This window comes from Denticeps clupeoides, chromosome 12 (genome assembly GCF_900700375.1).
Source record: "Denticeps clupeoides chromosome 12, fDenClu1.1, whole genome shotgun sequence".
Taxonomy (NCBI): domain Eukaryota; kingdom Metazoa; phylum Chordata; class Actinopteri; order Clupeiformes; family Denticipitidae; genus Denticeps; species Denticeps clupeoides.
This window is the reverse complement of record NC_041718.1, coordinates 8,761,165-8,892,515: the sequence shown is the minus strand read 5'-3', so window position 1 is coordinate 8,892,515 and position 131,351 is coordinate 8,761,165. Positions and strand designations below refer to the sequence as shown.

Genomic DNA, 131,351 nt, shown 5'->3' with positions numbered 1-131,351 from the left:
CTCCTAGTGCCAGCCGAGCTTAGATCTTAGATGCTGTGCCATCTGGATGGTGCTGGTAATGGAGGCCAGGCAGCACACCTGTCTCACAACTCTGGCAAGGCTTTTTATGAGTCTGCATTAAGACTCTTGACCTTTGATCATTTGAAGGCAATAAAACAGGCCTGGTGTTATCGCAGTATTAAGGTTTGAATGTTGGCCAGCCCTCCTACTATACAATTTCTTTCGTCTCCACATACAGTTGTGTACAGTTGTGTATATACAGTGGGTTGCAAAAGTATTCGGCCCATTTGAACTTTTCCACATTTTGTCACCTTACAGCCACAAACATGAATCTATTTTATTGGAATTCCATGTGAAAGACCAATACAAAGTGGTGTACACTTAAGAAGTGGAACGAAAATCATACATGATTTTAACATTTTTTACAAATAAATAACTGAAAAGTGTAATTAGTCAGCCCCCTTTGGTCTGAATGCAGTCAGTTTCCCATAGACATTGCCTAATGAGTGCTAATGACTAAATAGAGTGCAGCTGTGTGCTTTTCAACTTTGCTTCAACAGAATTATTAAAAAAATAAACTCATGAAACAGGCCTCATGAAAAAAAATGTTTGGAATCATGTATGTTTTTTTTCCACTTCTCAAATGTACACCACTTTGTATTGATCTTTCACGTGGAGTTCCAGTAAAAAAGATTCCTGTTTGTGGCTCTAATGTGACAAAATGTTGAAAAGTTCAAGGCGGCTGAATACTTTTGCAACCCGCTGTATCATACACACTTAAGTTCTAAAATAAAGTCATCACTTAGACACATTCTGAGCACTGCAGTCCCAAACCCTGATGGACAGATAAAGCTAATGTGAAAGTCATTCACTTATAAAGAATTTGTCTAGAATATCACAATTTTTTTAGCACTCACTTACCAAATAATTACATATTACAAGGTTCTGCGCTTGCATGCTGACTGGATAAAATAGATTTAAGGGATGTGGACTAACCTGAACATTCGACACAGAATGTTTGTATTCGGATTGCTAAGGGAATAAAACTGGTCAGCATTCTTACAAATGGTGAGAACTGGAAAGTACAAATATTGCTTAATAAATACTATTGAAAAATATTTCTACTTACGTCTGTAAAAGAGTTCTATAAGACTTCTATAAAGACTGTGAGATGGAATTCTTGAAATGGAACCAAATAGAAACAGTGCCCTCTTCTCAACCATGCTGTTCTTTTTCCTTTTTGTGGCATCTAGTGGACAGATGATGCACTGCAATCTCATTTAGTTGCCAGCTTCACCCTGTGGTCATGCTTTGTGTGGAGAGATGTCACCCCTGATGTCACCCCAGCTGTGACCAGCCCAATCCTAATAGGTCAGTGCCACTCTGCCTTACTCTGCGCTCAACAAACTGTTGTTGTTTTTATGGTGAGAGAGAGAGAGAGAGAAAAAAAAAAACTCAGATTTTTTTAAACAAATGACTTTATGCAGCTGATCTCAAAGCATTGTGTCATGCAAATGACATATTAGCATAAACACAATATTGAAAAAAAATATATAGAAATTATGTCATTTAAGTCCCATGTTGTTATGCTTACTCTTTGTTGAACATTTTGTTTTGAAAATGTGTAAATTCGATAGCTGAATCCAGCAAATTATGTATGTGAGTCTCAGTAACTCTGACACTAGGTTATGACTCAATATGTTTTTCTTGATATGTTATTCTTTATATAAACATACTAAAAATTGTGCCAATATTTACCAAAGATAGATCTTATCACATAAAAATACTTTAATTAGTGCTTCATATACACTCAGCAGAGTAATTTTAAAGCATGTGGCCACAACAATGATAACAATTAGCCTGTAGGGTGATGCGGTGTAAGCTTAACGTGATTGTGGAGTCCCGGTGGAGGGGAGTATCCAGGCAATATGGGTGCAGGTAAAACCATTGCATGCTGGCTCTTCGTGCATGTCATTGGCTTCGCCTCCTGTAGGCACTAGACAATCCTACTGGGCATGAGCCAGAGCTCCAGCACCCTGGCCAAACCCAAAACCCTTTGGGCCAAAGTTCTTGGCATAACATGCTGTGGGAACAAATATGCTTTATGTCAGAATACATGTTAGTAACTTTGATATGTGAACTTGCAAATACTTATCTTCACATAAATCTGATTTACAGGTGAACCCTCAGTTAGACCTTAAAATTGATTAGTCTGAACAAAATTTAATTAGAAGTAAGAATGAAATAAAGAGTATTTTCTTAGCCTGTACATTGTTAGAAAATATACATCGATATTCCTCAAAAGAAATATATCACCAACCCGGTTAGTAATCATTTTTACATTTACAGCATTTATCAGACGCCCTTATCCAGAGCGACTTACAATCAGTAGTTACAGGGACAGTCTCCCCTGGAGCAATTTAGGGTTAAGTGTCTTGCTCAGGGACACAATGTTGGTAAGTGGGATTTGAACCTGGGTCTTCTGGTTCACAGGCGAGTGTGTTACACATTAGGCTGCTACCAGCCCAATTTATAGTTTTATGATAACAAGGACCGTTTCCACCATATGAACCATGTTCTGGTTCATAGGCGAGTGTCTTACCCCCTAGGCTACTACCCCTCCACAGAGCGGGGTCTAAACTGTTGAAGTGGTGATAGCCTAGTGGGCAACACAACTATGAACCAGACATCCACAAAGTCACAGGTTCCACCCCCCAAAAAAACCCTGTCTCCATGGGGACTGTCCCTGAAACTACTGATTGTTAGACACTTTGGATGAGGGCATCTGATAAATGCTGTAAATGTACTTTCTAAGATCAACCAGTGCTGGAAGTGCATGTTTACCAGACAAAAGTATGCTATTTCAAACACCGGCACAAACAGCTGCAGAATAAAATTTTTTACAATTTTTTTTTCAATCTGCTGTTTAAAATGAAGCAGTCTGTCGCATTTTCACTGCGTTTTTCTCAGATTGGTTCCTAGCTTCCGAAATTGTGCAACACGTTGTTATTATATGATCACTTCATCGATGGTAACTTGAAAGCACGTTGTAAGTCGCTCTGGATAAGGGCGTCTGCCAAATGCCTTAAATGTAAATGTAAATGTAAATTTTTATCTCTGTTCCTGAAACTACTCGGCCCAAAAAGTCTTTGTTTTGCAGCAGAGGCCTTGAGCATATAGCAGATTTCTACAATGTGGTGTGAACTCCCATAATGCAAGCTTAGATCACCTTTACAGTAGACCTCTCCATCTTTGTCAGCCACGGTAGTTGACTCCAGACCTTTTCCACACTTGGCGCACCTGAAGCACAGCTTGTGCCATGACTGCAGGGTCAGGAAACACACTGTGTTGAAATCATGCCAGAATAACAAGGACGACACATGTGCTGAGCAGGATGTCAACACAACAGGCCCAACAAGGGCATAGTGGCAAGGCTCTCACTCACGTTTCCACCGCCGACCACCTTCTCTGCTGCGTACACTGCCTTCCCACATCTGGGGCACACGTCTGATCCAGAACCAGACTTCTGAGCAAACTTGGAGGCGCTTGGGTTATTAGTGGGGCGATGTTGTGCTTGCCTGTATGAGATGGAAGAAAAGGTGGATGACGCCCATTACCCCCTACTCTATTTATTAATGGTCAGTGTCTCACCAAAGGACCACTGCTGACCAGATTTGGTCAGTACGTCAGTATTAGGTGTATGACCATCGTCAGCATACTGACTGTGTATTGGGATGCAGGTGCTGTGATACTGTGGACCACAAAATCAGCTGGCTGGACAACACTCAGTGCCGTACCACAAAAACGTACATACAGAAAACACTACAGTCTTTAACAATGCTTTGCACAACAATGCTTTAAGGGTCCTCTATCATGAAAATCTCACTTTAGCCTGTCTACGGTCCTGCAGTGGCTAGTAATGGCAATTTGTGTAAAGAGTGCTTTGGCTTCGCCATTTAGAGAGTGGCAGCTCAGACGGTCAGATCTGGAATTTCCCCCCTTATGTCCTCATAAAGGGAAAGATTACACCACGTCCTGTCTACATCTAATATTGTGGTTGGTGAATAGTCTTAACAACGTTGTTTCTGCAAATGCTTCCTCAACGTCTATAGGCCGCTCTCCTCCTCGTCCCACCTCTCTCCTCCTCATTGTCACTTACAGCTACAGACACCAAAGATGCGCGTCCTGGGGAAATTTCATTGTGAGACTGGTTAAAAGTGGCTGTAATTCTGTACCATGGCAGAATTTCAGAACCATACTTCAGATATAGTATTAGGTGAACACTAATACAAGAGCAAAATAATTCTAAATAAAATGATGTCAGACAACCTTTAAAGTGAGGCATCTCAATAAAGTGGCATTTTGGATGCAATTTGCACAGAAGATATGTCAGAAACCGCTTCCAGATGAGATTTTGATGGTTGATTTGGTATTATCGATGCTGCTCTGATCACTGAGGTTGTTCTGGTAACACGACCTTCCTGATATCTTACAGGCAGCACAGTCACATGCCTCCACTACAGAAAAAAGGTTCCTAGTATGACATCAGGGGAGGTTGTTGTCCAAACTTACTTACCCCTCAGGTTTAATTCCAAGATGTTCACCAGTGTCCATGCTCAAAGTTCCTGCTCCACCACCAAAGCCATAGCCTTTCGGCCCATACTTCTTGCCATAACAGGATTTGCAGTAGATTTCATCCACATGCACGGCCACTGTGGTACTATCCAGATTCTTCTTGCAAGCCACTTTAAAGAGAAGTGGCAACAATCTTGGTTAAACAAGACATTTAAATGTATTTGTGATATTCATTACTGCTCAAACAGCACTACTCAAATACTCAAATGATTGGACAAGTGACATTATAAATAAGGGATATAATTATGCATAAATAAATGCATATTTATTTATGTTGGCCAGTGTTACCTTGTGTGTGTGTCATTGGAAGAGTGAAGATGTTTGAGTTAAACAATTTCACGAAAGCATCTATAAAGGCTTTTGAAAAGCATATGAAGGTTTATCCCCAATGTGAGACAATGCTTCACAGACAGAACACAGACATCCTGGAACCTCGTGGCCTGCTACAGAATTCCTTCAGCATTGCTCCCTCAGAGAACTAGGCCTCTCATTCACATAAACACTCCGAAATCCTCCCCTCACCTACAGAGCCATATAAGGCTCAAAGGGCCAACATTACACATGCATGGGGCTCCTAATAAGGGCAGGACACTCCAACAGTCCATTTTTTTTTTTTTACGTCAAATACTGCCCATTCCAGGGCTGAACTGTACATCACATTGTGGCTTCCCACATAGTTCCTGCCTGTGATTTACAGAAGTGACCCTGAAAAGACACCATATGCTGACAGCAAATACATGGCATTGCATGGTAAATGTAAATCGGGACACCCATTCCTCATCCTGTCCATCCCTCGTTCCCTGTATGTCTATCACCCAGCATCAGGCCATGGCACATCTCCTGCGCAGGCAAATGCTGAAGGAAGTCATTCCGAGTGATGCGCCGTCAACTGCACAGGAAGGGGTGACTTCATCGGCTCACTTACTGCACAGAAAACAGGACTTGTGGAAACTCTTCCCCTCGCACTGCACTTCCTCTGCAAAGTATACCGTTTTCTGGCAACAGCCGCACTTATTTCCTCCCCCAAAAGGCATCCTGGCGAAGAGCAGGGAAATGCAGTTACAATCATTATGCTGAAAAAGTTGCACCGTTGTTTTATTGTTGTACAAATTGAATTGGGGAGGGCGGAAATGAGATCTGGAAACTAAGGCTTGCTGACCACCGAAACTAAGATGTTAAATTTGAACTTAACTTAAAGAATTACTTTTAGTTGAAAGATATGTGCAGTAAATGTTTCCAAAATTTAGGATCACTCTGATCCAGAGCTCGGTCACATGTTATGTGCAGTCATCAATAAGCATTTATGTCACCGGTATTGAGGACAATGCAACATACCTGCTCTGCTGTGTGGATCTGGTGCTGCCAACGTCAGAGGTGTTCCGAGCTGCTCTGCAGGGCTTCTGGTTTAATATGACCACTCACTGGAAGGCTGGAAGAAATGTAGGGAGGGACTAAAGCAAACAGAAAAGAGAGGGAGAGCGAGAGGGTGAAGAACAAACAGATGTGGTCATTGTAAACACAAATTTCAATTACAGCAGATTATTTAATTTGAATAGACATTGTCAGCTGTTTTTATTTAAAGCGTTTATCAGACGAAGTTCTTCAGAGTGACTTACAATCAGTAGTTACAGGGACAGTCCCCCCCTAGAGACACTCAGGGTTAAGTGTCTTGCTCAGGGGCACAATGGTAATAAGTTCTTCTGTTTGAATTGAAAGACTTACCTTAATGAAGGAACGCCAGTATAGCGCCTCATCCAGACCACCAGATGCTTTCAGTGAGATGACATGGACCTGATCATCTGATCATCTACGTCTTCCTCCCACTGGGTGAAGTGTAGAGAACTGTGTCAAGATGTCATTGTGTTGGCAGTTTCCTAGCCAGTACTCAATGAAAACAGGACTCAAGAAAATAACCAGTGAAATATAGTTGTGTTTAAGTCAGTGCTGAGGGACAGTTAACTAAATGTGTGGTTACAAACTTCTTTCATCAAATAATGTATCATCTTCTACATAGAACAATAGAGTGGAATGGCACTGACTAGCGAACTTTTAGTTGGGTTTGAACCTGGGATTCTGTGGTCTTCTGGTTTATAGGCTAATGGTTCTTCTGTTTGAATTTAAAGACTTACCTTAATATTTAAATACATTTTTCTTTTGTCCTAAAAAAAGATTGGCAGTTTTCAAGTATCCTTTTAGATGAATTCCCTGTTCACTAAGTCAAAATCTAACATCTTTTGATGGTTATAACAGAGATCAGGGCTTTTACACACATTTTTTAGACCTCAACACATGCAACCTACAAGCGGGTATGTGTATTTTTAAATAGAAAAGGGCCTTCCCCAGAGTCCTTCCAAAAAAAAAATATCTGTTTTTCCGTTCTGTTGCCTGGTTTTTATTTGGAAAATAATTCATGCCCTTGTTTAAATGTTGCTTAATTCTTACAAGTGCCTACAGCCTCTAGTGGACTGAGATTGTAAATATATTGTAAAGTATCTGCCAGCATTGTTCTGTCACCCTTTGTGTGGCAAGATAAACTGATGTCACCCTATCTATAACCAGCCTTTCTTTTGTAGTTCTGCACCCACAAAGGACACATGGGGAAAAGACAAGGCAGCATTGTTTCCGATAAAGTCACCATTTTTGAGAAAAAGGCAAAAAAAAAAAATAAGCTCAGTTTTTGAAGGGTTAATAATGTTTTTAAGTGAATATTAATTAACTTATATATTTTATGATTATTGGATCAAAATCCTATTGTATGAAAAAGCTCATTTTTATTTGCCCTTGAGGGACAATTTGTTCATGTGACACAGATCAGTCACCGTTATCCAGAGGGACTTATAATCAGTAGTGACAGGAACTTAACTCTCTTGCTCAGGGACACAATGGTAGTAAGTGGGATTTGAACCTGGGTCTTCTGGTTCATAGGCGAGTGTGTTACCCACTAGGCTACGACCACCCCCATACTTATTCACACCCTTCACAAACTCTGGGAAAATCCAAAGTTCTATACAATTCCAAACATTCCAAGCTGTTCTAAAGCATCTTAATTGCCCTGATAAATTGGGAACCGCTGTTTTATTCAACTTCACAGGTGAAAAACAGCAGCTCTCTGCAATTGGTTTGTGGACAATGAGGATCTGTGGCTGCCCATTGTGGAGGGACTAGAGAAATGAAAATGAAGGTCATTCTGGTGAAACTGGGCTCTGTATCAAGGTAGACTGTGCAACGGATGCTGCACACTGCTGGGTTCCATGGATGCAGGTCAAGGAGGATGCCACTTCTCCAGACAAGGCACACAAAAGCCCAATTGGCCTTTGCAAATGCCCATCTGGACAAAGGAGAAGACTTCTGGTCTTCTGTGTTATTGTCAGATGAAACAAAAATTGGATTGTTTGGTGACAACGATGTTTCCTTCATTTGGCATGAAAAAGGAGGATCCTTCAACCCCCAGTGAGGGGAAACACCTTCCACTGCTTCTGGGTGTTTTTCAGTCAGTGGAGCAGGGAACCTAATCACAGTAAATGGCACCAATACATGAAGATTATCAACAAAAATATCAGGCAGTCTGCAGAGAAACCTGACCTTGGGCACCACTGGACATTTCAGCATGACAAGGACACAAAAAACACTGCAAAAGTGGTGAAGAAAGGGTTAGCAGACAAAAACAACGTTTTGCAGAGTCCTGACTTGAATCCAACTGAGAATCTGTGGAGGGTGATGGCAAGGAGACCCTCCAACCTGAAAGAGTTGGAGCTCAATGCTAAAGATAAATGGGCTAAAATACCCATGAAGACATGCAAAAAGCTGGTCTGCAATTACAGGAAGCATTTGATTGCTGTGATAACCAATAAAGACTTTTCAATTGATTACTGGGAGGATTAATTTGATTAATTTTAGACAATAACATTTTATTAATTTTAGCCAAAACACTTTTTGCTCAAATGTAATTAAAAGCTGAGATATTTTTGTACATTGTCTTTCTTGAACATTCTCTTACTATCTTTTGGGAGATGCCTGTGTCATTTCCGGTAAAAAAAAAAAACAACTTGCTGCCTGATTAAAAATAACATTTTAATCAAACTTTGACAGCGGTATGAATATTTCTGGGCTTGACTGTGGATTCTATACATGGATCCATATAATTGTACTCTAATTATAAAGAATTGTGTAATGAAGGTATGCCAGTTTATAATTAGAGTAATTGTACTCTAATTATAAAGAATTGTGTAATGAAGGTACGCCAGTTTAGCTCCTCATCCAGACCACCAGATGCCCTCAGTGAGCTGACATGGACCTGATCATCTATCACTTATTCCCACTGTGGGAAGTATAGAGAACTGTGTCAAGATGTCATTGTGTTGGCAGTTAACTAGCCAGTTCCCCCTGAAATGGGACTCAAGAAAAGAAACACAATGGTGTTAGGAGCACAGGGCAGCTTAAACAAATCCTCTTTAATGCAGTGGTCAGGTTTCACTTCTCGTGGAGAGTGATGAATGGAAGTTTTAAAAAGTAGTGTGCTGAACATACAGTAGGGCACATGGAGAAGTAGAGTAAATATTATACAACTAGTAGGGAACCAGATCAACTACATTGTAGTGAATGTAGTAGGTCTTGCTCAGCCAGGAGAATATATACTGTGCATTTACATCATGATTTTTTACAAAGACTGCTACATGTGTTGAGATAGCACAATAAAAACAGAGAAAATGAGCTTCAAGGAAAATCTGAGATAAAACAAGCTGGTTTTCAGGTATATTATCTTACTTGTAACATGCTCCCGTCCACTGACTATAGGTAGGCAACAACAATCCAAAACGCACTACAAAAGCGGTGAAGAAGCGGGTTAGCAGACAAAAACATTATCGTTTGACTTGAATCAAATTGAGAATCTGTGGAGGAAGATTTCTTTTTTGGGTGACGCCTGTGTCATTTCAGGTAAAAAAAAAAAACTTTCAGACTGACTAAAAATTACTTTAAATCAAACTGGGCTTGACTGTGAATTCTAGACATTGATCCATGTGATTGTACTTATAAAGAGTTGTGTAATGAAGGTACGCCAGTATAGCTCCTCATCCAGTGAGCTGACATGGACCTGATCATCTGATCAGCTACGTCTTCCTCCCACTGTGGGAAGTGTAGAGAACTGTTTCAAGATGTCAATGTGTTGGTAGTTTCCTAGCCAGTTCTCAATGAAACCAGGACTCAAGAAAATAACCAGTGTGGGATAGTCAGGGCAAAATGTTTCTATAATTGTAAAGTTTTTTTTTTTTTTTTTTACCAGAAATAAATATGCTTTTACTAAGGGACAGTTAACTAAATCCATGGTTACAAACTTCGCTTCTTTCATCAAACAACGTACTATCTTCTACATAGAACAATAGAATGGAATGGCACTGACAATCAAACTTTTACAAAGACTTGTAAACACAAAGACATGTCTACAGATTTTTTTTTTTTACGGTTGTCATAAATAAAAACACACCATCTCTGTGCCCACCCCAGGCAGTTTGTGTCTCATTGCTTGAAGCGAAGCTTGCCTGACAATCATACAGGTGTGTGGTTTTTTTCTTGCTGCTAACAAAACTGGTCTGATGTGCAATATGTTTCATCGGTTGTTGCCAGAATAATTTATTGCTACAGTGTTCGCAAAACAAACACCGGAACGACATTCATTAAGACGGATGGGTGAAGGCAGACCAACTATCTAGACAGTACATGCATTGTCAAAAGCAGCTCTTTTTCGGCAAATATTTAATCGGGAACCCTCAATGACTGACACTGTAATCCATTTCTTATGGCTAAAAATAAACACTGTGCCTGTGTCACCTCTGCAATGGTGCAACATCCCTGCAGAATAGCGAGTGGCTTCGTTCTGCGTAAACATTGATCCGCAGAACCATAAAAGGCAGACGAGGCCCGATCCAGATCCAGATCCAGACAGGCTTCCCTAACAAGGGCAGAGCAGACTTCCAGAAAACAGGTGGAAAAATATCCATCTTATTCCTCAACATAATGCTCACCACACCTCCTGTACACTGTGGGATAGCGTAGTTTTGTTATGTTGTTTGAGAATTCTGAAGCAGCCACTAATCCCTTTTTTTCCCATGGGTACAGGTTTTGTGGGTTTGGGCTAGGTAGGTGGAAGAAGGAAGGGTGTAATTAGTCATGAGAACATTTGCTCAGACACAAACAAATAATCATTCTGCTGCAAATAGCAGGGCAGCACTCGAAAGCTGAAGCGGAGAGTTTGCGGGAGCGGAGACTGTAGGGGAAGAAACTAGAAAGAGGAGCATATATACACAAACCTCGATCCCCTACAGCCCCGCCTGAATTCATTTACATTTACATTTACATTTACATTTACAGCATTTGTCAGACGCCCTTATCCAGAGCGACTTATAATCAGTAGTTACAGGGACAGTCCCCCCCTGGAGCAACTTAAGGTTAAGTGTCTTGCTCAGGGACACAATGGTAAGTGGGATTTGAACCCGGGTCTTCTGGTTCACAGGCGAGTGTCTTCCCCACTAGGCCGCTACTCACCCCATAGCAAAAATCACCTCAATAAAGCACGTACAAAGTGAAAATGGTCCTTTGACTCGCCGAAAGGCGACATCACCCCCACCTCACTGCCTACAGGAAGCGGCGGACCTCCCCTCCGAACACAGATGGCGGCTGCCCCATGGAATACCGGCAATCCTAAACAGTCGCAAACGACACCCGCTCACACAAGCAGGGTGGAACCACAGTTCACAACCACAGAACACACGTCCATTCTAACTCACACTCAGATCAGAGACATGCGCAATATGCACACACATAACAATATGTGATTTTTGTCTTTGTATTTGCAATTTTTGTGTCGAACAACTACAAACGCCAAGAATTACTACTAGCCTAATAGTTCCAAGATAGCCAGACGAATTCAGGTAACTCATCATACCTGCTACACCTGCACAGACACTCCACTTCCTGCTTCCTTTAGTGTATGAGTACTAGTTGGAACTATGCATGGTTCAGGTATAAAAACACATACAATATGTTCTAACTGTCAATTCGGATACACCCATGTATCCCTGTGCTCCACAAGACCATTCACACACACCATTCATGCACAAAGTACGCATTATCATTCTGCGGTTCTATTCTTCACTTCCTCCTTCCATCTTATCTCTCGTTTCTTGACTCTGTCACTGTTTTTTTTTTCTGCCTTACAAGCATGTGTGTTGTTGTCTTATTAGCACAATCGGACAGGGCAGCTTAAACAAATCCTCTTTAATGCAGTGGTCAGGTTTCTCATGGAGAGTGATGAATGGAAGTTTAAAAAGGAGTGTGCTGAAAATACAATAGGACACATGGAGGAGTAGAGTAAATATTATACAACTAGTAGGGAACAAGATCAACTACATTGTAGTGAATGTAGTAGGTCTTGCTCATCCAGGAGAATATATACTGTGCATTTACATCAAGGTTTGATTTTTAATGACTTTTACAATCAGCAGTTTCAAATGCCGCTACAGCATAACCACAAATGTACTTCATTCAGCCATCCAACATTTAGCCTATTAACATAACACACAGCACAAACTATGAAAGTGTTGAAATGAAGACACACAAAGATATATTTAATACAATTTGGGCAAAATAGAGAAAAAAAGGGAAAATATCTACATTTTCAACGGCACCGAATCAATGTATGTATGTTTGTGCTAAAGCTAGTAAGCTAACCAGCAAATCGAATGTGCTAGTCTGGAAAAAATCATTAGGAAAATAATTTGCCAATAACAGGAGCAAAGAAAACAAGTTTCAATACCATAGTCAGTTGTGCACCTGTCTTTGTATTTCCATTTTTTTATTAGAAGGTAGAGACCCCAAGAATTACTATTAGCCCAAAAATTCAAAGATAACCAGACGAATTCAGGTAACTCATTCATACGTGCTATACCCTCACAGACTCTCCACCTCATGCTTCCTTTATTGTATGGAGTACTAGTTCGTATAAAAACAGTAGGTGAACACTTTTAAAGGGCAAATATGTTCTAGCTGTCAATCCGGTTACACCCATGTATTCCAATCGGGACAGGGCAGCTTATACAAATCGTCTTTAATGCAGTGGTCATGTGTCACTTCTCGTGGAGAGTGATGAATGGAAGTTTTAAAAAGTAGTGTGCTGAACATACAATAGGACACATGGAGAAGTAGAGTAAATATTATACAACTAGTAGGGAACCAGATCAACTACATTGTAGTGAATGTAGTAGGTCTTGCTCATCCAGGAGAAAATACACTTTATATACAGAATATTTACACTCAGCAGTTACATGTGCTACATGTGTTGAGATAGCACAATAAAAACAGAGGAATTTTTTTATGGAAAATCTGAGATAAAACAAGCTGGTTTTCATCTGTTTTAATCCCAAAAATTCAAAGATAACCAGACGAATTCAGGTAACTGATAATACGTGTTACACCCTCACAGACTCTCCACTTCCTGCTTCCTTTATTGTATGGCGTACTACTTCATATAAAACAGCAGGTTTTAAAGGGCAAATATGTTCTAACTGTCATTCCGGTTACACCCCTGAGTCCCCGTGCACCACAAGACCATTCACACACATCATTCATGCACAAAATATTTATCACCATTGTGTCTTAGGCTGCCAGTCTGTTCTTCTCTTTCTCCTTAAAGAGGATCAGTTTTGTTTGCTTGTTCAAAGAATGGCTCATCTCTTGCATCTCGGTTTTGTCATCGTGTTTATTTTCTTGGCTTATGAGCATTTTGATCATCAGAGCACAATCTTTGCACAATCAGAGCACAAATCATCTTAAACAAATCCTCTGTCATGCAGTGGTCATGTTTCACTTAATGTGGGAAGTGATGAATGAAAGCAAAACAATAAAAATACAATAGGACACATGGAGAAGTAGAGTAAATATTATACAATTAGTAGGGAACCAGATCAACTACATTGTTGTGAATGTAGTAGGTCTTGCTAATATACTGTGCATTTACATTAAGGTTTGGTTTTTAATGACTTTCATAACATGTGTTGAGATAGCACAATTAAAATACCGAAAATGAGCTTCAAGCAAAGTTGCAAGCTGGTTTTCATCCGCGTAAAATCAGATCCACTGGTAGGCGAATCCAAAACCAAGCAACGTGAGGCTGTCATCAGTGTTCTCTGATGATCCTTGTATCTTGGTATTCATGTGGACATGTGGACTTTGACATGCACAACCAACATAAATTCAGACTTGCCAATGTAATCAGATAGAAGGGCTCCGATAAAAGCTCTGCCACACAGTGGGGAGTGATCATTGAAAAAAAAAAAGCACCTAAATAAAGCATCTAAATAGGTTCATTCTACATTACTTGACACTGTCTGTCATTGAGAAAAGCTGACAAACCCATTTATAATCATTTTAATTTTGCCTTTATTTTGATCATCAACCAAAAATCGAATTCACAACACAGACCTGTGCACCTTGATTTGCACTCTTATTTAAACGGCTGGGTCACAGGTGCATGGTGAGGAGTGTCCCCCTGCTGTCACCTTTGCGCCACCAGATCAGGTTGGTGACCTGCGTGAGCGCCACAACGCCACTAGCGTGGACTCGGCGCTCCGTGGTAAATTTCACCCGAAACGCGCTGGTCTGGTCGGGTCTGGCCGCCCACCGAGGAATCGTTTTCCGGGAATCTCACGAACGACCGTCCACATGACGAAACGAAAGTTTAAAAGCGGCGGGCGGAGCGGCAGCAGAGCAGAGACGGGTGGCGCCCACGGAGGTAGGAGCTACGAGATTTATTCACGGGAATAAAGGGGCTGCTTCTTCTCGCTTTAAAACGGCTTCATTATATATACAACGCTGCAGAAACCTACTCATTTATTGTATTTAGTATTTTTTACATTATAACCGAAGTCATTGAAATAGACACGCAAGTTAACAACATTTTCATTACTTACACAAAATAGTCCACTAGTCAAATATTTGGACACACACCCCTACTGGACAATGTCCATCGCAGTTTTTGCATTACAGAACAAAACTGAAGATACAGGACTATGAAATAAATAATACTAATCCAAAAAGGGAACATGGGCAGGGACCTTCAGTTAGATAACAGGGATGGTTTCCAACAGTCTCGAAGCCTTATGCCAAAAATGTCTCCATCTTAGTCTTTTGACTGGTAGTGTACATTTGCACAGGAATATACTATTAAATTTAATTCCCAGAGACGTTAGCCTTCTTTGAAAATGCCTGATTGATTCTGCCTTTTGTCCACGACCTTTGCCTGCCCATGACCTTGAGTTCTCCCGCCCCCTGTTTGCCACCTTCCTGCCACCCGTAGCCACCTGTGGCACCCATCATTCCCCGCTGCTGCCCACGGAGCCAGATTCCGGTGCACTCATATTTATTTTGAATAACATACATGAACGAGGGGTGTTAGTGAAAGGGAGATATAAATGGGATGAATGCCAAAATGATTTGTAAATTATTTGAATTTGAAATATTAGTAAGAATGGTGGTCAGAATTTGGTGGTCACTATATGTTCTTTGTCTTAATGCTCTTTTTTTTTGTTTGTTTAGATGTGAATGACCCATGACGATTTGGACGTTAATTGTGGGCGTGTCAGACAATGGCAGCTGCGGCTCAGCGTTCCGTTTTTGATGAACTTTTAGAGACTGTTCACCTGGAGGCCGCATGCTCTTTGTGCACCTCCAAAGAAAACCAGATTTCATATTTGCGTCGCATTGTTTCGCATGAATGCCGGCAGGATTTACTTTTTGCCAAGAAGAAAGATAAAGGAAAATATTGGAGACCCATTTCAAGTCGACCAACATTCCCCCGCCCTTCCTGTTATGAAGTGTGTTGGTATTTTAATGAGGTTTTTGGATGCACAAAGCATTCTGTCTGCACTTTTGCAAGAAGCCCTGAGGAGGCCTCAGTTTGGAATTTCCAAAAGCAATATCATGTTGACCACAGCAATTTAATCCTTTTGGCAAGACAAAGTGTGAGGAGCGTCATATCACAGGTAAACATAGCAGAAAAGGTACTCGCAGAATTCCGGGGAGAGTTTCGGGAACTCTGCAAAGATTGCTTCTGCAGCACTCCACGCAGGATAACCCCCAAGCCCTCCTGCAGCAGTTGCGTGGTAGATGCAGCGCACACACTGCGGCCAGTCATGGTGCACTGCCTCGCAGAGGGTGTGCATCGTGAGATAAGGCCACTCCCTCCGGACGCCGCTTTGCATCTGTGCAGCCATGTTGCCCGAGGCAGAGATCTGCTGCACAACATGGCCGGGTGCCGGTTTGCACACAGTGGAGTCGAGCTGGCTATCTGGATGCACGAGGTTGGTGGCAACTGGAACCGTGCGGAGCTTCTCTATGAGCGAAGAATCGGCCAGAGCTCCTCCCTTGTCGGAGGCTGGAAGCCCCGTCCCCCACCTCGCGTGGAGAAGCTGGCCTTGTGTGATAGGTGACCCCGCGTTCTCTTACCGCAGAAAGTAGCGACACAGAGCAACTGAAGGGTCTTTCATTTATTCATGTATTTAACTCTTTTATTGTAAAGCCCCGATCACCGTGTGTACGGAGAAAACTGTATGAAGGCACATTCCACTGAAGAGTTAGAAGAATGGTTCAAAAGAAAAGAGCAAGGGAGCATCACATCTTATCAGGACCATCTGCTCAGAGAGTACAGAGAAAGTGGCAAGCTTCTGATTGTGAGTTTGATATCTTATTTTAAGACTTATGAACATACACTGACTAAACTGATTGAAGTATGGGATCTGGGATATTACATACATAATAACAGAAGGATGTAAGATCAATTTAATAGAATGACATTCATTAACAAGCAGGATATAGGCATGCTTGGATAAAGGGACAATTACATAAAATTTATTAGAACAATGTTTTTTATCTGTTTAAAAGCTCATTGCAGAATATAATATTTGTATGTTGCACTTCACCCCTAAATGACATATTAATGAATCTACTGGTATTTGGCAATGACTAACCTAATGAATATTCATGGTTTTCATCAGTAGTAGGTGTTTTAGTCCAAGATTTACATTCCAAATAGTTATTAGTCAATTGAGGGATTTCATTGAGGGATCAAGTGTGGAATTTCCAAATACTGCTAATTCCTAGGGTTTAAAGTGAATATAAACTGAACATTTCAAAAGACTGAAGCTGTCATGGGGCTCCTATCTTGGTTTGATCCTTGTTTTTCAGATGTCAGAACACGTTGACGATGTTTGTTTGACTCATGATGAAGAACTGTTCCAGGAGTGTGAAAAACCTGGCACAGAAGTCCAATGGCATTTTCATCTTAAAACGGAGGTAAGAGGAAATAAAGAACATGTTCAATCCATATAAATTAACACAAAAATGCCCTTTTTATCTTATTATTTTTTTATCTTGCTTATCTTGATTACAGTTCTTTTGCCTTATCCCATATTATCAAGCTCCAGAGAACAGGACAGTTAAACAGGTTCCTGTTCATCTAATTGTAACTTGTGGAATCCCATAGGGCAAGATTTAAAGTACTCCATCACACCTAAACATCACTGAACTGAAACTTGTGGTGCTCTGGAAATGTGGTGTGTCTCAGATTTTTATTCTTAAAACATTTTCATATAGCAGCCTTCTTTCTTTTTTCTCCTTTCTAGAGATTACTTTGTCATGTGGCCTTAGTGAAGAAGGAGGCAGGCGCCACTTTTAGCCTTGCTGAAGGCAGCCTTGATTCTCCTTGCACTTATTCTGCAGGAGATTCGTTCCTTCAGTCCGAACTGCTCTATGAAATCCCAGTTTCCTTTAAATCCTCGTGGAATGGCATATATGAGCAGTGGCTTGTATTTGACTTTGGCATGAGGCCCGTACTTTTGCGAAAGCTAAGAGTGAGAGTTGGAGACAAACTGGCTTTCCAGCAAGAGAGCACATCAGACTGCATGGACCATATTCTGGAGCGCTGGCACAAAGACAACAGTGTCATTATTTCACATTCACAAAAGTCAAAGCCGTATGAAGGACTGCTAAAGATGTACGAACTTCCAAAGACAGACCTTGAATTTGTCTCATCTAATGACAATACAACTTCCATCACTCATCAGAACTTCCGCGAGAGAATGCATAACTTTCTGTACAAAGAGGAACTTGCAGAGCTACAGGTGGTCAGCAGGTATAAATTTCATTTCTATGTTTTTGGCATTTACCCAGTTTTTCACAGACTACCTAGTCAGTTGGGCAATAATGTTCAAGTACTACATTACAAATAAAAGGCACAATATGAACATTGCTTCATTCCATAGATATGATATTAAACTGACATTTTTTAATGAACAGGCTTAACCTTCGAGGAACTGTCTCCTTATCAAGCACATTGGAGGATCTTCCAGCTGGATTGTATTTATCTTCTCCTCGAGTTGAACTTTTTGGCACTCTTTGTGCCCCCTGCGCCCTTACTCTGGACACCCCAGAGGGTATCATGCTGAAACGTGGCGTACGGTCTGCTCTGGTCGCCAGAGTGCCACGAAATGGCCAAGATAACCAGGTCTATGAGGCTCTTGTTGAGAGAGGCCAGTCCAAACATTTACATCTGGGGTTTTCAAAGCAGTGCTGTGCCAGCCTGAATCTCCAGAAGGGCCAGATGTGTGAGATGGAAGTTCAATTTCAACTTGACCGTCTTGAGTTCTGCAGTTTTCACAGGGCAATTGATGACCTACCAAACCTTGAGAAAGTGTTGCCAGATTTCACCAAGAGCTGTGTCCCAGTCTACACTGGTCACAAAATCCCCGGACTCAACGCAAAGCAGCAAGCAGCAGTGGAGTTTACTCTTGGGGACTCTGATGGCCAAAAGAGTGTTGCACCGCTACTGATATATGGGCCTTTTGGGACAGGCAAAACCTTCACTCTTGCTTCTCTTACCAAAGAGATTGTGAAGAAGCCTAATTGTAGAGTTCTGATATGCACACACACAAACAGGTATGCAAAACATTACACAAATAATTGAGAATTCAAGAGACTGAAATAGTTTCATGCATGTAATGAAATATATCATTTAAATATAACCAAATTTTTTGTTTTAGCTCTGCAGATTTATACGTCAAACAACATTTCCACCAATATGTCAAAGAAGGACACCCTGAAGCCAAACCTCTAAGAATTAAGGCTTACAATAGAGGAACTGGCATTAGAGCGACTGACTCCATTACATTGGAATACTGCCTTTTGTCTGCTGATAGACAGTCCTTCATGCTACCCAGAAAACACCACTTAAAAAGCCACCAAATAGTCATAACAACAACTTCAATGGCACACCACCTTCGTGACTTGGATCTCCCAAGGAACTTTTTCAGTCACATAGTGATTGATGAAGCTTCTCAGATGTTGGAGTGTGAGGCTCTGAATGCTCTTGCCTTGGCGGACTGTGAGACTCGAGTGGTTTTAGCAGGAGATCACATGCAGATAGGACCCATGCTCTTCTCTGTAGACGATGGCAGGCAATCAGACCACACACTGCTCAGTCGCCTATTCTGTTTGTATCAGTCAGTGAAGACAAATGTTGCTGAGGCAAGCAGAATAATTTTTTATGAGAATTATCGCTCTGCTGAAGACATTGTGTCTTTTGTGTCCACTCACTTCTACATTGGAAAGAGTCATGCCATTAAAGCATGTGGAAATATTCCTACTCACCCAAAGTACCATCCACTCAGATTCCACCATGTTCGAGGGGAGTGCCATCTGGACACAAAGACAATGACATGGTATAACCCTGAGGAAGTTTCCAGGGTCGTAAAGATAGTGGAAGAACTTCTTCAGCAATGGCCACAAGAACAGTGGGGGACAAAAAAAATGGAAAACATCTGTGTTCTGGCTGAAGGACATCAGGTAATGGTTGGATGAGTTGCCACAAGGTGGTGAAATGAAATTGCCTGTCCCCGGGGAATACTTAATGTCTACCATGTGCAAATCTGATCTGTATTGCTTCAGCAATGGAGCATTTTAATTTTTAAATGATTTTTATTTTTATTGACAATGTACATGAGATTTGTTTTTATATCCAACATCACAATAATTTGTAATGGCATGTCTTTTTAGCTTATTATTTTGACATGATGAATTGCAATATATATTGAAATATATTAGAAAAATAGTCTCTTGCTTGTCCTTTTTTTCTACAGACATTACTACTCAGAGATGAACTTTCAAGAAAACACTTGGGTGGAGTGTCAGTACAAACAATATACAACGTTCAAGGTAGAAGAAAAATCTGTAGTGCAAATTATTGTCTGGTGCATGCAGTTTTTTTGCCAGATGCATGACATGCTCATTTGCTGATCTTCCCTACAGGCAAACAATTCAGGGTGATTGTAATGACCACAGTCCATACACGAGACAGATTCCTCTCATCTGAACCCGGTTCCCCGGAGCTCTTTAATGATGCGCGGGTTCTTAACACAGCCATGACCAGGGCTCAGTCTCAAGTGATAGTGGTGGGGGATGCAGCAGCTCTTTGCTACTTTGGGAAATGCTCCAAAATATGGAAATGCTACATTGAGCACTGCATTGATAAAGACAGTGCCCAGCCAAAGTATCTCACACACACTCTTGTGGAAAAAGAAGTGGAAGAGATTTCAAGATTTCAGAGGTCAAGAAATGAAGACGAGTGCTTCATGAATAACACTCCATTAGCTGCAGAAGACCAAAATGATACTATATTGCAGGAGTTGATTCATGAATACAATGATGGAATCATTGAAGAATCAGATTCAGAAAGTGATGAGACAGAGAACCGCTGTGATACAAAAAGACATTGTCATGAAGATATGCAGGTTCTTGTAAGAAATGAATGTCTGTGCAAGAATGGACAGCTGGTCCTTGAGAATTCTTTGTCAGGCTATGTGATTCCACACAATGACCCTACTAACCACATCCTCGTAAAGGGAAGAAAGAACATTGGCCACTCGTTCTCTGGAGATGAAGTTATCGTTAAAATACACAGTGATAAGCGCCCATTGCATGGCAAAATCATGAACATTGTAAAATCTTCAGCATCTTCTTCTGAGTTTATTTGCACACTTGAAAACCAATACACACATACACACCATAGACCTGCAAGACCCAACATCACAGAGGAGAGCAAATTTGTTCGCAAAATAATGGTGCCTCTAGACAACAGTACCACCAAAATATGTGTTTTACTCCATAATAAATTCCGCAATTACTTGCCCATATGGAATATCGACAATGGAGACTGGACCATTACCAAACGCATTCCCCTGAATGAAGCAGTTAAACAAGTCTTCATTGTAAAGGTGCTTAACTGGAAAGCAAACTGTACCTTTCCTTTAGGTAAAGTGACAGATTACAAACCAATGTGTTCAACCATTGACGAAGGTCTGAAGATGCTGGATGCAGAGTTCAAACTGAAGGCACTGCCTCCTAAGAGTGTTGTAAAAGCAGCTGCCGAAGCTGGACAGATAGACACCAGAGATGATTTACAAGTCAGAACAGATTTACGCAATGCAAAAACCTTCACGGTTGACCCATTTCAGGCAAAAGCCTTGGATGATGCCATTAGCATCAGCGATCTTGACGACTGTTATGAGCTTGGAGTTCATATTACAGACGTTGCCAGTTTTGTACAAAAGGATAGTGTCCTTGACAGTTTTGCAAGAGAACGAGGAGCTACATTCTATGCTCCTGGAAAAAGTCCTAAATTCATGTTCCCAGAATCAGTCAGTACAGACAAGTGGAGTCTTTTGCCAAACAAAGAGCGAAGAGTCATATCACTGATAATGAAAGTGCAAAAGGCAACAGGCCTGATCACCGAGAGGAAACTGATTCCTTCCCTGATAAAGTCGGACCGACAGTACACCTATGAGGAAGCTGAGAACATTCTTGACGGACACCTCAGAGATGCTTTGAGGTTTGACACTATAGATGACTGTCTTGTTGTAGCATATCAGTTTTCTCAGGCACAAAAAAAAGAAAGACTTAATGAAGGCTGGGCCTATTCACAGCTTGAAAGGTCTGAGACTCTAGGGAAGAGAAAATCACACCAAATGATTAAAGAACTCAGCATCTTGTTTAACTATGAGGTTTCCCAATACCTGATTCATAATGAGGAAACCCAATATCATACTCCTTTGAGATGTCAAGCACCCCCAAACCCGGAGGCACTACAAAAATTTAGAGGGAAACATAGTCATCTTTTACCAATGTCAGCACGTTTTATACACATTTGCAACCCTAGGGAAAACATAAACGAAGCTGAAACCTTCAATGTGCTGGCATCCGTGTGGAAACAGATTCTGGCAGCAGCTCTTGAAGGTGACCATGTCAAAATGGTGGACCTTATTGCTACAGATGAAATTCATCCACAGCTTTTACCAGTTGTATCTGGATTCAGAAAAGCCCTCGGTAAAGCCTACATGATACGTTCCAATTCCTCCCAACATGCAACTGTTGGGCATTTCTCTCTGAACCTTGACTCTTACACTCTGGCATCATCACCTATACGACGCTACATAGATGTAATTCTGCAGAGGCACCTACATGCAATTTTTGATGGCACCAGTGTGGATTATTCTCCCATGGACATTGACACGCTGTGTGAACTGTTCCAGACAAAGCACACCAAGGCTGAGATGTATGAAAAGAGGGCAGAAGACCTTTCATTTGCTTTTAGCTTGAGTAGACAGAGCCAGAGCAAACTGGCGTTTGTTTCCTCTGTTATGCCAGGAGGAGACCAATTCATTTTGTCTTTCCCCTTTGTCTCATTCCCTAACCGACTCTCAGTCAAATACAGAGACTTGCTTTTGCAAGATCAGCCAATCTTTGAGAAAGAATACATGAAATTGACCTGGAGAAGGCGTGTGTATTCTTTGAAAGCTGCCAGGAAAGAGTCTGACTGTAATAGTCTGACTTTACAGGGAGAAGGCAAAACATATGCAAAAATCCTGGCAACGACATGGTGTGAGATAGTTCAAGCTGTTCTGAAAGGGGACTGGGATGGTGCAACTTCCAAAATATATCAGGCAAATGAAAGCTGTCAAATGCAATTGAAAATAAAAGATAAGGAACAAGGTAAACAGTCCTCTGAGAAGGTGGAACATCAAATGCAAGCTACGCTTGACGAGACCTGTGAAACCTTGCTCAACCATTACACAGACCATGAGCTCCATCTGAAACCTGGAGACACATTACTGGTACAAATGTCATCAGAGAGAAAGATGCCTTATTGGACCTCCATGGTGCAGCTCCTTCACATAACTCCTGACTTTGAGGTGTGTGTGGAACATGTCTGCAATCCTATCACATGTTTCTCCAAGAAGGCTGAATTGCATTCTAAGTACAACTACAAGAACATTGAAGAGTATGTGAGCATTTGGAAGCCACTTTGTGAGATGGAGACGGCTTCTACTGCTGTGGGGGAAAGTGACAGCATTGTCATTGAGGACATACAGATTGCCTGGAGCGCAAGATGGGACTCAGAATTGAAAGGGAGTTTTTTTCTACCTGTTGAGAATGTCAAAAAATGGGAGATTGAGTGCAATTTAGCTCAGGGTTTTATCTGCATCCGAAAAAGGGGTCTGGAGCAAAGTACAGAACAACAACCACATGATTTAGCAGATCCCAACACCTTCACATGGGTGGCCCATGGAGTGTTAACCAAATGTGAGGAACCTGCTAAAAATTCCTCAAATCTTTCCCAAAAAGTGTCTTTCAGAATCAATCAGAGGTCAATGGAAAAAAAACCTGAAGCAGTTTTTAAGACAAATGCGGATTTCACTGTTGAACTTATACCCAAACTGCTCCCAGATATGTAAGTATAATATAACATAACAAATAATATATGAAAAACTGTTCTCTAGTTTGTAATAAGAAACATGTTTAATCAACTTACTTTTCTGTCATCATGTAGGCTTTATACAAGGGCTGTCAAAATCATAGTTGCAATCAATAAGGAAATATTTAACGTAGCTTCTTGTGTTGGGTCTGACCTATTACACAGTTGCTAAATCCAACCAGAGAAAATCATTACATAGAGATGGAGAAGGAAAAACAGTGAAAGATAGCTGATTCAGATTACCCTAAAATTCAGATAGCATTTGCATTATTTCCAAATGGAGCCATTCAATTTCTTTCATTGCACAAAAGTGCAATTCCATATTTAATTTCATTGATTGAAATCAATGTTTAATTTTTATGTTTTTTTCCATTTTGGCCAAAACATGTAGAATGCATTTAAAGAATGCTTTAAGATGTCTCTGAATATAATCCCTGATTTGATTAACTAGGACTCAATCTGCAAATTCCATTAGTTTAAGAATGTTAAATACACGTAAGAGCATTGTTTAATCGAATAATTTCATAAAAAGGAAGGTTTGTTTGAAAATCTTTAGTGACTCGGCTGTAGAACATCTGGTGGAAATTCATTATACCACCTAGTTTAGCAGGAATTACTAATTAAATAACATTTAAATAGTTAATAAGGAGATTTTGCCTCTTAACTTGTAGACGGAAAGAAGCTGCCATAAACAACACCATTGGAGCAAATGATCTTGTACAAAGGATAGTACTTGGAAAAAGTCTTCAGAGAAATGGTATTTGGTCATTTTCTGTGTAGAACACTGATGCTTAATCCCTATTAAAAATCATCTGACATATTAGTTTCTGGAACATTTCATTCAAATATTGTTATTTTTTTTATTTTTAATGTGGTTTCATGTCATTCTGCAGACATAGGACATGTTGTGCCAAGGCACCACATCATGAATGATCCTGCTCCTCCAGGACTTCCTTCTTTGAATGAGAGCCAGTGTAAGGCAATAGAGCACGCAATCAACAAGAGCTTCACCCTGATACAAGGACCACCAGGTAAAATGACAGTCCTCCCCTTATGTCCCCAAAGCTTACCTCCCATTTCTCATGCTTTGTCTGCCCAGAGAATTTCCCAACCCTTCCCTAAAAAAGGAGCTCCACCGACCACCATGGCTTGAAAACGTATGAAGCATTGCAGTTGCTTGGTGATTGGATGCAAAAATAAGCACAAATGTATTTTTTTAGTTCTGTCACATGAGGCTCTGTAGAAACAGTGGGAAAAAATGCTGACATGACTTCCTGGTTGTGCCAAACATTGTGAATGGCATTGATGACATAATTTCCACAATGTCCGCTCACTTTTATAGGCCATTCTCCTTCTCGTCCCCGCCTCTCTCCTATGCAGCTGTACCAAAAGCTGAATTTCGGAAGAAACGTTTTCAGATATAGGATTAGGGGACCACTAATACCTATTTAAAAGCAAGAAATAGGGGATATTAATAGAGGAATATTATATTCATAATAGGGGACCTTTATAAAGGTTATTACCATATGTTCTTTCTTATGCACGCATACGGCAGAGGGCAGAGTTCACAACCTAGTGCGGTGTGGCACGGATCCTGATTGGCCTGCTTGAAATGTCCCCTTCTTTTGAATTACTTCATGTCTATTAAAACACAATACACTTATTCCATACAGGCACTGGAAAAACTGTTGTTGGTGCCTACATTGTTTACTGGTTCTGCAAATACTTGAGTGAAATTCCAGGACCTGGGAAAAAAAAAGAAGTGATTCTTTACTGTGGCCCATCCAACAAATCTGTTAATGTGGTTGCTGGTAAGATTTCTGTATTATTTCTGTCACATGTTCTCAATTTATTTTATTTAATATAATTATTTAACTTTCAATACTTGCATCATATAGAATACCTTAAGAAATTTGGAGACAAACTGAAGCCATTAAGGGTGTACAGCAGACAGATGGAGATGCAGGAGTACCCCTACCCTGGCAGTCACCTTCAGCTTTCCCACAAAGCACTTCGCCAAGAGCATTCACCACCTCAGCTCAGGTCTGTTTTGCTTGTTATCGCACTTCGGGCAGTGGTGGCATTAAGAAGGCGTGGCCTAGCAGTTTAAGGACTCATAATCAAGGGGTTGAAGGTTTAAATCCCGAACCGCCAAGGTGCCACCGAGGTCCCCTTGAGCAAGGTGCCGTCCCCACACACTGCTCCCCGGGCACCTTTCATGGCTGCCCACTGCTCACTAAGGGTCAGTGAGTTAATTGCAGAGGACACATATTATGTGACATTCAATAGATCAGGCATTAGTGGTTCATTAGCCAAGCCCACTGTAATTAACCATGTGCATTGGAACCTTCAGGAACAGGAAAGAACATCCTTACACTAAAGGAACTAAAGGAAAAAATATATTGATATTTTGATGCACATTATCAACATTGATAGAATGATGCACGTCATTTTTGCAGAAACATTATTCTGCATCACCGCCTACGAGGAGTCCAAAATCCATACTCTGAAGAAGTAAAGGACTTTGATAATAGGATAACTCAGGCCCAAGAAGGCCAAATCAAACCCTTAACAGAAGAGGAAGTTGAAAGGTAAGACATTCACTTTTCTGTTTTCCATTTCCATTTCTTCCGTTAAGTTTCCTCACATTATACATATTGCACTTGTGTACATTGTTTGATGCTTAATTTTGATGATTTTATGATCTTTGTTTGTAGATACAAGCAACTCCTGCATAAAGCGAGAGTCCATGAGCTCCAGAAGCACAATGTCATCCTTTGCACATGTACAACTGCTTCTTCTCCTAATCTCACAAGGACACTTGATGCAAGGCAGATTCTCATTGACGAGTGTGGCATGGCAACAGAACCTCAAGCTCTTGTGCCACTGGTCAGCTTTAATCCTGAAAAGGTATATAATAATGCATCTATATTTTTTCATTGTGCCAGTGTGTAAAAAGTACTCCTTTATGGATGATAGTTTAATTAATGTCAGTTTAATACAATTTAAACCAAGCCAATCATTAATTAATATATCATATCACATATGAAATGATTTCAATTCAAGAATAAATCTAGAATGTTTTTTGCTTACATTAATGTGAATTGTGACACCCCCCGCCCCAACAGTGGTGTTCTTGATTACAGTAAGTTTTTATTTCGTCTTTCTTGTCATGCCCTGGCCATAGTGCCCCCTGGCTGTCACCTCTCACAGCATTTGTGTTTGTAATGGTCTTGACTGCTCCTAATACTCATCAGGGTCTCACTTCCATCACTCTTATGCTGCTGTTTTGTTGTGCTTTGGAATGTAACAGTGGCTCACCGTAGTTCCACAAATGTAGACTTTCTCGGGCATGCAACAGGGCATGCTTCATTCAGTACATGATCTGATTCGTACAGTACATTGCACATGTGAACTAGTCAAGCCACAAACTGTTCTTGCAGATTATACTGCTGGGAGACCACAAACAGCTACGGCCAATAGTGAAGAATGACATGGCTAAGAAGATGGGGATGTCAATGTCTCTGTTCGAGCGGTACATGTCCGCAGAGGGCAATTCATATAAGGTCTGTCGGCTGGACACACAATACAGAATGGTAAGAAATGTCATCATGTCTTTTGGCTTATTTATAAATGCAATTACAGATTTATTTGTGATCTGTTTATGGAATTATTTTCATCCACAATACCCATTTGTAATGTATGATTCCTGCACAAATTCAGGAGAACATTGATTCCCATGTGGCGACTTTATCACATCGCTGTTCTAGGATGAAGAGATTTGCAGGTTTCCTGCAGCTGCTTACTATGACAATAACTTGATGACAGACGTGGATCGCAGTCCTAGTGTTATTCGGATAGAAGTACCTGAGGCATCAGGTATTCGCAAGGCAACTCGGATTGTCTTTGGGGACATACGTGGTGATGAGATAGTTCAAGTGGTGTCCACAGAAAAAGGAAATGAAAAGTCAAAGGCCAACATTCAAGAGCGGGACATAGCAGTAAGTAGCCTGCGTTAGGAATACAGACTGGGAAAGGCTTGACATTAATGGTCGTCAGAGTTGAGAAGCTGTGGTTGTGGCTTTGACATCAGTATTTACTGTTAACTCAATTTCATTGAACAGGTACAAATAGTGCATTCACTAGTCTCCAAAGCAAATATAAGACAAGAGGAGATTGCTATTCTCTCCCCTTACAATGCTCAAGTGTTCATGATTAGAGAGGAGTTGCAAAGAAAAAATCTGAGCAGAATCTCTGTCAGCACCATTACCAAAAGTCAAGGTGAGTCACTTTTTTTCTTCTGGATTGATTTTAGATAGTATTTTTATAGTATTTTATGATGAACGCTTTGGCTTTTTGCATCTCAGGGAGTGAGTGGCGCTACACCATCTTGTCATTGGTTCGCTCCTGTCCTAGTGAGAATATAGGCCAGGACCCAAGCAGTGAATGGCGCTCTGAACACATCGGCTTTGTCGGTGACCCCAACCAGATCAATGTTGGCATTACAAGAGCTCAAGATGGTCTTTGCATTCTGGGTAAGTGCAGATGATGGAAAGTGACAGCAATATTTGTTAGTGTTCTTACATGCCATTAAATGTCAAACATTTTTTTGTCGAGTTAATGCACTTAACCTTGTGAGCAATATAGCAGTCAGACAGAAACGAATGGGGTGGAATTAATTTTCTTATGATTTATGTTGCCTGGGATATGCTGGCCTTTTTTTTGTCTTTGAAACGTTCTGTTTCCACTACAGGGAACCAAGAGCTGTTAAACTGCAGTGGTGCTTGGAGGCGTCTGCTGAGACACTACACTGAACACAACTGTGTTGTTAAAGCTCACCAAATCCACGTACATCAAAACTAGAAACAGATAATTAGCAACAGCGACACATTATGCTTGTCTGCTATTTGTCATATATGCATTTACATTTAGATTTACAACATTTATCAGGCACCCTTATCCAGAGAGACTTACAGTCAGTACTCACAGGGACAGTCTCCCCCTGGAGCAACTTAAGGATAAGTGTCTTGCTCTGGGACACAATGGTAGTAAGTGGGGTTTGAACCTGGGTCTTCTGGCTATATATGGATCACATTTCTTTTGTATGCATTTTAAGTTTTAGATTTTGTCTGTATGTATGTTGTTCATAAGGGAAACTCAGCGATGCATGAACATGACTGTTACCATTGTCCAATCATGGAGAAATTGTGCTTTGAGGTTACTGACTTTTTCAGGGCAATTTCAGAGTTCACTTTTCAGCAAACTGCAACAGAGTTACAACTATAATAACATTACATCCCCCTCAATATTTTGAAAGTAAAAGTGAAGTGATTGTAATTGTGATACACAGTGACACAACAAAATGTGTCCTCTGCTTTTAGCCATCACCCTTGGTGAGCAGTGGGCAGCCATGACAGGCGCCCGGGGAGAAGTGTGTGGGGATGGTGCTTTGCTCAGTGGCACCTTCTGATTACGGGGCCGCTTCCTTAACTGCTGGGCCACCACTGCCCCAAGAATATAGAACACTTCACGGATTTGCATGTCATATTTTCACAGGGGCCATGCTAATCGTCAAGGCTGGTCAGCTCAGCTGATTAGAGCGTGATTCTAATAACGGCAAGGTCACGGTTTCAATCCCCGTACTGGCCACGGTTGTATTTGGGGCAGTGGTGGCCTAGTGGTTAAGGAAGCGGCCCCGTAATCAGAAGGTTGCTGGTTCGAATCCTGATCCGCCAAGGTGCCACTGAGGTGTCACTGAGCAAAGCACCATCCCCACACACTGCTCCCCGGGCTCCTGTCATGGCTGCACACTCTTCACCAACGGTGATGGGATAAATGCAGAGGGTAAATTTCACTGTGTGCACCGTGTGCTGTGCTGCTGTGTATCACATGTGACAATCACTTCACTTTCACTTTAATCTTCTCTGTATTGATCCAATTTTATTATATGTTCTACAGCTTTTAGCACCAGCTCCCATTGTCTGTGTATGCTGTGAATTTTTATCAATATTTTTATTAATATTTAATAAATATTTAGTAATGTTTGCATTTGTTTTGATATGTTCTGTAGCTCATTTAAAAAAAGAAATGGTGAAAATGGTAAAACCTGTTATGTAGATATTGTAGAAACTTAATGGTCATTAATGGTCATTTGAAAACTGTTGTTACTGTAATTAGAATTGATCAAGGATCAATAATCAGGGATCAATAATCAGGGAGCTGTTGCTGTGATGGTTTATGATTGTTTATGTCGAACACTTTCACTCATGTTAATGAGCATCTCATGATCACATGAATCAAAGCAGCCATGAAGGTAAAAAGAGGCGACTCTGAAAAAACAGATGAATCAAACATACAATAAAAATACCAACTATTAAAAATATTGACAGTTTGTGTACAAACAACAATCAAATGAATTATTTACAAATGTGATTGATCGAAAAGTGTCAATAGATTTGGTCCAAAATCCAGGAATGTGTACATGGTCTGTGTAACATATGATCACATCTTTCCTAATACGTCAGAGTTATGTAAGACTTGCAGTATGATGCCTCATTTGGATTTCAGTATTGGGGTCTATGAACTCTGATGCCACTTGCAGGATCGACCACACAGCCTTGTTTCTGGTATTGATTTATAAGGTTCCTCCACAGGAAACTACACCTCAGCAAAGCTTCATTACCTTTAAAAAAAAAAGTTTTTTTTTTTTATAACAGACTACAATACACAAATATATTCCAATAATTTCCAGTATCTGAAGATTCAAAGATTCACCTATAATGCAAAGACCCTCCTGTGCTCTTGTGATACCAACATTCACTTGGTTGGGGTCCATGACAAAACCCAGTTTATTTGTGAGCCAAGATTTGGTTGGTTTCTGATCAATGTCCGCCTTGGGCCAGGAGCGTACAGTGGACAAGATGACATAGCGCCACTCACTTCCTGCGAACACGAGGATCAAGGGTTGGGATGAAGGGTTGAATTTAAAACCATTTTAACTGAAATTCAGGGAGACTGTTGATCAGTATACCTTGACTCTTCGTGATGGTGGTCACTTTGACATTTTGGATGCCTCTCATTGAAAGTATCTCATTGATCTTTGCTACCTGTGCATTATATGGTGTGAGAATGGCAATTTGCTCTTCTTTGACTCCAGCTCGCCAGATCAGCTGTGATGCAATTCGAACCTAGTAGAAGACAAGTCAATTCACTTGAACATGAACAATTGAAAAAATGCTTCCTCTCACTGAAAATAATTATTATTTAATTTCCCACCGTTTCTTGAGCTTCCTCATAATTTGCCTTTGAGTTTTCATTTCCCCTTTCTGTGGACACAACTAGGCTGGTTTCCTTTCCTTCTACATTGCCAAACACAATGTGTGTTAGTGACTTTGTGGCTGTCATTAAGACACTTGGCTTGGTCTGACAACCAGTTTTGAGGTTTCCATTGTAGAATGTCTCTGAGGGAAACTTACAAATGTCCTTGTGCTGTTAATCAGAAAATTGTTAAAGTTAAAGTTTGATAGTTGTTTCAAATTAATTTCAGAATGCATAGAGTGATACAAAATCATTTTAAGTGGAGTGATTGTGAAACACTACAACACGGTGACACAACGAAATTTGTCCTCTGCTTTTAACCCATCACCCTTGGTGAGCAGTGGGCACCCACGACATGTGCCCGGGGAGCAGTGTGTGAGGACTGTATTTTACTCAGTGGAACCTTGGGATTTGAACCTGCAACCTTCTGATTATAGGTCCACTGCCCCATAGGCAAAAATGGTCTAAAAAAATACATATACGCAGTGCATCTGGAAAGTATTCACAGCGCATCACTTTTTTCCACATTTTGTTATGTTACAGCTGTCTCAAAAGAAATGTATTTAAAAAGAGAAAAAAGAGAAACCACGTAAGTATTCGCAGCCTTTTCCATCAATCATTCTTGTGATGTTTCTGTAGCTTAATTGAATCCAAGTGGAAAATAAACAGTTAACTAACAGTTAATAAATGATTTGCACAGAAGAATCTATATAAGGTCCCACAAAACAGGAGGCACAAATCTGGAGAAGGTTACAGAAACGTTTTCTGCTGCTTTGAAGGTCCCAATGAGCACAGTGGCCTCCATCATCCATAAGTGGAAGAAGTTGAAAACCGCCAGGACTCATCCTAAAGCTGGCCAGCCACTCCACAACTGAGGAATATGGGGAGAAGGGCCTTAGTCAGGGAGATGACCAAGAACCCATTGGTCACTCTGTCAGAGCTCCAGAAGATCTCAGGACAGCCTGCCTGGAGTTTGCCAAAAGGCAATCCGAAAATTTTTTTGGTGTGAATGCCAGGCTTCACGTTTGAAGGAAACCAGGCACCACTCATCACCAGATCAATGCCATCTATACAGTGGTGGCAGCATCATGCTGTGGGATGTTTTTCTGCTGCAGGAACGGGGAGACTAGTCAGGATAGAGGAAAAGATGACTGCTTCAATATACAGAGATATCCTTGATGAAAACCTGCTCCAGGGCGTTCTTGAATTCAGACTGGGGCAGCAGTTAATCTTTCAGAAGGACAATGCCTCTTAGCACACAGCCATTCTGGGAATGTTCTTGACTGGCCCAGCCAGACCACAGACTTGAATCCGATTGAACATCTCTGAGAGATCTTAAAATGCCCATCCAACCTGATGGAGCTTGAGAGGTGCTGCAAAGAGGAATGGGTGAAACTGGCCAAGGATTGGTGTACCAAGCTTGTGGCATCATATTCAAAAAGACGTGAAGCTGTAATTGCTGCCAAAGGTGCATCGACAAAGTAATGAGCAAAGGCTGTGAAAACTTTCTCGAAAATAAACATTTTTCACATTGCTATTATGGGGTGTTGTGTGTAGAATCCTGAGGAAAAAAATGATTGATTTTGGCTGTAACATATAAAGTGATGCGCTGTGAATACTTTCCGGATGTACTGTATCATGCTAATTAGAACAATAACACTGTACGGTATTTTTATTCTGATTCTTGGAGGAATGCTCACCATTCTGTATTGTGTGTCAAGCATCAGAGCTTTTTTCATGTAGCGTTCAAACAAGGACTTGCGCATGCCCAGTTTTTGAACGAGGTCACAATTCACAATAGGTCTTAACTGCTTATGGTCACCAATCAGCACAATCTGGAAACATACAGGCACATGTAAAAATTAAAAAAAATTTAAGAAAAGACTCTGGAAAGAGTGAAAGCAAAAAATGCATTTTAACAACAGAATAAAACATTTTGAAATATTAATGACCCTGTTCCCGTCCTCCAAGAGCAGGATCGAGAGCAACACAAGCTCTCGCTCTGGTGCACTAGATCTACCTGTTCAGGCTGATGCATGACGAGAGGAATGAAAGCTTCAGGCTCGGTTGCCATGGCGCACTCATCAATTATGATCTGCTGGAATTTCAGTGCTTTGGTAAAGTTCGGGTTTGCTGCAGCAGTGCAGGTAGAAAGGATGACATCATGTGTCTTCAGCTCATGTACCTTCGCCTTTTGTAGCAGGGATTTGTACCTTAAAGGTACAAGACAGAAAATTTGTGTTAGGTACACTTTAAGCTCAATTTACATTTCAAATCATGGGGTGATGCTTATTTATTAATTTATTACATTTTTATTTCATCATCGGTAAGGGCTTCGCCTGCTTTGATTCTGTTGTCAAAGGCACATATCGCTGAAGACTGTGGATTGCTTGGCATCCTTATCAGATGATGTAGGGTTATTGACCTAAATGATCAATAGACAAATAATAATATTCTGAATTATATGACAGAAAAAAACATTTTCATTCATATTAATTGTATAAATTAAATTTTAAGAACATTGTTTAAATGGGTGTGGTTTTCCAATTGATTACAGGTTCGCAGATATTTACACTAATATGCACACCTTAGTTCGTTGATTGGTTTCTCTTCTCTAACAGAATGGCGTGAGAGCTTCAGCTTGCTTCCTGGATAAGGATATTCCATCATCTCCATTTGTTCACTGTAAACTCGGAGTGGCCGTAGCATATCACTGAGCTTCAGAAGTTGACCTTAAGTTCATACACATTACCATTTATATTCATACATAGAATAATAATATTAATATTACAATATTGTTTAGTGCTATTGGAAGCAATTCAAAATCTGAAATATTTGAAACATATATAAACTGTGAGTAGGTCCCATGTGAAATCATTGCTCACCTGCTACTACGTCCACAGATTTGTTGGATGGCCCACAGTACAAAATGCTTCTTTTCTTTACAAGTTCATTATCTTTCGTCTTTTTCACTTTTAGGTTGACCTCATGCCTTTTGTTAGACTTAAAGAAGTGATAAACAATGTAGACACCAACCACAGTTTTACCAGTCCCTGTGGGGAAACAAACACAGTACAGTTGGCAGATAACTCCATAAACCAAACCACGCACATGGCCATAGGTATGGTCTTGCCTGGAGGACCCTGAATGAGGGTAAACTGGTTCTGAAGAGACTCTCTTATAGCTCTTTGCTGACTGCTGTTCAGAGGTGGAAACCCATGAGAAAGAGTCCCATTTACTTCAAGTGTGCCATTTTGCCATGTATTGCCTTTGTAGCCTGCATAAATAGAATAAAGGTTTTTACTTTATATAGTGAATAAAAATGATCAAGAATACAACATCAATGTCCAAATAATATTGTAAACAAAAAACATTTGCCTTACACTCAGAATGTATCTTCTTGCCAAGTGCAATTTCCTTCACAAGATGATTTGCCTTGGTAAGCAGTCTCACGGCATCTTCTTTTCGCCTGCATGTAGCAGAAAACGGTTTTAGTATTCAAGGTCAGTGCATCCATATTTGCTCTGTTTGGAGTTTGCAGATTTAAGTTTTAAACTTACACGTCAGGAAGCAGCTTGGGAATCAGCTCTACAGTGAATCTCGTGTCTCGTAAGAATACATTTCTTGGGGTGTCACTTGAGGGCAAGTGATTAATCCGGAAGTCAATTTGAATGAACCCTTTTTCCTTTGACTCCTCTCTATCGGAAACTGCAGTAGTGATGCCGTGTGCAATCCAAATGGCATTTGGAATGGCTGAGAGGTCTTCTGGCTGGGTTTCTGATGCAATGCCTCTCAAACGGATACAAAGGAAACAGTTCTGAAAATCACATTCTATTGACCATTGCGTTTTCTTCTCAAGTGGAAGGTAAAAGAATCCCTTCAGATGTTTTTTGTCTTTCTTTGAATTGGACCAAGTCAGTTCCACATCTTCCAGAACAATGCTGTCATTTTCTGCAACCGCACTGGTGGTTGATTCCATTTCACACAAAGGTTGCCAAATTTTCTGGTACTCATCATATGATGTATATCCATCTCTTGAGGAACGTAGGGCATAGCTGGAGAAACATTCAATTGGCTTCTTTGCGTGCTCCAAGCAAATCTCAAATTTGGGATGGACAACCAGAAGCTGCACTTTCGGAACTAGCAGTCCTCTGGCTGTGTCTGTACCAAGCTGCACCTGAATTGCATCACCAGGCCTTAGACTCATGGACAGCTCATGAAAATGCACTTCGTTTTCATCAGGCTTGTTGACCTTTGTTGTTTTATCAAGGGTACGAGTGTTGAAACCCCCTTGAAGTTCTCTTTTTTTTCCTTGAGTCCCAATGGTCTTAAGCGTTTGAAGCACATTTTCCCATTTCTCCTCTCTGATGGCAGACATAAGATGTGTCCAAGCTTCTGCTGACACCGTTGTCATCAAAGGACTTGGCACAACTTGTTGTAGCTCAGTGTGTAGTTCTTTCTGGGTAAACGAGTATACCCTTCTCACCCATTTAAGTACCACACATTTTTTGGTTTCATCATACTGAGGTTGGTCTGCTAACTGGAGGTCTCGATACATGATGGGGAGGTTTTCTTCAGTTGAGTTTCGCAGAAAAGGAAAGCTGACTCCAAAACTGCTGCTGTTAGGGAAAACTCTGGTGATAAAAGCTGTTTTCTGTGCACTTCGGACGTTCAATTGGGATGCAAGACTGAGACGGCAGGCTGTCCTCTCATGTATGGATTGCTTTCTGTTTTGTTGTGAAAATTGTAGACAAGCTCGATCCATTTCTAGGGCTGTGTAAGTAACAGCTTTGTTCCCAAAAATAGAATGAAGGATCCTCTGCACAATGAGATCCAGATAGCGGCGAATTGGTGAGGACGCCCACGTATAGCAATCCAAGCGAAGGTCATAATGCCCGACCCTGGAAAGGGCCGTAGAGTTTGAGCGGAGCACGTATGCTTTCTTGAGTAGGCTCTTGAATGCAATCACAAGTGGGAGCAGCTGAGGGTATATGTCATCAGTTGTGATCATGTCAAGAACAGCATGAATATTTTCATCTTCGGCTGCTCTTTGAAGATTCTTATGGAGGGGTGTCAGTATGGAAAATCCCTCAGATAGAGCGGAGTAGTTCTCCAGAAGGTCTGTGTTATCTGTACTGCTATGCCCATGCAAGGATTCATTGGATCTAAGCATTGCCACCTCAGTATATTCCTCCTTTAAAACATGTGACAGATGAATTGACATTGGAAGCCATGAGGTGCACTGTTTTCTCAGATTATGTATTTCTTTCATATGTGGCCCTGCTTGACACCTGACAGGGGTACAATGCTTTGATTTTTCTCTGCTAAGCAGCAGATCAGCAACAGTGTGATTGAACATGATCATGAGTTCTTCCACTAGCCTATGAGAACGTCTGCTTCCAATGATCACATCATCATCAGGCATTTTGTAACACCAATCTTGCTGTTTCCTCCGTTTCCTTTGAACTTCTGAGAAGTGACATGCCACAGTTAAGCAGCCCTCCAACGTGTCATAAGACTGACCATTGTCTGTTGTTGAATGGAGCAGGATCTCCTCAACATCTTCATAAGAGAACTTCCTATTTGAACAAATTACAGAGGGGTAAAACCTTTGGCTCTCAATACAGTCAGTTTTCTTGTCGATGATGACCATCAAAGAAATTGCATGCCGATCTAAATCAGGTAGCAGACTAAGGAAGTCTTCACTTAGCTCTTTAGGGAGCATGTAATGAGGCTTTCTTCCAGGAGTGTAGTATGCTGTTCCTTGCTCTTTTGCATAGTTGTCTAAGGCACTACCTTTGTCAATGAAGCTTGCAACATCAGCAATGTGAACCCCTATTTCATACTTCTGGCCCAAATCTCTCACACTAATTGCATCATCAAGATCTTGTGAGTGAGAGGGATCAATCGTAAAGGTGATGATGTTGCGGAAATCCTGTCTCCCCTTCATTGCTGCTGAAGTGTTCCTGAGTTTACACAGTGTTTCTTGATCAAGTGGGAGAGGTGTTCTTGAGAGATTGTACTCTATGTCTAGTACCTCAAGGCCTTGCACCAATGAAGTTACTTTTGGAAGCACCTTCACAACTACTCCTAATGGAAAACGGAAGTTCTCATGCCATCTCAACACTTTAACAACAAAAAGATTGTTTCGCTTTGTTTCTTCATTAATCTTCACAAAATGATCTGGTTTCAAGTCCTCATGAGGACGTACAGCGATGTAGTTTGGTTTGTCCTTCCAAAAGGGTGCGTATATCTTGGTGATGGCGATATTGATGGGTGTCATCACTTGGTTGTCATAATTATCCACCGTGCAGACGTACACCCTGGGACTTTGTGAAGGTTTAACCAGTCTAAGCACCTTCCCATTTGGTGGGTTGCACTTACTATTCAATAACTGTACATCAACCAGATCTCCAGGCAAACAGCAATGCATGTTGCTTGAGCCACTGATGACAATTCTTAGTGTTGGTTCATTAAGAGGTGTCGCATAGGCCAAATTGTACCTCTCTGCCATTATTTCACAGTTTCTGTACACACAAACATCATCCATCAAAGAATTCTGTGTGTCATCCTGGTCATCTTCATATTCACCAGAGCTCTGTGTGTGTTCCTTTGGCAAAATACCTATCAGTCCTTCCTCTGTTACATTCACCACCAGACCTTTACTTTCATCAAGAAGCTCCTGTAGTATTGGATCGTCAATGTCAGGCGTTTCTGATGCTGATGAATCTGTGTCAGAAATGTCTTCATCCTCGCTTTTGACAAATCTCGAAATCACCATCATTTGCTCTTTTAAGAAGCTGTCAGTGAGATGCTCAGGTTTTGCACTTCTATTATTGATGCAGTGCTCAATATAGCACTTCCAAATTCGGGAACATTTCCCAAAGTAGCAAAGAGCAGGAGCATCTCCCACCACAATCACCTGAGACTGCGCTCTGGTAATTACTGTGTTTAGAACACGAGAATCGTTGAAGAACTCCAGACAGACTGAGCCAGATGGTTCTATGCTGTGTACTGTGTGTACTGTGGAAAGGATGATCACTCGGAACTGTTTGCCTTCACCAAAAAAGAGAGATAGAGAAATCCATTAACTTTATGTCAACTTTTGATAGATTTTTGTTTGATGGTGGCAACTCAACATACCTTGAACATTTTGTGCATTCTCCACAGTAACATCACCCAAATTGTAATGTTTTAACATGTTCCGTATGTGAAAAACCTGTTAAGATTTTAAAGTAATTGAACTTTATAACAGGAGGGATCATCGCAATCTGATTTGTTTTTTCTGCTCATCAGTGGATAATTACATACCTGAGCACCTTCTGAGAGAACACAAATGGTCCTTAGGTCACATTCATCCCATTCATCAGGCCAGTTACTCAGTAGCCCTTGGACAATGTCACCAATGCCTCTGACCTCCTCAATATTGTACCAGGTTCTGGTTGTTGTATCCAAACAGCATTCTCCACGGACATGGCAGAATGACAGAGGATAATGATCTGGATGAGCGGGAACATTCCCACATGCTTTAATAGCATCGTTTTTGCCAACATAGAAGTAGGTTGATGCAAAATTCACAATCTCCTGAGTTGAACGGTAGTTCTCATTGAAGATTATCCGGCTCTGGGATGAGACAGACGTGTCATCTGCCTGATACAAATGAAAAAGGCGGTTAAGGAGCGTGTAGTCTGATCGATTTTCTTCGCGCACAGAGAAGAGCTTGGGCCCCATCTGCATGTGATCTCCTGCTAAAACCACCCGAGTGTCATGGCTTGTTAGACCAAGAGCCATCAATGCTTCTGTCTCCAGCATTTGTGAGGCTTCGTCAATCATTATGTGGGTAAAGTAGCCCAACGGGAGGTTCAGGTCATGGAAGCGCTGTGCCATTGCAGTTGTTGTTATTATAATTCTTGCTGAATCCACAGTATGTCTGTCTGGGAATACAAAGGAATTTTGTGTTTTTGTACTGATATTACAGTATTGGAGAGTAATTTTGTGAGTCTTCCATATGTCAACTTCTTCTGCTTTAATCCTAAGCGGCCTTGTTTGGAGCTCGCCTGAGCAGATGTGTTCATGGAAATGATCTTTAACATAAAGATCTGCTGAGCTAGAGAGAGAAAAAATTAAACATTTACTTACAAAGTAATTATCTACATTCCAATATTGTTGTTTTCTTTAACCATTCTTTACCTGTTTGTGTGTGTACAGATCAAGACCTTGTTGCTCTTCTTTTTCACAAGTTCCATGGCTGCTTTAGCAATGGTGAAGGTTTTGCCTGTCCCAAACGGCCCGTATATCAGCAGTGGTGCCACACTCTTTTTGCCGTCAGCATCTCCAAGAATGAAATCTATGGCAGCTTGCTGTTTCACATTGAGCACGGGGTATTTTTTTGTGTGAACTGGAGCACAACTGCTTTCAAAGTCAGGGAGGACTCTCTCAAGGTTTGGTAAAAGGTCAATGGCCTGGTGCATCTTACAAAAGAACAGTCGGTCAAGTTGAAACTGGACCCCCATGTCACAGGCCTGGTTGTGCTGGAGGTTTAAGTCTGAGACGCAGGTTTTTGAGAACTGCAGATGGATCTCATCTTGGTTGGCGGTGTCTTTCAAAAGTCGTGCCTCATAAACCTTTTTGTGCTCACCATTAGCAGAGATTTTCCCCACAAGCACTGAGTTGACCTGTAGTTTCAGAATGAATCCTTCAGGTGAGTCTGGTGTAAGGGTATAGGGACTGGACAGAGCACCAAAAAGTTCCCCTGGAGGTGCCCATTTCATCTCACGAGTGTTCTTCAAGACATGAGTACATGAAACAGTACTTGTGAGGTTGAGTCTGAAAACAACATGAACAAAAATTAGTACATTTTTTTTAAATGTAAGCATTTTTCAAGTAATTAAAACATTAATAGGACAGAAACGGCCTTTATATAATTTATCTGGGTCTGCATTTTAAACAGTTTATGAATCCTTTGTGTACATGCTGTAGAAACAATGTTTTATTCAATAATTATGTTAAGTAATGGAATGACTGTTGGAAAATTCAAATCCAATTTTCAATTCTTCTCAGGAGGAATCAATTTCCTGACTTATCATGTTTATAATTGCTTAATTTTGAAAGTGACAAATCATATATATTTACTCTACCTGCACAATATCTGTTCTTGTGTCATTTCCTCCTGGTAAAGGAAGTTGTGCATTTTCTCATTGTAGTTTTGCAGAAGAACGCTGTCATCATCTGTTGGGAAATACTTTGGTGGTTTGAACGTGTTAAGCAGTTTTCCCTCTTCAATCGTCCTTTCAAAGTACAGAATGATATCTCTGCTCCCTCTGTTCCACAGATCCACTTGTGCTGAAGGTTCTTCATTTTGCTTGCATGTCATCTCAGGAATTAGAGGAGACTGCTCCCCAACTTTCACTTTCAGCTTGTGCAAGAGCACCGGTCTTGTGTCAAAGTCAAAGACAAGCCATTGTTCATAAAAACCAGGACAGGATGCTATGAAGGAGACTTTGACTTCATAGGTTGTCTCATCTGATCTGCAGTACCAGTCTCCTGTGGAGTATGACAGCTGTTCCTCTGTGTTTTCACCTATGAAGAAGGAAGCTCCGGGTTCTTGTTTCAGAAGTGCAATTTCAGTCAAAGGTTTCTAATGGGGACAATGCATTAGAAACATTTTTTTTGTGTTAGAACAAATTGTGTGAGATGCAAAATAGGATTACAAATGAAAACTATTTAATAAAAGAACTTACATCTGATTGAATGCTGAATGTCCAGCTAAGAAGAACATTTTCTTTTTGCATTGATGTGATCAGGTCAGTGTCACAGCTACTCCTAACACCAGGGACAGCTTCAGATATCTAACAGAGCAAAGGTCAAATCAACACTTTTTATCAACAAATCAACACATTTATGAATTTTAATTGTTGTATTTTCCATCTTTCCCATCCCATTCTTTCTTGAATGATCAGATCTTTCCGTACAATAATGTCAGGCTTGTTGCTGTTCTTGTACTCCTCCAGTAACTGGTCCTGGTAGGACAGCAGTCCCAGATCCTGTGCAGCCCTGGCCTTCTTTTGGATAGCTTTCGCTATAGTCTGCCATTCTTTCAGTTCTTCTCGGGAGTGCGCAGCAATGCATCTTTCCCCATTTTCACATGTAATGGGCCTGCAGGCACACATCAGTGAATTAAATTTCAGACTTCTGCTACCCTGTAAATGGCTCTCCCAGGGCTCTCCCAGGGCTCTACAAGGTATGTACATATTTACCTCTAACCTACAATGCATTAGTTGTTTAAGGATTATGCCCATCTGATGTATTTTTAAGGGTTTTGCATTATTGAGCATTTGAACAGAGGCAAACAGGTTTGCAAAAAATGTATATGCTTTGGAAACTGTCAAATTGTGGAAATACCTTTTACAAAGTGTGAAGCTCCGGCACGTTGGCGGTGGCTCTCTAAATTTTCTGTTCACCGTCACATCTTTGAAGATCTGCTGCTTGTGCTGAACAGTGAAGCAGTGGTTCATGAGGCCTTCATAAGATGAGAAGTTTCGATTGCAAGCTCTGCAATAGTGCTTTTGATAGCGCAGTTTACTCTGCCGGGACTGAGGTTGTGCCGAGTTAACTGCAGGCCCTGGTGACTTCTTTTCTGAGGATATCTGAAGCAGCTTTGATCGGTCCAGCTGCACCTGGCTTTCTACTTTCCATACCATCATCTCCACATCACTATGTGCAAACCAGCAGCGATTGACACCATGCCAGCATGGCTCCCCGTTCTGTACATACTTACAACACCCCAGTTTGGTGGTGCTCATAAAAGGCCTGATCTCATGATATGTTATACTGTTTTTCTGGCCCTGCTGACAAAAGACAAGAATGGGACTCCAGGGGTGTTTGCAGATCCTAGAGTTACATGTCATTTCTTTGCTTTTTTCGGATATCTTCCTAGGTCTTTCATGAAAGCAACCTCCACACAGTTCAATGAAGACTCCCTGCAACTGATCCATGATTTTTTGTGCTTCTTCATGCCGGTCTCTTGGTTGAGTTGGAGGTCTAGTTCTGTCATTTAAGGTTTTCATGAAGCTGGGGAGGGTCAGCTTGGACTTCTTCAAGATGTTCCACACTGCCGCCTCTTCTGAGCTTCTTGCAAACGTGCATCTTGTTCCATGAGATAAGCAGCCCTTTCCTTCTACAAAGTTCCAGCACACAACATAATTAGCAGGTGTGGGGACTCCAGGAGGAGGTTTTACAGGCCTCCAGTGGGTGGCGCCTTTGCGCCTAGCCAGCAACACATTTCTACAGCACTTATGGTTCGTTTTACGAAGGGAAAATGTAATCTCTGATATGGTGCTACAGCATAGGGAGCAGGCAACATGCAAGTCATGAGTACTCAGAAACTGGCTTAAATGAAGCGGAGTAGTATGATGAGCCATTGGACGTCCTGGCGAATCCCTGAAACATAAATCATGGGTAATTATAGGTAATTAGGTGGGACATAAGTCTACAACAGGACACATGCATCACTCAGACAAACACCTCCATAGAGCAAATGCCTCAGAATGAATAATTAGTAATCAATCTTTGAAGGGAAAAATTAAAAGGGTGGTAGTAGCCTAGGGGTAACACACTTGCCTATGAACCAGAAGACCCGGGTTCAAGTCCTGCTTACTACCATTGTGTCCCTGAGCAAGACACTTAACCCTAAGTTGCTCCAGGGGGGGGGGGGACTGTCCCTGTAACTACTGATTGTTAGTCGCTCTGGATAAGGGCGTCTGATAAATGCTGTAAATGTAAATGTAAAAGGCTTGTCAGATGTACAGAATGGCAGAATGAAAATGTATCAGGGCCTCAGTCACATGACAGCCGTGACAAAATGTCAATTAACTGAAAGATTCATAAACTGATTTTAGAATTTTTCTGTTCTATGTAAAAGTTTGGATACAATTCTGCCTTATGATCATTTTTGTATTGATGTCACATAAGTGCAACAGCTACAAAGCAGGTCCAAAAGCCTATTCAAGGCCTACACATGCAGTAAAACACAATGAAGGACAGGGCTAGTACATTTCAATCTTCAGTAAAAACTAAAACCATAAGTTCACTGCCAAGGACAGAGGAACTCAAATTGGCATAATGTGATCAATATTGTGTTTGTAAGAGACAATGCAGATTGGCTCACACTGATAAACAGAGCGATGCTAACAAGCACAAACACAGAACTTTCACTTACCTGACAACACAACACAGCACGCTGACATTACTCGTCCTGTCTGTCTGTCACTTTAACAGCATAACCTCATTATCACACCTCAGTTTTACCCCAATCTACTAGTACTGTTTTTTTTGTTTTGTGTTGGGGTTTTTTTGCACTACATAGTGAAATGCTAAATTATCTCCCATACCATAGTTGACTGTTAACTACACAATAGTGCTGTTTTTCAATTGATATAATAGTTTAATAAAAATAGTCTCTCGATGATGTCTTATTTCAACTTGTGATTTTCCTGTGATAAAATTATTAATTTTCCTAGTATTAATAACAAACCTAATAGCAAACATGCTATGAGACATTTAGCCATTTAAGATCTTATTTATTTTTGGTGGCCAAAATACAAACAACTGTTGATTAGTGGTCCTTTCAGTCTTGGAGGACCCAGAAGATGCATTTTTAATGAAAAACTCCAACACTTAGAAATTCTTATTAACTTAATATTTTGTCATCATCATCACCATCTCATTGTTATTATATCTTATTCTGGCTTTAAAGTAAACATACAGCCATTTTACAGAATTTACTTTGTTAATATGAAGGTAATGCAAATAAAATCTTACCTTAAATCCATTTAGGGCATTTTCCAGTTGAGAAACAAAAGCAAGTCTTGGTGAAGGTGTTGTTAATGTTGCACTTCCTGCAATGACATTAACATGCTCCTCCAGGCAGCAAAATCTTGTGTGCACACGAGGATGAGCATTTAAACAGTGCTGTTGTGATCAGATGATACAGCCGGATGAAGCAATCTTTATAGCCTGCTTCTGGGATCAGCTGTTTTTTGCACAGCAAGCCTGCCCACTCTGAGTTGCCAGTTTCACTTTAGGTAGAAATGAAACCTAAACAGTTTCTTTCAGCTTCCCAGTCTGGCAGGAAACCCACCACTGTAGAGCTTCCTGGTGACTATCAACATACTCGATATTGTGAATCCACAGAAACCACAGTGTTTACAAGCTTGGGTCCAGGTAAAGATCATGTGTTGGCTCCGTTTATCCAAATTTGATAATGAGGTCATAAGAAATGAAACTTATGGATGGTAACATTATGCAAACAAGCCCCTTTAGAGGCCGCTAATGTTCCAATATGTGATCCCCTGTGACAGCTGTGCTGAAATTGCTTCATTTTAACACTGGAGAATGCATCCTGCTTAACTGAGGAACAACTTAATTTTTATATTAATAAATAAATTAATAAATAAATAAATATGTAGGGCTGAGTCACTGAAACCGACACACCCATGGATGTAAACAGCTGTGCTGTTTCTGTGGCTTGAATAAGAGTCATCAGTTAATTATGAAACCTCAAGCTTGTAGGCCAAGTTTCGCACGTACTCTCTGGCTGTAAAGGATTTCAGATCAGGCAGTAATGTGACTTTATGGCTTTATTTGTGGTGAACCTTCTTGCTAGTATCATATAAAGTGACTCAGACCCCTTTTTGAATACAGTACTTTATGATGTACAGTGTTTTGTGTACATGAAATATTAAGTTTCATTTTCTTTTTTTCACATTTTGAATCAGCCGCATCCTGTGAGAGAGGAATTCAGAGCACACACCTACTATTATACATTTATAAAGATGTGAATGGTAACCAATTTATTTATATCATGAATTGTAAAGTGAACACACTGTGTTAATTTTGGCCAAGGAGCAGAAAGTAATATACATTTTGTGCTTCTCATGCTTAAACCTGGTCACAGCCTCCTCCATTCTACCAAGAGTAAAGTGCTCCATCGTGCATGTGCATATTTTGCAGTAATATGAGCCACTGTTTTATGTGTTGAGAGTTCACTTAGGGCCACACCACAGAAATACTGGAGTAATGGCTGGTCCTCTGTTTACTACAGATGACAGCACAGTAGGCACACTTACAACTTTTTATGTTTCACTTTTCTGCACGTGTGTATTGATACTGTGGAAATTCTACGGCCATTGGGAACACAAATTGGCTAAAATGTGGAATGTGGAATAACATTTTAAACCGCTGATGACCTCTGAACACAGATCGTTTTAAAAGAAGAAAACAAAAGGAGCACTTTCTCCAAATCTGGAAATTGAAAGAAATTTCGGGATGCAGGTGTTGATGGTATGTTCAGTCAGAGAGCTCTTCCTGAAGTTTCTTGTTCAGGCGGACTTCAGCAGCGTGGATCTCCTTTAAAACATTTATTAAGGGAGCGAAGCAGAAACAATCGAGTTAGACCTATAAAGTTATGAAATTGACACTATATTGACATTTTGAATGACATATAATGTTTTGGTACCTAATCACATTCTGAGGTCTCACATTATGTAACTTATTGTTGTCTTCATTTGACTAAAGTGTGTCATGATACTCTTCAAATTGAAAATGTGTAAATGTATTATTAACATTAGAACAGACACTAGTCAAATAAAGACTAGATGATGTACCCAGGAGGAAAGAGAACAAAATTGGATTGGGACCTCTTACCTTCTGGCGTAAGCGCTGCTTCAGAGCGTTGAGGTGTGCAGTGCGGTTCTCTTTGGTGACCTCCATTTTATGGTTGAGCTTCTCTTCTGCCATTTTGCTGAAGTTGTTGTTGCCCTTGTGGGCTTTGGAGAGGACCTCTTTTTCATGCTCCCGCTTCTCCGAAAGATTCTTCAGGATCTGGGCTTCTTGAGTCTGTGGGGAGGAAGTCAGCTCTACCAGTTCTTTTGTGGCTTTATGTACCATGCATGTAATAAATTAGTTGCAGTCATTTATAGGGTCTCTGCTATTTGACCCTATAAAACTATATTCTGATCTTATTAGACCATCACCTTCCGCCTCTGCTCTGCAGCCACCTGCCTTCCTGTCAGGTCATTCAGAGAGACATCTTTCTTCTGGGGCAGGGCCAGACTCTGGGGTCGATCAGGGGAGAGGTCAGTTGGGCTCTTCAAAATGACTTCGAAGGACTGGCCGGAGGTGCGCTTGTTGAGCGACTTCACCTCCAAGTCTGTGAGGAATGTCCAAGGTAGATAAGAAATGAAGAGCCTAGTTCCAGCTGCCACATGCATCCAGTATGTTTTCAGGACAATGACAGCCATCGTATTGGCAACTGCACTGCCATGCTGTTGCAGAGGAGGTTGAATGCACGTTATAAAGTCCTCACCTTCAAACTGGTAGATGGTGTTGGGGGGAGGCTGTGCGTGGAAACAGGAGCAGATCAGAGACAACACAGACATCTCTCTGATCTTGTCTGAGTATGCTGGACAAGGGAGAAAATGCAAATTACTACCAAAAACACACAAATTAGATATTGTTGCCAGATATTAGTGCTTTCACATAAAAAGCAATTTCCTCTTTTTAAACCAAAGCATTTCCTTGAAAGAAGTTGCCTTGTTTTAAACAGAAACAAGTCACATCGACTGACTCATACATTATTGACCAGCTGGTCACATATGAAGAACGTGTGTCAGCAGAAACAGGTTGTGGAGGAAGTATCAGGCCCATTTTTGGGCTGTGGTTAAATGAGGTGTGCGGTGTACAGCGTGCGTCAAAGTACAGAGTTCTTGTAGAACAGGTTTTACGCCATGGCTACAGAAAAACATCAATGATGCAGATATTTATTTTGCATGCATGCACTGCATTACTTAATCACACTAGCTGGACCAGTGTATGTATTCTAAATATTATAATCTACTATAGCTGCCACTGTGCAGTGCAGGTGGCCCTATTATCTGAGACCCAATAATATATGAGAGGTTTATTGGTGAAGAACATGTTAAATAATTCAGAGGCCCAAATGCCTCCCTGACCACACTGACCCCCCAGCTTCTCCAGCCTTGGAGCTTTATATGTTGCCAGTGTAGTAAAATGCTGAATGATTCTGATCATGTGACAGATAAAGAGTCTATGACGTGGTGAGTACTGCTGTAATGTTGCTGTGTGTTGTGTACTAATTAATTGCCAGTTATAATCATTTAGCTACCGAAATCTAATCTGGACTTGTTGGTCATGAATGTCGATTACATGATATTATAATATATGACAATTTATTAGCATAAACAGTGTCTTTACACTGTTTTTATTTAGTTTCATTTCTTGCATCATTCCCCCAGTGTGAAATCCCCTTTTTTTCTAAAGAATTTGGCAATAAAGTTCCATTTGATTCTGATCATTAATTTAAAATGAGCAAACACAGATGACCCTTTACTCATGTTCACTGTGCTGTGTGTTTCTGTCGCACACACACACACACACACACACACACAATAAAATAATGTCCTGTTGACGGCCTGATAGAGTGATGGCCTGACAGCTTTGCTCCTGCAGTGGTGAGCTGTGCCTCTAGCAAGGTCACTCCCTGGCAAGCTGAAGCATAAAACGTCACATGGGCATTAAATGAAACACCTCCCGTGAGGGTCCAGCACACAGCTGACTGAGGGAACACATGACATGCACGAATCAGCGTCTTGCCATAACAGTTGTGCGGCGATCTTCGTATATTTTTTGCCACAGTATAATGAACATGGCTGAGAGTGACAACAGCCAAGATGCAGATGCTGCCAGTAAAATGTTCTCATCTGATGCTGGAATCCTTAAGATATGAACAGAAATAGTACATTATTGTGCCTTACCTGAAATTGTGCTAGTCATGGTGATGTTGGAGGTGGCTGGATGAAGAAAAGCTGAGCAGAGGAGTGAAGAGAAATGGAGAGAAACAGAGCAGAAGACCTAGAGCCAGAAGGGGGAAGAGTGATTTGCAGCCCACTGCTGAATAAAGGCTGTTTCCTATTGGACGGTGCAGTTAGGAGGGTCGGATGGTCAGAAGGTAGGGGGGAGGGAGTGAAAAAGAGAATACTGCACTGCACACTATCAGAACCGAACCGAGACAGCAGTAAATTATGAGTAAAAGACGTTCATTATTTTGGAACTATAAACATTTTTGAACCTCCTCGGTTCCTTTTGGTCACATGGTGACTGTGGCAACATGTCCACATATGAATGCAACAACAGGACAAAGCAGCTTGAAATGCTCCGCAATCCAGTCTGCATGCAGCAGTCGTTAAAAGTGCATGGTTTGTATGAGAACCTTGATATCCAGCAGATTTGTGGATCTGAACAGATGATGGCTCTCAACTGAAGTCAAAAGCAGATCTGTTAGAGCTTAGTGGGGACACATTAACATTATTAATTGTCTAGTGAGGTACAGGTCACTAAGTAAAAAACAATGAAACTTAACAAAAAAAAAAATCTAAAAATTTTTACAATATCTGGTAAGTGGATAAATGTCTGTGTTTATTAGATATACATATTTATGTGATGTTTTTTCCTTACACAATATTTTTTTCATTAAAAACTACTTTTTAATTCTTTTGAGGTGGAAGAGAAATTGCGTGATGGTCCCTCATACACTTTTCATGACCGTGCTTCTGTGCTTCCGTGTTGCGTAATGAAAGCAGGGGAGGGCTGGTGCTGGTGCAGCTGCAGCAGATGATGCCTCCGGGCTCCCAGTGGAGTTCAGGCTTTTAAGGTGGAGCTTTCAGAGGCGAGTTCCAGTCCTGCGGGAGCAGCACTGACCAGGCAAAAGAACAGGAGCAGGATCTCTCATATACATGGCACCTCCTATCACATCCCCATGACTAAAAATAAAACTGAGCATGACATATTAATCTGCATGCAACTAGAAGTTTATTAAAATGACTAATATGTGCCCTTTATTGATTTATTTGAGCAAATGCATAGAATATTGAATGATGCAGGGTGAAGTATTTTCTCATAAAAACTCTATTATACATATATGCTTTTTATTATCCAGTCATTACAAAATAGTACAATTTCTCGAATTACACACAAAAAGCATGAACTACAGCAGAGGGTTAATACCCTCAATAATAGTAGCAGGAACAATGTAGATTAAATTGAAATGTAGATTTAAAAAAAAAAAAAAAAAAAAAACAGATTCCATAAACCTAAATTTTCCAAATGGAAAAAAAAAAAAAAAAAAAAAAAAAATGCAATTCCTGACAACCTTTGTCATTCAATATGTGAATCCACATTGTCTTTATTATAGCATTATTGAAGTAGTTGGAATCAAACCTAATGGCAGTAAATGCACGACAAACCACAAAAAATAAAAAGGTTCCAAGCCCAGAAACACAGCAGTGGAGTGAAAAATCTGGTTTATCCCACTTGTATCTTTTGCGCATTAAAAAATGAATTTTGATACATTGAAACAATCAAGCCAAAGGAGATGTGGGCAAACATGGTTTATCCAAAACACACTCAATTATATTTACACCCCATGTATTTTGTACAAATACCTTACAGTCTTTTTTTTTCTCTCAATCACACAGACACAACAAAAACATGGTAGAATCAGAACGGCTTGTCTAAGTGATGTCCTTTTGTCTTGGGGGCCGGTGAATGTTCCGAATCACACACTTTACCATCCATTCGATACCTTCATTCACTCCCTCCCTAGAAAGAGAAAAACCAAACCTTCACGTGAACTATTGGACTCCATGAAGAGAGCATGGCAACAATGGGTGTGGCTCATAATAAATACTGACACAAGGAAAATATGTTTCCATACGTATAATAAAATAAAATAGTGTGCATAATTACCCTGATAAAGCAGAGCAGGGCTGGACTAGACAGTCTCGTTTGCCAATCTTTGGAGCGCAGTCGCTGAACGCCGTCTTGATATCAGGAACCGACAGGCAACTCTGTGTAAACAGGCATTTCATAAAAGCATGTCACGTCTTCGTGTCCAAGAGGACAACGCCACATGTCCAAGAGCAAACCCACAACTGAGACCTTAGCTAGATGAATTTTAAAAGCCCTGTTTTGATTCACACGCACAACCCCCTAACCCCCCCCCCCACACACACACACACCCGCCCAAGCACAATTTGGTGTTACAAACAGGACTTGTGTTTACATCTTAACACGGTTTACAAGAGGCGGGACAAAAAAATACCTCTACATCCTGTTTGTTTGCGAGTACTAGGAGAGGGACTCCTTCCAAAGCCTCACTGCTGATCATTTTTTCTAGGGAGAGTAAATACATTAGAAAGACCATTAAAACCATATAAATTAGAAATATTTGACATTTTAATTTAAAGATTTGTTTCCAAACAGAACTCAGCTACAACTGATTTGATTCATTATATGAATTTATCTGTTCACAAACTCACCAAATGCATCCTTTGACTCAGTCAGCCTCTCTTCATCAGTTGAGTCGATGACGTAGATTACGCCATGAGACTCCGCATAGTACTGGAATATCACAGAGCACATAACTTCATTTTAGGTTACGGAAAAATGTCATTCTAAAGCCTTATCAACTGGCTACGTACTTTATCCCAAAGTGACTGCAATTCTTCCTGTCCTCCAAGATCCCAGAACATGAGCCGAGCTTTGCCTACATCAATAGTGCCGACTACATGAAGAGAAAGAAAAGTGACAAATTAAAAATGACAATACTTATAGTTACAAAAATGCATAGCCCTAGCCTTCAAACTTTACCACCACAACTAATTCCCAACTCTTATATTACACCTAACCTCAGAACGTGGTCCACATAAAATGTATGTTAGGAGAATTATTCCCACGGAAAGGAAGGAATAATATGTTACTTACTATTGAGACCGACTGTAGTTGTGATCTTTGACAAATTCATTCCTTTATAGTTCTTGTTAAACTTTGTCTTGGTTTGCTCCAAGAAGGTCTGTGGTGAACAAAAGTGGAAAAGTAAAGACTGCAGCCAGTTAGCGAACAAAGCAGACAAAGGCTAAGACTTACAGTTTTCCCCGCATTGTCCAGGCCCAAGATCAAAACGCAATACTCGTCCTTCTGGAACATGTATTTATACAGACCCGACAATAACGTGTACATTATTACAACTAATTACAAATTCGCTAGCAAGCGATCATGCTAATGTTTTCAGTCCCTGTGCATGGATCTCGCTGAGTGCCAAAAACGCAACCCTTCACGAACCATTCATCTTCCGTAAGAATATTGTAAATATTTACTCTTCATTTTCTCTAAGAATATTGTAAGTGTTTTTTTTAATGTGTGTTGTATTTTCACTGCTGACAACTCAACTCCGCGCCGGAAGTATTTAAATAGCCCGAGCGCAGGAAGCGTGTCGACGATTACGAAGTGCACTCTGGGAATCGTAGTTCACTTCTGTTTATACGTTCACAATATTTAAGCGACCAGTTTAAAATGCGGAACGATACTTTCTTTTTAGTTTTCCCAGATGTATAAGGCTCGTGAGTTCAGCTCATCTTTTTTGCACCGGTCCGTTTCATAGACTGACACAATAGACTCATTCAACTGTTTCCTGATGACACCTGCACTCTAATAATAGAAAATCTAAACATAAGCATGTTATATTTAAGCATATCAATGCTAAATTAGATTTTTTTATTTAGAAGTTGCTGTTCAGGACTCCTTTTATAACTCAAAGTGCCCCTGATGACATTAAATGTCCACATCTACACATTTTCCAGAATCCAGTCCTGACCTGAACCTACTTTTTATTACACCCCACAAGGAAATATGGACATAAACAAACATATAATTTTCTGTGTAATTGTTAAGGAATTAATAATCCCTGATATGTTTGGACAGAATCTGTATAAAGGTATTGTATAGTCATTTGAGTGATGGATCAGAATCACTAAGAAAGACACCATGGGACAGCAAACTGCATCCGTGAGGCATTTATAATAAAGAGCTATAAAGGGCCAAAATGATTAGCACCCCAGGAATTATGGAAAATTTTTCTAAACTTCTGCCCAACGTTTTTAACATTAATGAAACTTGATATAATAAAACATTCATTTAGTAGGTTTTGGTACATAGTGTAATTTTAAATGTTTATTTTATGCTTGCTTTATATCAAATATAGTAAAAAGAACAGCCCCATGCTTTCTAAATACACCTATAGTAATTAAAAAATCAGCTTTGAAAACACACATTCAACAACATTCAGTCAGCTCAAAAAGACTCCACGGAACAGGGCATACGAACATGTGAGAGAGAGGACTGTTACTCGTGCCAAAGGCTTCAGTATTCTAGTCTCATGCCAAGGGGAAGGCTACACTGCCATCTGCAAGCAATTCACAGTGTCCAGAACTGCTGTACGTTGCATAACTGCCAAGTACAAGGAAACAAATTCTGCAAGAAACAAACCTTGCCGTGGCCGTAAGTGCAAGATCTCGAGAATTCTGGAGAGGAAAATATTGGGAGATGTCAGCAAGGAGCCCCGGACATCCGCCAAGATGATTGTTGCTGACCTTCTGGAGTCAATGTTGAAAGGAACACAGTTGTGAGGGCTCTTCATCGTGGACGGCTTCAGGACCATCGTCCCAGCAGAAATCCTTTACTCAAAGAGTGGCACATCAGAGCCCGACTGAGGTTTGCCCGTGAACATTTGAAAGGTTAAGATGAGATTGGGAAGTCTGTGTTTTGATCTGATGAGACTAAAGTGGAACTGTTTTGGCACATGGATGTTGCTTATGTATGGCGAAGGAGACCTGACCCAACTTGGTTAAGAACTACTCTGGGATTTGTGTCAGCTGTGTCTTAGAAATGACAGCTAACTCAGGGACTGACAATTTTGGATGCCTAATTCTTGTTTCAACTTGGTGTATCAATTGACCTTTTAATTTATAGTGTATTTGTTTCCAAAATAACAAACACTTGTTGTTAATGTGGTGTTTCTGTGGTGTAGTGGTTATCATGTTCACCTAACAGGTGAAAGGCCTGGGTTCGATACCAAGCAGAAACAGACTGGGGCAGTGGTGGCCTAGCGATTAAGGTAGTGGCCCCGTAATCAGAAGGTTGCCGGTTTGAATCCCAATCTGCTGAGGTGCCACTGAGCAAAGCATCATCCCCACACACTGCTCCCCGGGCGTCTGTCATGGCTGCTCACTCAGGGTGATGGGTTAAATGCAGAGGACAAATTTCACTGTGTGCACCGTGTGCTGTGCTGCTGTGTATCACATTGACAATCACTTCACTTTATTAATGACCATTTTCATGGAGAAATCAAGAATATTGTCTAATTTCATAAGGGGACTAATCATTTCCATATATGTGGCAGGTCAATACATTTCCATTCTTTCAATACTGTATAAAACCATATGTCAGGATTGCCTGCAGCTGGGCTCCACACCGGAATCCAATCCTGACGCCCCATAAATGCCGGAAGTTTCTGCCCTTTCGGGGTCGCTGGCATTTTCGTGAACTTCAGTTGGTAACACTGTTTGTAATTTGAGTTCTGGCATTCGCCACACGCCTACGGGTTAGTTTTAGTTTATCTGTATTTAAGTTAAATCGTTTTTGGCCACCGCGCCATTGTTTATTTGTATTTCTTTGGTTATTGTATAATAAAACCCCCTTCCCAGTATGTCAGACCTCTGCGCTTCCTTCCCCCGTAAGTCCGTAGTTGTGACACCATATTAAGTGTCCAGTGCTCTTCTCTGAGCTACAGGCACTATGTAGAGTATTATATTAAATGTTTTTATATAGTATGTAAATACAGAAATCAACAGTTAGACTTTACTCATGGGGATTGCATTTATTGTTTACAAAAACAGAACTATTACAGATTAATTACTGTCCACACATATAGTTATGACCAAAGTAAGTATTAACCAAAAACACTTGATTCAATCTACACAGATAGGTGAACTTGCATGGAATACTCATTACACCAACTCCCCCAATGGATTCAACATCAGTCATTGCATTTTAAACTGTCTTTGTTTAAACTGTTAATTTTTGTTCTCTTTTTAACTATATCATTCCGGTCCACCAAGGTGGAAGGAAGAGTCCAGCAGTGCCAAGTATGCAGACCAGTATGAACATCCACAAGAAGATTCGATCAATAACCATAGCAACATACTTCCATTCTTCTTTCACCTGTAAAAAAAACACAAAAAAATAATTACAGGTTCAGAATAAAGCACTTTTTCTCAGACAGAAAATATAGAAAATATGTTGCCATCTATTTATTGTCATTTACACGGGACAAGATTAACACCATGACCTTGGCTTCAGGAAAAGGAACATGAATAAAAACGTGATCACAAAAAGGCCTGTTGTACTGCAGAAAAAGAACTGTAAAATCATGCCCATAAAAATACAGTTACGTAACAAATTACAAGAACCATTTTAATGAATAGATGGAGACACAATGAGCACAGATTCTTCTAGGTCGCTTGATATAATTAGGCAAATACCATTCTATCATGCAGATTGGCATATAAGAAGCTGAGCATCTCACTTCTAGATCAACATGGCAGGAGGATAAAATGTATGTGACTTAACGGTGTTCATTATTAAAGGAAACCTGGCAGTAACTCCACTGGCTAATCCATCAGTAAGAACAAGAAACAAGTCTCATGGGAATGAAATCAAAATATACACCAAGAAGGATATTATAAATGGATATAATAATATTGTAATTGGATATAATTGAAACCTACTGAGTAATCTGCATGTTGAATCTTTAGATGGTCTGCAATGTATTCCACACTATCAATGGCCGTCTTCAGGGCAGGAGAGATGTAGCATTGCTTTTCTGTACAAAATGATGTTGACGAGTCAAGTGGAGTAGTCCTCATACTCCAGACTGATGGACCATTTTCATCCAGGGAGAAGCACTGGTTGAGGGATGGATGCCTTCCTCTGGTGCATTGTGTCGCCTCTTCGTGCACACAGCAGTGCTGGATGCTCCTGGAGCGGTGCCTCGTGCCAGCGCTGGTGCCATCTCGCTCTCCCAGGCCATACTGCACACTGAGTGAACGGACCTTAGCTCGACCACGGGTCTTCTCCATTTCTAAGTGAGTCAAAGGTTTCTGAGGAATAGAAGAAGACCAGTCTGACTGGCATGGAGTATGCTCCAGAAGGTCTGGGTCCTCACTGGAGGCAGCATAGAAGGTGTTCTGCCTTTCTGGAGGATTATCATTATAAGTTTGGGATGAACCTTGAAAATTTGTGGTCAGACTTTCTGTGGGGGAGCTGGAATAAGCAGGTTCTTGATGCATTTTCAGTGTTGAAAGTGTCCTGCACACTCTTCTTCTGTGCAGGGTCTCCACCGATTTCTTGCGGTTCCCTTTCCCAAGCACCGGGGGTCGTCGAATAAACAGGAAGCGTGGCACTAGGTCCAGAAAAAGGCTCCGCACCCAAGAAGGCATGGAGTGGGTGTGGGGCGAGCGATGGTGCACGTTCAGCACAAATATGGTGATGATGATGGAGAGCGTAACAAAGATCATGATGAAGAGCAAGTACTCGCCAATAAGAGGAATGACCAAAGAAGTGGATGGAATGATCTCAGTGATGAGCAGGAGAAACACAGTGAGGGAAAGAAGGACTGAAATGCAGAGCGTGACCTTCTCACCACAGTCTGAAGGCAGGTAGAACACCAGCACGGTCAGGCAGGAGATGAGCAGGCATGGCACAATGAGATTGATGGTATAAAACAGTGGCAGCCTTCTAATAATAAAGGAGTAGGTTATGTCAGCATAAACCTCTGAGCAGCACTCGTACTTCTTGATGTTGTAGGTGCCCACGGCATTTATAATCGCCCACTCGCCACTCTCCCAGTAGTCCATTTGGTCAACGTTGTTAGACATGCGAACCAGATCAATCTTGGCACGGTCATACGTCCAGGAGCCAAATTTCATGGTGCAGTTCTGCTGGTCAAAGGGGAAGAAGGTGACATCGATGCTGCAGGAGCTCTTATAGATGGCAGGTGGCACCCATGTGATCCGACCATCATGGAAGAGGTGAGCCTTGGTTAAATGAGTTACAGTGAAATCTCCATCGGCACTGTAACAGCAAGAAACACACAAATTATTCAAACTATTCTGTATTATTTTCCATTTCTAATGAGATCAGTAGAACTTCCTTGATTCCATATCATTCAAGCAGGCACACTGAAATATTTGCCTAATCATACAGGTGATGTATAATTTGTAGTGCATTGGGGATGTCAGATTAAATGTACCAATTCACCATAAATTCACCAATCAGAATGCTTGGATTAAATAGTTTGGATTAATATCAGTTTGCAGGCCTGTCTTGGTCTCGAGAAATGTCTACAGCATGTGTTTGGGATGTGCACTTAATCCACCATGAACAAGGGGCATTATCTTCTGTAATAAATGCACAGAAGTTGCTACTCCCTCCTTTCCAGATATGGAGAAAGCAGTACTGTCCTTTCACTATCCGTTAAATTCTGCAAATTCTGACTTAATTGAACATTCCCCACATTCCCCCATGTCATATTGTAGCACCTCGAAAATATTTGTGCAGAATCTGTCTGGCCTTTTGACTGCTGAAATAAATATAGTTTTGCTGGAAATCAAGTTGGAATTACCCTTGAAATCTGTAAAAAAAAAAATCCTTTTGCCTCTGACACCAGAGATCATCTTATTCTGCAAAAGACTTATTTCCTTATTTAAAAACCCACTTGTTATAAAGAACAATGTCCGGCCTCCATATTAGTTGTGCTGGAATTCTCAACGAAGTCACATTCCCATAGACTGCTGGGTTCCATTGCAGTTTGTAGTCGTTCCATTCCTTATGACACAGAGAAAACTATAGTGAACCTCTAGACCAGTGATAGCATGTTGTGTGCTGTTACGTTTCAGTGATGTCAATGATACAGCATTTATAATTCATGCCAGTGGAACAGGTCTCACCTGTTTCAGCCATACATTAGTTGTCATCATCTGATTTTTTTCGTCCTGATTTGGCAAAAAGAATGGGACAGGTAAGAAAGTTAATTGAAAAGGCTAGTAAAAAAAAATCATTAAATGTTTATTATGATTTATACCACATCAATCAGCTGGGCAATGGACAGACCGAACCGCACTAGCACCGCATCAGATGTGTTTGCCACAGGCCGAGCCAGTTTATTATAGGCCATAAAAAGTGACCTCAGCAGCCGACCCTCAGCCTGGGCTCTGGATGTGCTGGATGTATGATCTACAGTCAGAAGAGATTGACAAAAAGTTTGCATTCTAGTAAAATTTCAGTTTGCATTCTAGTCAAATAAAACATTGCCTTAAAATTACATGATTTTGATGGAAAATAGCTGGAAACCGGTTCAGATTTGGAAATTATTACTTCTTAACTGATGAAACATACCTCAAGATGGTCAAACTAGCTGGTCAACATCTCACTGTGACAACAAAGTGAGAGTGAAGTGAAGTGATTGTGATACACAGCAGCACAGCACACGGTGTCACAATGAAATGTGTCCTCTACTTGTAACCATCACCCTTAGTGAGCAGTGGGCAGCCATGACAGGTACCAGGGAACAGAATATGGGGACGGTACTTTGCTCAGTTGCACCTCAGTGGCACATCAGTGTTGGATCGGGATTCGAACCGGCAACCTTCTGATTACAGGGCCGCTTTCTTAACTGCTAGGCCACCACTGCCCCTCAAGGCAATAATTAGCATTAGTATTTGATTTTAAGTAAAAAAAAACTTAAGAAAATTGATGAATTATCCAACCTAATAACATTAACTATGCTTTTGGGAAAATTCTCTTGCACAGTGAAAAACTGTGCTTGTAATGTTCATTTTTTTCACCATTTTTGCATTGTTCGGTCTCAAGAGGTACAAGAGAAAAAAGAAAAAACTGAAACAAAGGTCCATTATATTTACTTTTTCTACAAAAGTGATCTTCATCACTGCTGAAATATGTCCTTCAGTTGTTTAATGCTCTGAAAGCTTTTGCGTCCCTTCCCAATTCCCTCTAATGGATCGGGACAGTACAGAAAGGGTCACATGTCATCATTTTATTCCCTGGTTGGTCTCTTAAAATCACACAGAAAGCTTAGTTACTGTCTTCCTTAGCCACTGACTGTAAACAATTTAAATATAAGGTAATAACTTATCACACAATGATTCCTAAAAAGGCTGAATGCATTTCTGGACAATCTGTAAATTTCAAGGAAGCCATAAAGTACCTTCAGAGATCAGCAATGTTTGCAGAAACGTTTTATGCTTGTGTTTTGCCGTGTTATGTTAATGTTTTTCATCATTTAGAATGTCAATGCCATACACAGTCAGCATGCAGAGTATAACTTGTGTCATTTAGTACAGTGGCAGGGTGGTAAATGGAAAGTGCTGCCGAGAGAGCGGACAGAAAGGAACAGAACACTGGGAGCTGAGTCAGATTTTGTTCTAAAGCAGCTTTAACATCAAAACAGCAATAAACAAGAGCTGCTGTGTCACTCACATCCACCTTTTAAAAATGCTGTAAAATTCTCTTCCAATTGGGGGATGGTTTAAAACTTCATGTCTGCACAGATTGTAAAATGCCACTGGCCAACCATGCAACTCAGCAAAAATGCATTTTATTTTATTTTTTTATTTTTTTTAACGCTTCAACCCCATTACATTCTTAAATAGATTTTTCTTTTTGCATAAGTATCATATTATATTTCTGATTAACTTTTTTCTTTTTAATTTATGTAACATATATGGATTCAGCATCCTGATAAATCTGCATGTCTTATTGAAAAAAAATTATATACAGAAATACGCATGAACAAATGGACACATAAAATACAAAATGCAAATCTGAAATGATCTAAACATGAAACACAAATTGTATGAAAATTATCAATTATCAGACAGTGTGTGCATTGTATTACCTTCAGGTGAAGCAGAAGACACAAAAAGGAGCAGGAGATGAAAGTATTTCTCCAAAAACATTTCTTCTGGGACTTAAGCTCTCTGTCCCACTTGGTGAAGGCTTGGCTGTTCACCCAGATGTAATAATGGAGTGCTTCATCTGTGCTGCTGGAATCAGTGTCTTATACGCCCCCACCCCACCACTGCATGACCGTTGCCTGGAGGAACGGGGCTGCCTTTCTCTTAGTCCCATAATGAAAACACTCACCCTTATGTCAGTTCACCCACTCTGTCATCCAATAAATTTCCTTTTGGCATTTGTGACACTGACTGGCTACATTCACCATGCCACAGAATCTTCTCTGGGTTGCATCAGAAGGTCACCGTTAATTAAGAACTATATAAAAGAGCGGCATCCTGTAGTGTATTTGCAGTCAGGTTTTCATCTCTTGCACACATTGGTGCTCATAATTTCATAAAAATATTATATGTAATACTAAACCCTAACTGTGTGGTATTGCAGTGACAGTAAAGGTGATACCTTAGCTCTGAACACAAGGTACACAACAAGGCATGAAAAAGACTCACACTGGTCTTGTGATGCTTCTGACCCACGTCTGTTTATTTGTGCCTCTCTGAACTTGGACACATTTATGAAGATTGAACAAAGCAGGAGTTTGTGAAGGACAGTTCATGCAGTTGCTGTTATTATATTTACAAACAAGTTTACTAATTAACACCACAAATCTCCCTGCTTTGTGCGGTGATTGTGCTTTTTTTTGCATTTTGAAGTTTCAGTGCATGCTTGGTTCCCCCTAGTGTATGAGCTCTGCAAATACCAAACCACATGGTTCATTTGAATATTTACTGTATATGTACAGGACTGTTTTGAGTTTAACACGAAAGCTCTGGGGGTCCTGAAGAGAGAGCAGACCACCCACCCGGTCTTGAAGGTTGATGCAGATTCACATTCCCTGTATGGGGCTTTATTCACCTGATTGGCCTACACCCTAGTGCATCTCCTGTATCTGTAGTACCTTGACCTATCCTTGAAGGCAGGGGGGGTCCCCTCATATAACTCACCTCCAGTAACCTCACGGTGTGCCATCCCATTTCTGACAGCAGATGTAGTGATTGAAAATATTATTCAAATTAAATTAAAATTAGTTATTGAAATTAAATCAAAAGATCTGTGTGTAAGATGGGGACACTCCATGTTCTCGTGGCCATTTGGTGGTGATGGTCCGTGGGGGTCGGTCTCCTGTTCTTTGTTCTTGCGACCATTTGGTAAATAATAGGTGTGATGCGCCAGCCATGCTTTTTGAGGGCGTGACGACAGAAACAACAAATTCTGATTGGTCTGTAGCAACTTCCTGTGAGTCAAATGTATAAAGAATGTTCACTTGTGCTTTTTGGCGGACTTCCATGGTCTTTTCCATTGGAAGCTCAGGGGATTCTTCCCATCAGTACCTGAGTCTTTTCTATTTTACTATTTTTCTCATGGCTTTTCTCTCTCTTTCTCTTATCTGTTCTACTTTCTCTTAATTTTGGTTTTCTCTGTAACATTGGTACCTTTTTACATACAATATTTACATGTAACTGCAATAATTATCCACTGGTGTTAATAAATTAGAAACTGTTCATTCTTTTAACCTCTTTCTGCCAGGTAACATCAGGTTGGAGTGGTTTTTAATACAGTGCTTTTGTGTGTAGGGAGAGAGATTTTTACTCTATTCTCCACAGTGACCTGACCGCGAAAAGACACAAACAGGATAGCTTTATACAATTATGTAATTAAACAGGTGAACACGATCAGGGAACATTGCACATGGCAAACATGACCCGGAGCATCCCCTGCCAGACCGGATCCTGACAGCATTCTAAATGTGTTTATAGGTAAAGGTTAGATTAGTAGATTAGTACAAATGACAATTTTATACTGCGTTTGACATCTGTTGGACATGTTGTATTTTTAATAAAAGTTGTCTTTCTCATGGTTTTTGCAAGGTAAGCTTTTGATTCATGCAGAAAATTGAATTCCCTTATATAACTCACCCCCAGTAACCTCACGGTATGCCATTCCACTTCTGACAGCAGATGTAGTGATGGGAGGGAGAGAGATAAATAATAATAATAATAAAGTGAAGTGATTGTCACATGTGATACACAGCAGCACAGCACACACAGTGAAATTTGTCCTCTGCATTTAACCCATCACCCTGAGTGAGCAGTGGGCAGCCATGACCGGCGCCCGGGGAGCAGTGTGTGGGGACGGTGCTTTGCTCAGTGGCACCTCAGTGGTACCTTGGCGGATCGGGATTCGAACCGGTAACCTTCTGATTACGGGGCCGCTTCCTTAACCGCTAGGCCACCACTGCCCCATAGAGGAAGAGGAAGGTGACCCCTACCTGGTCTTCAACTTAACTTGGGTGTCTATCAAAAAACCCAAGACACCGTGGTATTGTGGTAACAACTCTGCTGCTGATCCAGAATTGAGTCAGCAATGTCCTAACACTGCCTGTTATTGAAATTAAAGCAAAGGATCCATGTATGACTATGACCTGTTTGACTTCATTTTTATGTCCCTGGATATTCGGGGAAAATTTTTTAAACTAAACTAAACAATGTTTCTAACTAACCTAATGAGGCTATTATTAATTCTCCCTTCATCCAAGTGGTGGAGAAGGTGTTACATGGAGGGATGATGTGAAGATATGTGTCTGATAGTAGATGCTCAACACATGGATCAGGTTGCCCAACCCTGCTCCATCCATTTATTCACACCAACACTTTCGCTTTTCTCATATACAAAGTTTATTATACAGTTTCCATGGTTTCATGGACATTTGGGTATCTTACTACACAACAGATATGCTACATAGTGAAAAGCTATATGAATGCAATTTTAAAGGCCACTACATATACCAATAGAAGCAAATGTCAGATTGAGCAAGTTCTTATGTTCATGCTGGTGGGAGGTTGCCAGAATGGTCCCTGTAGGTGCTGAACTATCAATCATCTCTAACACATTTTTTCAGTGCTTTAGTGGGATTTGGTGAGGATAGACAGTAATTCCCAGATCGTTTGACAGTCTGCTTTTACCTGTTCTGAGGCACACATTTCTCCACCTATTCGACTTGGTAATGGAGATCGTACCTCCACACGGACTGCCAAATTGGGCAGGCATGACTTGAGCAGAGGTAGGTTTAATGCAGCTGGAAACTGAGTGGCAGGTCAGTGTTGTCTGCCTGTGGACGTCAGAGTCTCGGGGCACTGCAGCAGAAGTCAAGCTGCTCTGATCTTTTCCGGGGCACGACGCAGTGTCTGTGCTCTGCACACTCAAGCACATTCCTGTCTGACGCAGCAAATGCCGCATCTGCCCTGAAATACCTTGACAGGTTGTCTAGCCTGAAACCGTGCTTCCATCCGGAGCAGGATTTATCTTTTGACATCATGTTGGCATATATAGTGGCCTTAAAACATGTTGGCAAGCAGTCGTCAAAAATTTTAGGAGTAAAAGAAAACTATATATGTATATATAGTGTATGTATATATACACAGTACAAGCCAAAAGTTTGGACACACCTTCTCATTCAATGTGTTTTCTTTATTTTCATGACCATTTACATTGGTAGATTCTCACTGAAGGCATCAAAACTATGAATGAACACATGTGGAGTTATGTACTTAACAAAAAAAGGTGAAATAACTGAAAACTGAAAGGTCCGGTGACTGTGGAGACCAGGTCTCCACTTTTTGTTAAGTACATAGCTCCACATGTGTTCATTCATAGTTTTGATGCCTTCAGTGAGAATCTACCAACGTAAATGGTCATGAAAATAAACATTGAATGAGGTGTGTCCAAACGTTTGGCCTGTACTGTATGTATTTATATATTTAAAATACATATATATAAACACATGGGAACGTACACACAGCAACATACAGGAACATTTTCATGGCAGCTTTTTTAGTCTGCCCAATGGTAACTGTCTGATGTAAATGGTTTCATCTGGTTACATCTTATGTAAACAAAAAATGTGTTAAGTGCCACATGTAAACAGTAAAGAAAATTTAAGGCTTATGGGGTCAACTGCAGTGTGCATGTTGGAGCTCACCATAACGTCCCATAACGTCCCATAATTTATGTGCATTCTGAATGTGGTTATAGTTCTGGTAAAGGTTAGATTAGTGTCACGTTAACTAATTCATTACAAGGGACAAGTTTATACTGCATTTGAAGTCTGTTGGTCATGTTGTTATTTTTTAAAATAAAAGTTGTCTTTCTCATGGTTTTTGCCAGCTAAGCTTTTGATTAATGCAGAAAATTGAATTGGTGTCCTCATCTGCTGGATGCAGCTTAACCCTACATAAACCTTATGCTGAACGCACACTGCGGTTGACCGGCAGGGTTTGGGTCATGCACGTGTGCTGCACCTTGTCTCTTCTTCTGGCCTAATGCAGAGGACAGTAGCCCTTGTTCCTGGAGCTCCAGAGTTTTTGCAGTCAGGTTTTCATCTCTCACACACATTTGGTTCTCTGGACGCATCTGAGCACTGCATGGTCTTGGCCTGTTTTAAGTACACTTTTCCAGCAAGGGTTACGTTTACTTCAATGTTCCTGAATGCAGTGAAGGTGAATGAACAAACACCAGCGGGAGCTGAGGAGCAGGGCCACATGTCCCTCTGTGATGCTATGCATGCTGCGAGTCAGTGATCGGTGAAGGGAACAAGGGCGCACACTTGACATCAGAAAAATTCAGGGGAAAGCCACAGTACATTCACAAGCACAACTGTGTTTTCGGGGATGAATACAGAAACAGAAATACATTATTATCATTATTCAGATTTACAAATGACCAGAGACAGAAAATACATCCAAGGCAATTTACCAAAATACAGAGTCTTCTTTGGAAATAAAATGAGAATAATAGCAGGCAAAGGCAGCTGTGATGAACAAAAGAGATTTATAAAATGTAGTTGAACATAATTTCCCGTTTTGTATTATTTTGTCAGTACTCCTATGAAGCCTCAGGTATCTAGTTCCCTGATTTAGTTGTATAAATCTTCATCTTGAAGAGACGCAGCATAAAGTCTTTGAAAGTTATGTTTCTGTTAGACCTTACTAATTCACCTTATAGATTGTTCATTGTTTTAAATTGTTTAATATATGTTTTAAGGAAGACTATGCATTATGCAGTTGTGTATGTGATGCTCTAAACAGTGTTTTACTGTCTCTGTCTGTATGTGTGTCTTTGTCTGTGAGGGCATTATGGGATGTTTTTTTAGCCATATTCAAGCATACATTGAAATCAAATTAAATATGTGGATTTGCAGTATTTATATGTTTACTCCACCAATGTTGCAGATAACTGAGTGATGATTGAGAGGCCTGACATGCTGGGCACATCAACATCAATTGTTTTTGGCCAGATTTTTTGGCCAGCATTCTGTTCCAAAACAAAAAAAAAAAGATAATTGAAGTGACGATAATACAAATGCTTAATCAGGAATATTAAAGTTCTGGTATGCTTTCATGCTTTTTAAAAATCTGTTCAACTTTGGTACAAAATTGAAAATGAGTATTCATTTTCTAAGTGACAGATCAGGAACAGATGGAAGGCTGATGCTGTCACATTCCTTTACACAATATTTTCAATCCATTGTTGAAGTCTTACTACATTTTTAGCAATATCAGAAATATAAAGTTAAGCATGCATTTACAGATACTTTCTTAGTGATTATTATTCTCATATTTTAAAGTTCGTTTATTTGTGAAGTTTTTCATGAATAAAAGTTTAGAAATGTTTTAACTACGAGATCAGAGAATAATTAATTGATTGATCGATTGATTAATTGATTGATGGGATTATACAGATTTTTTCTAAAATGGCTCAGACTGACCACGGAAATAAAATATTATGATTCAGAGACATGTTTTACAGAATAGAGTCCCTTGTTCATTAGTAAACTTAAAGTAAATATAATGCACATGAAAAATTCTGAGCGCATTTTGATGACTGATGATTATGGAATGGAAAGTCTCGTTTGACCTTTTCTCCACAGCTTATTTACAGAAGTTAACAGTCAGACGTAATGAGACAGCCTTATAAAATACCCTCAGTGACATTTTGCCGGTAATAGTTTCACAAGCTTATGATTTGGTTAAAAACAATTATTATTATAGAACAAATGTTGCACTTTATTTCATTGTGTGTTGTGCATGTGTTGCTTTGTGGTATTTTTGGTCTGTGTTTGATGATGGGGGAATTACTTATGTGGTGTTTAATTTATGTACAAAATATTAGGCGAGCTAACATTTGCCCATATTTAAGTTTAGTATAATAAAATTAACTGTAAATATACATTCTGTTGAAAATCTTAGTTGCAAACGGTTAAAATCAAGTGAGAATTTAGAAAACTGTGTAAATTCGAACAATGGCATTATTCAAGTGTATGTTCAAGTGGATCTGCTGCTTTAGAAATCGACAGGTTTGCATCACTCTGCCAGGCCTGGTACAAAGAATATTCCTCCGCTGTCGCAAAGTACATTCATCCGACACCCCATGTGATGTGGAATCTCTTGCCATAAAGTTTTGGAAAAACAATCAGTGGCCAACGTCATCTACATACTTGTGCAAATACAGAAAGGACAAACAAACATGTGCTGCACGTCAAGTGGACAGAGACATTCCCAGAATGAGAAATGTGACGCTGGACTCCTCGCTCCCGTGGAACCGCCACTTCCTCTCTCCTCTCTGCAGTCATTCAGGGTTTTATGCTTGTACCCGCAGTGGCAGACCTCATCAGTTCTAAATTTACCCGAACAGATGAGTCTCTTGGCTGCAGAAAGGAGCCAACTCAGGTAGCGTCCTCAATACTGTAATGGTACAGTACTAGCACAGGTCACAGTCGTTAGAAGCGCCCATGGCATTTACCTGTCCAACACCAGTGCTGGGTGACAGAAACCCTTTAAAATATGCATGTCATTACTTTGGCCCAACCCAGCCTCTGTCTCCATATGCGCCATCACCCGTGGCAGAATGGGGAGAGGGGGCGCAGAGGTCAGAGTCGCTGTCCGACTCCCCCTCGGCAATGTAGGGACGCACCTTGGCGCAGCGAGCCACACCGGTGAAGTATGCGTTGTTGAGAAAGTCCAGGTTCTCCTTGGACTGGGAGATGCTAAAGCCGCTGAAGGAGCGCTCCAGCTCCTCGTGGTCAACAGAGGGGATCGAGATGGAGGTGTCGCTCTCTCCACCCACCTGCTGAGACCCGGGAAGTTGGGATTTGCCATCCTCCACCCCACTTCCACGAGAGTGGTGACCTCCACCCCTGGAGCCTCCGCTATGCCCCCCCGAGCGCTCGTTGACCGGGGGAGGGGGGATGCGGACCAGGGAGGGGTCGCCCACGGGGGAGGTTCCCTGACTACGCTGGGCCTCTGCGATGGTGTGAGGGTGCCAGGATGTTGAGGGCGGGCACTGGGAAAGGTTGGCACATGTAGAGGGTGGCGGGTCGAAGTTCTTCTGGCCTGCTGAACTGTTGGAGCGGATGATTTTGGTGATGGAGCCACTTTTCTCCAGGTGCTCCACTGGACTGTGGTACGGAGGAGCTGGGTCAGGCTCCTTGGAGCCAAAATATGCATCGGTCTCAGACTGAGGGATGCCCATTCTCTGGATGTAGATATTTACTAAGAAGTCAAGCTTCCTCTCCATTGACATCACCTACGAAACCAAAAAGCGACCATCATTTGCCATTACACTGTCAGGGAAAATGTTCAAAAACCCTCTGGATAATTTCAGAGCTACCTGTTTCTCAACTTTTCCCAGTCTGCCCATCATGCTGGGATCCTCTGGGATCTCTGCTTCCGTGGTTCCTTTCGGACGGTCCTTATCCGAGAGTGGAGCACCTCTGCCAACTATCTGATCAACTCTATTAATCAGAAAAAAAGCATATACAACATCTAGAATAAAGTAATAAGAAGCTTTGGACAAAAAAAAGAGCAAATCTTCGCCAAGCAGATAATGTTAGTTCTTCATAAAAAAGGATCAACTTATACAGCAGGCTTACAGTACACAGCAGTCACCAAAATGATCACAGCCAAAAAAGAAAAAAGATTGTATTAAATATGTAACATTATATTTTCTATATACTGTGCATGTCTTGTTAAAACCGCAGTAGACGTCATCTTTTTTTTTTTCATTTACGGTTATATTATATATTTGTATGTCTGTAACTCAGCCTGAAGTATAGTGGTGTGCAGGCATAAAGAAAGGACAGCTCCCCACACTTGGGCATAGTTCTCACCTTACAAGCAGTGCATCATAGGAGTGAAATGGGTCCATGCAGTGATGGGAAAATGGATGGATGAATTCATTGCAAAAACACAGATAAAAGGAAGATGGGGACAGAGAGAGGGAGACAACTGCTTTCACAAAAATGTTTTAAGCTGACATGAACATGTCATTCCTCCTGATGTAAACGTTCAGTGGAACCGAATCAGGTGACAACCATCTAGTGCAGTGCAGGGACGTAACAAAGGAACATCACATGAACTGAATGAACTGTTATATCCGACGGCAGTAATTGTTGTACAGTCTGTAATACCAACCAGTTGAAATGAAACTCATTCAAGACCATGATTGGGAGACTGTAATTGATTTACTCTGTACTGAGAAACAGTCTTGGGTCACTTAAAGTTTCTGTGCAATAAAACGAGTGATCAGTCACAAGCGTGAGAGAATTAGCCACCAGAAATTCATCCGCAAGAAAGAAATACTGGCAATGTGTAACTAGGTCTCATTTGTTATGTGTCTAACCAATCCAACCAATTGGTTCAGCAATATCTCAAATACAGCTAGTATTACGCTTTGCTAAATAGGGCAGTGATGGCCTAGCGGTTAAGAAAGCGGCCCCGTAATCAGAATCCCGGTTCGAATCCCGATCTGAGGTGCCACTGAGCAAAGCACCGTCCCCACACACTGCTCCCCGGGTTCGCTCAGGGTGATGGGTTAAATGCAGAGGACAAATTCCACTGTGTGCACCTTGAGCTGCTGCTGTGTATCACATGTGACAATCACTTCACTTTACACTTAAACTGGCTGCTCAGTGCTAATGGTTTCCAGACGGGATGTTTTAGCTAATTTGTTGTATTGTAAATGCAGTAAGCCAGTAGTCAGTAATCCAGTGTGGTTAAGAAACAGTCAATAGTTTAAGAGGGTAATCCAGTCACGATGCTGCCATCAGCAGATCTGTGCAAAAGTACAGCTTCAGAATAGGAAATGGTATGATTTTCAGCATGCGTTACTATCCAACATGCCAACATGCACAAGGAATAGAGTGATGATGAGTCATTTCCATTATAAGTGCCCAATTGCTGCATTGTAGCTGCATTTTGGCATCTTATTGATAATTATGTAAATATGTCTTTTAAGGCATTGCAAGAAAACCTGCACAACCTTCTTTTGTTCGGCTACCTTTCTGATTGTGCATACCTAAACCTGGCATAAAGTATCATATATCCTACATGTTTAAGCTAAAATATTATATTTTGATCTGAAGTTAGGTCATCTGCAGAACACCTCACCTATGACATGAAGTGCATTGTAATTCAATTAAAATTAAATAATTTTAAAGATCAATACATATCCAGTTTAAAGGTTACTGGCTTTGCTTCATAGCTGATGAGAATAGAAATAGCTGATTAAGGGTTCCCTGCAGGCTCTGTTGCAGCAAACCAATTCTACGAAGTAAATTAAGTGTCTGTTAGGCTCCTTTAACTCTGTTAGTGCCACCGACTGCTCACAGGCATGGATTGACGTGACATTTCTATTTGTTACCATGGTATCCATATAGTCTGTTGCTAGGTTTCACTACTCCATGTACAGATTATAACTTCAAATGCATATATAAACAGTCTATTGACGAGCAGGACAGGATGATATTACAACAGTCCTACGACAACTCATCATTGTGTAAATTAAATCAACACCATTGATGCAAAGCAGTCATTAAGGTCACTGAGCTGCAGATGTTACCAAGGCTGCAGCTCTCATACCTAATTTACAAAGTAGCCTGAATCAAAAGAAGGTTTCAATGCAAAAAAAAGAGAAAAAAAAAGAAAAAGAAAACAAAGAAATTAAAAGAGAAATGCAGTCTGGTGGGTCCTAACCTAGGAGAGTACTGGGGTGACTCTTTGCTTCCTTTGGATGAATACTTCTTATGGCGGGGGGTGGAGGGCCCTGGGGGCCCCAAAATCATATCTATCCTGGCAAAGCAAATAGAAAAGACACGGGCACAAGGTAGGATGACCCAACACAGACCAAAGCAAACATCAGGGCCAGATGCACATTAGAATTATTTTTTTTAAAGAAAGGAAAATATATTCCATGTGTCCATACAAACAGCAGATTAGCTGTTATATGTAATTTTCACATTTTTACTTTGGTACTCTGGGCAATCCAAGGCCTGAGCACCATCATAAATGTCTAATTTCCTTAAACAGTAATATATTTACAAAGATATGGAACCTTCTTGTCAACCCACAACATATATATTTATTCCAAGATGGGGTTTATAACTATAAAAAGCCAGATGTTTGATGCTTGGGACATGTAGTTGTGGCATGCTATTTGTATTCTTTATTAGTTTGTATCTATTGTTTAGTCTTCCACAGATTCCTCAAGCCTTTCACTGCTGAGATCTTAATGATGCATGTTGTAGAGTTACTGGACACATCCGCAAACCTACATTCTTTTCAGTGTGATCTTTGAGGCCTTTGAGATGTTCCGGCTGTAAGACACCATAAAATGACGGTGACCCAAGGATGTTACCACATATGGAGTTTGTGGGGAATGTATACAGTGTCACCAAAGGTGTAGGAGGAAGACACACAGGTGGAAAATGCTGATCATTGCTGATAACAGACACCATGGATACCAGACAGGAGTATGTGCACAAGGCTTGTTCAACCTGCTGTTGATAAGCGTGGTATACCCAGTGTTCCTTAGTGTAAGGGAGAAGAACAAAAAAATAACAGGAAAAGCCTGAGGGAAAGAGTTGAAATCAGAGGGAAGTAGAGGAGAAGAGTGTAAGAATATAGAATTTGGGGATTTTGCGCCTTGCCTGGATTGCAGGTTTTTAATCCTGGCCAGCATGTCCAAGTGGCCGGCTGAGTACTGCTCAATAACGTCCATCACATCGTATGGCCTCAGACTCTCCTTGAATTTTCGCTTTGAGACCATAAATCTCATTATGCTGCAGAGGCAGAGATTTCACATTCATTAACTTTGTTTCAAGACTAATAAAATGCAGTTCCATTTCAAATGAATCTACCGAAAACTATCAAAGTAGGTACATAGTGACTGTGTTTGAAGTTTGTTAGGAATTGTGACCATTTGGCTGCCTCTGGAAACAATTTGGTTTCAGAATTGTGGTGAAATCTGTTTTCTGGTTCTAGAACTTCATGCCACTATTCCAGTAAAGACAAGCAGGTTAAAGGGATTACAGACCATGGGCCATGTCTTCTGGTCCTGGGATCCCCTGCTCTCACGTTTAATGTCCTATAATCCTCTGATAATGCATATTGTGTCTGTTTTTGGTCTTTGCCCAGACACTTTCAGAATAAATGTGACAATGGGAAAACCACTTTCCCAAATTGTTTTAATTTTTTCATTCAGAGAAACATGCCACTCACAGTAGTTCAAAAGTGACTTGTTAACACTTCATTTAAACAGCAACATGACAAATCAGGGGAAAACCTGCATTATAATCGGTGCATATAATCAGTGATTTGCTTAGGGATTAGAGTGTATTCTTATCCAGAAAAGATAAAAAAAACAGCTAAACTAATAGTTATTCCAATCAGGTTACACTATGGCCTGTTCTGAGGGAACCAGATGTTCAATAAAATGAATTTCATAAAATGACCCAAATAAGTGTTACCTTTTGAACATTCCAGAAAAGTATTAAATTACCACAGACTTAGGCATTTTGCTTACCACACAGCCCTGATGGTTACTTTGAGTCCAGGAGTCAAGTCCTGAGGTACAAACTCACAGTGGCAGCTCTTATTGTCATCGACAATATCTTCCCCAGGGAGACTGGCCTCTAGAAAACACAACACGAACAGGGCTCCAGTGTTAGTACACACAAGGTTGGTCCTTGCAGCGCCCTCACCTGACTCATTCATTTTCTGGGATGGAACCAAGCAGAGGCCAACCATAGCCATTAACCTGCACAGCCCTGTCCAGTTATTCCACTGGACACAGGTGAGATCAGGGCAGGTTAATGGGCAATGCTGATTCATCTCACTGGCCGAATGATATCACGACAGCCTGATGCAAGGATAGGAGGGTAGGAGGGCAGGACTAAGGGGTTTTAAGGGTCAACAATAAACACTGTGGCCCAAAATGTTGGATCATACCATCCATTAACTTACATTATCTAATAATTCATTGAAGTTTAAATGCTTAAATCACTTTACCCACTGAATGGGATTTCTTTTGTAAGGTACTATGTGAAAATACATATATCCAATATGTATCAAATAGATCCAAAAGCTAATAACAACAATTTTACAACATATCTTTGGCTGACCTATCATTTATATGATCTGATTTTGTTAATAATATAACATTTGTATTAAATGCACTTTAAACTGTTTATCTATCTGATGCTGGTAAATACATTTCTAAGGGAAATTTGTTCTATATTGTGTTCCTATGGGACTGTTCACAAAAAAAAAAAAATTATATTGACTGACTGAACACATTAATGATAGATAAAGACAATTTAGTAAGCCTTTGTCCAACTAAAAAGCTGACTAAAAGCTGTGTCCTGAGTACCACAGGACACAGTATATGAACATGTTTGGGCCACAGTATTAACCTATTGTGCTTTGCTTCATTTCCCAAAGCCTAACTGGTGTGGCAAAGGGTGGACAGAATTGGTAAGTCTGAGCTACAAACAGAACCAGAAAGCCCTGAAACAGTCACATATCTTCCCATATGTGTTACGTTGGATAAGATGTTTCAGAGCTTTGCGGTGCAAATCATTTTGGGAGCATATATGTACACTTTTTTACATTTCTGAATGACTTGCTTGCTTTCCTTCCATGCAGGTTAGAGTGCAGGTTTAGCAGCCATGTTGATTTGTTCTGCCTGCTTGCTGAAATTCTGGACTCCAAATGCAATGATGGTCCCTGCCATGTGTTCATGAAATGGTTTCTTGAACTGAGTCATGCATTTGCATCAGTTCTGCTGCTTATCAGGATTCCTATAGGCTTGCTTTGGTGGCCATAACCCCTAGCAGATACGTGGTATTATCTTACTGATTAACCCTTCAATTGCTGCAAAGAGTTGGAGAGGAGAGATGGAAGTATAGGGTGGTTAACAAAAGCTGGTATGAATTAAACAGGGCCATTACCAAACTGATATAATCAGATATTTAAAAAAGGAGGAGTCCTAATTCTTGCCCACATTACTTAAATTTTTTTAGTCTTGGTAAGACAAGAAATATATTCATGTTCAGCTACGTATTCTGCTATTAAGAAAAACAGGGTCTTCAGCATGTAAAGTAATTTCTTTAAATGCCACATAGTTAAATTCCTTGAAGGCAGACTCTGCTTTTCATGTAATTTGTAAATTATGCTTCCAAAAATAAAGGTATTACATTTTAACTTAAATGGTTTTACTGAATTGTTAAAACCAGTAGGTAATGACACTATCTTGCATGAGAAGAGCTGTACATTCAGGATGAGAAAATACCTCACATTAGGCCCAGTGGGTAAAAGCAAAGTCAGATGATAACAAAAAAAATTAAAAGAAAAATGGCATTCAATAGAACAAATAATATAGTAAAACATCATGTGCATTCAATAGAGATAGCATGTACAATAAAAATTGCAATAAAGACAACAATAACTCAGTACAGTAGGGTTTCATAGCCTAACTGCATAAATATCCACAATATATAATTAACATAATTATATATTGTATAATGCTCAAAATTATAATAAACCTGAAAATTCATGCTCTATACACAGCTAAAAATATACACACAAAAATCATGTTGAACGTAGTGATAATGAGACAAAAAAAAAGAATGTGTTTCATGCTTGGTACTCAACATGCAGTAAATGCTAAAAATGTTATGCCTGCAATGTATAGATTTTTGTTAAAGGCTGTGCAGGCACTAGGCACTAATAAGAAATATATATATATATACAACACACCATTAATGTCAAAAGAGAGATGACAGTTGGCATAACATGCCTACGATGGCTTTTTTAGCAATATCTCATGCTCTACCGCAGCAAAGTTGCACTTTCGAGATGTTTTAATTATATCTATATATGATTTAGATTTTCTTGCAAAAGTGGACATTTAACTGATTTTTTTTGGCCAATGGTATGAGTAAATAAAGTGTGCTTATCTCCATCATTCATATGGGCAATAAGGAAGCTCCAAAGTTAATATACTATTTAATATAAACATTTTGCTGCAGTACAGTACATTTTTGGCTGTGAAATTCTAGGACAATGATTTCTCAGGCTTCCTTGGTCTTTTAAACATCCATTTATACCTATATAATATGAATATCTTAATGTCTTAAGTACAGGCCAAAAAGCCTTCTTTTTCAAACCTGTTCTTGACAGCATTTATTTTACATAGTGCAGGACAATGTGGAATATGGCAATGCATAAATGAAGAGTAGAGAAAATGTAATGAAATGAAAAGTTGCATCTCAATTGAGAAAATATTGGTGAGTAATGATAAACATAGTAAATAGATGCAAAGGAAACATGCAAATACTTTGTGAAATCATGTATACATTTTATTGTCAATATTAAATTATTAAAAACATAAAATAATAATCAACAAAAAGCAATAGGTAAAAAAATTAAGTGGTCAATGTAGTTAAAATAATAAAAAATAACTGTACAGTTATTAATATTAAACTGTACACTTTTACAGTGAAGTACAGGGTGTTTTTGCACCTGTTATTAAAATTCATAATAAAAAAAAAAGTTTCCTATTAACATAAATCAGAATATCACAGCATACTGGCAGGTTGGTATTTATTCTATATGGCTTTTTGGTTGATGCCATTATATGGGTAGAAGTTGAAAAAGCCACGCCCGTTGTTTTTGCCTGACCTGGAGAGCTCTTCTGCCTTAATTCTTCAGTTTGCATCTCAATCAGCACTTTAGCATTGAACAGAAAAATGAAGAGGAAAACATCAGCGTCTACTGTCACATTTCTGAATTCATCAAACAAATTGTATATACAATTGTATATACACACATATATATATATATATATATATATATATATATATATAGAGAGAGAGAGAGAGAGAGAGAAAGATATAGATATACAGTATACAATGTGTGAAATAATGAAATAATGACTAAAAAAAGTGCAAGCAGTATTTAGGCTATTAGAAACATACCTAGCAGCATCAACACAAAACTATACAGGGAGTGCAGAATTATTAGGCAAATGAGTATTTTGTCCACATCATCCTCTTCATGCATGTTGTCTTACTCCAAGCTGTATAGGCTCGAAAGCCTACTACCAATTAAACATATTAGGTGATGTGTATCTCTGTAATGAGAAGGGGTGTGGTCTAATGACATCAACACCCTATATCAGGTGTGCATAATTATTAGGCAACTTCCTTTCCTTTGGCAAAATGGGTCAAAAGAAGGACTTGACAGGCTCAGAAAAGTCAAAAATAGTGAGATATCTTGCAGAGGGATGCAGCACTCTTAAACTTGCAAAGCTTCTGAAGTGTGATCATCGAACAATCAACCATTTCATTCAAAATAGTCAACAGGGTCGCAAAAAGCGTGTGGAAAAACCAAGGCACAAAATAACTGCCCATGAACTGAGAAAAGTCAAGCGTGCAGCTGCCAAGATGCCACTTGCCACCAGTTTGGCCATATTTCAGAGCTGCAACATCACTGGAGTGCCCAAAAGCACAAGGTGTGCAATACTCAGAAACATGGCCAAGGTAAGAAAGGCTGAAAGACGACCACCACTGAACAAGACACACAAGCTGAAACGTCAAGACTGGGCCAAGAAATATCTCAAGACTGATTTTTCTAAGGTTTTATGGACTGATGAAATGAGAGTGAGTCTTGATGGGCCAGATGGATGGGCCCGTGGCTGGATTGGTAAAGGGCAGAGAGCGCCAGTCCAACTCAGACGCCAGTAAGGTGCAGGTGGAGTACTGGTTTGGGCTGGTATCATCAAAGATGAGCTTGTGGGGCCTTTTCGGGTTGAGGATGGAGTCAAGCTCAACTCCTAGTCCTACTGCCAGTTTCTGGAAGACACCTTCTTCAAGCAGTGGTACAGGAAGAAGTCTGCATTCTTCAAGAAAAACATGATTTTCATGCAGGACAATGCTCCATCACACGCATTCCAAGTACTCCACAGCGTGGCTGCCAAGAAAGGGTATAAAAGAAGAAAAACTAATGACATGGCCTCCTTGTTCACCTGATCTGAACCCCATTGAGAACCTGTGGTCCATCATCAAATGTGAGATTTACAAGGAGGGAAAACAGTACACCTCTCTGAACAGTGTCTGGGAGGCTGTGGTTGCTGCTGCACGCAATGTTGATGGTGAACAGATCAAAACACTGACAGAATCCATGGATGGCAGGCTTTTGAGTGTCCTTGCAAAGAAAGGTGGCTATATTGGTCGCTGATTTGTTAATGTCAGAAATGTATATTTGTGAATGTGGAGATGTTATATTTCATTGGTAAAAATAAATAATTGAAATGGGTATATATTTGTTTTTTGTTAAGTTGCCTAATAATTATGCACAGTAATAGTCACCTGCACACACAGATATCCCCCTAAAAAAGCTACAAATAAAAACAAACTAAAAACTACTTCCAAAAACATTCAGCTTTGATATTAATGAGTTTTTTGGGTTCATTGAGAACATGGTTATTGTTCAATAATAAAATTATTCCTCAAAAATACAACTTGCCTAATAATTCTGCACTCCCTGTACAGAAGCCTCAATCTTGCATCGACATGAATCAGTTTCCCATTCCTGGATTAAGTTTAGACTAAAAGAGTTCTTCAGGGTAATTAATCCATGAACAGGAAAGTGATCCAATATGCATAAATATATAATGCCATAAAAATATAATCAGTCTTTGTGCAATAATCTACTATTTTGCCATTTAAATCATGAATGCATATTCTGAATCCACACAGCCCTTCCAAACTTTAGCACAATGTTCCCATTCATTTTGGAACAAACTGTGGCTCGAGAGAGAGTTGCATTTCTCCTCCTGCACAAGAAGTGCTTGCTTGCATGTTTTAATGAACAGATGTCACTTTGATTTGTTTTAAAGCCCAAACATGCACTATGCTAATGAGCTAATTTTGAGCAATGTTGTTAGTTCATGCACAATACTTGGCAATGCACTTTAATGGGGAAGAAGATGCCCAGCTGTGTAATGTGCTGCGTGGCATTGCTGAGGCTAATTTAACAAAAATAGTTTCACATCACTTGACATTTTTTAATTTTGTACTTTTCCACTTTTGCTATAAAACTTTATTTAACAAAAATTTAGATAGCCTTACCTTCAGAGTTCTGTCTGGAAGCAGCCCCTTTGATGCGGAAGGCCTGCCGAGCCCGACTGCGATCACCAAAGCTCCAACTCTTGGGCACTTTAGAAGGACTGTCCTCAATGCTGTTATCCGCACTAGGGGAACGTCGAATGGGCTGCTGGCTTTGTGGTGAGCCCTTCCCTTTAGTCCCTGAGCTGCGTGGGCTGGAAAAGACTCGCTCCTTCAGGCTAACCTTCTGACTGCAAGGGGGTAAAATGACATAAGGTCCATTCATTTATGATCACTAAAATTTTTTTTGAATGTTAAATCCAGAACTCATTCATCTGAATGGGATTATTTATTTTATTCTGTGTGGTGAATCACAGGGTGTGTGCAGAACAATAGGTGGTAGGGATAGTTTTGAGAAATCCTTTCAAATCTTCGGATAGAATAATCAAAAGGCAACACACAGTCTGTACCTGTGTTCCAAAGCCCTAAAATGTGTGATATTTTTTGGTTTGACTTCAAACAAGATAACTGAATTGATAACCTTCTACTTTTTTCAGGGATAAATTGACCCAGTCCTTTGTAACTAAGTGTGTGGACTATTTCCACTTAATTATGTTTTTGTTGCATAACCACAGTTTTCATATTAAAAATGTTTATTTTATAATCACCAGTTTTAATTTTGCAGTAAAACTGACCACAGTCTTCATTTGATCATTGAAATAAATTTCTGGATAATATCCACCCATGAACACGAACTGTTATGGCATTTGGCAGATGCTCTTATCCAGAGCGACTTACGACGTGCTTTCATGTTACCATCATTGCAGCAATCTCATAGGTTGTGTGTTGAGGTCCTGTTGTAGCTGCTGCTCCTGCTCTGTTTAGCCTTTGCACTGAAGAAGATGTTTTTTCTCCAACGTTAAATTTAGGTCAGCCAAACAGCGTAAGAAATGTTTTTTCCTAAAGATGCACTGACACAAACCCTCTTGTGTGAAAACCAGTTTGAGCTTCTGTGATGAGGAAGTATGTATGATGTTGAAGGTGCCATATGCAACACTAAAACATCCATCTAAAGCAGACAAGGTCACTGCTTATGGCCATGTGTCGGACATAAATAACATCCTCACTGACATTAGGCCATCATACACCATTAATTTAGAATTGGACAGGTAAAATATTTGCACACACCTCAAGGTCTTTGACATCATGTCCTTGCGGGCAAGGCTGAGAGGAAGTTTGTTTTAAAAGTGACTCCTGATAGTACGTCTTTTGGAAGATTTGTTTGTACATCTTCATTTGATCTTATTGAAAGAGGTTCAACACATTGTGCAATAATCCATATAATAACTAAACTGCGATTTTTTGTATCAATAAATAAAATCAGTTCATTTCAATTAGGGAAATTATATTGAATCATGTTTTTCATATGTGAGCATTCATAAATGGTCCTGAGCAATAACAGATTGACCTATATGATTACCTTGTCAAATAGTTGGGAACAGAGGATCGTTTAATCCCTAATATATACCTGAACACTGTTAATGACGTCCACTTTACCAGAAATACTCCACTCACTCTTTCCGATCAAACTGCCACCTGAACTGCTCTGTATACTGAGGCATGATGTGAATGTATAGATGCTTTTACATACACAGGGATTGTTATAACTGGTTAGATTTTACTTATTCTGACCTGGGAGATGGTTCTGGTTGAGGTTCCTTCCTGTGTAGAGAGCAGGGAAAGATGTAACAGCAGTTTCATGGCATGTGTAGAAGAATAATGTATGACAAATAGGCAATCAGGGCTTTCTCATTACCTGAAAGACAGTCCAGATTTGCTTTTTAAGTTTCTTAGCAAATCCAGTTGGTTCAGAGGAGGTATGAGCCTGCAATAAAGGACCAGAAAGCTTCAGCACCATTCAGACACACTATGGTGTTTTTGCATTAGAAAAGACATAGACATGAAAAGACATAAAAGACATAGACATTAAATCAACAAGTCCTGGTGTCAGACTGTGGTGTATCCTGTGAAATATTCTCCCTGTTCAAAAATATCAATATTCTGTTGGCTGTTCTGTGCAACGTCTGAGCCAAGTGCTGTTTGCTCCGTGGAGCAATTCGCCGTTACCGAGCCCATGGGGATCACAAGGGCTAGCTAACAGCAACATTAAGGAGGGTCTTGTAGGCATCCTTCACAGGCCTGCCAAAGGACGGTGCTACAGGGTTTCAGGCTGGGAAGACGAGCTGGCAGCCATGCAAGTGCTGCTGTGGGAAGGAAATCTACTGCAAGTGGATCCGCAAAATTGAAATCAGGTGTGTGGGTCCTGTAACTCCTCGTGTACAGTAAGGACACTGCCTAGGCCTGGCAATATGAATGACCCAAATCATTTTAAAATTATATGAAAGGTGATTGGTGATTATTTTACTGGCATGATCAATGACCCTCCATTTCAAAGGGAGACTATCATCAAAATTATTCAATTAGGAAATACATTTAGGCAAAATTGTGTATATCCGTCAATCTGCAGTTGGATGAAGGTTGAGAAATAGTTGTATCCTATTGAGATTGTGCATCCCACATTATCACCAAAGTATTCAATTGTCCATGCAACCCCTAAAAGCTGCTATACACTGCTGCCTGTTCACGTAATGAGGTGTGTGTATGGGGCGTGTGTAAAGCTACCCCATCACTGGTTCATGGTAATTTTTTGGTCCCTATAAAATGAAAGGTCTTCTCGGGCATTACTCTGAAAGCTTCAAATGTCAAACATCAAGCACAGCCCATCACGGGAGATGAAAAGACCTGCGTTGCCGGGGCCTAAACCATGAGGGAGGGGAGAGCACAACAGTCAGAGTGGGTGCGACTCCTGGCTTTCTATTTGAAGGAAATTACAGCTTCCAGACTTTAATCTAAAGTGCCCTGGAAATACCTTATTACAAATAGGTCAATTTCTCCCTAAGCTTTGTAGAAACAGAGCTGCCAAGGTGGATAAAGGTACATGGCTGAAGAGGAAGAGAGGAAGAGGAAGTCAGCGAAAGAACATGCAACTCTAATATCCCAATCAATACCTGTACATCGGGACAGATACTGTTCTTTCATAATATTCCCAGGTCGAGTGCAGGTCCGTGCGGTTGAGATTTGTTGCGTAAAACCTCCAGGCTGCCTGTGAGGGGAGAAATTAATAATGCATGAGGTGCAATGCATACGCCTCAGAGTGGTGGTAATTAAGACAGGAAGGGCTATCTGGACACACAAACGCCTCAGAGGTACCAGCAGGAGAAAGCCATCGTGTCTTTGGGGTGATATGTTTGTCAAACATGCATTATTAAATTGCCATAATAAACAGCCACATTAAACTGTGGCTAATGCCACAGCCTCCTTGGTTTCTTGAGAGTACCTGAATAAGTCCCGCAGCAGGGTTGCGGCGTTTCTCGAAATGCTTTTGCCTGTGTTGCTCCTGAACTTTCAAGGCAAAACCAGAGCCCAGAATTCCCTATGGACATCCAGAAAAAAAACAAAAAACTGGAATGAATTTTGAAATGTTTATGGTGAATGTGTTCGTTTGTCTGATGTTCGTCACCCAATTTCAGTTGTGATTCACTGGTATAGCACAATCTCAGACTTAAATGGCAGTTTTGAAACATGAACCTTACCGCTGGCAGTGCAAAGAATGACACTCCGATGAGAGTAAACGTAGCTGCCAAGAGACGACCATTCCACGTTATGGGATACTTATCACCATAACCGATGGTTGTCAAGGTGATCTGAGGAAATGGAGGAACATCAGTGGCCATCTTTAATTACATCTTAGATATCACCATCGCTCTTAAACTGCTTAAAAGTTTTATCGACTGATGCCAAGGACAGTCAATGACTGTTACACGCAGATTTGCACTCAGAAAAAGAACAGTGCCAAAGCTGGCGTTTTAATGACATGTCCTAAAAATTACAAATCAATGTCACGATAACAAGCTAGTGATACAGAGGCATAAATGACTGAAGATTTTAATGCATGAGTTGCATTAATATCATTTATAAGACACAGAATAATTAGTTAGTCTAAAATATGTCATAACATATACATAGAGTAACTAATTTTATATAAATATATCTTGACACTGAAGATCTGTGAATACCATATATTTGTTATGAACATATGTTCTAATGAGCAGTACAGATAAGCAGCACTGAATGAATGATTGGAAAATCATTTTTACTTTATTTCACACGACTAATGATCAACAATACGCCCACTGGATAATATTCCCGCCATTTTTCCCAACATTATTTCCACCTGACAGATGACTCACCAAACCCCACCAGAGAGCATCAGCATAGGTCTCAAACATCTCGTTGTCTTCTTTCTCCGCCAAATAAACCAAGAAGGAGGCCAGAATCAGACACAGGAAGCCGATGTACCAGGCGGTGATCAGTTCCTGTTGAGGTCGCAGATTTGGTTACACATTCCACGGAGTGACATGACAGCAGACACATTACTGTGATGTATAGGCAAGTAGCCGCTTTCACACCAGAAAACGGTCCTTATGGTGAACATGTCACATCCTTATATCCTGCACTCAACAAAACCATTTCATTTGCAGAGAGTCACATTTGATGGCTCCCATCTATCTGTACAAGTGAGTCCAGTATCCTGTGGCATTTGAGCATCAGAATATGACACAAATCTACTTGAGTAACTTTTTGAAAAAAAGTTTACAATGCACATCTTTTTACTTTTACTTGAGTACATTTGTATTTGCGAACGAGAAACTGTTTTCTTTCTTCAATACATTGAGCAACATTCAACTCGTAACTTTAAAAAGTATATCTAACACATTTCACCATTTAATGTAGCAACAATAATCACATGACATCATTTCACTAATCAGACATAGCCATGCAGTCACGTGACCACACAAACCGGGGTGGTCACAGACTCACAGATATATCACAGACATGGAATAAAAAATGGCAGATGCGACCGTCTCCAGTGCTAAAACCAAAGGCAACAGAAAGAACACAGGATCCCAGTCTTTGTAAAATTATTATTATTAGGAAATACCATAATTAGCACATTTATATATATATTTCTCTGAATACATTGTTTCTATAAAATAAATGAGATATTACAAACAGTTACTCTGTAGTTTTATCACTAGAGACTTTTGTACTCTTTCTTTAGTATTTTTTTTTTAATTACTACTTTTAACTTGTGCTTGGGTATTATTATTTTGGACTAACGCTACTCATACTTGAGCAAAAATTTTGTCTACTCTACCCACCCCTGTCGATTTTACAAATGTCCGCTACCTCTAATTAGACACTAATACACAACGCAAAATGGATTTCTATCAAGTACCAGCCAGAAGCCTCTCCTCAGAGTGAGCCAGTCAGGTCTGCCGGTTCTCCAGGGAGGCTCTTGTTGCTGCCGTTGCCCAGAGCTACCTCAAAACCCAGGAGAGCGGAACTTTTCTGAAACAATTCTGCAACTGTCATTTTGCAGTCAACGTGTATATCTGCTTGAGTCAAGCAGAAATCAAATAATAACTGTCAAGCACTTTAATTCATATGATTCCAATGTCACATATTGGAATGACATCAATGCTGGGGTTAGAGAATACGGAATTAACTCAGCCATGCATTCTTCCACTTTTTCCAGCAGTTTACTGATGTTGCAGGGAAGCAAACCAAAGTCAATCCCAGCAATCCTCAGAAACAGCTACTAGAAAGAATACCTGTGTAAACACACCAGAGCTGATCTAGTGACAAAAACTCATTTGAAACTGGGACTAACATGAAAGTTTAAGTAATACCAATATCAACACATTTTATTTTCAGAAATGTATTTGATGCTTATTATCAGTATTATGTAAAGAGGACAGACATGCCAGTGTGAAAATGAGTTGTCAGGCAATCTAGTAAATGCTATTTGTCTAATTTAAGTCTGCCAAATGTAATATAACTATTTTTCAAAAATGTATTTGCTAAATGTATCACTGTTGATTATAAAAGATACGTAACCTTAAATATATTTAATATACATAATTCAACATTGTCATCTCTGCTATATACTGTACTCTACTGTACTGTACACAGAGAGTCCAGATGATGTGGTTCCAGACAATAACAAAAGAAACAGATAAGGCATACGGAAGAAATATATATAAACAGAGAGTAAAAAAAGGTTTGTATTTTTGGGGATTTAAAAACCTCAGACATTGAGGTAAGGAAATGCTCACTGTGCTGCATTACTTTACAAAAGAAGCCCACTGTTAAAACCTTGAGACAAAGAGCAATGCAAGCAACTCTGCTTAGTCAGCACTGGCATTTTCTTTCCTCGTCTTTCTGAAATGGAACACCCTTAATCTGCAGTCGTCCATTGTTAGACAGAATGAGGACTTTCTGAAATATTGTACATGACCAGAACAGCATATAACTCATTTAGAGCCATGGTACTCTGTATATTACAGAACTTGGCGGAAGTTTGACCTTGGTAAATGTCTTTGCCTGAAGATGTGCCTCTGTCAGCATGAGAAAAAGCACTAGGGGTGCTTTAATGATGGCAGCGCAAATGGGCAGTGCTATGTCTTTTAAAATGGGAGGTTTCAAGCTCACACTGGCGCAGGTGCTTGGGTATACCCTGGTTTGTGCTGAGCTAGCACTCCCCAGTGGCACAGCTACCATGGACACTTGGCAAATGTGGTAAAGGGCAAACTTCAAAGGTCAAAGTGATGAATCCGGGGAAGCCCTGACTCAATTTGACTGAAGTGACTGTGAATTATAGTTGTAGAACTTTTCATTAATCGTGTGCTTTTAAGAGCATGGCATTCATAATTAACATATGTAAGAATTTATAAAAGGTATCAGCTCTTCATAGATAATGCAGTCAGTGTCTGTTACCCAGACAACTGCTCTTTCAAAGCTTCAAACTCCAGCATGGATGGAGGGGCAAAATATGCTGATGCAATGAACTAGAAGAAGCTGAATTGAAACATGAGTTTTGCTAAAAATAGTCGCCTTACGTTCCACTGAAGCAGTGAGTTGCATTACACTTGGACAGGACCCAGCATCACCAACATGCCAATTCAGCAGCAGTTTGTGTGTCTGAACCTCAGTGCATAATATTTCTGCAGCTCTGTATTGTCATTTCGTTACAGATGTGAGTAAGAGATACTGCCTTCAAACACTATTTTACAGTATTTATCAGATACCCTGATTCAGAGCAACTTACAGTCAGTAGTTACAGGGACAGTCCCCCCTGGAGCAACTTAGGGATAAGTGTCTTGCTCAGGGACACAATGGTAGTAAGTGGGATTTGAACCTGGGTCTTCTGGTTCATAGGCGAGTGTGTTACCCACTAGTATACTACCACCCTTACCAGACCAACATCATTTCTCATAGATACACTTTATAGGATTATTTTATATACCCATGTACTGTCTGGGGAAGTCTGGCAAAAGTGGCCTTCATGGAAGAGATGCACCTATGAAGCCATACCCGTGACATGGAGACAAGTGACTTAACTATGCATGAAAACAAATGAACTGGGCTGAAGAAATATGGCTGCAGGTGGCATGGTCTGATCAGTCAAATACCTGTTTGAAATATTTGGCTGTCGCAGAAGGCTGTTTGCTTGCAAAAGGCCTGGACAGCAGTATAATTATGTGTCTGCAGGCAACAGTGAAGCATGGGATAGGGTCCTGGCAAGTTTGGGACTGCATTGATGCTTGCATTGATGCTTGCAATACAATCAGGTAGGCATATGCTTGGCCCTAAATTTATTCTGAGAACTATCATCAGCTTAAAGCAGAAGATGGGGGTTGTGATGGAGTGATGATGAGGGCCCTTCCGCCCAGAGCCCTCTCTTTGACCAGAAAGTACTGGCCTGTTGGCTATAATGTGTGTAGAAGGGAAACAGTACATTAGGCTAGTGCTAGAATAAGATATCCTGTGACCATCCAGCCTTGGCAGCCCCGTGGCCTTGAGTTGCACCGTCTCTGTGTTTTGTTTGCTGCTTTGAGAGTGATGTATTGTGTAGCTCTTGGGTTCTTGTCTATCTGTTTCATCTCTCCTTAGTTCCCTCATGTTCCTTGTGTTATTCCTCCTTGTGCCGTGTCTTGTCACTTGAAAGTTGAGACCTTGTCTGTGAATCCAGTAATCTATTTTTATGGGCCAGCCTGTCAACAATCTTGGCAGTTCTCACCTGTAACATCTACGTGATCTTATTAAAAGCCACTGCCACATTAATATCATTATCATTGCCATTTATCATACTAATTCAACTACCTTTCTCTGAAAGGTAGAATTATATATAATATTCGTTGTTGCATGACAATTTAGATTTAGACATTTGGACATTTTAATTCCACATCAAAATTCTGCAGATTTTTATTTATTGGACAATTTCCTCTGAGGTTCCAATAACACAATAAGATACAATATATAATATTAATTTGGCAAGCACTTTAATCCAGGTGACTTTCAGGTGAAGCTAACAATTTTGGTTTTGGATGTTTGGAGACAAAATGCTGCTCTGGGATCAACCAAGAGAGAAAGAAGAAATTTTTAGATGTTCAGAGGAGGAGATGTTCTCTCAATGGGTGACTCTTCCAGATTTTTTCTTTTGGTGAGTAGAAGCTCGTTCCACTATATCTAACCCTGGATAAGAAAATGCTAGACTGAGATTGCATTTTGTGTTGGTTTGAAATTCCCTACCTTGTTCTACAGTAACTTTGACTTGAGTGGAAGTCAAAAATGAGAATATTTGGTCATGCTCTAGATGGTTTGTTTGTTGTAGAATACAGTTCATTAATCTTCCATTAAAAGCCCTACATTTTGCATTACTGGGTATGGTTGGCCAAATTTAATCAAAGGCAATGAACTGTGGCTCGAATTCAGTTTGTCCTGAATCCAGACAGCTTCCATCTAGTTCTGAAGCTGGGAATCTCATTAAATCTGCACTTTTCACTGCTCCACTCTGTCTCTCTCAGGAAGCCAGCAGATATGCATGGCTGCGGCAGGGCTGGTATCTTGCCCTCGGAGAAAGCCTCATCTATCACGTTCGTTTAGATGACATGCAAGGGCATATTAACAAATGAGGTTTAAAAGTTTATCCTCCTTTCCCCAAAAAAACTGTAATCACTTTTCAAATAATTTATTTTTACATCATGGGTCATGCACAGCTGCAGATTGATGTCTATTTATGGAGCTCACCTTTAAAAATCCATATGATGGGAAAGCCATAGTTTTACCTTATATTGAACTTATTTTGTAAAAACCAATCAATCAACCAAAAAATGTTGAATTACACTCAAACATAGTATAATATATGAGAATTTAATTTTTCTGAACTTCAGGAGTTCAAACAGATCACTTTATTGTTTTTGCCTTAATAGATACATTTATCCTTCATCACACTTGAGAATGAAATAAGGCTACAAATTCTTGAAATAGCAATGTTACCTTGCTGTGGGCATAGACAACTGAGCCTAAGAGTTTCCAGGTTCCTCCACGCCGATCCATCCGGATCATGCGCAGGATTTGCAGAAACCGAAGACTCCGAATGGCAGATGTAGCAAAGACATTCCCCTGTGTCCCAGCAGCAAGCACCGAGATGGAGGCAATCAAAACCATGATGTCTGGAATGGAGAAACCAGAAACCATGTGGATACTGGTGGAATGATTGCGGGGAAATGGTAATGAATTGTAACGGTGATTGCAATGTTTCATTACAGGGCTCTGGTACGCATTTAAAAAACCAGAGGTTAAGCGGCATCTCACTGTCTCCCAGTGAACTCCATTAATGGATCAGCAGCTCAACACATTTTTCATATTAATAGTGATGCTAATCTAGAAATCTGCTTACAAAAACTGTAGCCATGACTGCAGTCTATTAATATTGGAAATATTTACAATTTACACATTCCTGTATGTGTATATGAACATAATCGCCAGGGACTAGCCTCCGTTTCGGTCTGTGAAGAAGGACTAGGAGTATTGTTTGATCAATGGAATTGATCAATGCGTTTCTTACCGATGACACAAAATGGCTTGCGGGCAAATTTCAGCCGACCTCTCCATCCTCGGTATCTACAGCAACACCCAGCTGACCAGATTCTGACAATATACTCCACCCCAAACACAACGATGGTCACAATTTCCTAGATAGCCACATACACAAAATCAGAAACAGAGGACTTGCTTTCTGTTTAGTGTTTTAGGCGTTTGAACTGAAATGTAACATTAAAAAGTTCATACAGACCAGTATGTACAACGCATCCTCTGAACTCTTTTCATATTCCTTAATTGTGGAGAACACAGAGAGGACCAGGCAGGAGAAGACCAAGAGAAACCTGGAAAAAAAGAGAGAGATTTATATCCCCACATGTCCCTATCAAAACGATATTCAAAATTTTTCTCCAGCACACTAATGAACTAGTAGAATCTCTATCAAGAACAATATTGAGGCAGTTCATTACCTATTCCTAAACTACTTGCATAATTTATTCATTACTAATTAATCAATAAACTTGACAAGACTAATCACAGATGCATTTAATGTGAAGAATTAAGATTCAAATGTCAGATCCAGCTGTGTGACAGGATTCTTGAAGTGCATAATGCTGCCGGATTAGCACAGTGTAAGGTATGCATTATGAGAAGGTCATTCTTAACAGTGTACGCCTTTTCAATATTAATATGTCAGGAAACTGGTCTTGCCATGTCATTGCTGATACGTTGAGAGGTTTACCACAGCAAGAGCTCTTTTGAGGTTTAAACGATTTCCTCACAAATTCAATAAGATTCATCTAGAAAATGCTGAGACGTGCTAAAACCCAAGTAAGACTAAGATATATGATCCACAACGGGGTATCAGTCTCTTGTTAGCAGGATAGGGGCCCAGCAGAAGCCATAGACCATGAATCAGGCACCAAGAATGAAGAAGGGTGAAACCAAGAGGTAAATGCATTATCAGAATTAATTTGTTTTGCCTCGGTAACATAATCATGTGATACAGATTGATAAAAAAATGTACCTGATGACATCAACATAAATAGTTTTGACAGCTCTTTGACTGAATAAGTGAAATTTGCAAGCAAAAATGTGGATGATGACATGCAGACAATTCACAATTAAGCAACTAAAACAAATGAACTCCTGTCATTGTCATTGAATTCCGTTTGGTAATCTAATGAAGTCAGGAAAATCACATCTTGTACGTCACAGGCACACAATACCAATAAATGAACAAAGCAGTGTGTCCCACTGGGCCTGAGAAATGACAGGGACATACATGGCTGTCAAGAGGTTGACACACAGTGATGAAGACAGCAGATGACAACGTCCTGATGAGTGGCTCACACACTATCTTGTAAAATTCTACCAATACCAATTCATACGTCACCACCCTCGCAATGAGTCGGTTTGATTGTTGGGAAACTACCTTCTTTTTACTGGTGCTATTTTTTGACCAAACCCAGTTTTATCATTAACAGAAAGCAGCAATATTCTGAACATAAATCACAGGACATATAATTACTGTACTGGCCTTTATCTATCCATCTAGCATCTGTCTATGTATATTACCCTGTTTTTATTCTAGCCAGTTTGATCATTGTATCCAGAGCAACTTTAAATTGGTAGTTACCGGGACATTGTGTCTTGTCCAGGGACACAATGGTAGTAGGTGGAGTTTGAACCTGTAACTTTGTGGTTTATAATCTAGTGTGTTTCTCACTAGGCTACTGTCACTTTCTCATTGTGAAGGTGGTGTAGAAAGTAGAATTAACTGTACAGGTGCATTCACACATCAGAATATACTTTGGACATTATTAATCTGACGTTTTTATGCAGTTTAAATACAATTTAAACTGTTGTCTAAATACTGTTGTGTAATAATACATCTCACAATTAAAAAAAACATTTATCATGACTAGACTGCAGCCCCATTGTTGTGACGTAGTCAGTAGCGCTGCAGTGAGAAGCAGCCCGGATGCGATTATCACTGCACCCAGCTGTGCCATACCCTACTTTATGCAGATCAAAGTGATAGATGTATGAATGCATGAAACATGATTTTGCACCATGACCAGTCAGATTTTGAAATATATACTGCTTTGTGTGATATAGATTCCATAATATAACGTCGAGCACAAATTTCTGTTCCAGGCAGCGCTACAGCTGCCACAGCCACATGCAGCCTGGATAGTGTATCGGGTGGCAGCACATGCACATATCTAATTATATACCATTGATTGTGAACACAAGACATTGGTCAATATGCTGACCCAAGGGTCTGGGCACTTATTTGGACGCCGGGCATTTCTCTCATTGAAGACAGCAGCCTGCTGGAGGAGAGCCGGTCTTAGAAAACAGGTTGGTATCCAACATACAGGTCCTGATTTACACTTTACCTCCGGCTCTGCCAGTTCTCGCGCTTCTTCTCCTCCACATCTACATCTTTATTTTTATTTTTTTTTTTTATCTTCTACCTCGATACCACTCCACCTTGCCTCAGGCTCAGACTAATGCTGCCAGACAGGCTGGAAGAAATCCAGCCCACTCAGCTGCAACAGAATATATTTGTGTGTGTGTGTGTGTTAAAGAAATAGATGAGCAATAGATGGAATAGTATTTTGCAAGCTTTGCCGTGCTTAATTTGAGTTAACATGAGTTTATCATGAGTTCAATAAACTGCCTGCATCTGCATGCTCACTCAGCCTACAGGTGCTATCTCTTGCATTCAAACAGTATGGATATGATCATCTGCACCAGTAAAGCCTTTAATCATTGGATTCGCCGAATTCGATGAACAGATGTGAGAATGTGCAAAGAGTTAGACCTTTCGTATAGGTAGAGTGTGTGTGGCAGACGTTACAAGCCCAGTGTTGGGCACGGAGCAATGTTGGGCATGTCTAGCCGGGCCTGCTTTCTCCTCTCATCACCACCTAACGAGGCTTTGCACTTTTTGGAGGAAGAGGAGGCGCTAATTCTGTGGCAGCTTCAGGGACTCTCGCTGACGTCTTGTGTAATCATGTCGAGAACAAAAACGGCAGCGAACATAACACGCTGCTCTTTTCTTTTTTTGCTCTTTGGCCGAATGCGGCAGTCGCCCACGGCAACACCTCCAACCCTACTGCCGGAGGCTTAACCCAAGATCCTTAACCACCTGATTCCATTTAATTACAGGCTTAATTAAGTAAATTAAGCCAGCCTTCCACACGCAGACGGTGTGTGAGGTTACAGGCAGAGAGCCTCCCGAAGTGCTATTTTCCAGCGCTGGGCGGTACAGGTCAATTTTTTAAATTACAGAGCAGTTCACTCAGGCAATCTCTAGCTGGCGAAGCTAAAGAAAAGCAAAGTTGCATAAATAAACCGACTCCTCAAAAACGTTGTGTGTTCTGTGACGGGGCTAAAATGGGATCTCTGCATTGGATGGATTCTTTCTTCTATCTGTCTCTATATAAAGCCCTTCTGGGAGCTGGTGCTTGAGAGTGAGTGTGTGTGTGTGTGTGTGTGTGTGTGTGTGTGTGAAAAGAATGTCCTCTCCTTGACACCAGCAGGCCCCACTCAAGAGAAACACATCCATTACCACACCAGGGACAAGAGTCGCTGTCAATACCTGGCCGCTAGAGGACCGGCCTTGGAAAACTCAGTGGGAAAGCTGACAGTTAACTGCAAAATTACTGCCAGCGTGTCTCTTTAAATGCTGGATATTAATTATTCATTTGTCATTTGGTTTTTGAAATACTTTCAGCCGAAGTCTTGATGGTTGGGAACAACACGCTTGTGATGAAAGGCGAAGGCAACTGGACATCTTTTTTTCAGACATGCAGAGTGAATCAGCAGAAATAAAATCGGATTTTTGATTGGTCAATCTATTGCTGTTTTTTTCTGTCACAGTCTGTAGGGTGTTTTATTATTTTTTTATTAAAAATCAATCCGTCACTCCATGTCTGAGACTCTTTCTCACACAGTTATTTGTCATAGTTTTAAATATTCATCACAGCAAGAATTAATCATGATTTATCGGGTATTTGGGAGAATTATTTAGTTATTTTTCGCCGACACTGTTGCTCCCTGTGATGGTATATTTCAAGTTCCTGAAAAGCGGAGAAGCAAGCCCGATGTAATGAAGTCAGTTCAGGAATGAGAGTTAAATGGTAGAATGTCATGTTTATCTCAGGCTTTGGGGATTTAATTCATTGATCGCTCGTGGATGTCTGTCGGCATGACCTGTGAGTCATGTGGTAGCGGTAATGATGGCTCATGCGAGATGGAAAAGCCCTGTCTGAGTCATGTGTACTTGTGCTACCGCAATACTCATCCCACCCAGTCGTGACTCGCAGACTCTTAGACATCCAGCTCTGCCGCAGGAGGCCATTGGGCGCATTTTCAGCCTGAATCACCCGAGTATCGCATTCCATCTGAAAGTCTGTGCTCCTGTCATTTTCGCACTCGCCCTCTTTACATTTTGCTTCTGTGAAAACACATCTAAAATGGAATCAAACATATTCTTCCTACTGCTCTCTCATCACCCTCCCACCTGAAGAATGTCCCTGGGAAATCACACACGGTTGCCAAATCCTGACCATAGTCCTCTATTTATCACCCAAGTTTCTACATGGGAAAAGAAGTCCTGTGTCTTGCTGATAAAGCAGGGTCATGTAGCCCTGCACACAGCCGTGCAGGCTGATGCAGACTCCATGTTGGATGCTAGAAGAGGGTGGAAATGTGTGCTGTGTGCTGAAACACAGACTGGCTGCTTAAGTTAGTCCATGTGACACTTATCAGGACAAAACCTGCAGCAAAGACATGCTTTTGGGTTCCATATCCGCATCTGTGTCACACACAAACAGATTTTTGATATGAGAGACACAGACTTGGGTGCTGACAATCTATGAAAATACAAAATAAGGAGCTCAGGTCTGTTAATTATGTATGCGGACAAGACTCGGACAATTTTTTGGTCTGTTCATGCTGTCATTGTTGTATTAAGTGTAATTGCATTTTATGTTTATATAGCAACACTGAGCCTGGGAAAATGAAATTTTGCTCAGCCATGCGTTCCTTGTTGTCTGAGCTGGTTGACAATAAATTTCACTCTGACTTTTGCTTACTTCTTTTTTTCTCTGGTCTGTTAAAAGCACCTGAAGAGGGTCTGCACTTAGCCTTAACTGGATGCTGTGGAAATGTTGTTTCTCTCTTCATTCAGCCAGTTTCAGCCAGTTCTAGAATTGGCCTAATGAATAAAAAGCATGATATGGCTCTTCAGGCAGACCACCATGTCCTCTACTGAAGGTGGACCTGCTGGCCTGCAGTCTGGATTCCTGGATTTGTCTGGTTAAATCCAGTCTTCTGTAGTTGGTGACGGCAGCAGTGGGGGTGGATTGAGCTTTTGGCATTCGAACCACTGGGGTAGAGTCGTCACGCAACACTCATACAGACGTTTCTGTCTCCAGCTCAGTGTTGCTGGAACGATTGGCAACTTTGCAGTGGTCCCTTTGTTGCCTGTTTGTACCAGGAAAGCGTTTAAAGAGCAACCAATGAAGACAAAGGACTGGTGATACTGGGGCTACTGGCGAGTGAGTGCCATCGTGATAAGCACAGCACATGGTGCACACAACAAAAATTTTCCTCAGTATTTAACCATCACAATTTTGTGAGCAGTGAGTGGGGATGGTGCCTTGCTCAAGGGGACCTCAGTAGCACCTTGGTGATGAATATTGATTGGGTTGGATTTTTGGGTCAGCATGAACGTTCAGCAAACACAAACTTCCGGACTATAGTATCAATCCTATATATATAAATGTACATTTATTTTTGTTACTGGTAAAAATGTTTTGCATGTTGAAAATTTGTTTTATTAGGTTAGGATGGGTCAGATTCTGTCAGGTTTGGGTCAGACTTGGACTGAATGCTATCAGACTCAGGCATGATCAGGCCTAACTTTTTAAAGCCAATTAGAGCTCTAAATTTGGATTCGACCCAAAACCTTGAGCAAAATGCTTCAATTGTGACATCAAATTATAGATTATAAATTAGTGTTCATTTTCTGTTGAGTCGTTGGAAACAAGGCATGTCTAAACATAATACTTTTCTAAAAATTGACTGGAAATGTGCTTGTTTTCCATATTCCTTCTGTCTAGGGGCACTTCCCTGGTTCCTACTGCTGGGCAGGTCTGCTAAATATTCATGATAAGAAAGTCTAAGAGTCTTGGCCAGGAATAACCCAACACCACATCTTCACATGTTTAGCAAACAGCTGGAGTTTGGAGGATTATTTTTTAAAAAACAGCATGTTCAACAAATGCAGACACTGTCCACGCAGAGTAAGTCAACAAATCCAACATCTGCAGCTGATGCTCACAGTTGTAGCAGAAACATGGATGACCACATGTTAGCAAAAAGAGGCATGGTGAGAAGAGTGCTGTGTGCTGGCAAACACTACACGCACACCACTACTATACCGCTTCTTGCTCTTTACTTCTGAATCTCTGGGAATAGGTGGTTGTAGCCTCAACTTTGAACCTCAACATCACAGGTTCAAACCCCACTTACTACCATTGTGTCCCAACCCTGAGTGTCTCCAGGGGGACTGTCCCTGTCACTGCTGATTGTAAGTCGCTCTGGATAAAGGCTTGCGGTAAATACTGTAAATGTAAATGTGCTTTGACTGGATCACCTAACTTCACCTGGGGAAGTGGTGCCACTGAGGTCCCCTTGAGCAAGGTGACATCATCACACAGTGATCCTCGAGTGCCTTTCATGACTGCCTTCTGCTCACAGTGTATCACAATGACAAAAACAACACTCTCAACACTTCATTTCACACTTACCATTTGGTAAACCCTTAGCTCCGCCCCTTCACCAGCATCCGGTAATCATTTAAAACTCCCTACAGACCTTTCCAATCAATAAACTACTTCAGCTTGTTCTTAGATAGCCGGTCCAATCACTATTATTTTATTATTTCCTAGGAAAACTGCACACTTGATAAGGCAAGAACTATACATCAATAAAAATAGTTACTATTACATGGCTGTTTGGAGTGTTTATTACTAGAAGAAGACTTCAGTTCTGAATTCCATTTATTTATGTTTTAATTGTAACACATTGCACATTTAATATATAACATGTATGAGTATTAAAGGATGATCTGATCTGTTCATAGCTCTGATTGTTCACTGTTCTCAATATTTTATTATACTTAAAGCACAAAAGCACTCAAAATCACATTACTGCACATAACACTTTCTCTCACTCGCACACACATAATTATAAAAGCAGCTCTGTGCAGTGTGCAAGCCAAGCGCTATCACTTTGCAGTGAGAGGCATGGCTGTGGCGCCTGCTGCTCCAACAAATTCATCACACACTTCCAGCACACCTTACTTGCAGCAGCACAGGCCCTGGGAGCTGGCTGAATTTTAATTAAATGCTGCAAGGCCATATATATTCCTCATGAAAAAAAAATAAAGAGGGTCACAACAACCCAGCAATTATTTCATTATCACCCACCCCGCCTCGCTCCCCTGCTTTGTTCAAGGGTGTTTCATGTACACTCAGATCTCTGTATGCATAATGTAGTAAGCCAGGCTTTTAATAGCCTGCGTTTAGTTGCTGAGTCAAGGATATTAACTTTTATCAGTAGACTAAATAAAATATGTGCAAATATAAAGAACATTCATGCCACAGCTGTAAGACCTGGCACAATAAAACTAAAGTTAGCAACTATATTAATCGCTTAGACTGATGTGTTTAAATGATGGCAGAGGTGATGACCGATCAACAAGCTGGACAATGTCACAGAGAGACTGTGAAGAAGGAATAACAACAGTTATTGTTTTTTATTTTTTAAGAAGCAAGAAATTATCAGCAGAGTCTCTGCACACAATATGGTCATGTTCACAGGCAGGAGATTTTAGTAATAGGCTCATAAAACACTTTATGATCGTGCATTAGTTATAAAGTCCTAATTTGTGTGTGAATTTGTGAATGCAGAAGAGAATCGTCTTAGAGTAAACCACTCTTATGACCTTCTGACTAACTGAGCTGCCATGGCCATTTGAAAATGGAAGCAGATGCATTGTGTAATGGTGCAAACACCAAAAAATTACCAACTTTTTACATGTTGATATTTTAGGACATTTCTTCAGGCTAACGTTGCAAACAACAAATTCTTTCTTCCGGAGGAACAGACAGAAAAAATGCTGATTCCACGGGGGTTCATTTAAATGGATGGATGAACTCTGACCTGCTCTCACCACTACACACTAATCAGCAGTACCAGAAGACCCATTTAGTTTGACTGGGTGACCAGCTAAAAGACATTCACTCGAGTGCACATCTCACTGCCCAGAGCCGTATGATGAGCCACCAGTTCATGTGTATGAGTGTGTGTGAGAAACATGAGATATGGTTGGAGGCGAAATGCTGCTTCGTACACCTCATTACCCATCTGGCCCATTGCCTTCTGCCAGACAGATGACGATGTCAGCGTCGCTACATGCGGCTACCGCTCCGACAATTAGGGCCCGCTGACACGACAGCTGATAAACACTGATATTCCAGGAACTTCTCTACCTCCTTTTCCCAATCATATTCTATCAAATTCACATATTTAATGCATTTGGATATTTAACAAGATTTTTAAGCATGCACGTGCTTGATGAACATTAGCAGTATATAAAATAGCCGCGTTTTTTGAAAGGCCTGCTAATGTTTCTGTAGGAGATCATGCCTTCTGTCAGGACTGGCTGAAATTCCCCCAACCAGACAGAATTTTACACAAAGAAAATGCCAGCTTCCTTTCTGGCTTGAACGATGTGTGAAATAAAAAAGAAGTGTTGTGAAAAAGTGCAACATGACTTCACGATTATAAAAAAAAAAAAGAAAACCTCAATGTCGCATCACAGATGGCCACACAGGGTCTCTGTGGACTCGCTTTTGTGCAGGTTTTTCACAGATATCTCACAAAGTGGCACCTGGTTCACACTTGCAGCAGGCAGGTGAGGTTACCGAGTTCTGTATTAATGACAGCCATTAATCAGCAAAGTGCTGACGCGGCGCCACCAATGCCCACATTCCCACAGGATCATCTCGGGCCACGCGTCCCCACGGCCAGCACATGTGTGGCCACACAGAGGACGTGTGCATGATGCTGCAAAGTCATAAAGTACAAAGTTGACAGAAATGTAGAAAATCAAGCAAAGAGGCTTATACGACTAAATGTAAAATGTTACATTACATCAGGATATCGAAAAAAACATATATATGTATACATGTGTTCATTCATAGTTTTAAAGCCTTCAGTGAGAATCTACCAATGTAAATGGTCATGAAAATAAAGAAAACACATTGAATGAGAAGGTGTGTCCAAACGTTTGGCCTGTACTGTATATGTATATAATGTCTTGAAGAAGGCAGGGTAATGTTTTGCTGCGCTCTCTTTCTCACAGACACACACACATGCCATTAAATCATATTTATTACAAGCAGTGATGTTTATGTCCTGACCATCTGTCTCAAAAGGAGCCACAGACATCATAACCATGGCTAGATCTGGAAACCAAAACATCATTATTTCCCAGGCAGCTTCCATGACCAAAGGGCTTAAAGCAGGATCTGACTACTGCTGAGCTGAGATTTCACACTCAGGTAAGATGAAACACCACACACACACACACACACGCACACCCCTACACATATCACAGACACATACACACACAGAGAGAGAGATGCTCTGATTGTGTCAACTGCGGATATTTGATTTATTTTGACCCTGTTATGGTTGCCTGTGCTGCGGTTTGGACTGACTGCAGATCAATGGAAGTCCAGCACAGCAAAAACAGAGTTTGCATTGCTCTGAACCAGTGCTGATCTTGGTGACGATGAAGATTTGACCAACCATCGTCTCATCCTGTGTTACATGAAATTCACAAATTCTGTTCAATTTCTACGTATTCTTATTGCATGGACTTTTGGGATTTTTTTGGGGACTTTTTACTTTTTACTACAACTTTTTTACTGTCCTGTACTACATCATGCTGAACTGGTCATTCTTTTTCAATTTATGACTCGATAAAAGCAAAATGATCTAAAAGTAAGGAACGCGTTGAAAGCTCCTGACTTAAAGAGGACATACATGACAGAAATCTAATATATATAAAAGTAAGGAACGCTCATGTACATGTATATATGCTCATGTATATATACATGAGCATAATTACATTGTATTAAAAGACTGTAGTAGTGCTCATCAGGCCAGGGGACGTATGAAGACATTTTACTGAGGAGGAATGTGACGGGGAGGAGTAACAGCGCATCTTTCGTTTTGCGGAGCTGTCCGGCCACCCGCGGTGCTGAACCGGGACCAGCAGCTCCACTGACCGAGGCAGGGAGGCCGGGACTCAAAAAAGTACAGCAGCTCGACAACAACAACAACATGTGTCAGTTTTTATACACGATAACAATAAAGTTACAGCGACAACTATCGGTGTTGATGTACAGCTGGGAAAAAAAACCCAGAAATGACGGCGCTGAACAACAAAAGCACGATCCAAAGCAGGAACCACTGCAAAACAAGGAATACGTTTCATGTATGAAATAAAAGAGAGTCTTTAAGGTGCTGACGTCTGCGGGGGGTCCGTTCGATAATTCACCACCAGTGACACACACACACACAAAAGGATCGTAATCAAATTAAAAGCATCCCGGGGATTCTTTATTATGGTGTTTATTTCCCTGAAAGGCGACAGCCTGAGATCAGAGATCCTGTCTTCAACTTGTCTTGATCGGTGTGTGTGTGTGTGTGTGTGTGTGTGTGTGTGTGTGTGTGTGTGTGTGTGTGTGTTAATCGCATCTTTGTCCACGTCGAGGTGTGTAAGGCGGGTGTTACTCACACATAAGCGTGGTAAATGAACGCCCATCCCCTCGGCCTCTCCAGCACGTTGTAGAGGAAATTCTGCAGGCGTCGGTAGAAGGCATTTCTCTTGGGGGGCTTCCCTTTGCCGGAGATGCTGGAGCGCTGCTTGCTCAGGATGCTGCCGCGCTTGGTCGCCTCGGCGCCGGCGATCAGCAGGGCTCCGTCCCGGTTCGAGTCCGCCGCGCCCGCCTCGAGCCCGACGAAGCCGACTTTCAGCTTCTTCTCGGCGGCAGGGCCGGGGTAGACCCCGCCGTTGCGGGATTTCTGCACCATGGTCGGGGTGTCGCCGTCATGGGCAGCCGCGGCCGGTGCTGGTGGGGATCCGGCGCCGTCTGCCAGGTAGGAGCATCGCGGAGCGGGACCGGGACCGGGGCGCCAGGGATCCGCGGAGACGCCGAGAGGAGTAAAAGAGTGGAAAGCCAATGAGAAGGAGCGAGGAGAAATCTGCAATCTCTCTCTCTCTCTCCCTTTCTTCCTTTCTCTGTCTCTCTCCCTCCCTCTACATCAGCACCTTCCGGCCACCTGACAACAAGGAGGGGGGGAATCTTCAATTATTCAGGCACCAGGAAGGAGAGCAGAACAGAACCACTAAATATATTTAAATGATGCTCTTTAGTCATTTTGATACGAAACAAAAAAATTCATATCGAAAAATTTCTGGATGTCAAAAAAGATATGTATATATATTTCTAATAAATCTTTTTAAATATTGAAATTATTCAGTTTGTGTTATAATCAAAATAAATAAACGAAAATAAACCCCTTTTTTCTTCAAGGTCAGGTGTAGGGGTGCAGATTTATTTTGTGTGTGTGATATTTCCCAGATGCGTCCCCTATGGCTGTATTAAGATGAAGAAGATGACAGTCTAATTGGATTTGAGCCTTTTCTACATTCAACAGAGGGATTCAACCTGCAGGATCTGTCGCTGGTCGAGGAAAGTGGAGGAACAGAGCAGGAAGAAGACAGATCTGGACAGATGCAGCTCAGATGAACGGGCCTGCATGGGGCTCAGTCCTGGAGAGATGATAGTGTAGGAAGTGTGGAGAGCAGAGATGAATATAGGAGAAGCCTTTTGGGAAATTACGACCGAGAGTAAGACAGAACGGATCTAGTGTTCCTTTCTGCATCACTATGGAACAATGGGACCAAATGGCACTGAATATGTTTCTATTAAATAATATGCAGTGTAATGCAAGTTATTATATGATATACAGAAAATAGTACACAATTTAGTAAATTAGAAATATTGTATACTTCTATACAATATGCAATAACAGTACTCTTTCCATGTGAGTGTGTGTGTGTTTGACTTCATCATTGTATTGCAGTATTACTGCAGTGTATTGGCATTTATCATGTAACTCAGCCACTGGGGATGCATGTGACCGAGTGTCAGGAAGGGCATTCAGCATAAAACCTTTGCCACGTCTTTGTGCGGACAACCACACCGGTTGGTCCACTATCGAGAGCAGCCAAAAGGAGAAGATAAGGGCTTTTACCATGCCATGTATCATGTATCATAGAGTGTAAAATAACTATATGATACACTAACAATAAATATTAAGCCAGTCAATATGATGTGACCACATCTAGAATCCATATCAGACTCATCATCTTAAATAACCAACATGGGAAAAGTATATGTTCCCTCCCCCGCTTTAGTGCTTTTGACGACTTAGCACATTGCGCTCCAGCTCAGTTGCAACATATAAATTACCACACACACATTAATACACACATACCTCAGGCTGAGCTTGAAATGCTTGTAATGTGGCTCATAATGTGCAGTGGTGGTTGTGGAGACGTGATGGCCTGTTTATGGCCGCCAATGCTCGGTGCCGCTGGTAAAGCGAGGACTGCGGTCAGGCCTTGGCTGCTTTTAACTGCTGTAATTAATGGACTTCTGAGAACATTAGCAGTGGCATTGGTTGAACAGACATGTTTCTAAAATGTAAATTCTACCCAACATTGTAGGAAATTACACTGTTCAACTGAATATTTCTGTCATCTATTCGTTTATACGTTTATGTGTATACAGTTTGGTGATGAGATCATCCGTTTGAAGGCCACGCCAAAGTTATGTGAGTGGCTTGCATCATGATTTGATCATTGTATGATTTATTGATCTGTGCCTTGCAGGAAATCAGTAACAACACGTCAGTTCTTGGGTAATCCCTCTTCAGAACTGGACTCCCAAGACTTTAAATTACACTTCAAATTATTACTATATTATGAGAATGACCTCGCTATCAAAGTCCATCAGATAATTATTTCTTCTTCCTTTTCCTAGATCACACAGAGAACACACCAACAGCTCACTGTCAATAAGGGTTATGCATAATGCATAAAAAAAGAGGATATTCCCTCAGCACACATGCAGAGAGAAGCAGAAAAGCATACGCACGGGTGGAGGATTGGTTTTCATCTCGTAGGGTTGTGTTTCCATGGCAACAACGAGCTGAACAATGAGCCAGTTCTGTGTTTTCCTGCCAGAGTGGGGGTCTGATGGTGATGGTTTTGGGGTGATATGAGGGATTTACGGTGTTGCTACCTGTTACCATATCGGGTTTTACCTTTCAACTGATTTCCAGCTGATTACCTTTCAACCTCCGACTTTGTGGGCACATGGCGCATAAGTGAGTGTTTTCTACAAAATCTACAAATTCATACATTCACTCCCCTCAATTATTTCATAACTCACTGCTACATTCATTTCCATAATTTACTTTCAGTAATCAGTAATTACAATATAATTCAGAGCTCCTGCAGTAAACTTGTGGGACCCCAGAGCCACTAGTTTTTATTGAATGTTGGACTGCAGAGTACATGCAGCATGAAGCAACACTCCCGTCTGTGACCCAGCTGGCTTCAGTGTATAGTGCCATCGTTCAGGCGGTTGCTTACTAAACTCATTACACTGGTTCTTTTGAAAATTAAAAAAAAAAAAAAAACTGTATATTGTACATTTACACATAATGTACATAAGCAGACTCTCCCTGTACTACGACACCCATGATCAGTTCATATTGTTCATATTGTGTCACCACAGCAGAAATGTATTATTTTACTTTTTGTACATGCTCACAGTCACAATGCATTATAATTAGTTGAAGTTAGACCATGGGTAGGTGGAGATTTATAGACAGATAGAAACATGTCTGCAAAACTTGAATTAGAAACATACACCTTGGCCATAAGGAAAAGGATCAATGCATGCCACACACTGAAACATATATATGTGTCCTTTATACACAAAGTCCACATATATTTTAGCATCATTTAAATGAAACCACTCACTCACTCAATTTCCATAACCACTTAGTCCTGCTACGGTGGGTCATGGCTGCCGGAGCCCATCCCAGAACACTGGGCACAGGATGGGGACACACCCAGGGCAGGACACCAGCCTACCGCAAGGCACACCACTTTCACTCTTATGGACAATTCAGTTGCCAATTCATCTAGTGTACATGGCTTTGGACGGTGAGAGGAAACCAGAGAACCCAGCATGCAAACTCTGAGCAGGGAGTCAAGCTCATTAAATCATTAAACTTTTAGATTCATTTAAATTAACGTTTAAAGTAACATAGATATAGTATTGCGCTCTTAATTCATGGAAACAGATTGCTGTGTGTTTTGGCACATTTAAAAATGTACATATTAAATGTACATTTTAGGCTGACACAATCTGATTGACACTATCATATCATACAATCACCTTTCTTTTTGCCAAGACTCTAAATGTATTTTTTTTTTTTAAGACTTGAGAAAAACAAGTTTTTATTTTCTTTTTTTTCTAACCTTTCTTTTAAAATACATTGATTTTAGCTTGTCTCTCAAACATCTGCAGCTGAACCTTTCACAAACTGAGCTTGTGTACATTCTATCTACACCCTCTGTCTGTCACAACATTAATCTGACAGCTGACCCTTCAACCCTCCCACCTACCAAGGTTACTAGAATCCTGCCTGATAGCTGATTGATGACCAGCTATCCTTATCCAAACATGTGGCATTTGTCACCCTCTTGTCACCCTGCACTTTATAATATTAGAAAATTCAGGTCTCAACTCATTGAACATGCCTGCCAGCTCCTGGTACAGGCAAAGGTTATCACTCACCCCGACTTCAGCAATGTTCTCCTCCCAAGATCAATAATGATACTGGTCCAGAACTCAGCAGTGCCTATGTTTTTCAATTGACCAAAAAGTACCATATTAAAGCAAGCAGTACTACATCTTTCATCATCTTACCTGTCAGCCCTCTTTCGTTAAGTTGCTTTCAATGAAGGCATCTGCCAAATGAATGCAATGTAAAGTAACGTAATAAGAGCCATAGTTGTTCTGCTCCTCTGCAGTGACAGCGATTGACCTGCATTCGCAGGTGTCATTTTCGAATATCAGTAGTCCTAGGTGCTTCATTCCTGAGCAATGATTAATATTTGAATGTTAACAGGGTTAATTCAAGATTGAATAATTCACTAATTAGTATTTCATGAACAAAATTTAACTTTATAACAGATATAAAATTAATATGACCCAACCTAACCTTTTATAATACCTGTTGAGGTCAGTACAGAGACAGAAGATGAACACTGTGAAGTGAATTATAAGAAATTAATTAAAATCTTTATTTATTACACAGGTTACATTCAATGTGTTTCTTTTAGACACAAACACACATACATATATATATATATATATATATATATATATATATATATATATATATATATATATATATATATATATATAATGTGCCTAAATACAAACAAGCAATTTTGTGCCTTTTTGTAAGATAAGACGAGTGAAATAAATTTCACACTCTCATATTTACATATCCAACTTAATACAAGATGATTTTTGCCCCTAATTTATAGTTTTTCTAAAGGAAAAAACAAAACCAAAAAAATTAAATATAGCAGATGGCTATAATCTATTTTTAAAAAGCCATATTCAAACTCAAAAAGATATGTTAGATGCCTTCATTTCAGGAACATAGCAACAAGTCCTCAGATGTCACATGCATCTTGTATAAAAGGCCTTCATGCTCTCAAATCAAAGAAACACTTCAAACTGAAAAAAAAAATAATAAAACCGGTCTACAGTATGAGACCGTGTACAGTAATAGTTAAAGATCAGTTTTATTTCTTGTGGTGTAAAATTTCCATTAAAAAAAAATAAATAAAAAATAGACAACAGTATTTTTTAAAAAGATAAATGAAGTGATACATACAGTTGAATATTGATGGGACGAAAAAAGTATTTGTTAAAAAAAAGCCCTTCCTTTATCTGGTCTCAACATAATTACATAAAACAAAAAGACACTATTTGGTGTTGAGGAAAAATAAAAGTACCATAATGACCCCAAAATAAAAAAAATTTTAAAAATATATTGCGCCTCAAAATCCATATGAAAAAGAAGAGTTGCCAAAAGCAATATTTTGCAAATCATTTTTTTTAGGTCTTAAAAATGTTTTATTTGGGCCAATATGGTACTCTGTGTCCTCTGTTTTCCATGTGATCAAAAATAAAGAAATCACATGGTAAGAAATTTTGGCAAACAGCTGAGCACAAATACATTTAAACAATCCAGCAACACCAGTCCAACAGGGCAACAACGTGTTGCCAGGATTTCTGTGATTGCTTTACAAAAGTTGGAAAATGGACTGTCTCATTCAGAACTAAGGCCAGTTGGCTGGAACTCTGCATCTTTTGAGTGTAAAAAGAAGGAGCACGGGTTGGGTGGTACGAATGCAGAGAAGGTGCAGAAGCACATGCCAAAACCTTACAAACCTTGGCAGAAACAACCTGAGATCCAAAGTAAAGAAAGTAATATTAGGCATTCATTAAAATTACTGGCATGTCTGTGTATTCCTATGAGCCATATAATTGACAGTCCATCAACAGAGACATTTACAGTCTTCTATATTTTCATAAATATTTGTTTCCCTTAAGACTCCTCCCAGACGAAATACAGAAACGAAATGCACAATAAAATTCAGTAGTCTGAATTTGTCCGTACAAAATTTCTTGCACCTGAAAAAACAAAGATCAAGCAAGCTATAAAAAAAAAAAAAATACACACACAAGTGTGTAGATAGTGGTGTTTGTTCTGTGTGTGTTATGGATTGAGGCTGCCCTCGCCGACCTCCTGGAAAAGTGATGTGTAGAACTCTGGCTCCAGCTGCTTGTTTCGGTATCGGTTGACGATTTCTGCAATTTTCTGTTTCCGGCGCACGTGAGGAGGGCTGTACGAGTCGTTCTCCAGACGCTTCCTCCTGCAAGCGTTTATTACAGTCTGTCTTACCAAGAACCCTGAATATGCAAAAACACACACACACACACACACACACACACACACACACACAGGAAAAACACACATGAACATTGCGGTACTGCTCAGAATGAGAAAAATTTACATTGATATTAACATGACCAAAACAATTAAACAATAAAACATAAGACACAATGCTGTATCTTATTTTGCACTTTTGGCATAAGGCATGAGGCATAAACACACAAACCAGTCCTTACCCAGAGATCGGCGGCTGACCACCATGCCGTCCACCAGAGGGACAACTGCACCAAACTTGCCCATAGCACCATGCACCTTGATGCGAAAGAGGCCAGTCTTCAGAGGATGGATGAATATCACCGGGACGTCCTTCTCTGAAAACGTGGATCTGGCAAGAAAAAAAAAAAAAAAGTTTGTGAACGTTCTCGAACAAATTTGGCTTCACAAGTTGCAATTTTCCTGATTATTCCGATAATGAGATGAAAAAAGGCTCGTGATATTGATCACAGGTGATCAATAAAAACCAAAAAAAACCTTTCTGAATAGGCTTTTTGGCAAATTATGACCTCTGTTTCACTGGCACATCATCTTACATCATGACTGCTGCAATAGGCTGCAAAAGATGTGCCTGAAACAAACAGCACAATGTCACCTGTAATTCGCGCTGCTGTTAACCGCCGTCTCGACTCCGGTGCTGGTCTCTGCCAGCAGCTCACCCAGGGGGAAGTTTTCTGGGGGGAAACAAAAACTTAATTGGAGCCTCAAAGTCTTCACAGAGACATGAAACAAAAAGAAAAGAAAATGATCACAATTTAAGATGATGAAGAACTGCAGCAATAGTGGAAAAATGTGACACAGTGTGAGGACGCCAGAGTCACTTACCGATATCGTCGAACCGCTCAACCCAAACCACCAGCACTTTGGTTTCTGGTCCAAGAGGAGGAACAGGCCGGCCTGATGACACCTTTTTACTCTTCGTTGTGGGACTCTGGAACACATACAGACTCATAAAAGATTTCTCTAGGGCTGAACATGTGGTGATTCAACGCTGTGACCAAGATATCAATCACAACAATCTCTGCAGCTACATTACGGAATGGTTTGGTTTACACTAGCATACATTCAGTGGTGAGAAGCGGTGGCAGCGTGGGTAAGGAAACGAGTCCCGAGCCGCCAAGGTGCCACACACCCTGCTCGCCACGCCCAGCATCATGTGCTGTGACGCAGTGTATCACAATGACAATCATTTCACTTTAATAATTTGTCTTTATTTATTTTAAGCAAACAACATTTGGTGATTTGTTATTAAACGCAGAAAAGACAGACACACCCGTTGCGCAGGTGCCACGTTGTCGGAATGGTTGGGAAAGAGCTCCAGTGTCAGATTGGACTGCTTCACCAGGTTTGGGAACAGCTCCATCTGTGAGTCGGACGAGGGGAAGCTGCTCTCTGACGACTCCACTACAGTCATGGAACCGCGGCAACCACAAGCACAGAGCCAAAAAAATCCAGCAGGGATAATGATAGACACAAATCACTATGGGTGTTGGGTTAAATGCAGAGGACACATTTTGTTGTGTGCACAGGGATTTTTGCTATGCTGTGTATCACAAGAAAGAAAGAAAAAAAAAAAACACTTTCATGTTAAATGTAGCAAAAGAAAAAAGGTAAGAGCACAGAAACTCACTTGAGGAGTCGTTGTTAAGGGACGGCACGACAAAGGCAACTTCGGTTAGAGCGTCTGCATAGTACAATACCCTCTTTTCACCATTGAACACACCACTACCCATGTGAGAGATTGAGTCATCTGCAAAAAAGAAAAATATTTCATAGTATATTTTGTTCACCTTTAATTTGTTGATGTGTATAACAGCCTGGATTCTGTTGTTTTTTATGCATGGACGTGTATTATGGATGTGTATTATGGTGGTATTCGACAATATTAAAGGAGAGATTTTTCCTGTATATGAAACAGCGGTGTTCAAAGCACATACATTTACACTGACCGAGGAGCCAAAAGGATATCGGCAGCTCTCAACATCCAGCTGCAAGCATTCTTCACATTTCCTAATCTAATGTGCATCATTTTAACACAAATCTCAAATCACAAACTCCTTCAAACTGCCACACTTTCTCACACATTTCATGTCAGTTTTCACCCACTTCTAAAACAAGCTGTACTGGGAAACCCAGTCACTTCTCATTCAGAGGATGCTCCCACAATCTCCTTCTGAAGGTGGTGGAGCCAGTAGGACACCTCTTCTGAGGTCTGTGTGTGTGTGTGTGTGTGTGTGTGTTTACACACCGGGCAGGCTGCTTTCTGTGCTCTTAGCTGTGTTGATAGTCCAGCTGGTGCAGACGTTACCGGTCCAGCCAGGGTGCTGGCCCACATCCACAGGCCAGCCCAGAGAGAGCAGCAGCTCCAGGAAGTGCGGGTGAACACTCGCCGACGACTCCGCGTTTTTTAGGATCTGTATTAGAGGAGGAGGGCATCCCAGAGTAAGAGAAGCAGGGAAATAACAAAGATGTTACATGGTCATTAGAGATTTATTCCATAATTATAACATGAGTCCTACTACAATGGGTCTAGCATCTCCCTTTCTTATCAAGAAAGGATTCTAAACCTACTGCTATATTTTTAGCATTTGTATCGTGCAATATTCAAGCTGTCTAATCAGCACTTTAATATACTATACCTGTAAAGTGGGATGGATTAACTGGGCAAAGAAGAAGTGCTCACCAACACAGATTTAGAACAGATTTGTGAACAATATTTAAGATCAATGGATATTTTGTGAATGTAGAAAATGTTTTGACTTTAAGGTCTGGTTTTAATTTCATTTTTTAACCATTTAATTCCCATTTTCTGCATGATGTAAACATAATCATTACCATTGGTCATAAAACAGTATTAACCCTAATTTGTTCCAGGGAGGCTGTCACTATAACTACAGATTATAAATCAATCTGGATAGGGTTTCTGATAAATGCTTTAAATATCACAATATTGCTTTCTGTTTGGAGTACACTCCCAGTCAAAGGTTTGGACACACCTACTCATGAATGGGTCTTGCATTTTTAAAAAAAGTGTAACATTTGCATCTCTCCAAAGCAGTAAGCTTTTGTGGTGATGGCAAAAAGTGTATGCGTGGATCTCACAGAGCTACACTACTGCGCTACTACTGCCATCTACAGGATTGTATGCTGAACGGCAGCAGAGCGGCTCTGATTCTGTCTTTCTCTGCTGGTTCGAGTATATTTTTTCATCTGACGTACCTCTTGGCTGCTCTTCTGTCCTGCTTTCATGTAGAAGATGAACACCGTATCACACGGTCGACACGGCAACAGGTCCAAGAAGGCCACGTCATCGAAGAATCCAGGCAGCGCGGAGTCCAGGGCGATGAGGTGAGGAGGGAGGCGACTGTTGCCAGGCTCCTACAGAGAGAAGATACATGTGCCAACAGGCAGACATGCTTTTTCAAAAACGTCTTCCATGCTTGTTACATGACAACAGTTTTAGGTGACCTCCTTCAACAGGATAATGCACATTGCCTTACTGCAAAAATGAAAAAGGAGTGGTTTGAGGGAAAAAAAAAAAAAATCCCAAGACCTCATTATAAGCATCTGTGCTGGAAAACAAATTATGCAGACCCCACCCTTAAAACAGGATTTAAAAGGTATGCAAAGGAGGGCTTGGTGCCAGTAACCTCAGGAGACCTTTGGATGTGTCAGGGCAGGTTTGGCGGCATGAGGGAAACCTACACATATTATGCAGGTGGTGACAAGTGCTGGTCGACTGATCAAAATAGAAAACAAACGCTTAGTCACACAATGAGGTGAAGGACTGAGTGAATCAGAGGCACAGAGCTAAATAAATCCAGTGGGAGGAAGCCACCTGTCTTGTGTACCTTCAGCGCCTCCAGAGACAGGAAGCCAAAGTGTGAGAGGAAGAGGCGGGCCGTCTGGAAGTCTTGGGCGGGGAGAGGAGGCTTGCAGTCTTTCAGGGGGTCTGGAAAGATCTTGTTCCTCCAGAGCTCCTCGCTGAAATTCTCCAGCCCTATCTCGTACTCGATCTGTTTCACCATCACCCCTCGCAGCTTCTCATGCTGGATTTCCAGCTGTAAAAACGCACACACACGTCAGCCAGTAAACACTCAGCAACATTAAAATGGACCCAAAAACACTCATTGCAAACTTAGGTTGAACAGATTATAAATAAAAACAGACCTATTTCACACAAGTAGAAAAGATATAAAATAATATTCTGACTCTTGAAGTTAAAGTGAAAGCGAAGTGATTATGTAACACTGCAGCACAGCACACAGTGACAACGAAATGGGTCTCCTGCTTTTAACCATCACCCTTGGTGAGCAGTGGGCAGCCATGACAGGCGCCCGGGGAGCAGTGTGTGACTTTACTCAGTGGCACCTTGGCGGATCGGGATTCAAACCGGCAACCTTCTGTTTACAGGGCTGCTTCTTTAACTACAAGGCCACCACTGTCCCCAATTACTTCTAAATAAATAAACATATTCATGTTTATTGTTTTCTGACAATACCATGTATGCACAACATGAGAATCGTCTTGCTAAACCTTTTCATATTACCTTTATTAGCATCTTCTGGAAACTACTCCAATATTTAGGGCCATGTTAAGATTCATTTAAATCGAAGCATTTAGTTACATTCCAGGACAACACCCAGTCTCTGTTTTTTTTTTTTTATACAAAGGCAACATTGCATATATACAACAAAACCAAATTAAACAATATTATGAACTATGAGAGTAATGCATTTACCTCCTTATCCACAATATCATGAAGGTCTGGGATACTCAGATCTGCTTTCACAAAAGGAATTTTGTCCACCTCCTCTGGAAATGGTCTGTGCTTGACATTAAATCGAATCCCAACATCATTTCTGGCCATTGGTCGATCTTCCGGTACAAACACCTGCTGCCAGTGGAAGAGAAATACATTCATACAGTTTCATTTGCTGGTTCAGATGAGGGCAGTTTTGATGGTGACACTAGGCCTCTCATTGTTTTTTTTCTGGCTAGAACATGTATTTTTATTTGTATTATTATGATAGACAGCAAAGTCGCCAACCATGGATATGTGGCGTCAATTTTCTGTCCTTCTACCATTGTAGAATTTTGACCTATGATCTTAACCATACATTGGACAGTTCCTCTAGGACGTGGTATTCTGTCTTTCTCCTTTGGTATGTGTGTGTTCAAAAACTACAATCAAAATCAACAAAAAAATTTAAATACACTCATACATCTCTTTCCTGCTGTTGAATACGACTGTTTCTTTTTACCTTCTGATTCACCCTTGCCCCTCTCGGCTGGTGGAAGAGCTGCATGGTCCAGGCATGTCGGCCGGACATGCCTCTGATTAGCATGGTCAAAGACGGACATGGATCTTCTGACACGGGAACAGAGATTTGTGTTTAGTCTCCTGAAAGGCACTGCATCACAGCAATAGCTCGAAACTCAGCCTCCACTGCTCGATTTACTACCTTTTCTAGCGACATGCAATTGTTTGGTGATCTTTACTTAAAACATTTCTGCCACCAGCTTAGCCAAATAGTCTAATTAATAGCTGGGCACGCAAATTCAATTGAGTTGCAAAGACCCAAAACGGTAACAAGAACATGTTATCTTCAACTTTACCTTTCCTTAGTTCCACACACGTAACATAAGTCCGTAAGCCGAGCCTTATGCACACTTAATTATAATTCACTCACAAACACATTATAAATCATAGCGGTATGCTGAGAGACTCACTCTGCTCATTGCCCAGTGGCTGCTCTAGCATGGCCAGGATGACAGTGTTGTCCAGTACAAAGTAACGGAAGCTCCCGTGGCCTGTGGAAGTGAGGCTGGAGTACTTTGTCAGCGTTTCCTCGTTCAGCAGACTGCAGGTGGACGCCGGGCCACTCGGTGATGGAAATGCACCCAAGACTTGCATTATGCTGACCACACACACAATTTTGTTGTTAAACCAATTGTTAGGAGTCGCACTTGGAAGTTCAAACTGGACTAAAACTCGGCAAACCAGCTCACTTCCAGTGAATCCAGTCCCCCCACACAGCAGACATCGATAAGCGATGACCAAAATCTAATCAGTTCATCTGTACACCTCTAATTGAAGGTGTATAAGCAAAGTGTTAAAAATTTTAAATAATAATAATCCCATGAGGGTTTTATTATTTTTTTTATCAATGACACAAATGTGAGGTCACTGGTCAGCATGACCTTTGACCACCAAATTGCAATCAGTTCACCTCGTGTCAATTTGAGAAGAGTAGCACACAGTAGATTTGTCACTCCTACATCGTGGAGACTGTGCCCTATTTCAGAATTGTTTTGGACACATGCACTTCCATGTGCGTATCATGTTAGCGGGTTTCTCACCATGACAAAGTGGCTTCAGCTGCATCCTTCACCCTCATGGAGGCGGGGTTATGCTCCTTGTCACCCTTATACCTCACCTCCTGATCGCCCGTCTTGGACTTACTGCCAGAGATTCCCAGTTCCACAATCTCCAGCACCTCGATCAGGCAGTCCTGGAAAAGTGCACCAAACGTGGGTGAGCTAGACTGGGTACGGCAAATAAACAAACAAACAAATAAACCCCCCACAAACGAAAGGGACTTTGCCTTTTCGTTGAGCATGTCTGGGTGCTCAGTGAGCCAAACACACAGGCACTGGAAGGCGGCGACGATCATGGAGTGCAAGTCTCTGGAGTGTAGAGGGGCCGGCCGGCTGCACTGGTGCACGATGTACCCACACACCGAACTCACCGCTCGCTTCCTGTCCGACGACTCCACGTTCACCTTCACCTTTGAGACATTTAGACAGTTTACGTAGTCCAACCTGACAGGACAGTTACAGCAACAGGCAGTATTTAGGGCACGGCTGTATCATGTAATGACCTCAGAATAGTGACACGCATCATTAAACAGAGTCATCTGAGATTTGGCTGGAATTTTATTTATTTTATTTTTTTTATTCCAGGAGGTTCACACACTCCCCAAAAGGAAAAGTCCCAAATTGTAGCTCCCAACATTTTGGTACAGTGGCATAAAAATAGATTTCTGCAACTAAGTTTGGAGATTTCAGGGGAGACACTTTTTCAAGGGTTAAAATCTGCACCAGTATTTGCAGAATATGGACTTTTACAAACATACTTTTGGTTCTCGTTTACGTGGCAGCATATTTGAAGGAGTGTGCAAAAAACTAGGGTTGTAACACACTCGCCTATAAACCAGAAGACCCAGGTTCTAATCCCACTAACTACCATTGTGTCCCTGAGCAAGACACTTAACCCCAAGTTCCTCCAGGGGGGGACTGTCCCTGTAACTACTGATTGTAAATTGCTCTGGATAAGGGCGTCTGATAAATGCTTTAAATGTAAACAAGGTTTGATATTGCCACACATGCTGTCTTCTTCAAACTTAACAGTCTAAGATAATAAGATTTAATAGATTAAATGCAATTGGTGCCATTTTTGGCATAGCAAAGAAAAGTGACACCATCCATAGTCATAATACTGATTGAGACTTTGAAGAATAGACTAAGATGAAACCGTGTCCATTATATCGTTTCATGATCTCTGTATAGTGGCATGAAGTAGACATTACTTCAGCTATTTGGCTAGACGTGGTTAAACACAATGGAATTGTTAATAGGTGGCAAAGGCAATTTAGGAGTCTAACATGTGACTTCATTAAATCATTAGATGGATTGCAAAAGGAACTGTTTGGTTAACAGAGCCACCTCAAGGTCAGGGTGAAATTGAAAACATATTGGCATGGCTTAATCAACGACCCTTTAAATACATAACTCATTTGGCTGATGAATCCCCTTATTGATCAGTCACTGGCTCTGACTAATTTCAGCTTTCTGTGGGTGCGCGTGGAGTCATTTCGAGAAAGAATAGTGGGTATTGCTAAGTGTATAAAGGTTATATGAATGCAAGGAATACACATGGGTATATTTTCACTGCACTTTAAAAGACGGGTCATAATTGCTACAACGAGGAAGTGGGAAGGTGGCAGAAGGTGTTCCTCCCATTATAAACTTTAATTCTTTCTTTTTTTCTAATCAGTCATAAATAACAACACACCAGCAAAATACTGATTGCCCAAAATGGGCTTCTCTCCGAGATATAGATATCTGTTCCAGTAAATTTAGCAAAAACTCCCCCTTCCAACAGCGCTTCCCCCAAGAGCATCAACACAACCATGAACATTTCGGTTCGAGTGTAGCTGGGCGCCGCGGCCTCGGTACCTTTGCCAGGCCGGCCAGCAGCTCCAGTGCGGCGAGCGAGATGCTCATGTCAGGCCTCCACTGGGAATTTAGCCGCTGGGTGACCAGGTGGATGCTGCGGATGAGCAGGCCAGTGGCGGTATCTGTATGAAGAGCTGAGATGTGAACCCCGCAGCCGGGCAGCACGCAGAGAGAGAGAGTCGGGGGTTAGTGACACGGAGTACAGCCAGAGCACAGCCAACACGCATATACACACGCACACACAGGCAGCCAGCGGTCCAGAGGACAACAGCTAATCTAGACAGCTAAAGCTGAAAATTGTAAAAGATGTTTACTTGGGGCAAAAAATAAATAAATAAAAAAATTTCAACTCTATCAATTTCGTTTTTGCTGTAGAAATATAACACACAGGTGAGACTGTTGGTTCTCAAACCAATGTGGTACTAGACTTCGCTGGAAGTCTCTGAGAACAGTTCATATTAATAGCTGCTAGGGATGTTAGAAAATATCAATACAGCAGTATACATATTTTGTGTGGTGATGTTGTATCAATACAGTGACATCAAACATTGATAATTTTGTAAACAAATTTAGCCCAAAATTCACTTCTGAGTTATGTTGTTTTGGTTATTAATGTGATGGGATCCACACAGATCGTACACAGCATCTTCTATCTCAGCTCTATTTTTACATTTTCAGTAAACCGTAGAATATTGCATTATGTACAGCATCACAATAGATCATAATGTAAACGTGACCCATGTTTTGTGACGCGTATTGTATAGTCAGATCAATATGCAATACAGACTCCTAATAGCTGCTATGTGTTCAAATCAGGTCCCGGTCCAGACATCCACCAGGCTTGCCATCTTAGTTCCACCACATTTAATTCAACTCAATAACTGGGTGGTAACTAGGAGTTCAACCATGTGCATAAAATTTTAAGACCCAAATTCAGTGTAGGTATTATTTATAATATGTAGAACAGTTAATTATAAATCAATTGCTGTATTTTCAATTGCAGCACTGACACGTATTCAAAAAAGTAATTCTGAGGTGGTACCTGACTGAAAAGGTCAAGCTGGCTTTAAATTGCATTGTCTTGGACCATTATTAATGAGATCATTTTATTAATGCTTTAAATTTGTTAACTTGTTTAATTAATTATATAAATATAATTAATTAAATACGGAATGTTTTAATTTTCAAGTCATGCAGCGCTGACAATCTGCACATCAGCAGTTTTCTCTTCAAACAAGCATCCACCAAATACAATGTAATTGGTGTGTTTTACAATTTGCTGTTACATAAGGCCATAGAGGGTCAGTAGGAAACGGACTGAAGTGCTTCAGACCACGTCTTTAGGACACCATGCACACGCTTGATGCACTAATGCATGCACGTCAAGACACTGTGGCTCACAGTGCACTATGGGCTGTAAAGTGACACGCCCAAGAAACTGTACAGTCAAAGAAAAGGTCCTCCATTCTAGCAGCACACCACCACAGCACGCAGATGAAGACAACAGACAACTCAAAGCTTTACCAAATCTGTCTACTATATCACCTTTATGGAAACAGAGTCACTGCTATGAAAAAAAAAAAAGATGATCAAGCCTCCATTACTGATTTTCCCATAATTCTAGTTCCATATTTCCAAATAGCCACTTCTTCCTCTTTTTTTACATGCTGCGTCCCACTGCCTTACCGTAATCTCGGAGCAGCGCCTGCGCCGGCCTTTCGCTGTCCGGCGTGGTGCCCTCGGAGCTGCCTGCACTGGCTGTGCTAATGCCACTGTTGTTCCTGCTGTGGCTCTTTGCCCGGGCGCGTGAGCCTTCCACACTGTTCTGCAGAGACATTTGCCTTCTCTATTATTGTTAATGACGCTATTATGATGCTGCTGATAGACAGCAACATTTGCAATTAGGCAAGCTGCTTAAAAAAATCACTCTCACCACTTCAGCTTGGGCACCCACAGACTCTAAGAGTGCTGAATCCTGCACGATGTTCAGCATTGCGCCTGTCAGCAAAACATTATATGTTTACTCAGTCTGATACTGCTCCTGATGCACAGAACATGAATGTTATGTCTCTGGGTGCTTTGCACCAGGGACTAGTAATGGGGGATCTCTGCCATTCTGTGTGTGTGTGTGTTTTTTTTTTCCTTTTTAGGAGTGTCCGATTGCTAATCGGCCACTGCCAGCATGAGAAGAGGCCCGAAACAGGAAGTCGACGGCTTAGTGCTCACGGAGGAGTTTGGAGTGGAGATCGAGATTGTTGGGAGTTGATCGTGCTTGTTCTTGTGTCTAGGTGTTGGCTCTCCCATCTATGTGTATGTGTTGTCTCTGCCCGTGTGTGTGTGTGTGTGTGTGTGTATTTGTAAGTGTTAGTGTGTTGGCTCTGTATCAGTGTTGTGTGTGTTTGGTTGAGGGGTTTATGATGGTGTACATAGCACTTGCTGGTTTTGTGGTATATATCATGTCCCGCACTGTACAAAAAAAAAAAAAAAAAAAAAAAACACACACACACACTTTTGTGCACTTTGATTTGGCCCGTGTTTCCCTCCTTGTCGCAATCCAGCACATTCACATTGTCCACGTTCCTTCCCCCCTAGATGGGAACGTGACTATGAAACAAAACATCAGACCTAGTATCATCTGGGTATTGGCTGGGTCCGTCTCGGTCTGCAGGGCCCCGATCAAGATGTTGACCAGACGTAGCTTGAGGGACAGGAACGACACAGACTTTTCGTGAACAGAGTTGTCGTCATTGCTGAACTTGCCCTCCAGCATGACCTAAAACAGACGATTAACATAAAAGCCTACTAAATAATCAGTTATGACAAGAGTATATAGTCCCTGACAAAAGTCTTGTCGCTTATCTAGTTTGTAGAAACACTTGCTATTAACCAGATCAATTGGTGTTAGAAATAGCTCATATGAAAAGCTAAAACCCTACCAAATGATGTTTAATGTATTGAAATAAATCTTTTTTCAGTCAAACTAATTTATCATTAATCAAGACCAAAAGGTCAAATTTTGGCTAAACAAACGTAGTCACCTATACAAAAATTTAAGAAAGTTACTGCAAATACAGAAATGTCAGCAAATTAAGTAGTGGTGCTGTGAGATCCAAATATCTTAATATCTTGTATGAGCTTGAAGGACTGCATCCATGTGGTTTGGCAAAAATTCATACAATTTATAGATGAAGTCATCAGGAATAGCAAAGAAAGCAGTCTTGCATGCCTCCCAGAGCTCATCAATATTCTTTGGTTTTGTCTTCCATGCTTCCGCTTTCATCCTATCCCACACATGCTCAATGATGTTCATGTCTGGTGACCGGGTTGGCCAATCCTGGAGCATCTTGCTCTTCTTCGCCTTGAGGAACTTTGATGTGGAGATGGAAGTATGTGCACCATCCTGCTGCAGAATTTGGCCTCTTTTATGGTTTGGAATATAAAAGGTAGCTAAGATTTCTTGGTATTTCAGACTATTGATGTTGCCTTCCACCCTGCAGATCTCTCGCACGACCCCATTCTGGATGTAACCCCAGACCATGATTTTTCCGCCACCAAACTTCACTGTTTTTTGGGTGAATCTCGGATCCATGCGGCCTCCAGTAGGTCTCCTGCAATATTTGCGGTGACAGTGGTGTAATTCAACAGAAGATTCATCTGAAAAATCCACCTTCTGCCACTTTCCCGGCGTCCATCCTTTTAGCAGGCTGTGGGCCTTGGCAAATGCCACACGGTTTTTCCAATTGTCTTTTGTTTAGTGCTGGCTTCTGGGCACTGATTCCACCATGGAGACCATTTTGAGACAGAATCCGACAAACTGTTATGGTTGACACAGGGACATCAGGTGACCAGGTCTCATGGAGCTCTGCTGCAGTGGAAAATGGGTTGGCCTTGGATTTTCGAGCCAACAAACTGTCCTCTCGAGCAGTTGTATTGCGGGGTCTGCCTGGCCCGGGCTTGTCAAAAACGTCTCCAGTCTCTTCAAATCTTTTTTTTTTTTTATCCTCTGTATTTGACACTGAGACACATTGAAGGAGTTGGCCATATCAGCAGTGGATCTGGTCTTCAGCCTCTTGATAATCAACACTAGTCTCAGGGTGAATCTTAGGCATGTTTGCAGAGGTCTAGTTGCGTTGATGTGAAGGACTAATGTACTGGGGTTCTTTTATACACCTGAGACCTAATAGATCCATTATTAGTCACAGTTGAAGCTCATATGACAAGACAACACTTTGTGTCTTTGCAAAAATTGACTCAATGGGCTTTACCCGTTTTTTTACCCTATTTGACAGTTTTGTTTTGCACTGAAACATTATTACAAAAGCTGTTGGGAATAAAATGATTAGAAATATATTTCAGCGTAACTTGAGGTCAGTTTGTACACATGACTTTTGTCAGGGACTGTACATACTGCCACACAAATTGTGGACATCAGTTTACCTCAGACTTGACGCTGCCGAAGTGACGAGGTAATGGCAGCATTGACAGCAAGATGTGTATTGAGGCTCTTCTCAGTTCAGTGGGATTTACATATGATTTGAACTTAGACAACTCCCTGACATGACAGAAAAGAAGATCAAAAAAAAAACAATTGTAAGATTTCAATTCTCACTTCAGCAAAAACACACACACACACACACACACATATATATACACACACACACACACACACACACACACACATATATACACACACACACACACACACACACACACACATATATATATATATATATATATAAATGCAAATATACAGAGAAGTGAGATACAGATGAGGCAATGTGATATTCTGGCTTGAAAGAGTCCATAGATATATGGAGATATCGATATGCTCTTGGTGACATGCAGAAAGAACAAATAGGTAAGGGCATGATAGCCCTATACAAGACATGCATATGAAACCCAGTGGCTGCAAGACACCAGATTTCAGTGTTTTGACAATAACACAAATGTCATTTATACATAAGCACCCCCAATGCTGCTGTCGACATGTCCCACCTTTTCACACCCTGCCTACAGGTTCAGTTATTGATACATGCTAAGATGATGATTGTCATAATCTGTACAACTGATCCTAAAAGGAAGACTTAATCCATTTTTAGAAGTATTTACAGATTGATCTGATTATGTTTTGGTCCTGCTTGTAAAAATGCCAAAATGTCACTTATACATCGTCTGGTCCTCACCCCTCATTATCACCTCAGCCTGGCTATTTTTGTAGTCTTTTTTTAATTTTTTTTACAAAATGGACAATGAGAGATAATTGAGTGCAAAGAGCACTGAACTGTCTCGCTGAACAAAGCTTTGTGTTTATGCTCTGTCCTACTCATTTCAAATGCTCTGCCTTATAACAATGTCAAGATGTGGCCCCTTCTTCTGCGCTGTCTGATCATCTGAGCTTTTGTTTAAAAAGTGACACTTCCCAGAAGCATCTTACCGGTCAGGTAAGATATTTTCCAAGGCAGAGATGAAGTACGGAACAACCACGTTGATCCCTTTCAGATCCGAGCAGAACAGAGCTGATGAGTTCAGGATGATGCTTGCCAGAACTGGACGACAAATGAAGTCAGAAATCTGGAGACCCTGAATCAGAACCATGTAGAACCTGAGGAGAGTCATATATCTTGGCTAGTATCAGGCTTCTAAATGCATAAAACACACATTAAAATGACTATGTGAAATGAAAGTTACCGGGACAAGTAAACAGGTAAGATATCCTCGCCTGTTTTTTTGCTACAGAAAATGCGGCAGAGGGTCCCACAGGCTTCTGCCCTGCCAGACTCATAGTTTTCCGGAAACTCATTGGCATCAAACATAGGGTTTGAGACCATGGTGTCTGTAGGCATCTGAGAAACCTTTCTTCTCAACTCAACCCCAGTCTGAGTAGCAAGAGCTGAAAGGAAGAATGCACAGATTTTGTTTTATTATATATATTAAAAGAGCTTTTGTGCTTCTCTTGTTGCCTGACCAAGTGAATAGAAAACTAGTACAAAAGGTGGTACAAAAGGTCACAGAAAGTCATGCAGACTTTGGCACATGACGGGCAGTTTTTCGAGCCCTGAGCCACATTGACAGTTAAATCATAATTCTGGGTTGGGACACAGGCTTGATCTTACCAGATATGCTACTGTCTTTGCTGAGGCAAGAGTGAAGTCTGCAGTGCACTAGTGCAGCATCAAACAACCACTGGCCAAACAGGTTGAGGACACTATTGACCTTTGGTCGCATTGGTGCAGGGAGTGGTCGTGGCTCTGAACTCGTTTGGTTTGGGCTGGAAAGAGGCGAAGTGGAAGAAGTTTGGTGTGGCACTTTGGGCGGGACCGTCTGAAACACCGAACATACCGCATAGTCAGTTCCAATTCCCACAAAACACTCAATAAAAGCATAACTAATGAAATATAAATGATTTCTTTAAAATCACACTTTTCATAGAACCCTGTATAGAAGCACCAGTATGGAGCTTGGTGGTGGTTGTCTACTGGGTAAGGTAGCGGACTCGTAAACGAAGGGTCGCGGGTTCACATCCCGAACCACTGAGGTCCCCTTCAGCAAAGTAGCATCCCCACACACTGCTGTCATGGCTGCCCACTGCTCACCAAGGGTGATGGTTAAAAGCAGAGGGCACATTTCGTAGTGTCACTGAGTGCTCTGCTATTCTGTGTATCACAATGACAATCACTTCACTTTCAGCTGTCTGATGCTTAAAATGTGAATTAGTTGTCGTGTGAGCATTAGACATTTACAGCATTTATGATTTGCATTCTTCTGATTCATTTGCAGGTGTGTTACCCATTAGGCTACTACCACCCTCTAAGCAGGTAAGTTGGTAAAATATTTGCTAATTGTATTTCAAATAACATTATGATTTGACATTTTTATGCATTTTATATATAACCTTAACCCCCAACCCTAACCGCGGATTTAATGAACAATAAAAAAATAAACATACTGTGGGGACTTTACTGGTTGTCTTTGTTACAACTGCAGGTCGGTGCCTGCGGCTGTGAGGTGGCGTTGTATTTGTCGTTGTCGGGGGTGGTGGCATGTTGAATCTGTTAACAGGAGTGGGCGGGGCACTATCTGACCGGGGGCGGGATATACCTAAAAAGGAAAAACACAAAATAAACATGCTCAAGACTTAACTTGTTATTTCACTCAAGGCGTTTAAATACAAATGTTGGTCTCGGCAGGCCACCTGTTCAGGATTCATTCTCAAGTCCAAATTCTTTCCACGTTTATGTTAAATGGACACTAGCTTATTAAATCTGCCCAGTGCCAGTTTTATCACCTGACTCTGTGGCCTTCCTGGACCAAGGAACCTAATAATGTTAGTAAGGTCGATGGCAAAAAAAAAAAAGATTAAAAAAAAAACAAAAAGGACTGAATAGAAAAGGTCAGAAAAAAGGGAAACAAAACCAATATGAATCCTAAATCAACAGGCATTTCTCATTTGTTAAAATTTCCACCATTTTTATGTATGATTGAGTAAGCAAACATTCTAATACACAATAAATAAAAAAATAGTAAAAGAATACAAAACATCACCAGTGTCTGCCCGCAAGTGAGAAGGTCATAGATCATTTTTTACTAGAAGAAAGCATTAGCATTACTTCATGCAAATCGATCCTCAGGATTCCAGGCACAGCCCAGTAACAAGAGTAAAAGGTGGTTTGGTACTTTGGACAGTGACAGATGTCAGGTGCTAATATTGAATGAAATTACATATAACCTGGATTTTCCTGACAGCAGCCATGAAAAATGCACCCGAAGCCCAAAAAAAACCCACACATTTTCACACCACGCTCCCTAACGATTGGCTGCAAGTTCTACGGAGTACCGTAAGAGGGCAGCCTCTCTCGCAAATTGTTCTTAGTGACGGCAACACCTGGGTGGGGAAACAAAAAAGTGTTACAGAACAAAAACAGCCTCTAGGACCACATTCCTGGGAAAAAAAAAAGAAGACACTACAAACCAAATTTAACAAAAAATGGGACAAAGTGATTTAATGATTTGGTTTATTCAAGCTCCATAGGTTGTACCTAAAGAGGGAAGTCGGTCACGTATATAGCCCCGTGAGAGCGTGACTCCTGCGGAAGAAAGTTCGGGTAATCCTGTACGAGGACAAACAATTAAAAAAAAAAAAAAAAAAAAAAAAAGAAGAAACAGGAAAACAACAGCAACCATTTATCACATCATATTATGCATTCAAAACAGAGGGGTTAGTAACGTAACTTAATTTCGATTTATGAAAGGCACTGATTGTTTGCTATATAATGTATTGTGTTATGGTGAAGGCGTACTGTACTATTGTAGAGAGAAGAATGTGCAGGCCTGGACACTCCACGTGTTTCACCTTTGGTCATGGAACAACTGTATCTCACTTTAAACCTTGGTGATGTACAAGGCTAAGATGTTTTCCAAATAAGCGTGTTATGCTGGACACAAGACAGATTCTGGTGTCCTTGTCCAGGCGCCTATGATGAAGCTGGCGTGATTCTGCTTTCCTACCCTTCGTTACCCACAGTGGTATAAATATGCTTGTGAACTTACTAATGGTGGGAGTTCTTGCGAAGCCCCCCCCATGCATGGTAAATTAAACCTGGATAAATTCAATTGACTTTCTTCATTTGCAGCGCCCCAGACGGGAAAATCAGCTGTTTTGCAGCTTCATTTGCAGCTGCTCAGCTGTTAGGTTTACACAAAATCACGGTCTGTAGATTCGGATCCGGAAATGCCAATCACAGTTATGTTGTATATAATCAAGCTCTGGCGAAGGATTACTCAGCATATCTGGTGAGTTTTCAATATATCTAAAATCATTGCAACAAATGAATTCTAAACGTTGATCATGTAAACTGCCTATGCATCCAATTTTAACTTTTATTATATTGGAGCAAGATACACAGTGTATGTCCTTACTGTGTTTCCTTTCTATAAAATAAAAAAGGATGAAATGGAATTTCTCTGAATTATTCAACAGGCCAAATGGAGTCCAAAACGTGTAAGAGGGCCTCCAGTAAGCAATGGATAATAAAAGCAGTAAAAGTGAGTGAGAGATGTGAGGCATTCAAGTTTAAAACACAGGAAAAAAAAAAAAAGAAGAGAAACGTATGAATGCACTATTCCACTATATTAGTCTCCAGGATGCAATGTGCTGGAGCCCCAGTGTCCCAGGATGGACTCTAGGAACCGCGACCCTGAATAGGACAAAGCGGATATGGAGCATGAATTGAGTGAGTAGTTTTTAGTGCTGTAAATTTGTATTCCTGTGTTCAATTTATAATAATCTTTCTCATGCCTGATTGCAATCACTTATGACAGACATTCTATGTAATTATTGAGGGTCGACAATGAGCTTAAGAATAAGCCGATTTATTACATTCAGCACAATGGTCTTCAACATTGGCTGCTAGCCTAGAGGGAAACTCAGAGCCAAAAAATAGCACCTTGAGCTTCATAACCTTATAAAATTGGGAACTTCAGAAAAGAAAAGAAAAATGCATAGGCCTTGACAACAAAATCCAGAAAAGTGACAAACTAGTTATAAACTATGTTTCGGTCAATGTCATGATCGTGTTTCAACAATATTACTGAAGCTTTTTTATATAACGATAACCCTTTAACATACACCTCACATGTGGTTACACAGCGCACCGAGCCTTCCCGCTCAGAGGCAACGGCTGCCGGGAAGAATGACAGGCGATGTATACATCGCCTGATCGCTTACATATGAGGAAATGTATATTGTGCCCCTCTGAGGAATGGTGTAAACACTGTGTGGGTCGGTCCAAGGTTCAGACAGAGTGGCTTGTATGTCCTAGGAGACGAATCAGGGTGGTAGTAGCCTAGTGGGTAACACACTCGCCTATGAACCAGAAGACCCAGGTTCAAACCCCACTTACTACCATTGTGTCCCTGAGCAAGACACTTAACCCTAACTTGCTCCAGGGAGACTGTCCCTGTAACTACTGATTGTAAGTCGCTCTGGATAAGGGCGTCTGATAAATGCTGTAAATGTAAATGTATGTAAATGAATCACTGTTTGATCGTTAGGATTTGTTGGAAGTTCACCAGAAAGAGAAAATTCACAGAGTAGCAGCAAGACGAAGATGGAAGGCCAAGTGATTTGACCAAAAGGTCATTTCCTTCCCACGACAAGTGCAAATTGGCCTTCAGGGGAGTCAAACGACCTTAAATGGTACTTCTATTTAACTAATAATTTTACAGAGAAACACCATCAACATTGGCAAAAACAGAGCAAAGGCAAACCACCAACCATCACAAGGCCTAAAACAAATGACTGATTCCAGTTTATGTTCTGCTACAATATAGCTTATTTTGGGTTGGGTTGGTGAAGATGCAGGAGAAAGTTTATTTAAAATCATTTCAGGGAATATCTGGGAGCTTGTTCCAGTGAGAATTAAAAAGCGCTACCTTTTGCAGTCGTTTCTTGGTGGTAAACCTGAGACATTTGTGCCACAACCCGATTGTGTTTCTGCCCGTGCTGTGTGCTGTGTGTACAGTGCGGTGTGATTTGTATTCTGACGTCCGGTAGACCTGGCCTGATCAATGAGAGCATGCACAAAAAATTTAAACAGCTGTATTTTAACACATTATAAGACATTTAAAAGCATGTGTGCACAATCATATAATTGGTCTGAGTGATTGAAAAATAAAACCACAAGTGGTCTGTCTCCATGCATGCACACGTATGACAGTGGAAATACCAAAAGCTACTGCTATGATAATTGGTGAAGCTCAGGTCCTACATGATTCACAGGGTTCGTTAAATCTGTGTTAATTGCTGCAATTGCAATGTTGCTAAATCCTGGAAGAATTGGTCGATAATTCAGTATGAAATTTTTGTGAGCTTCTCAGTCTCCTAGAATGTGAGGCTGACACTGTGGTAGAATACATGCTCACAAGGAACAAGCGCAGAACCAAAGTACAGATAATTAATTAATGTAAAACGAGAGATAAAACACACATCGGTATGGGGCATTTACATCTACAACGATCGGCCCAACTCTTGTAAACTACTGTAACTCCAAGATGACCAACAAGAATGGTCAGCCAAAGAGCCGAATGACCACAATGGCAAAGAGCCAGGGTGACAAACATGCTTACCAAGATGTGTCAACACATTACCTGGACAATTAACAAGCCAAAGGCCTTCCCACACAGGACAGACAGCCCCTGGAAGGCTTTGAGGAAGCGAGAATCCACACCACTCGCACCATGCGGCTAAATTCCGCCACGTACGCTACAACTGATGTGTTGTAGTGGGTGTAGGAAATGAAAGGGAACAGGCCCCAAAGCTCATTTAATTTCGTTTGACACCCCCACCTCTCTCTCATACATTTGTGTCTCCTTGAACAATCAGGCCCAAAAAGAACAGGCAGGATAACAAAGAGCCCTTCAACCCTGATTCACGGATGAAAGGAACTCAGAAGTGCACGGGTTAGAGTACCATAAGAGGGCATCTTTTCTGGAATGTCCAGTTTCCTAGATACCGCAACACCTAAAGAGGGACACAGAATCCACATTTCTTGCTATTAAAACCAACAAAGCCCAAACAGTGGGCTTAGCATTGTTAGGTACCTAGACGTTCAAAGAAAGAAAAAGGGTATTTTAAATAAAAGGGCACATTAAAAGAGTTTAGCAAGAATCTGGTGAAACTGGTAGCTGTACTGATATGTGGCAATATTCCAAAATCAGTAACAAATATAGTCAAATAAAGCTTATCTGCTTATCTAAACAAAACAATATAATATACTATAATATAATATAAAACCCTAAAAGGCAAAATTAAGATGGTTTAGTTGTAAGGAGATTTCAGCTTCAGTCCTGTCAGGTTGAAGGGGACAAAGCAACATTTCCATGACTGTTCAATTACTCTAAGGCAATCGCTCATGACCATATGTTCTCTGAAATTTCTATGTAAATGTGTGTGGGGGGGAATATCGCAAAATGTAAAATTTACCAAAATATTGTTAAACTTATGACAACCCTAAAAAGCCTAATTTAAACAAAAGTGCTTCTTCCTCGAGCCCAAGTAAAAAAAAAATCAGGTATGGGCATTTTCTCACCTAGAAAAGCATCCACCAGGCAGCTTATCCCCCTCATTGCACGGAAGAAGATCTGAGGCAGCTGTTTGAGGCATGGGTGCTGAACCACCTCCTGTGGGACCCCACTCACCCCCAGCAGCTGTTCCTGGAACTTCGGCGTGGAGCTCACAATGACTGGGTTGCTCAGGTCCACAGGGTTACTATAAAACATCACAGTCAGGTCACTCCAAACTGTCTTTAACTCTGTTGGCTGTGTGTAATGTTGTATGTCTAAAGGAACTAAGGGGTACCTCAGCATGTGCAGGAAACGGAACCAAGTCTGAGCTACACAGTCATGGTCCATTTCAGCAGGGATTAGGTTGGCATCTTCCTCTGGTACTTTGAAAGGTGGGAATGATGGCCCGTAGGTAAACTTCAGCAATCTAAAATAAATAGCTTTAATCACTGGGGAGGGAAAAACAAGCATGCTTAGAGCATGCATCAGCATAATTCAAGATGAGTGCAATGTGAAACCATAATGATGATGATGATGATGATGCTGAAGGGAGAGACCTGGACGTGAGGGCAGCGATGACCTTGCTCCACTGCTCCACCACTGGCGGGTGGTGTCTCCAGTTGGCCAGCATCTCTCTGGCAGTCTTCCAATAAGGAGGAGTCGGGAAGCAGCGTGTGCAGGCCAAGAACCACACCTCAAACAGTACGCTTATCAACTTCTCAGCCAGCTTCTCCGCTATACCTCCTGAGAAAAAACACGACATTTACACGCCATCAGAGGATAATAATGAGGGAGAAGAGGTGTGACTGGCAACTGCTGAAGGTAGAGCCCTATGAAATATATATATATATTTTTTCTTACATTCCATTCTGAATTCCATGTTTTCTGTTATAAACATATTTATTCACATATTTATTCACCTTATGCAGGCTGTGGGGAAACAAGTTGTGCCCACTTGCATAATGAATTGAACCATGATAATAAAACCACATTTTGAATCAGCTGATTTGTTGGCATGACCAAGAGTTTGCTGGCGTGAGCAGCTCGCGCTAGTTTGCTTCTTTACTCCGCTTATGAGTTATTCACTAAGTGGTCATCACATATGTTCTTACAAAACTTCGCCATCGCAGACCGCATGTTAACATTGCTTTGGTTTGCAAAAGTCCAGCCTCAACCCGGAAACACGTGTAGTGGGCTGCAGCCATGGCTGTTACAGACCTCCTACAGTCGGCGGGGCAAGCATCGTGTCGTTGATGCGCAGCAGAAACAGCAGCAGCACCTCCCACGTGTCTCTGGCCATGGAGGAGGAGTCCCGGGCCAGCTTCTGCACCGCACACAGCACCTGCTGGCATAACCTGAAGTGCATCGGACTGTAGTGTTCTGGCCTAAAGGCAAAAATAATAATAGTCATGAATACTGTAACACTAGAGTTGTGCTTCACATACACTGTAAAGACGGATTTTTCCAGTATATGATGGCAGTTAACGAGTGACACCAAGTTGTGCTTGGTGTGGTAGTGGTGGCCTAGAGGTTAAAGAAGCAAACTAAGGGTTGCAGGTTCAAATCCTGAATTGCCACTGAGGTCCTCTTGAGCAAGGTTCCGTCCCCACACACTGCTCACTATGGGTGATGGGTTAAAAGAGAGGACACATTTCTCTGTGCCGTGCTCTGCTGTGTATCACAATGACAAAAACCACAACTTTCACCATACTTTGCTTTGTGTTACATGGCATGGGGAGTAAACAGAGTGGCAGAGAGGGGTCTACAAGGAATAGACTATAAGCACAAACTATGGGGTACCAACTTGCAGCCTGACCTTAATCCCAAAGGTCACTGGTATGGTGGTAGGAGAGCACACTCTGTCACACTTTACCGTCGACCACAAACTATGGCCATTTCTGGTGTCCCGAAACCCAGGGTCAATCTAAGCAGTGTTATTCCCTTCACCCATCTGTAGAAAACTTTTATTGTTGATGGATTTGATGTGATAAAACTTTTATTAGTCCCACAGGTGGGAAATCTGCATTGTTACAACAGAAAAGAGGAAACAAGTATCTACAGCTAAAGAAAAAAAAGTCAAGTGAAGAGAGTGGTCCGCTCTCACACCCAGTCTCGAATCTGAGTCCCTGCACTACAACCAGACAGTCCAGATAACGTTTAAACCTCAAAACTTTGAGATTAACACACACACACACACACACACACACAAGCAGGGGTGTACCTTGGCAGAAAGAGGTTGTGGAGATGTTTGAGGATGGTCTGAACGTAAAGGTTGGGCTCTTTAATGATGGGCTGGGGTATCGAGTCCCGAGGGGACACCAGAGCCATAATCCAGTCTGTGTAGACGTCCACACACAGCTTTACCGTGTCCCCATCCAGAGGTAGAGTCAGTCCATAGCACAACACCTCCATAGTCCATTTTACCTGTAATGGGCAGAACACAAAGACTCTGTGGTTCTGTGATCGTAACAAAAAGGTCAAAAGGACACTTCAGTCTTTCTTTCAGTGTTGATAAGCCAATTGGCTACTAATTAGACAACACTGAAAAGCCACACAGCCATTACCCTTTACTTCCAACACACTTGAACCTTGAGCAAAGTAAAGATATTTTCTAAGGCTCTGAAACGTTCAGGGAGCAGAACAAACACACAACCATGCTGAATGAGGGCAAGGGCACATTCCTTGGCAAAGGCTTCACATTTTTTTGCCTGCCCTTACAACAAACAGCCTTATCTAATGGCTCTGGGAAGCGGGCCTGGCCTGTAAAGACCTGGGCTGGGTGGGTCGGTGAAAGCCAGGGGTCTGAGCAACCGCCCGGGGATACACAGGAAATCCTCGCAATCCTTATCACAGTACACAGAAGCCAGGAGGAACTTCACCCTCGACACAACAAGGGGAAGCGTCCAAAACAATGCAGCTTGTGTGTGTGTGTAAATACAAACCCCAGGAAAGTCAGCAGTGAGTTCAGTATTCGACAGACACTCGTAGAAATCTCTACTTATACAAAGTCATGTATGTCTGTGAACTTACACAGCCGAGAAATTGTGAAAACGCAAAATAATACAGCTTCATTGCAAAATAAAACCCCAACCATAACCCCAAACCTAACCCCTCACCCTATTATCTACGGATTTGACATGTGTGACAGTGCATGATGTAGTTTGACCACATCTATATTAATGTAAATTAAATTGTTCCCTGTTTTTGCATTTGGAACTTTTACTTTGAAACGTCTCATGCAGTCAAAAGCACAGGAAGCACCTTAAATTGGACAAGTGGCTGAATTATTCTGCATTTTCACAATTGATCGAACAATTTGTGTGAAAGTTGGAGAAACTGTTCTGATGGCCACACTTGAAAAGACATCAGTGAATAAAATATGCACTGATCACAGAACCAAGTTGGTAGTTGTAAGAGAGGGTGGGGGGTCAATTTGCTACTTTAATATGGTTGAAACAGTTACTACTTTAAACAGTTAACCATTCTAAGTAGTTCTACTATAGGTATATGTGGGAATGCCTCTAGTGGGTTACACACTCGCCTATGAGCCAGAAGACCCCAGTTTAAACCCCACTTACTACCATTGTGTCCCCGAGCAAGACACAGTGTCTCCAGGGGGACGGACCCTGTAACTAGTTGCTCTGGATAAGGCCGTCTGATAAATGGCATAAACGTAAATGCTGCCGTCTCACAGAACGTTCGAGTAGGTGGCGCTGTTTTATGTACTCCGCTGCTCTACCTGCACTTGTGTGTTATTACAGGAAAACTGCAGAGCGACCAAAAATGTTGCTTTCATTTTTAATGTTACTGTGGCTGCGGAAAACGCTGCTATCCACAGAGTAGGTACAATGAATCATTTCTAATACACTAGAACATCTCAAACCAAAATGTCTTGATCAGCCCAACTGTCACACGTTTTAAGCATAATAAAGCATGAAAAGTAGAGATAAAATGCAAGCATGCCTCCAACAAGACCCAAAAACCCCACACCTCTTTGTCAGTCTTAAGAAAGCTCTCAGAGCCGGCGGCACCAAGGTTGATCCCCAGGGGCCGAACCACAGCGTTGGCCACATCTCGTCCCACCGCAGGGGGATAGGAGTGCAGGACACTCAGGTGGCCCTGGTCACTCTGCACCAGTAAGTGCAGCGACCTCCACTCCGAATACATGGCTCGGGCTTCAGATGGATCCAGGAACAACCTGCACAAAAATAAATAAATAAGAAAAAGTTCATCAAAAACGGGCGCAGCACAGATTCTCCAACGTTTCACGACCGTGCACCTGGAAAACTAGGCTGCTACTAGGCTAGGCCCTGTTTACTAGGCTACCACGGTGGTGTCCCTGTAAATGCTGATTGCAAGTCGCTCTGGATAAGGGCGTCTGATAAATGCTGTAAATGGAAATGGGGAAAAAAACGGCGTCCTGACCACCCCTTACAGTTCACTCGCGAGGAGCAACAAACAGCGTGCCGGCCCTGTTTAGGAAACACCGTGCGGCGGTGGCCAATGTGACTCGACACTCACGGTCACACGCCAGCACGGAACGAACACATTCCAGAGTTCAGACGTGATCCGGCGGCACGTTGTTATTATTAGCAGGAAAAGTAACGGAATCCTGGAACAGTGGGCAGACGTGCACAGGACTTAGGAGGACTCATCGCAGCCCACCAGCAGTAGTGGTCTTCACAGCGAGTCTGTCCCCGTGGCTGCTGAAGGACACGCTTGACCCCTACGCTGGTCCATAGGAGCGCGTCAGTTTGCATTTTCCCCCAGGCGTTCAGCTGCAGCATGCATCCTGGAAGTTCTCACCAGCTGAACTGGGGTGGCGGAAGCTGATCCCTGGACCACAGTCAACTTGGTAAAACACACTAACTGCAATCAATCATTCTGACCCCCCCACCCCCCCCCCCCAGCATGGCACCTTCCAGGAAACCCCGGAAGGCAGGTGCAGCAGAGATTTGGTTACATTACATCTCAGGTCTAAAGTTTGTCACGATCAATAAGCTGGACAAGGGACGCAGGAGTTGCCAAAGTGTCGCCAGGGAAGGCGACCAGTAGGCCGCGCCGTGGGACGACGGGGACCGCCGAGAAAAGCGCCGAGTACCTGCCTTAGGCCGCGTCGCCCACGTCCTCCTGGGAGGGGAACCCGCTCAGACGAGCGCGGCTCGGGGTCTTCATCCCCGTCGCTGGCAGGGACGGGAGCGGAACGCGAGCCCCCACCCCCGGCGAGCGCCCAGCAACTTCCCCCGGACAGCTAGAACATGGGGATCGTCCGGCGCCGCGCCTTTTAACCGACGACAGCAACACCGACCACGGTCCTATCTGACGTACGTTGCGTCGGGCGTCGCTGGACGTGGGACGCAGGAATTACGGCGCCGAGAAGGCGCCGCCCCTTTAAGGCGGACGTCGCGTCCCCCGGCATGCCGGGCGTTGACTGGCGACGCCGTGGGGGGGCGTGGCCACGAACCAGCGAGGAGGCCCAGCGCCAGATTGTGAAACGCAGATTCGCCGATTTGAAAAGGCTTCCCGTTCCATTTACATTTACAGCATTTACCAGACGCCCTTGTCCAGTGCGACTTACAATCTGTAGTTACAGGGACAGTCCCCCTGGAGACACTTAGGGTTAAGTGTCTTGCTCAGGGACACAATGGTAGTAAGTGGGATTAGAACCTGGGTCTTCTGGTTCACAGGCAAGTGTCTTACTGACTAGGCCACTACCATACTTCATGGAGTTCCCACTTGTGGCGTTTAGCAGACGCACATGAACTATTCACAGGACTCAGTGACATTGAGCCGTCACAAATGATGAATTGAGCCCACGATAAAGTGAAAAAGTTAAGTGATTGTGAAACACTGCGGCACAGCCCACGGTGACACAACAAAATGTGTCCTCTGCTTTTAACCATCACCCTTGGTGAGCTGTGGGCAGCCATGACAGGCACCCAGGGAGCAGTGTGTGGGGACAGTGCTTTGCTCAGTGGCACCTTGGCGGATCGGGATTCGAACCGGCAACCTTCTGATTATGGGGCCACTTCCTTAACAGCTAGGCCACCACTGCCCAATATGATCTGAATAATTGAAGAGATGCATATTTGCAGGTTCAGTAAAGTCGGTGGCCATTTTTCACCTGCATGGTCGTGTAATAATCCACAGTGTATTCATTTTGTATGACGTCTTACATTGTATATCTTCTAGGAACATTTTGAAAATGCTCACCAGGAATTCTACCTTTGCACATTTTCTTCCTCCATGAAAGGAATTTTGTTCATTCCCACCTGACTCCATTAAACCGTTTTCTGTGGTGCACGAACCTCCATGGGACACATAGAAAAACAGACAAGAGCAGATATAATTCATGAGGAAGTAGGTCTGTATTATTGTGGAGAGAAGACGAGGCAGCGTTCTACTGAAAAAACGCATTTTCTTCACGATTAAAATTGACCCCCGACCTAAAGATCATGGCAGATCATGGCAGATCAAGCCGACTGCTTTATGACATGCATGGGATCTCATGAAGAAGAAAAGACTTCATTTTGCAGTGGGAAATGGCATGTGGCATGTGACCTGGTCTTGACTTGGCCTCCAAATTCCCACATGCATGTGCATGCAAAACAAATCCAATTCACACAAGTCCTCACATGACTCTCGGGACTAGTGTACTGCTAATGTCATGGTTCCCCGTGCAAGAGTCCGTTTTATAGCATGAAGAGGATTGTTTATTGATATGGCGTTATTGAAGTCCAGACTTGAGATTTGTGTTTTTTTTTTTTTTTTTGGCTGCTTTTTGAATGAAACACTGCTTAATTTTTTCAGTGAATCAGATTGTCAGCCCCACAGCCAGTGCTGTGTAATGTCTTTCATGTTACACTTATGTTCTTTCACTCTGCGTTATTAGACACATATGTTCTCCTATTTACCTGTTAGGGGCAGTGGCGGCCCCATAATCAGAAGGTTGCCGGTTCGAAATCCCGATCCGCCAAGTTGACTCTGAGCAAAGCACCTTCCCCACACACTGCTCCCCGGGTGCCTGTCATGGCTGCCCACTGCTCACTCAGGGTGATGGTTAAAAGCAGAGGACAGATTTTGTTGTGTCACCGTGGGCTGTGCTGCAGTGTTTCACAATCACTTCATTTTCACTTTTCATAGTTTAGCTGTGTACGTAAAGGAACTGTCTTTAAATTATGCATTTTGACTACATTTATCAGACGTTTTGCTCTTCTTTAATTCAGAGCAATAACTGTGTAACAATCAGTACCGGGATTTCTTAGCCTTTCCAACACATATTGTGCATGTGCTTTACATCAAAATGTCTCTGGGCTGCTGCGCCACATGAACGTCACCAATAGATGGCAATGAAGGCAAAAGATTTTTTTCTTAAGAGGATTATTTAGTTTAAGATTAAAAGTAAATTGATGAAAATAAATGTAAGACTTTTGAGTCTTTTTAAAAGCACACAGTAAGTAAGTATGGAAGAAAGTAAGTAAAGCATTATTGCCATCCCAGCCATATTCATGTAGTACTCCT

At 41.1% G+C, this 131,351-nt stretch overlaps 8 protein-coding genes, 1 non-coding gene and 1 pseudogene across 16 annotated transcripts; 2 read left to right on the top strand and 8 right to left on the bottom strand.

Annotated features, from left to right (window-relative positions):
* Positions 1-1,452: 1,452 nt before the first annotated feature.
* LOC114800697 (cysteine and glycine-rich protein 1-like) lies at positions 1,453-6,596 on the bottom strand. The gene is made up of 7 exons (XM_028998389.1): positions 6,358-6,596; positions 5,971-6,086; positions 5,561-5,670; positions 4,577-4,745; positions 3,446-3,578; positions 3,230-3,323; positions 1,453-2,083 (listed from the first exon to the last, which is right to left on the bottom strand). The coding sequence occupies exons 3-7, from the start codon at positions 5,667-5,669 to the stop codon at positions 2,007-2,009; spliced, it is 582 nt and encodes a 193-aa protein (XP_028854222.1). The 5' UTR covers position 5,670; positions 5,971-6,086; positions 6,358-6,596; the 3' UTR covers positions 1,453-2,006.
* An 8,630-nt stretch (positions 6,597-15,226) lies between these two features.
* Positions 15,227-29,221, top strand: LOC114800520 (helicase with zinc finger domain 2-like). 3 transcript variants are annotated; one of them, XM_028997989.1, is made up of 19 exons: positions 15,227-16,111; positions 16,205-16,355; positions 16,870-16,977; positions 17,307-17,815; positions 17,980-18,618; positions 18,723-19,524; positions 19,818-19,893; positions 19,987-23,464; positions 24,160-24,245; positions 24,382-24,519; positions 25,162-25,299; positions 25,387-25,531; positions 25,948-26,079; positions 26,206-26,398; positions 26,932-27,084; positions 27,259-27,489; positions 27,613-27,769; positions 27,856-28,023; positions 28,242-29,221. In XM_028997989.1, exons 1-19 carry the CDS (start codon positions 15,273-15,275, stop codon positions 28,349-28,351), a joined length of 8,253 nt encoding a protein of 2,750 aa, XP_028853822.1. In that variant the 5' UTR covers positions 15,227-15,272; the 3' UTR covers positions 28,352-29,221. The 3 variants fall into 3 exon arrangements, with proteins under 3 accessions (XP_028853822.1, XP_028853824.1, XP_028853823.1); XM_028997991.1 differs by lacking the exons at positions 17,307-17,815; positions 17,980-18,618; positions 18,723-19,524; XM_028997990.1 differs by lacking the exons at positions 27,613-27,769; positions 27,856-28,023; positions 28,242-29,221 and having other exon boundaries at positions 27,212-27,461.
* Positions 29,000-29,456, bottom strand: LOC114801532 (uncharacterized; annotated as a pseudogene).
* A 260-nt stretch (positions 29,457-29,716) lies between these two features.
* On the bottom strand, positions 29,717-43,783 carry helz2a (helicase with zinc finger 2a). Its single transcript, XM_028997988.1, has 20 exons — positions 43,625-43,783; positions 41,207-42,244; positions 40,777-40,960; positions 40,546-40,653; positions 39,943-40,442; positions 38,996-39,631; positions 38,117-38,912; positions 37,949-38,024; positions 34,366-37,861; positions 34,189-34,274; positions 33,939-34,082; positions 33,691-33,858; positions 33,393-33,537; positions 33,114-33,230; positions 32,826-33,018; positions 32,506-32,640; positions 30,764-30,976; positions 30,519-30,675; positions 30,263-30,430; positions 29,717-30,170 (listed from the first exon to the last, which is right to left on the bottom strand). The coding sequence occupies exons 1-20, from the start codon at positions 43,633-43,635 to the stop codon at positions 30,052-30,054; spliced, it is 8,490 nt and encodes a 2,829-aa protein (XP_028853821.1). The 5' UTR covers positions 43,636-43,783; the 3' UTR covers positions 29,717-30,051.
* A 644-nt stretch (positions 43,784-44,427) lies between these two features.
* On the bottom strand, positions 44,428-47,780 carry stmn3 (stathmin-like 3). The gene is made up of 5 exons (XM_028998317.1): positions 47,638-47,780; positions 46,170-46,265; positions 45,838-46,013; positions 45,509-45,700; positions 44,428-45,211 (listed from the first exon to the last, which is right to left on the bottom strand). Exons 1-5 carry the CDS (start codon positions 47,654-47,656, stop codon positions 45,152-45,154), a joined length of 543 nt encoding a protein of 180 aa, XP_028854150.1. The 5' UTR covers positions 47,657-47,780; the 3' UTR covers positions 44,428-45,151.
* Positions 47,781-49,032: 1,252 nt separating this feature from the next.
* arfrp1 (ADP-ribosylation factor related protein 1) lies at positions 49,033-51,130 on the bottom strand. The gene is made up of 7 exons (XM_028998237.1): positions 50,807-51,130; positions 50,645-50,732; positions 50,362-50,444; positions 50,200-50,281; positions 49,983-50,053; positions 49,628-49,728; positions 49,033-49,480 (listed from the first exon to the last, which is right to left on the bottom strand). The coding sequence occupies exons 1-7, from the start codon at positions 50,897-50,899 to the stop codon at positions 49,393-49,395; spliced, it is 606 nt and encodes a 201-aa protein (XP_028854070.1). The 5' UTR covers positions 50,900-51,130; the 3' UTR covers positions 49,033-49,392.
* Positions 51,131-52,730: 1,600 nt separating this feature from the next.
* Positions 52,731-52,802, top strand: trnav-aac (transfer RNA valine (anticodon AAC)). The gene has a single exon. It is a non-coding gene; the product is annotated as a tRNA-Val (tRNA).
* A 789-nt stretch (positions 52,803-53,591) lies between these two features.
* LOC114800620 (neuronal acetylcholine receptor subunit alpha-2) lies at positions 53,592-58,816 on the bottom strand. Its single transcript, XM_028998236.1, has 6 exons — positions 58,692-58,816; positions 56,859-57,010; positions 56,725-56,769; positions 56,493-56,602; positions 54,505-55,849; positions 53,592-53,938 (listed from the first exon to the last, which is right to left on the bottom strand). The coding sequence occupies exons 1-6, from the start codon at positions 58,750-58,752 to the stop codon at positions 53,813-53,815; spliced, it is 1,839 nt and encodes a 612-aa protein (XP_028854069.1). The 5' UTR covers positions 58,753-58,816; the 3' UTR covers positions 53,592-53,812.
* A 4,996-nt stretch (positions 58,817-63,812) lies between these two features.
* Positions 63,813-97,678, bottom strand: kcnq2b (potassium voltage-gated channel, KQT-like subfamily, member 2b). 2 transcript variants are annotated; one of them, XM_028998379.1, is made up of 16 exons: positions 97,153-97,678; positions 86,512-86,602; positions 86,284-86,410; positions 85,713-85,888; positions 80,561-80,686; positions 79,904-80,014; positions 79,648-79,743; positions 79,319-79,413; positions 78,067-78,135; positions 77,943-77,972; positions 76,275-76,501; positions 73,825-73,872; positions 70,667-70,775; positions 69,792-69,923; positions 66,476-66,599; positions 63,813-66,391 (listed from the first exon to the last, which is right to left on the bottom strand). In XM_028998379.1, exons 1-16 carry the CDS (start codon positions 97,446-97,448, stop codon positions 65,660-65,662), a joined length of 2,589 nt encoding a protein of 862 aa, XP_028854212.1. In that variant the 5' UTR covers positions 97,449-97,678; the 3' UTR covers positions 63,813-65,659. The 2 variants fall into 2 exon arrangements, with proteins under 2 accessions (XP_028854212.1, XP_028854213.1); XM_028998380.1 differs by lacking the exon at positions 73,825-73,872.
* A 4,257-nt stretch (positions 97,679-101,935) lies between these two features.
* Positions 101,936-129,176, bottom strand: ralgapb (Ral GTPase activating protein non-catalytic subunit beta). 5 transcript variants are annotated; one of them, XM_028998199.1, is made up of 33 exons: positions 128,932-129,176; positions 127,821-128,028; positions 126,052-126,254; positions 125,049-125,215; positions 124,388-124,574; positions 124,126-124,257; positions 123,857-124,035; positions 123,238-123,288; positions 119,807-119,878; positions 119,605-119,652; positions 118,717-118,868; positions 117,884-118,091; positions 117,459-117,660; positions 117,205-117,372; positions 116,208-116,322; positions 114,396-114,543; positions 113,704-113,768; positions 113,457-113,595; positions 111,771-111,904; positions 110,138-110,320; positions 109,893-110,044; positions 109,263-109,450; positions 108,794-108,900; positions 108,271-108,426; positions 107,381-107,590; positions 106,749-106,907; positions 105,778-105,943; positions 105,160-105,279; positions 104,803-104,933; positions 104,355-104,460; positions 104,125-104,203; positions 103,712-103,860; positions 101,936-103,492 (listed from the first exon to the last, which is right to left on the bottom strand). In XM_028998199.1, exons 2-33 carry the CDS (start codon positions 127,995-127,997, stop codon positions 103,299-103,301), a joined length of 4,647 nt encoding a protein of 1,548 aa, XP_028854032.1. In that variant the 5' UTR covers positions 127,998-128,028; positions 128,932-129,176; the 3' UTR covers positions 101,936-103,298. The 5 variants fall into 5 exon arrangements, with proteins under 5 accessions (XP_028854032.1, XP_028854031.1, XP_028854033.1 ...); XM_028998198.1 differs by having other exon boundaries at positions 128,936-129,176; XM_028998200.1 differs by having other exon boundaries at positions 111,771-111,892; positions 128,936-129,176.
* Between the last annotated feature and the right edge of the window lie 2,175 nt (positions 129,177-131,351).

What these genes read in the sequence shown, in the direction of transcription:
- kcnq2b (XM_028998379.1), bottom strand. Translation starts at nt 97,448, where the DNA reads ATGGTGCAGAAATCCCGCAACGGCGGGGTCTACCCCGGCCCTGCCGCC. An exon ending in AGGATGCGTTGTACATACTG is followed by an intron (nt 86,411 to 86,511) that starts GTCTGTATGAAC and finishes GTGGCTATCTAG; the next exon opens with GAAATTGTGACCATCGTTGT. An exon ending in AAATCTGGACTGTCTTTCAG is followed by an intron (nt 77,973 to 78,066) that starts GTAATGAGAAAG and finishes CTCTCTACACAG; the next exon opens with GAAGGAACCTCAACCAGAAC.
- LOC114800620 (XM_028998236.1), bottom strand. Translation starts at nt 58,752, where the DNA reads ATGTTTTTGGAGAAATACTTTCATCTCCTGCTCCTTTTTGTGTCTTCT. An exon ending in TTGCCCAGCTGATTGATGTG is followed by an intron (nt 56,770 to 56,858) that starts GTATAAATCATA and finishes TTGCCAAATCAG; the next exon opens with GACGAAAAAAATCAGATGAT. An exon ending in TTCAACATGCAGATTACTCA is followed by an intron (nt 53,939 to 54,504) that starts GTAGGTTTCAAT and finishes TTTTTTTTACAG; the next exon opens with GTGAAAGAAGAATGGAAGTA.
- LOC114800697 (XM_028998389.1), bottom strand. Translation starts at nt 5,669, where the DNA reads ATGCCTTTTGGGGGAGGAAATAAGTGCGGCTGTTGCCAGAAAACGGTA. An exon ending in CAAGTCCTGTTTTCTGTGCA is followed by an intron (nt 4,746 to 5,560) that starts GTAAGTGAGCCG and finishes TTCTCTTTAAAG; the next exon opens with TGGCTTGCAAGAAGAATCTG. An exon ending in CTTGGAATTAAACCTGAGGG is followed by an intron (nt 3,579 to 4,576) that starts GTAAGTAAGTTT and finishes CATCTCATACAG; the next exon opens with GCAAGCACAACATCGCCCCA.
- arfrp1 (XM_028998237.1), bottom strand. Translation starts at nt 50,899, where the DNA reads ATGTACACGTTATTGTCGGGTCTGTATAAATACATGTTCCAGAAGGAC. An exon ending in CAAACAAACAGGATGTAGAG is followed by an intron (nt 49,729 to 49,982) that starts GTATTTTTTTGT and finishes CTGTTTACACAG; the next exon opens with AGTTGCCTGTCGGTTCCTGA. An exon ending in CCCTGCTCTGCTTTATCAGG is followed by an intron (nt 49,481 to 49,627) that starts GTAATTATGCAC and finishes TTCTCTTTCTAG; the next exon opens with GGAGGGAGTGAATGAAGGTA.
- ralgapb (XM_028998199.1), bottom strand. Translation starts at nt 127,997, where the DNA reads ATGTATTCGGAGTGGAGGTCGCTGCACTTACTGGTGCAGAGTGACCAG. An exon ending in CAGACATGCTCAACGAAAAG is followed by an intron (nt 110,045 to 110,137) that starts GCAAAGTCCCTT and finishes GCACTTTTCCAG; the next exon opens with GACTGCCTGATCGAGGTGCT. An exon ending in CACAGAAAGCAGCCTGCCCG is followed by an intron (nt 105,280 to 105,777) that starts GTGTGTAAACAC and finishes TCTTTTTTGCAG; the next exon opens with ATGACTCAATCTCTCACATG.
- helz2a (XM_028997988.1), bottom strand. An exon ending in CAAGAAGATACATTCTGAGT is followed by an intron (nt 34,083 to 34,188) that starts GTAAGGCAAATG and finishes CTATTTATGCAG; the next exon opens with GCTACAAAGGCAATACATGG. An exon ending in CCTCATTCAGGGTCCTCCAG is followed by an intron (nt 33,859 to 33,938) that starts GCAAGACCATAC and finishes GTTTCCCCACAG; the next exon opens with GGACTGGTAAAACTGTGGTT.
- LOC114800520 (XM_028997989.1), top strand. Translation starts at nt 15,273, where the DNA reads ATGGCAGCTGCGGCTCAGCGTTCCGTTTTTGATGAACTTTTAGAGACT. An exon ending in CCTGATACAAGGACCACCAG is followed by an intron (nt 24,520 to 25,161) that starts GTAAAATGACAG and finishes TATTCCATACAG; the next exon opens with GCACTGGAAAAACTGTTGTT. An exon ending in ACAGAAGAGGAAGTTGAAAG is followed by an intron (nt 26,080 to 26,205) that starts GTAAGACATTCA and finishes CTTTGTTTGTAG; the next exon opens with ATACAAGCAACTCCTGCATA.
- stmn3 (XM_028998317.1), bottom strand. An exon ending in CTGCAGAGCAGAGGCGGAAG is followed by an intron (nt 45,701 to 45,837) that starts GTGATGGTCTAA and finishes TCCTCCCCACAG; the next exon opens with ACTCAAGAAGCCCAGATCCT. An exon ending in AGCAGCGCTTACGCCAGAAG is followed by an intron (nt 45,212 to 45,508) that starts GTAAGAGGTCCC and finishes AATGTTTTAAAG; the next exon opens with GAGATCCACGCTGCTGAAGT.